Source organism: Gouania willdenowi, chromosome 16 (assembly GCF_900634775.1).
Source record: "Gouania willdenowi chromosome 16, fGouWil2.1, whole genome shotgun sequence".
Lineage (NCBI taxonomy): Eukaryota > Metazoa > Chordata > Actinopteri > Blenniiformes > Gobiesocidae > Gouania > Gouania willdenowi.
In genome coordinates, this window is record NC_041059.1 from 10,874,710 (window position 1) to 10,976,815 (window position 102,106).

The window sequence follows — 102,106 nt, forward strand, 5'->3', positions numbered from 1 at the left end:
GCTATACTTTTAACTTTTTTTCACATAGACTTGTTCTTGTTGTTATCCTACCAATAGACCTGTGTTTTTTTTCTTTTCTTTTTTTTTTAAAATAAAAGGTAAGAATTCACAAAAACTGATGAATTACGGCCTGGCCCGAATAGCACGTTCCCCAGAATTCAGTGAAATGACTTGGTTCCATAGAGTAAAAGAAATGAAATTGTGCGACGTAAAATGGTGATCTAGGTTGAATGACCTTTGAAATGATTTATCACACGACTTGGAAATTACCCGAAATGGGGGGGTATTTAAAAATAAAGAAGGGCTCCAAGCGTCTCATCATATTCATTCATCGAGTATACATACCAAACTGCATATTGATCTAACAAGAAATAACAGGAGTAGTCATTTGAAAAATGGGGCCCCCCTGGTGCCCCCGTGACACATGGGGGTAATGAGCCCCATTTATTCATTGGTATGTGCCAACGATTCAGTACCACTAACCGTCGTAATATTTGACTTGCAAATAAATGAAAAAATCAACTTTCTTTCTTTTTTTTCTTTTGGGGCCCCAAATCAAAAATTGGGCTCCGAGCGTCGATGCGTACACATCCATAGATTATAGCCACCAAATATCAGCCTGATCTGTTCATGAATAATAGAGGAGTAGCAATTTTAACTAGTGTACACAAGAAGAAGAAGAAGAAGAAGAAGAAGAAGAAGAAGAAGAAGAAGAAGAAGAAGAAGAAGAAGAAGAAGAAGAAGAAGAAGAAGAAGAAGAAGAAGAAGAAGAAGAAGAAGAAGAAGAAGAAGAAGAAGAAGAAGAAGAAGAAGAAGAAGAAGAAGAAAGCCTAGCTTTAAAATGTGTTGCATTTGATCACTATAGAGACATTATGGATGTGGGGAGAAATGTATTTATTAGGCAGCAATCACTGAAATCTGCACATTCACGAGCTAAATATACTTAAAGGTAATTTCAATACTTGTACTCAAAAGTTTGAATGCAAGTATGAAGTAAATACACTTTAATGTATACATTTCAGTGTACTGCAAGTATAGTAAAGTGGTGCGCTTTTAAGTGTATCTCTGATAAGTACAGAAAATGTGAACTGAAAGTATACTTTTTAATTTTTTAGCTTAAAATAAGTAAAGTATACTCTAAGCACACTTAAACAGACTTCTTTTTTGTAAGGGCACACACACACGCACACACACACACACACACACACACACACACTCACACACACAAAAAAAACACTTTACCATCTGTTGCAGGTAAACAGAATGTGCTCAAAACCTTTGTTTTCTCTTCCTCCTACCACATTTATACACAAACGTACACACTCATGGACACACACATGCACACACACACACACACACACACACACACTCACTTTGAATACTAGACTAATTATAAAGGTGCTGAGAGATAAGGCTATGCGTATACAACCTGTTCAAAGAAGTCTATTGATGAATAATGAGTGAGATGAGATAAATGGAAGAAAACATAGAGTCAAGGCATCTGACATATATATATTTATATATATATATATACAGTATGTATTTAATTTAATTTGAGTTGAATAAAAGAAAGATGCATCACTGTGGTTAAAAGAAAAACTGGTTTCATCACCCATTATAAGCACACTAGAGGTACAAAAGACACATGAATGAAATATTATGCTGTGAAATAGCAAAGCTTTTTATTTTTCATTGAAACCACAGATTTGCAAATAATTAACTATGAAGCTAAAATGTATTAATTTGGCCAAACATCTCTGCGCTAAGTCAGAGGATGAGAATGAATTTCAGATATTAAAAAAAAACAACAACAAAACAATGCATAGCTTGCCCTGTCCTACTGTAACGTTACGCTGGAATAAAAGGAAAATACAGCCTGGATCTGTTTCCACTTTAATACACATCACACTTTCAACCATTGGAAAGTTATTTACTAAAAACTGCCCAAAATCACCTTTCCCTTGGAGTAAAACTGTTCAGCTCTTCCAGTGTGAATTCATAGTCTTTTGACAAAAATTCTGTCTATTTTTAGTCAAAATTCAGGACTTTATTTCAGTTATGGTCGAGTTTATCGTTGATCCGTTACAGATATAGTCGTCTAAAATATAGAGGATAAAAGAACCATATTGTGTGATGTTGGTGAGCCCCCTGTTTCCTCTCATAAACATTTTAATTTACTTATTTTCATCTCCTTTTTGCAACATATTTGGGGGTATTCATTCTAAAATCCACTTTCACTGTGAATAAGCTGTTAGAGAAAGAAGAGGTTTATACAGCTAAAACAGCTTGGGGTCAATTTGACCCCAAATGATCACGCAAAATGTGTTCAGCATACTGAAAAAAAAAAGTCTTGATAATTTTATCAAGATAAACAATTGCACCCATTAAATTAAAAAAAGTCATGAAATATGAAGCAAAAAAACAAAACAAAAAGAAAAAGTCAACCATTGTTTTTTTTCAATGAAAAACATCAAATGGGGTCAAATTGACCCCAATAACAATGGCTTAGATTTATGTAGCACTTTTTTCAAGGAGACTCAAAGCACGTACAGAAAATATTATTCATTCACACTCACGTCGGTGGTGGTAAGCTACATTGTAGCCATAGCTGCCCTGGGGGAAACTGACAGAAGCGTGCCTGCCATTTCGCGCCTACCATCACCAACATTCATGCACAATTCATAACCATTCACACGAGGCAATGTGGGTAAGGTGCCTTGCCCAAGGACAATGACTTGGATAGAGCGGGATTTGAACCCCCAAACCTTCGGTTATTGGATGACCTGCTCTACTACTGAGCCAGCGCGCCGCAATGGAGGTCAAGGAGAGAGGCAACAGGAGCTCACACGCACACACACGCACACACACACACACACACACACGCACACACACAAACACACGCACACACGCACGCACACACACACACACACACACACACACACACACACACACACACACACACACACACACACACACACACACACACACACACACACACACACACACACACGCACATGATCAGGATGGGAAACCAGATCTGTTTTGTGGCACTGGCTCTGTCTTGCACTGGCACCAGTAACCCTGCCCCACCCTTCTCACACACACACACACACACACATGCACACACACTCACACACATGCACTCATACACACACTATGGAAATATTCCTGGTTGAGTGACAGCTGGCGTTCTGTCTTTAGGTACTGCAGACACATCAAGGTCTTATTGGTATCCAGTAGCTCCTATACTGGGATTCTTCTAAACCCAGCAGGATTACAATAGACTGGCTTCTTCTCACCTAACCTGATACTTACACAGTAACTAACCTCAGTTTTACTGTCACGCATAGTGACTTTACAGGCATGGGGTTTTGACAGTGATGTCAAACATGCAGACAGTTTATGAAGCTCATCAGAGCTGCTGAAACACCAGCTATGCTGTGACATTGTGATACACTGCAGTTACATAGCAACGACACCAAGTCGGAGACTTTTAGAGAGACAGTTAAGAGAAAAGCTATTTTACATACAAGAAGCTGTTGAAGAGAAAAGCATTTTTTCCTGAACAGCTAATTTTGTCTTTTCCAATAGAGTGCAACAGTTTTTAAAAGAGTTTTGGATCAGGTTCAGGGTCAAAAAACCACAGAGTAACACAAACTGCCCTGTTAGAGCCTGATATGTAACAATGACCCGAATTGTTATAAAAAATAATTTAAAAAAAAGTAATAAAACCCAAAATGTAATAACTGGTCAATAATGTAATAAGATGCTGAGCCCAAAACGTAAAAACCTTTTATCCTAATAGTGTTATTATGACATTATGGGGCAATATTTTCCCCTAATAAATCATTGACTCACTCTATGATGTAATAAATGTATTACAGTATTATGGGAAAAATGTTTAGCCTGCCCCATAACATAACGACTTGTTACATTTGGGCAGAAAGTTTTTATGTTTTGTACAGAGCATCTAGTTACATTATCGACCAGATGTTAGATTTGGGGTTTTTATTATTTTTTGGGCTCAGTACTTTTGTTACATTATTGACCAGTTATTATATTTCAGGATTTTTTTTTCAAATAACAATTCAGGTCTTGTTACATTTTGAGTCATTGTTATTGTTACATATCGGGCTCTAACAAGCCCACAAACGGAGACAGATCTACCACAAAGAGCGTCAAAATACCTAAAGAGTACAGAATTCATTTTTTTTTTTTTAAATCAACCAAAAAAAAATAATAAATGGTATTTCCGAGCGTTTTTAAATTGCTAGGTTTTGCCTGCAGAATTGAGCTGATCAAAAGGAGACATAAAAAGACTAAAGACACTACATTTATTTATTTATTTGATTCATTTAAAACAAGTAACATTGACATTCAACTTGAAATGTCGCTCATGTGACACAATTCAAGAAAAAAAAAAAAAAAAAGAGAATGAGAGAAAGAACTGTTCAGAATACATTGTACCAATGTAAAAAGGAGTAAGTGGAAGTCAGGACATACAGTTTATAACACTATAATAAAGACAGAATTTTTACAAGATATAACGCCAAAAATGAGGACGAAGAATGCAAACAATTAGTCACACGAATTCAAAATCTTACAAAAACCAACAAATAAAAAGTTACACAGCGTTTTTACCCCAGGGGGTTAATGAAAAACCCATAACAGCAAATGAATGCAGTATGAACTCAAAGGAACATAATGAAAAACGCTAAGTTGTTCTATTAAAACATGAACATAAAATGCTCATGTTCATTACGGGTGAAAATATGCATCAAAAGCATTTTCTAAAGAAATAAAAAAAATAAATAAATGAATAGAAGAAAGAATGAATAGATTGCTAATCAAATCAATCTATATATCAATAATCAATTAATTAGAAACATAGGAACATATTTTAACTCGTTTTCGCTCAGGAGCCAAATATGGATCAGTTTGATCTCAAGTGGGCAGCAGATTTAAAACAAATTAAAATTCAACATTATAAAGCCTTACTTTGGACTATAGCGTGGAAATGATCAATAAAGCCAAGCAATGGATGACAGATATCAGTCCCGACTGACTCTTCACTTCTCAATTATTTGATTTTGTGACACATGATCAAAAACTATTGATGAAAAAAAATGTATTTGGGGTCGCCAGAAATTCTTGATTTCCAAAATGTCCAAAAAGTGATGGGAACCACTGCACTAAATACTTTCTTTCTGTTTACTGTATTTACAAAATGAGATTCTTTCAAATGTGTGTTATCACTCATTCATTCCATCATTGAGCTCTATTGTTGTTTTTAAAAGAACTGTGGAAGTTTGCTGTTTAGCGACGATGACGTAAACCAACACACCCAGTCCAGCAAAACAGCAAAAGCTATTCACCAACACTGAGGGCCACGAGACAGACAGCACCTCTGCAGCCAGGGCCCATCACAGCCCCTAGCACAGAGGGCCCCGTCTGAGGAAACACTGGAACAGCGATCCTAAAAGATAAACTATAAAAATCACATAAAAGAACAATAATAAAACTATAAAAACAACTTAAAAGAACAATCCTAAAACTATAAGAACAGCATAAAAGGAAACTATCCTAAAAAAAAAACTAAAAACTAAAGACAACAATAAGAACATGAAAGATAACAATCCTAAGATGAATAAATGATTAGCTAAAAGCTCATTTGAAAAGGTGGGTCTTGAGTCTTTTCTTAAAAATAGGAACGTTCTCTGCAGCCCTGAGGTTCTCCGGCAGACTGTTCCACAGACGGGGGACGTAAAACTGGAACGACGCCTCACGGTGTGTGCGTGTCCTGACCTTGGGGATTATTAAAAGGCCAGCGCCGGAGGACCTCAGGGCCCGGGAAGGCTCAGGGTAAAAGTAGTTCTGAAAGATAAGAAGGCCTAAGACCATTAAGACACTTAAAAACCAGTAAGAATACCTTAAAATTGATCCTGAAACACACGGGGAGCCAATGCAGCGATTTTTAAATGGGTGTAATGTGTTCCCGCCTCCTGGATGGACTGATCATTGGTCCACGGCTCAACTAATCTAGGACACTCGGATGGTCTATCTCTCTATCCTGTTCTGTTAGCCCTTCTGTCTACTAACCCCAACCAGTCCAATCACCTCTGAACCTGGTTCCACTGGAGATTTCGTCCAATAAAAAAGAGGGAATTTTTTCTTCCCACTGTCACTAAATGCTTGTTCTTGTAGATTTTGTTGGGTTATTTCTTTCTTTATATTTTGTTTAGCACACTGGGATGACTTTGGTGTAATCTGTGCTATATAAATAAAGTTGAGTTGGTCTTTAAAAATTGTAAACTTGAAACACTCTTAAAGGGACCGCACTGATTACACCAGACCTTGAACCCTGTATACAAACCTTTCCATGTAATGGTGAATACTGTCAATAGTAAAGTCTGCAGAGATCACTGCAGTACTTGGATTCAGAAATAAGAGAAAGTTTGAGAACCACAACTCTAAAGGAGCAGATTTGGCCCCCGGGCCTTGAGTTTGACATGTGTGACTCATGTGGATAATTGTTGAGCATCATTCTCTTCGACATGTCAGCCTTTTTCCCCTCATAGTGCATCCTTGTTTAGCTTTTCTGCTGGCTATCCTTGATTCAGCTAAACGCACCATTTTTAACAAATAGTTACAAAGTTTACAAACTGCCAAGAAGTTATTTAATCCCTTCCAAAATAAAATAAATGAAACTATTCTTCTGTGCTGGGTTTCTGTCTGATTTCCACCTGCGGAGCTGAAAGATGTCAGCCTTGTGGAAATAAAACAAAAAAACAAATCTTTTCACTTCGGCACGACGACACGGCAACACAGATCTACCAGAGTCACCCTGGTGATAGGATCACATGCTCACCACCGCCGTCCGTGACTCAACTCAGAGGTGGGTGTCTGAAAGCTGTCACACTTACACACTCCCTCATCCTACCTAATCATCCACCTACTGTGCCACACAGCAGAGGAGGAAGAGGAGGAGGGAGAGAAGAGAGGTGGCGAAGGAGAGACAACAGACAAGGAGAGCCACACAATGCACTTCTGTATGAGGGAGGAGGAGGAGGATGATGATGATGATGATGGGAGTCGAACAAACATAAGCAGCGCTGCTTGTCAGTTAGCAGATGTCCTCTGAGTCAGCGGGTGGAAATTAGATGGAGGGATGATGATGAGGTGGAGGAGGATGGAGATGAAGGTACTTCTTGTCTGCTCCCCACCAACAGGGTGGTAGGGTGACAGGGTGACAGGGTGAGAGCGCATGTGAAGGTGTGGGGACACAGGATGTGACTGTGCGCACTACACCTAACGCTCTCACTTTAAACACAGCAGTAATCTGCTTTTGAACAGCTCACACACTCTGCTGTGTTTCTGCGCTGTTACATGCCAGGGCAGCACACCATTGATTTAGAACCATATTAATGACAAAGACTGTGGTTTTGTTTTATCGCCAACGTTTGGTTTCAAAGACGAGCTGTGAAAGTTGTCGGTCGATGGAAAGGATCCATGATCTTCTCTTTCAAACGTTGTAGAGCTTGAGTTGTGTTTTCATTTGTGTGGAACCTTTTACTTAATGTTCAACAGGTGAAATGATAACACGTGATTAAATTATCACCTTGACTGGGCTTGGTTTAGGTTTGCACTTTTGAAATCGTTCCAAACTGAAAGGAAATACTGTCTACTATATACTATACGTATGATTAGGATAATTGATTCTCCACTTTTCAAAGTTTTGAAATCATTTTAAGCGAGAAAGTGACCAAGTAGAATATCAGCATGTGGTCACTTGATCCATAAAACTTGCAGAAACACATTTCTTGCTGACATTTTGGAGATTTTCCAAAAGCCACCATTGTGCTACTGACTAAACGTCCTGGTAACGTCAAAACAAGAGCCCTGTTTACAAAAGAGTTTAAAAAAAACTAATGGAAGTCAAGAGATGCTTTTGTTTTGAAAAGCGGACGTTTGATTTTTAAGTTGAAGCCGGTCCCAGGACGATTTTACGTTCCGCTCGCAATGCATCATGGGGCTATTGAGTATGACTAGTGTGCCCACCATGCATACTTCAAAAAGGTCCCGATATAATATACATCCGGGTATTTCTGGCGTCCTGAATCTTTTCATACTATCTAATGTGAACGCATTACAATCTCATTTTGACGTCAGACTTATGTTAGCACGACATTTCGAACACAGCTCGTGACCCCCTCACGGAGCTCGATTTGTGTGTTTCCTGTTCAAACCGTAGCCGTCTTCTGCTCGCTTCGACAAACACCCACACATGCGCGCCCCTCGTATTTCACGTGTGCAGATAAAGTTATGAAGCGTTTTTTTTTTTTTTAACTACTGTCTGTCAGGCAGCTCTACATCAGAGGTCATTTTTTTAATCCACATCAGAGTCTGGTTTCATGTTCACACAGGGCCAAACAAAACAAGACTTTCCAAGAAAATGTTGGTTCTCCTCTATAAAGAAGCCTACCTTAGTGGTGAAGGCTCATTTAATATGGTTTAGATCAGTGGTTCTGAAACTGGTTTAACTCCAGTACCCCATTCTCTCATTTTTGAATCCAGGAACCCCCTTTGTCCAGATAAAACATTTTGCTCAGAATACCATAGTGTGTGCGTGTGTGTGTGTGTGTGTGTGTGTGCTTTTATATGTTAATTTTCCACTCTCTTGTATCCCCTGCAGTGCCATCGCGTACCCCCATTTGATAAAAACTGTTTTAAAGGATTAGCATGAGTTACTTTTTAACAAATATTGGTGATTTGGTTTATGTAGATGCTGAGTCAGCATCTGCTTTTTCCAAATGAAATTTTTCCCTTTTCTGAAACAAAAACATTTGTCTATTAACACTTTGAGCTTGATTTGATCGACCGGTAATAGTTTGTCCATTTATCTCAGTGATTTTTTTCACAGCTAACATAACATATTTTCTTACGTAGATGCCACCTTGAAGTAATTGAATGCCATAGACCTTGAAATATAAACATAGACAGGTCCATTAACAATGATCATGAAGTACAATATCTGATATCATTGAGAATGAGGAAAAGGAAAAACTTTCACCAGGTTCAGTTTGGTCAGCTTTAGTTATACCAGTAGTTGCTAGATTGAAACAGTAAATGTGGTGTTTAACAAAAGTAGCCGAACCATATAATAATAGGAATTCATTACCATTTTAAAACTTCTTTTGTGTGAAGAAAAACAGGAATCAGTCTCTTTGCCAAACAACAACTCAACTATGAATTTGCATCTAGTCGCACAGACTTGATGAGCTAGGTCTAAGCTTTAACATGAAAGAATGCAAAGAATGATACTTTAAAGACACACCCTGGAAAAATCAGCAGACCATCACAGGACTGACACACACACGCACGCACGCACGCACAGTAGTTAACTTCACAGACATTCTATGGACTGAGGGTGGAAGTCAAACTTACTCATTTCCAGCAGAACATGCTATCAAACGTACCACACAGTGGCTGCCCACTGCTAGTCAGTTAGCGGTAAAATGCAGAGAACACATTTTGTGTATGTAGCTTTACATATATGACAATAAAGTATAATGTATTGTAACGTCTGCGTATCTTACGAATCACCAGACGGGTCAGGTCAAACCAAAAGGGCTTTATTTGGCTTGCAGAGTTAAACACAACTACATACTAGGGGTTGAACGACGACATCGTTTTGAAGGTTGACTTCATGTGCATACTAGTCGAGTCGACGTTGACTAGTCAATGACGTCACCTAGAGCCAAAGCCGAGTCGAGTGGCAGCTGAGTGCCGGTGTTGTGCCAAACTCTGTGCCCCAAAAAAAATCTGTAACCGCTGCGGCTTCTCGGCGGTAGAGAAGAAGAGTGCTAAACCTCTTTGTAGCTGTTAAGGACATATTTACTCCCCCTTAAACATGACGCTCCGGTGGGTGAAGTACTGTAAATGCAGACTGGAGAAGAATTATAAACGTGTTTAAGGGGGAGTAAATGTCCGCCGAGAAGCTGCAAGGGTTGGAATTGTTGCCAACTCCGGTTACAGACTTTTTTTTGGGGTCACAGATTTTGGCACAACAGCGGTCTTCCCTCGCTAACGGAGCCTCCTTCCTGCGTTGCTGATGTTTTGCAGATCTGCTTGATACACAGACATGTTACCACTACAGCTAACGTTAGCATGTACATTAGCCGTAGTAGCTGCCTACCAGCTGCAGTTTTTGAGCACAAACCAGGAAGGAGCGAGAAACACTTGATGTTGTGCTGCCTTGCCGTGCAGTGGGACTAGGACCCTCGTTTGCGCCGCCATCTTGGGCAAAAGTCAGGTACTGCGACTGGTCGACGTCACGTAGACAGAGTCGCGAGACAACACTAAAGTCGACTAGTCTGTTCAACCCCTACTACATACAGGGCTACTGTTATGGCCGTAACCCACGCCAACTTGTTGTCCTATCGGTAGCCATGACTAGACTGGCTTCTTAACACAGACAACACACTCACCCCCAATTTCCACTGGATGCGGCTCCGCTGCGGAACGTCACCGCCGCGTCACCGGAGCTGATAGGTTTCCATTTTAGTCTACATGTTAATTTCCACCGGGCCCGCTGCGGTGCGTGTCAGCTCCTTCCCAGATGCGGTAGTGCGGTGCCCTGCGCCAGATATACGCAGGGCTTCTATTTCTGGCGGACACCGGAGCACGACGCATCAATCAGCACAGAGCAAATGAAGCTAAACAGGAAATTAAGCACGTACTTAGGTGTTTTCAAAATAAAACACTTCAGATTATATTTCAAGTAAATACATCACCAAAATGTCATAATGTGTAAAAACAAATTCACATCCACTATATTGTTTCCTCTCATACTGTAACTACACTGTAAACTGCAGCAACTTTGATTTAGTTCATGTTTTACTGGTGCAGTTTTATCTCTTCTCTGTTGGCTGTTGCTTAAAAATGTGGCTTTGACAAATCCAGAGAGTCCAACCTTCTTGTTCTCCTTTGTTAGGAACACTGACCTGTTTTTCTGTTTATTGTTGTGTTTATAACACGTACATTTAACCGCGTTCTCGCGCGATTATGTAAATATTGTGAGAACTGCTCTGTCTCGTGACGTCACAGTCGTTCAACCGGAGCGCACTGCGGCGCACTCAAAACGCATCCGGTGTGAATTACCGGATGGCGGACAGCGGTGAAATACCAGATCGGTGCCGTGGCGCAGCCGAGACGTATCCAGTGGAAACCCCGGGTTAGCCTACCCGCAGCCACACACCCAATGCTAGGCTGTCACTCCACAGTGAACACAAACACACAATGAACTCAACGGTCATTACAGTATAATCTATATTAAACTGCTGTATGTTTTACCTGTGAGGTAGTTTGAGAGGGAAGAGCTCACATTCTTATAGGGTAGCAGCAGAGTCGTATAGAGAGAGAGTTGTGACAACGGAAGTCCAAAATACTTCACCGTCACGTGATTCATAAGACTGAATTCGTACCCCGGAAGTCACTGTCGGCTTATTCAAATCAATTGATATCACTGGAATTTTCGGTAATTTGGCATCAATAACTGCATTATTGACAGTTTTCATTATTCTTGGCATATTTTAAACTTCTGTATGCTTTCAATCTCACTAAGGGTTTCTAACTTCCCTTTCCCTCTGCCATAATCATAATTAGCTGAGTTTATACATGATATTTACAGCTAGGAGATACTCAAAGCTTAAAAAATTCAATTGTTAAGTTACATTTTTGCTTAAGTTCGCTGTTTAGAAATCTCAAATATGCAGTATAAATTCATAGCAATATCACAAAAATAGCTTTCTTCATTGTTGTTGATGCAACTCTCTTTCTCTATGGCTCTGGGTAGGAGGAGCCAGGATTGTCAGGAGGAGGAGTTTCCACGATGTGACGTCACATGCGACAAAAATCCAGCTCACCCGTTTGAAGCTGACTTTTTTTTTTTTTTTTAATTATTATTATTTATTTTTTTTACAAAATGTGGAATAACAGGGAAGGGAGGAAACAGAACTTTTTTCTACTTTGCCTCCCTGAATGAGGCTAATGGGATGTATATCACTGTAGCAAAACCATTATAAAGTGATTTTTCATATATTTGCCCCAGTTTGCTATTACTAATGAACTGTTTAAAAAAATCTATAACAATAAAACTTAGGTTAGGTGAAAAGTGTTAGAGATTTTATTAGGAGTAAGAATTAAATCCTTCCTTTGGATTTTATATCACATTTTAAAGAGTATAATTTAAGAGGGGTTTATATTTTTCTACAAAGTGAATTTAGAACAAATGTCAAAAGACGATGCATTTGTTTACAGTTTGGAATGATTTTGAGGATCACTTTAAGTTTTGTTCCTATTGAAACAAAAGTTGATAAGCTGATGAATACTGTTGTTATTGAGTTGTTTCTATTGTGTTTGGGAATGGTTACTGATTCAGATCATTCTATTTTTGGTTCTTAAAATGAAAGTTTATTCTTTGTATTGCATTGCACAGAGGTGAAAGTAATGGAACTGAGTTGTAATTTTACTTAAGCACGTTTTACAAGAAGTCATTTGTTACATTTCTACATTTGTGTTTACCACGTAAACTGTGATTTTTTTTTGTTTTAAAATTATTAACACACATTGTGAAACTACAAAAATTAAAATGACCAGACAACAATCAAATGCATCACATGATAGCCGACCGATCAGATTAAACTTAATGTACGGCGCCAAAACCACATTGAATGTTGGCATTTTTTCAGTATAGAGTTCATAAATGTAGCTATACTCAGTCTGAAAAATAATTATACATTTTAAGTTGTGAGATGAGGTGTTATCTGTATGCAAGGAAACCGTGGAAAGATTTATTCTCAAATGTCTAAAAACATGTCAGTTGTAAACCTACACCGCCCCCCTCTGGTCACAAAGAAGAATAACAGGTAATAGCACGAGGCACTAAATTCCCAAAGCTGATTGGTTTTTCAAAGGTTAAAGGTCAGTGGGCGGGGAAAAAAAAAAAGCACCAAAACAAGACAGGACACAGAGAAGGGTCTTCTGTACAGTTTTTGTCTCCTGTTTTATTTGGATGAATGAAACACTTTCAGTTACAAAAATGACTTTTAAATGAACAACACTGTACAATGAACAAGCATTTTTTTTTAAACTTTTTTTTTTTTTTTGGGGTTTTAGAGATAAATACACTAAAAGGCTAACTTGCTACCACAAGGGAGAAGAAATGGGAGGGGGTGGGAAGGGAGAACAGAAAAAGGCAAAAGGGTGGCCAATGAGAGTGCAGACAGGATGGGAGATACAGAGGGGATGACACACACATACACACACACACACACACACACACACACACACACACAATTGAAGCGCTGTGTATGGGGAAGTTGGCAAACACTACATTACAGTTGGCAGCACAGATCTCACCCATTGTCGTCCAAACAACCAGTCATTCTTTTGTCAACTATACTGCTTCCCACTTTTCAACAACCCACACACCCCACCCAGTTACACACACACACACACGCACACACATGTTTACACACGCTCGCTTGCAGGTGGACCTCCAGTAAATGGTGAGAAACCACCTCCAGAGAAAATCCCAAACGCTTCGTCCACAAAGCCTCACGGCGCCGACGACTTTCGTTATGGGCGTGTAGACAAACATTGGGGGGGGGGGGTTAAAGGTCACACAGGTAGACATTCTGGCCAAAAAAGAAGATGAAACAAATGAAAAATAAAAAGGTGGTGGAGGGGATGGGGGGAGGGGGAGGGGAGTAAAAGCATTACTTTGGCAGCACGAGCAGAAAGGACACAAACTTAAAAAAGGTTTAGAACAGTTACCAAAGATAGCAAGAGAAACTTCATTATCATCATCGTTTTCGTCATCATGATCACCATATTTATGAGAAGCTTAAGATTATTTTTCCAATGACAAATACTTAAAAAATATACATTTCATCATCATCTTCTTAATTATTATCATTATTAGTATCATTTCCCTTTGGATAGCTGAGGTTAATGCTTCTAAAGCCGACGTGCTAGGTGACTGTAGAGAGCGCACAGCGAGAAAGAGAGAAGAGGGGAGGCTTTGTGTTGATGAAAAAGGTCAAGGTAGAGCTCTTTGGTTTTTAATTCTTTAACATCTGACTCGCCTTTGCAGAGTTGCTGGAAAACCTTTGGACTAAAGCTGTTTTTTTTTTTTTTCATTGAGGAAAGAGCGGGAGAAGGAGCAGGTGTGTGGATGGGAGTGTGCAGAAGAAGAAGAGGCTGCTGTGTTGTCATTGTGTTCATCGCTCAGTTTGTCTCTCGGTCGATCACAGATTGGAGGAACAAACAAACATGACGCATAAGTCAAGAGAATAACTTGAATAATTATAAAGCAAAGGAATTATTTCTCTTTTTAACCCCAGAAAAAACCAAAAACTCATCACTGACTATTTTCTGGTTCTTACACCACATGCATCAAAATCGTGTTACAATGTTTCCCATTGCCATAATAACGCATATAAACAACAACAAACTAAATATTGGCAGCACAGAGGCTTTACTGATGTAAATGAAACATATTTGCACTGTGATTGCTGGATGGTTGATAGCTGTGGCAAAGACTTTGTATAAAGACTGACATGTTAAAAATAGTTCTTGACAACTGTGTGAAAAAGGTTCAAAGTTCAATTCGACATCTTTTCAAAAACCTCGATACACAATGTTATCGAACCTCTCTGCACTTTAGATGCCTTTACGCTCCAAAAAGACTCAATAAAAGTCCTCCATTGCCAATCTTTGGTTCCTACCTTCATGCTAACATAAATGAAGCTAGCTAAAGCTATGGCTAACTCCTAACTGTAAAATTGAAGAATTGTACGGTTCTGAACACTCTTGGAAACACCAGAGTTTGGGAAAGCGTGTGCGTTGTGCTTGAATCTCAGAGCAGGGCATAGACTTTGGTATCATTCACTTTGGGGGTATCCCTGCCACAGAGACCTGCACTCTACAGCCGATCCCCCAAACTCTGAGTTCCAGGTACTGCTCAAATCTTCTAAAAAGTACAGAGACAAACTGAGCTGAATATGAGCACACACACACACACACAAGCCTTTTCTTCCAATGTCGTCTCCACACACACGTGCAGTGAGAAGCTTATAAATGTGTCACCTAGCAACCTCGGCATCAGCCGGTCCCTGACCAGCCGTCTCATGGCCCTTCATGTTCCACATGGACAACTAACCATGCACCTTTATTATGCAGGTAGGAGTGGGATCTGCAACTGTAGTGATGAACTTGTACTCTGAGGCACAATACAAACTTTCTGAAGCGGAGAAAAAAGAAACATGATCCATATTTGATCACTGATCTGTGCCAAAGAGCAGCTTAAGTCCAAGTTTGAGTCGGATGTCAGGAGACGGCTGTGTTCAAAGCTCAATACAGAGAGCAAAGGGTGTTTGTCAGAGGGCCAGGGCGTGAACGTGTGTGTGTGTGTGTGTGTGAAGACTGGAGCATAAACCAGTTGACCAAATATAGCCCAATCCCAAATTACTAGAGGTGGCTGCAATCCCATCAAAGATCTCTTTCTTCCCAAATCAATCCTCAGTTTCATAAAAGATTTGCTCAACAATCAAGCCCAACATCCACACGTCTCATCACGGCCCCCCGATTCCCACCGGAAACGCTGCGCTTTAAAGCATTCATCTATTTGGTTTGTCATCAAAGAATATGAGGTATATGATGAACTATCTCTCTTTTACATCCTACAGTGGATGGAGGGAAAACAATCATATGAAAATGATTATGAAAAGGGGGGAAAAGAGGCAACTTAAGTTTCCTCTCTGTCCAGTAAAAACACTAACCTTTTTCCCTGGTTGAGCTTCTTCTTTGTGTTTTTTTTTTTTTTGGTTGTACAGCATGAAGCTTTCAGTGTGTTTCTCCGAGTGGAGAATCTACAAAGAGCAGAAGCAGCACCGTGCCTCGAAAACACACCACAGGCACAAATCACCTTTATGCATTTATCTAAACTGAAACGCATTTCCAGCTTTCTCTTTACGTTCTAATCACAACATATAAGCCTATTGCCCTGAACACTCAACGTCCCTCTGTGTAAATCATCAGGTTCTGGTTCACACAGTGCTGCCTCTGACCTCTTCTCTGAGGGGAAAGCTATCTGGATGATCTGAGACAGAGGATAGATATAGATCTACACTCCTACTGAGTCTGTGTAGGACTTATGGTTGCATTTCTTGTATCATTTGGTTTAGAGAAGAAGAAACCCCAGCAGAAGGCATAAAATAACCCCGAATGCGTCCTAAAATATGAAAAAAGCACCTCTAGTAATAAATAATAAATAAATAGCAAGGCAAAAAAAGATAGCAAGCAAATAAATCAACTCTACCCTGAATAAATAGTACAATCAAAAGTCTAAAACATGATTGCAAGAAGAAATAAAAAATAAAGAGAGACAGTTAAAATTTTTGGTCTAAAATCAAGTTCTTATTTCAACATTTTTAGGTTCCTTTTTTTTTTCTCAGTCTTTTTTGCATGTTTTTTTTTTTTAAATCATTTTCATACATTAGTGATAAGTAAGCAGTAGAACATAGATCTTTTTCTACAAAATCTATAGAAGCACTAACAGATACATTCCGTCTAAGAGTCAATGTGGAGAAAAGGTTTCACCTTTGAGGTGCAAACCCCACATCGAAAAGTTTGGTTCTTAAAACGATTCTCGTGTGTCGGCTGTTTTTCGTTTTTTTGTCCTGCGAGGGTCAAACCAAATACTCTTTGGAATATTGACATCCAGCTTTGACTCAAAAAAAACCCAAAACAAAACAAAACAAAAACAAGGCTTTTGCTGATTTTCTGTATTTCAAAGTGTTGCTGGGACACGCCTTTTGGTACACTTACATACAGAAAATGAAGATACGCCTTAGACAAAATGAAACAAACCATATTTTCACCCCCTCACACTGAAAGGCAGCTCCTCCTTTTTCACCTCCTGTTTGGTTTGCTTCACTATTTGGTTTGAAATTCTCAGGATTTATGTTTATCATTTCGATTTTGGCTTTTTTTTTTTTAAACTTGTGTGTTTATGTGCGTGTGTGTCTGTGCGTGTGTGTATGTGTGTGTGTGTGATCTTTTCTGCCAAGAAAAAAGTTTCTCACTAATAAAAATCTGGAAGCTAAATTTTCACAGTATTTTTTTTTCCAACCACCTGATAAAAATCTCTAGCACGACTACGAAAAAAATAAAATAAAATGAGGAGCTCTTGTAGTAAGTAAGCAAGTACGTTATTCCAAATAAGCACTAAGGTACAGTACAGTAAAACAGCATCAAGAGACACAGCAGAGTCAAAAACAATAAGAACCAACCAACAGAAAAATAAAAACTGATTTTTTTTTTTTTTTTTCAAATAAGGTTTTCAGTTCAGTGAGGTCGTTTGCGTTTAGCTCCATCCAGGACCAGAGAGCTGAGCTGGAGAGAGAGGCGGAGGAGGCAAGGAACGGTCCGTCTGTCCTTCTCATGAGTCCGTGCCACAGTTTTAAAGCGGGGCCTCCCTTTGGTCCTCCTCCCCTCATCCCCTCCAGCCACATTTGGTTTGGTTTCTTTTTGGTTTTACTTCAGTCATTCCTTGGGTTGTGTGTTTGTTTTTTGGTTTGGGTTTATTTTTGGTATCTTCTTACAAAAAAGTGTGACGCCTGTTCTCCTCAGTGTCCCAGAGGACCCTTGGTTTGGGGGTTCGGAGTAAAGGATCAGTTCCCTTGATAAAGCTCCCCCCATTTGGGTTTCTGGGCAGACTGGGAGAAGGTAAGATACAGGAGTGGGTGTGTGGGTTGGTGGGTGGGGGCATCCAGTGGAAGCGTATTTTTTTTCCGGCTCCCTGCACTTTGCCACCATCACCACCACCACCACCACTACCCAGTATTTGTCTTTATTGTGTTAATGTCTTGGTGGAGGCTCTGGAAGAAGAGCCTGACCTTGAGAATGCTTTGGTTTCCATTTGAGAGTGAATGGCAGTTTGGGAGTGGAAAAAAAAGACAATGATGTAGGGCTGATGGCGTGAGGATGGAAATGTATATTTACTGTTTCTATGTCTAAACTTGGCTCTATTGACTTATTAGGTCTTAACAGCAACTCACTGAACTCATCCTAAAGTGGTCATTTTGTTCCCAGTATGTGATGTTTGGTGGTGTGTTTTATTCTGGCTAAGATTGGCTCAAAAAGTATCAAACAATTTTGATGAATTCATTCAGACCTTAAGGTAACGTCCCACTCTATTACCCTACCAGCACTCAGACTATTACCATCTGTGTTCCCACAGAAAACCACAACTTTCAGACCAATGGCACTAAAATCTTTGATGAAGACATACAGTAGATGAAGATGACGATGATGACTCAAGCCCCCGAGCTATAGTAGACTGAAAAGTAAAAAAACTGTGTGGAACATCTAAAATAAAGGAAAAGAGTGAGCGCTACATATGCTTCTAAGCAGAGGTAGGTAAAACGATGAAATGAAGGATGCCAAAGCGTATTGAACACATTATCTAAGACGGGATGCAGGAGACACATTAGCAGACGCAGAAAGGTTGAGTGATGAGTGATGAGTGATGAGAGGGAGCCTGAGCTCCAGAATGTGCATGTGGAGTGTGAGTAGCAGTAGTTCTGGTCCTGGATAGCTTCATTATTTACACGTCCTTTGAATAAAGCTTTTCTCTCCGTATTTTTGGTTTTTGGTATTTGAGATTTTGGTATGGTTGTCATTTTTTCATTTTTGAGTATTCCTCCTCCGCCTCAGGTAAATTTTTGGTTTCAACGTATCCTCCGTATACTCCTCTTTCTTCAGACCCGCTGCTTTTTGAAAACAATGATAAAAAAGAAAGCACGTTTCTCCTCCTCTCTTTTTTGTTTGTTTGTCCTTTGACGCCATTCCTTTGTCATAGACTAAGAAAGCTTTTGTCATTTTTGGTTTATGCACTTCGACATGGATCTCTGCCGTCTCTTCTTCCTCTTTGTTAAAGTCATTGGTTTATTTTCTTTTGTTAAGGAGAGGGAGAGAGAGAGTGAAGAGGTGCCATGTCGACATCACATGTTATTGACAAAAACGTCCCACGTTGCCTCTTCTCCATCGGTTTGGATAGATAAAGATTTTTGGTTTTGATTCTCCCCTTTCCCCTCTTCTCCCCTCTTTCACTTCTCTCCCTCCGTCTCTCCTCTTTCATTCTGTGTATTTTTGGCATCGAAAGACTGGGAGAGAAAGAGAGAGAGCCATTGTGAAAAAAGACAAAAATTACTGGAAGAAGAGCGCGAGAGAGAGAAAGAGATAACTTTGGTGTGAAATGTGAGGTTCATGTTTTCTTCCTTCCTCCTCCTCCTTGCTGATTGGCCCCTGGCGCGGTCACTCGATCTTGGCCCCGCCCAGAGAGGATGGACTGTGTACCATCTCGATGGAGGAGCAGGAGGAGGCGGGGCTAGAGCAGGGGGAGGGGGAGCACGGCGTTGGGCTGATGCTGCTGGCCGAGGGGAAGTGCGAGGCCTGGGTCACTTTGGCTACGGCGGCGCTGACCAGTCCAGCACCGGGGTTCTGACCCATGTGGAGGAGGGCGGGGTGATTCAGAAAGAGGGAGGAGGGAAGGCCACCTGCTTGGCCCCCAGAAGCCCCCAGCATCACCTTACTGGCCCCCTCAAGAGTGGAAAGAGGCAGCTGGCCACCACTGGCTGCTAGGGCTGGAAGAAAGGATACGAGAAGTTATTAGAGTTCTTCTTGTTTAGATGTTTATCTTGTATTTATTTATGTTTTTGTTTAAATATTTATTAGGGTTTTTTTTAGACTGAAGAATGACTCCAACACCAAATGCTTCAAAACTCAGATATTTAAAAAACTTTAAATGAAATCTACTGCAAACACTCTTGTCAGAAACTCATCTGAGCTCTTACTTTGAAAAAAGTTTCGGTAACATTTTTACTTGAAGTTTTATACATAAGGCTGTCAACAAGCTGTCATTAAGTTTTGTTCACTAAATTACGACACATTTGGAGCTATGTTGGCATTTTTGGGATTAGGTGGAGGGATCTAGTGGGGTTAGGGTTAAGGTTGGGGTTCGGGGTTAGGGTAACGAACAACACCTTATTCATGCTAATGACAGGTGTCATGTTGTAATAATGACTGCATAATGTAAAATTTCAATTAAAGGGGACATATCATGCGAAATCCACTTTTTTTAGCCCTTAAATGCATTTTGTTGTATATTTAGAGTGTTTATAAGTACAGAAAAGTTCAAATTAGTCTCTTCAGGTTCTCCGTTGATATCTTACTATTCTGTTTTGGTGATATTTTTCAATCTGTTTCGATTTTTCTATTCTCTATTACGTTTTTGAACAATAATGTCACAGTATTTGCAGCAGAACTGCCAAATTAGGACATCGACTCCAGGCCCAACACTTCGAGCAATCCGCCATTTTTATTTCTCGCTTTTATTTTGTAGTCCAAGCTCAAGGATGCCGAAGTTACGAGAGGATAAGTCAAAATGTTCGGTTGTTAGATGTAGTAACCCACACGCTTCATTACATCGTCTCCCAGCATCAGAACCTTTTCAAAGTGCCTGGTTGTGTTTTATTTTTCAAGGAAATGTACCCACATCTGTGGGTAAGGTAATTTTTGTGTGCACGAAACACTTCAAGGATGATTGAGGGGTCAATTCCTTCTATCTTTGGAGACGACGAACAGAGCACTTCAGTAAGCTGTAAATAACGCTAAAAAGTGTGATAAGACGTCCCTGTCATTGTTTTGTTAGCATTAGCAGTTGCACCGTCTTCACATGTTAGCGCTGTGTGCTCGTTTTAGATCCTTGATGATATGGCCTACGTGATTTAATTTAAGTCTAAAGTTTTCATTAGTCATTTCATTTTGCCATTTTTGTCTCCAAAAAGACTATTAAAATGCATTTCGTGACGTTAGCTTGGCGCTAGCGTTAGCTCTGCGCTAGCGTTAGCTGACTTGTTAACATCCATATGAAGACGTTGTTCTGCAGGTTCATCATCATTTTCATCTCGCTCCGCTGGGTCAGACTCTGGCTCGAACATGTAAGGCTGGATGGACAAGTCTTCTGTTGTTGACATTTTGTAAATAACGTGTGAATAAAAAGTTTATGCGCCGCTACATAGCCGTATCTCTTCTATCAAACTACAAAAATGGCCGAACAAGGTGGAGTTGAACCGAGTGTCACCTCTGCAACCTGGAGAGGGGGCCGGGTATGAAGTGTCTCATTTGCATTTAAAGAGACCGCACCAAAACGAGTTGCTCTTAGAAGCACATCAGAAAAAGGGTAGAAAAGGGGTGGAGCTATAATAATGAGGAATTCAGACCCAAGCATTGCAGTTTCGCTTTATAGAGACCACAACTGTATGATTTATATCTGAAAAGGAAGGATTTAAAAGCATGATATGTCTCCTTTAAAGCGTTACCAAAGTTTCTGTCTTCCAACAGTTTTTTTTTCATAAACAAATGAATATCAACTAGTTTTTAAAGTTTTGTTTATCCCTTCTTAACCTTGATAAAGAGAAATGCTTTGAATTAAATATTTTAATTGTTAAGCAAATACCCACTCACTCTTTGCAGCGGAAAACTCAATGACCAAAACATACACTGACCTATTAAATTAAATATTTTATCAAGTAAAAGATAAATTGATTTAAGCAGAGTATTCATATATGAATGTATATAAAAATGATTGATTCCATATAAAATTCTATAAAAACTATAAAAACATCTTATATATATATATATATATATATATATAATGAATGCAATAACTCTAGAAAAAAACTACAATGTGTGTTTACAGAAATAAGTCCACATCATAATAAAAATGTTTTAATGGAAATATGTATAAATTATATTAATATGGAAGAAATGGATAAACCGATGAAAATGTAATAGAATCCTGAGTGATTTTGTTATTTTTGCATCACATCCCTGCTTTTATTTTGTAAATCTAAACACACAGAACTCTTGGATCCTAATTGTTGACAAAAACAGAAAACTGAAATGTTGACAACAAGTGATTCACAGCATCTTTAAAATAAAAATGGTGATCTTTCTCTGTAACACCTTTAACTTATGATGAAATGAAAAGATGAGAAGCGCTGAATATGAGCACACGTACGCACAGACATAAACAACACAAGCCCACACACTGTCACACACGTACAACACGCAGACACTTGATGGGATGGAGTGAGAGCATGGATGTCAGTGATAATAGACTCTACGCGTCTCAAACAGAGAATGAGCAAACATTCCTGACTTCTGCCTGTTACTCATCGTCACACTTCTTCTGTTTTTACATCATCTGCCTCAGCCTCTGAAAGTGACTCAAAAAGCACATTTTGGCTGATCTTAAGTTGTTTTTCAGTGGAAAGCAGGCGTGGTGTGTGGGATGCTCTACACACCACACCAAAGAGCTTTTAAGTGTAGAGGTGAAAGTAATGGATTACAAGTACTCAATAGTACTGTAATTGAGTTGCTTTTATGGGTGCTTTTTTTTTAGTATATTTCTAAATCAATCATTTTACTTGTACTTAAGTACGTTTTAAAAGAAATAAAGTAATTCGTTACATTTCTGCACCCAACCGTAACTGAGTGAAAATTTTTTTTTTTCATTTTAAAATGATCAATAGATATTGTGAAACTACAAAAAAATGAAATGACCAGACAACAGTCAAATGTATCACATAGTAGTCGACCAACCAGATTAAATGTAATGCACGGCACCAAAACAGAGTTGAATGGAGGTTATATTATCATATTCAAGTGTGCTAAAACACGACTACAGATGACACTGAATGAATCCAAAGAGGTGGAGTGGTGAAAGACAACGCACTAACCATAGCTACTGGGCGCAAATGGACTCCAGCAACAGCAGTGGAGGAGGCAACATCAGCTCTCAAACATGCTGACATTGTGGGGAATGTTCAGCGCGGAAGAGGAGGCCTTGGCCTAAATACCAGCCAACCAACATGGAGCAAGGCAACTGCACCTACACGGAGGAAGATGGTGGTGGAAGAAGTACGCCGTCAGGAGGAGGCTGCAAGGTCGGCCAAGGCAGTCTCCCTTGGCAAACAGGGACAGTGGACACGGTGGGACAATGTGGAAAAGAGGAGGCTCAGCTGGAGAGAGGTGTGGGCCATGGAAGCACAGAGTCTGCGTTTCACCATCAGGGCTACTTATGATGTCCTTCCAACACCTGTCAATCTCCATCAGTAGTTTGGGGAGAACCCAGCTTGTACCCTATGCTCCAGACCAGCCTCTCTCCGGCACATTCTAACAGGATGTAAAGCCAGTCTCACCCAAGGACGGTACACTTGGCGCCACAACCAAGTCCTAAAGAGCCTTGCGGCCGCCTTTGAGGGCAAAAGATCTGCCATCAACTCCCTACCACTGCCAATAGCCAACCCCACATGGACAACTACCTTTGTCGGTGAAGGGGTGAAAGCAACCAGGAGCAGCTCGGCACCATCAGAGAGAGGCCAGCTGTGCTTAGCACGTGACTGGGCAATGCTGGTAGATATTGGCCAACAATTGGCGTTTCCTGCAGAGATCACCACCACCACCTTAAGGCCTGATCTGGTGCTTTGGTCCCGCTCCATCAAGAAGGTTTACATCATAGAGCTCACCGTACCCTGGGAGGATTCCATAGATGAGGCATATGAGCGAAAACACCTGCGCTATGCCGAACTAGCAGCAGAAGCACAACATCGCGGCTGGAATACAGAAGTCCGCCCAGTGGAGGTTGGATGCAGAGGGTTTGTAGCAACATCTACCACCAAACTACTCAGGGACCTGGGAGTCAGGGGCCAGAGCCAGCGCGCATCCATCAAAGCTGCATCGGAGTCAGCAGAGAGAAGCAGCCAGTGGCTCTGGCTGAAGAGGAACGACACCTCTTGGGCCCCCAAATAGCGGGTTGGGGTATGTGGTTGGCTCAGGCTTGGCTCTGGGGGGCAGGGCGCTCATGCCATGTGTGGGCCTGGGATGCAAGCTATGGGGTGATCACCCTGTGGCTGGCCAACTCTGGGGAGGGTGTATAGTGAATGGCCGAAACACCCTATGATCCGGAGGAACACTACTGATGATGCATCCTAGGCCCTTGCTTGCCCTGTGGGGGGATGGGTGTTCTGTTCCCTGGGTCAAGCTTTTTTCATCAACTTTTGTACGTGCTCGCACAAAAAGGGTATTAACATCTTGTCCTGTGTTTTAGAATCAGTTTCAGAGTTCATAAATTTAGCTACACTTAGAGCTTGGGAATTTCTTTTCATTTTTCATTGAATTCATTGGTATTATCTTATTCAAAAATAATTGACAAACCTTGTATTTTATGCAGATGCCTTTGTGGAAAATAAATAAATAAATAAATAAATAAATTATGAAAGATTTCATCTCTTCCTTTTTAAGTTTATACATGAGATGTTTACTGTATGCAAGGGAACCGTGGGAAGATTTATTACAAAAAACAAACGTGATGGGGTGAAAGTTACAAGTAACTTAAAGTACTATTTAATTGAGCTACTTTTTACTTGAGTATTTGATGTATGACTTACTTGTACTTGCACTTGAGAACAATTTATATCAAGTAAGAGTTCTTCTACTTGAGTAGGATATATCAGTACTTTTTACTCCTGTGTGTAGGTTATTGCTCCACATAGAAAACCTAATTTCTCAGTGTTTTGGTAATCCAGTGACCCTAAATTCTTTATAAATTTGCACTTCATCCTCGACCTTGATTTCTTGTTCTTTTTCTCAGTGCAGCTGACATTTTTTTTTTTTTCCCCTTTAAACTTGTTTGCCTTTCCATGTCTGTCTCTGTCTCTCTCTCTCTCGCACAAACCTTGGATAGTGGCCAGGGGATTGTTACCGAGGACGGCTTGGCTCATCCCTGTGTTAACTCCCATCACAGTGTTCCTGTTGTTGCATTCACACGCACACAACACACGCACGCACAGCAACATGCATGTGCGAACATATATACAAACAGGCAGAGGGAATAAAAAGGTGAGGGAGAAAAAGCAGGTTTAGTAGCAAGGACAGACAGAGACAAATTGAAAGCACAGCAGCTATAGCTGACCCCAACCAGCAGTTAGAGAGAAACAAAGCATCCTGGGAAATGTCAGTAACCTCAGTAACCCATAAACAAACATGTTTTGAAAGATTAGTACGTGTACGTATGTGTGTGTGTCTTCGTTGTATTCACCTCAAGTTTGCAGCAAAATCGGTGATGTAGTTTGACACGTCACCGTTCTTTTTACCCATACGCCATAAGCTGTGAACACAAGAACCACACACACACACGGTTAGAATACACCGCCGCTGCACAGATGAAGTGCCGTAGCCCAGGATCAGTATGTGGGTTTTCTTTAAAGGAGAATTCATTTTTTAAACAATCAGATTTAGCTAAAACAGCGGTGCTTTGGTCCTGAAGGGTTGCAGTCCTGCAGGTTTTAGATGTCTCCTTATGCGGTAAGCTATCTAAAACATGTCAAACTCAAGGCCCAGGGGCCAAATCCGGCCCTTTAGAGCATTCAAATCGACCTACAGAAGATAATAAAAATGAGAAAGAAAGAATGAATCACTGTAAATTACCAAATAATTCAGTTGTAGATATTTCAGTCACGCCAAATGTATGAATTCATGGAAATTCCACAATATTTGCAGGAGCTCGTGTGTGACTTTACATTATTAGGAATGTGACAGGACTTTTATTTTAAAGGCAAATGTATCCCTCTAGTCTTTCATAGTTCCAGTATAGTACGTAAAGTGCGTACTAGTTTTATAGTTGCGTTGTTTCTTCCTACATTGTGTCTTGGAAAGCATCGTCTGTAAGTTCTGTGCCTGTTTGATGCCTGTCATAGAGACTTTATATGTGTGAGTAATTGGGAAAATATTCTCTTTTTAAACTAAGTGAAGCCCAACTTATCGCCCGTGCAGGACGCCCTGGAGCTTCTCTTTTATTCACTCTCGTCTCTGTCTTACCCTGCATTAAAGTTGACTGTGCTGTGGCTGCTGGGAGTGGCTGGGCTGGCTGTGCTACGTGGAGGAGGAGGAGGAGTGGCCGGGGAAGGTGCGGAGCTGAGAGAGGGGTGGGTCGAGCAGAGGGAAGGGTGGGTGGACGTGAGGCTGGAGGTCAGGGGGCAGATGGAGGGCATGGTGGTCACCGTTGTGCTGTTGAGACTGGTCACGGCCTGCGACAGCTGGCTGGACATCTGACACAAACACAAACAAAAGCAGAGAGTGTGATTTATAACTACCGTAGAGATGAGTGCACAGTATCCCTGGCTCTGATGTGTGATGGTTACCATGTGAGGGCTGTAGCAGGGCTGTTTGTGCTGTGCTGGGGCAGTGGGGGGCTGGCTGGGCAGAGGGGGCGTGGCACTGGAGGGATTGATGCGCTTCTCTTTCTGCCGGCGGTTGCAGAACCAGACCCGGATCACTTCTTTCTCCATGTTGAGCTGCTCAGCGATCAGCAGGATCTCCTCTGAGGTAGGCTTCTGGTTCTGGAAGCAGAGAAAAGCTTTGTGTTTATCAAACAAAACTAAACAAAACAGGGAATTGTTGAAATGTATTTATTTTTTATTATTTTCATTTTAACAAATGAGGACAGGCATTGTACATTAATACTCATTGTAGTAGTGATTCAATATTTAAGAAACATTTTACATTTTCTACCATGCCTGCTCATTACTTCTCTATGAAATTAAGGAAACGTGATTTTTTTACTACAGTTAAATTGCTAGTGTCATTACCTCAAGTTGATGCAACTTTAGACAATGTATTTGATCTCTGTTCGTGTATCTCTGTGGTGCAAGAATGAGTGTTTGCGTTTACTTTATTTCAAGAAAAGTGGCGGTGGTGGAGTAACGGTTAAAGGAAGTGAGCTTATAATCGGGGAGTCACTGGTTTGAATACAACCTGGGCCATAAATGTGGGATGATGAGCAAGTCTCTTAACCTGAACTGCTCGTGTTGTACACGCTTTGGATAAAAGTGAATGAAATTGTAATCTCGTAAAATAGTCTTAAATAGGAAGGCAGTTGAACAAGAATATGAAGAAACTGAAATAACCTGATAAGATGAAGATAAAAAAGATGAGGTTTTGTTTCCTACCGTCATAAACGCACGCTCCAGGGCCACGCGTACATTGGTCTCAATGCTGGTTCTTTTCTTCCTACGGCGTCCAGGGAGCCCGTCGAATCCCATGTTTGGAGAGGACAGGGAGCTGGGGCTGGGCAGGGTGCTGTCGATGGACATGGTCTCTGGAAGACAAATGTAAAAATCAAAGTTTTTTCAACCAACACAAACTCCACTCACACATTTTTTTGTTTTTAAATCACATGTATGTTTATTACTTCATAATCACAACAAGCCTTAATGCTTAATTCTGATTCTTTGCTCAGATCCAAATTTTTCTGTATAGCAGTCAAAGTTTTTGTGCAGTTTTATGAATGAGCAGGTGCAGAAGAGGACGAGGAAAAAGAGGACCAAATATTTAGTTTTGGCTTTTTGCGGTGTTGATTTGCTTTTAAACAGACCAGTTATGGTATGAACCTTCAAGCTTTTGCCTGAACCCGACAGAGCAAAACCGAACCTGACAGGCATTTAGATAATTATTTCCGAGCCCTACCCGAAACCGACAGTTATACATACAAATGACATAATTACGTTTGTTTTAGTGGTAAGCCTGCTTTTATTAATAAACAACTGTTAATGTCAACAACAGATAAGCGCATGGGGCCACAAGCGAATGTCAAACACAAACAGGTGCAGTGCGTGCAAGACACAGTGGATCTATTTACATAATCCACATATCAAAGCTAAGGATAATCCATGTTCTTGTGCAGGAAAAGGATTATATCAACATTGGATGGCTTCAAGCCAGTCCTCTGCTCCAGCTGCTTCTATAAAGTAATGTCAGTGTATCAAACCCGCATCAAATCCGCCTTGGCGTATCGGATTTAGGACCACATATGAAAGATGAAAAATCAGTATTATGCTGTTCTGACTGTCTTTAACAGATCGAATACAAGTCGCATATGGGCAAAAAGGTCAGATTTGGGTCACATTTGCCGGCAGTGTGAGCGTAGCCTTAGTCCCTTTTCTCACCTGCATCATTGAGCCACTTCTCCAGCAGTGGCTTCAGCTTGCACATGTTCTTAAAGCTCAGGTTGAGAGCTTCAAAGCGGGAGATGGTGGTCTGACTGAAGTCATTGCCATACAGCTTCCCCATGGCCAAGCCTACGTCACCCTGTAAAACAGAGAAAAACACTTCTAGTCCTCCATGTTTAGCGTGATCTGCACTAGTGCAGAATTCTGGTGTGTGTTCACACCTGCGTGAAGCCCAGTTTAATGCGTCTTTGTTTGAAGGTGCGGGCGAACTGTTCCAGTTCCTCTAGGTCACTGGGCTCCTCGGCGTGAGAGGCCACTGGCGGCACCGTGGCGACGCCTCCACCGCCGCTCACCTCCACACACTTATCTCGCTGCAGGAGTTACAACATGACAGTGAGAATGAATGCAGAAGATTGTGCTCCTTATATTAACTTCTGAGGCGAAGTTTCCTTGTACCTGAGCCTGAAGTCCCATTCGGTTTGGAGCAGAAAGCAGGCTGCCCTGGTTTTGCTGAGGTAGCGAAAGAAGATTTGGCGGGGAAAGAAGTCCTGAAGGGCAGAGGAATAATGATCATTTATGAAAGCTGTCTGTTTCATAGTCATATGTTCCTCTGGACAGTGTCTGCTATTCTCACCTTGCTGGCTCTGCTGAGCCTGTGGGAGAAGGAACTGAGCAGGAGATTGAAGTGGATGGCCAGAGACCAGAACCACCTGCTGAAGCTGCAGCAGCTGCTGAATGTCCTGTTTGAGAAAACAAAACCATCAGAGAACCAGTGCAGAACAATACTTCATTAAGGTTTCAAGTTCAAAACAAAACTAAATCTTAATGTCATGTTCACAAACACAATGTTTGAAGCAAAGCAGCAATGTTAAGTATCATTTATTTGCTTTTTAAGCAGCAAAGCTAAACTCTTTAACAGAAAAAGGAAGAATTGACATCTTTGAAAGTCTTTTTGTGACAAAATAAAAGCAGGAGAAAGATTTCTTTAAGAAAACCAAAGAGATGAAAAATGGTGAAAATGACATTGGTATTTGGTTTAAACTGAGAAAAGGCAGAGAAAAGCTTGAAGCAGATCTATTACCTGAACACCCAACAAACAGGAAGTTTCTCACCTTTCGCTCCTGTTTCCACATTTACTATTGTCTTTTCCCAAAGGAGAAGATGAATCTGATTTGGTTTTAAGTTCATGTTAAACTCTAACCAAACTTAGAAATTATTGAGACTCCAAAGCACTTAACATACATGTTTTTTGGACTTTGGAGGGAAACTGAAATATACAATGGAAATATCAAAATAAGTTTATCTAACTCTACTTAAAAGACCAAGGTCTGGGGACTAATCAATACTCACAGGTCTAGCTAAGAGGCAACGCCATAGAAATACAGCATTAGTGAGCTGTAACAATAACAATAATAATAACAATATAATGTTAAGTAATCGATGCACAGCGTCAGTGCATCAATGATGGAAACTGAGACTAAAATTATATCCATCAAAATAAAAAACATCTAGATCACCTGTGTCAAACTCAAGGCCCGGGGGCCAAATTCGGCCCTTTGGAGGATCCAATTCGGCCCACAGGAGAAAGTAAATATGACTAAACATGATATGAGAAAACATGAATCATTGTGTAAATGAAACTCAACAATATTTGCAGGGGCTCACGGTTTTCCTGGTGCTTATATTGCATGATTGCAGTCATCTTTAATGGTAAACAGTTGAAAAAAACTCAAAATTCTTAAAAAATCCTTCAATTTTCCTCAAACTATGACATATTTACTGTAATTAAATAGAAGTTGGTCACAAAAACTAGGAAATTTAAAGTGAAGATCCTGTCATTGCTTGGATATTGTCAGTTTCTTACATATTGCGTATATTATGTATACGTAGAAGCGCAAACTATGGCATAATAATGTTGAAATTACTTGTTTTCCTGCATAAAATCTGTGGCCCACTTGAGATCAAACTGCTCCATATTTGGCCCCTGAACTACAATGAGTTTGACAACGCTGCTCTACCACCTCAGTTAGTGGGAACCAGTGAGTACCTGGGCAGTTAGCTGGATTGGCTGGGAGAGAGTGAGCTGGGGTGGAGGTGGGACAGAGACACTTTGTTCCTGTGTGCTCTGAGGTTGAGTCTGAACCTGCTGTCCCGTCTGTCCTGTCTGTCCCACCTGCTGCTGCTGCTGGGCTTGCTGATTGGCTGCTGCAGCGGCTGCCTGAGCTTGCTGATTGGCTGCTGCAGCGGCTGCGTGAGCTGCGTGGGCTGCGTGGGCTGCATTGGACTGCTGCACAGCTGCAGCCAGAAGCTGCGCCTGAGCCTGCTGCAGCAACAGCTGCTGCTGAGCTGGCAAGAGAGCTGTTAACTAATGAGGAAGAAGAGGAAGAAATGGAGGCAAAAATGCAGAACGGAGGAGAAAAAAAGACAACAAGCCAAAAGTTAAAAGCAAAAGCAGAAGTGTTAAAGAGGCAAAAGCAAAGCGAAGAGATAGTGGATAAGCGTTTACAATAAGAGCATTCTTACCCCTGCTAGCTGGGAGCCAGTCAGCATCAGCTGTGTGTGCTGCAGAGCTGTCTGTGAAGGAGTCGGACCGTGAGAGGGAGGAAGAGCTGGGGACATGTCAGCACACTCCTCCATCTTATTCTGTCATAACAAACAAACAAACACTCATCAGAAGTGTTGTAGACAGCAAACTCATTGTAGATCAACACATGATACTTCCTGCATGGAGCGATGAACAGTGTGCTTACATTGGTGTGAATGTTATTAGACTGTGCTCAGAATATTGCTAACATTACAGGAATTACGTGGGTATTGGGTAATTTAATTTACATAATTTAGAATTTAATTTACAGACAAATATCTAATATATCAAAAGAATGTGAAAACTAAAAAACACAACCAGTGATGGGTGATATTATCGAACCACCGATATTAGCCGTCTGAAAAACTGAAAACCCAAATAATGTGATGTTGTTTGTGATAACATAACATATTAAAAAAGAATATGGCACTTTTTCCATTAGGAAAGTTGAATTAGTTTTCTTACTTTGCACAAATGATGTTTATTTGATGAATACATCCACTGGAGCTTCACAAGTAATAAACATGACCTCATTTATATATCACAAATTTCTGGCGACCTCAAATACTTTTTTTCTAGAATTTTTTTTTGATCATGTTTGTTATACTATTTAAATAAGATACAGAGTAGTGACAAGATACGCCAGCTCAGGTATTTTTCAATACTATATTTTATGTGTTTTGTCTTCCTTTTCTTTATACTGCATTTTATTTGAACTAGATTTATATTCGACAAAGTGAAAGTATAGAATACAGTTGTTTAGGATTGTGTGTTGTTTTGATTTGAAAAAAAAATAATCATTCCAGGCGACCCCCCATGGGGTCACAACCCCAAGGTTGAAAAATGCTGCCTTAACCTGTTATTTCCATGGAGATACTGTATATATGATGTGACCTAAAGTTAGGTTGGTGGGGAGGGGGGTTGTGTATATATTGGTATAGGTAAATATGGTAAATATACAAACCAAACTAAATACTATTAAAAAAAGCCTTTTCGCTTTTCTCATCAGTCAAATTAATTCTTTTTCCACCTCATTTGTCACCAAATACTACAATCCTTTGAGTTTTGTGTTATGTGTATGTGGAAGAGAAATGCAGCTTCTTTTATACTGGAAACTACGTTTTTTTTGCAAGTAAGTTTGACCTTTATAGATTCGATGTATTTATGACACGTAAAGTTGGAACACAATGATGAAGTTTTAATGCTTAATATGTGATGCACATGCTGAGCTGCCGCTGGGTTAATGTCCTGAAACAGGAGTCCACTAGTCTCCTTTTAGCACAAAGAGGGAATTTACGTTCTCCCTGGACTAAAACTGTTTGCACAAGTGGAGGAAGTGGAGATGGGGGGGGGGGTTCTTCCAGAGCAATCATTTACATATCACATGTCAAATGCAAATCAGGAAAGCTCAGAGTTTCAGTGAGGAGTAATAACGTGGACTGTTTCACTTGTGAGTGGGATTTGTAAAGCGAATGCCATCATACGCTCAGCCTCAATCGACTGTGTTTACATTGAGCACTGCAGGGTGGAGGGACACCAAATGATCCACCTCAACGTTGGACACCACAAAAGGGACCAATCAGAGCATAGAAATGAGCACAAAGCTGAGGTGGCCGCACTGTGAATGAAGCCGGTGTGTGACGTTAAAACACAAAAGATGCAGAAAAACATGCACAGGCATGCACAGGCAGCGCAGGGACACACAGTCACACACAGTCACACACATGGACACACAGTCACACACAGGGCCACACAGTCACACACAGGGCCACACAGTCACACACATGGACACACATGGCCACACAGTCACACACATGGCCACACAGGGTCACACAGTCACACACAGGGTCACACAGGGACACACAGTCACACACAAGGACACACAGTCACACACAGAGACACACAGTCACAAACAGGGCCACACAGTCACACACATGGACACACATGGCCACACAGGGACACACAGTCACACACATGGCCACACAGGGTCACACAGTCACACACATGGCCACACAGGGTCACACAGTCACACACATGGCCACACAGGGACACACAGTCACACACAGGGTCACACAGGGACACACAGTCACACACAGGGACACACAGTCACACACAGGGACACACAGTCACACACAGGGACACAGTCACACACAGAGACACACAGTCACACACAGAGACACACAGTCACACACATGGCCACACAGGGTCACACTCACTTTGCTGCTGCTCAAATTTGGCGACAGAGGAAATGGACTGACTCTCATTGACTGAGCCTGGAAATGAAGAGTGAGACACAACCTTAACAAAAAAAGTAAAATTTCTCTGTGTAGCTGCTTCACAACAGATGTTTTCCGCAAAGATTCAAATAATTAGAAGTAGAAAAAAAAGACGTGGCAGATTGTTGCATTGAATGTAGTGATTATTTTTACCTGGTGATTTGGCTCGGATCCATTTCGCTCAGAATCTGTGTGCAAAGGGAGAAAAAAAAAAACCAGTGCATTACATTAGTAGTGGTTCCCAATCAGGAGTACATGTACTACCAGGGGCACTTGAACATATTGCAGAGGTTACTTAGAAACATTTGTGAATTTATTCCCAACATGAGTAATAATATATCCTATTTCAGACATGGGTCATTTATAATTGCAAATGTGTAATTGGTAATTAATTACAATTGTGGTATAATTATAATTTAAATTGTAACTGAAAAATCTTTTGCTGTTGTAATCGTAATTGAATTGTAATTAAATTCAAATAATTTAATCCTAATTGGCCTTGATATTCTATTAAAAATGATCAATTATTGTTTATTTCAGGCTCAGTAATTGTGATTGAATTATAACTGAACTTTAGTAATTGAGTACGTAATTTTAATTTACTTTCAGGGGATAAAAATGATTGTATGTAATCGTAATTGAATTGTAATTGAGTTCAAATAATTGATTTTGTAATTGTAATTGGCATGAAAATTCAATGAAAAAATAAAATAAAATTGTAATTTACTTCCAGGGGGTAAAAAATTATTGTAATTCAATTGTAATGTGAAAAATTTCACTGTAATCATAATTGAGTCATAATTGACATGAAAATTCTATTAAAAAAAAAATCATCTATTATTTATTTCAGGCTCAGTAATTGTGATTAATTGTTATAGATTTTTAGTAATTGAGAACATAATAGTAATGTACTTTCAGGGGATAAAAAATAATTGTAATTGGAAAAAAATGCCTGTAATTGTAACTGAACATGAATAATTGAAGATGTAATTGTAACTGAAAAATGTAATTGACCCTAAACCTGTCAGACACTTTGTGTGTCGACGACACACTTTTTCCACCGACTGACATGAAACAGCATCAGTGGAAAAAATAATGTGGCCTTATTTTCCTACAAAATCTTTCCTAATATGTTATAAGGTTATCAAACTAACAAATATTTAAGCACGTATGAATGTACACTTAGTTTTACTGGGTATAAACAGAGATGTAAAGAGTACTGTTACTTGATTGAAAGTACAAGGAAGTCCTACATAAAATACTCGAGTACAAGTAAAAAGTAGCTCAATTAAATAGTCCTCAAAGTAAAAGTGACTAGTTACTTTCACCCTCCACGTTTATTTTTGGTAATACTGTAAATCTTGCCACGGTTCCCTTGCATACAGTAAACATCTCATTTCACAACTTAAAAAGTACAATTCTTTTTTGAATAAAATAACACCAATGAATTCAATTCAAATTAAAAGTAAGTGACTAAGCATAGCTACATTTATGAACTCTAAAACTGAGAAAATACCAGCATTAAATTTTGTTTTGTAGCGGTGCATCACGTTTAATCTGATTGGTCGGCTATGATGTGATGCATTTGATTGTTGTCTCATCATTTCATTTTTTTGCGGTTTCACAATGTTCGTTGATCATTTTAAAAGAAAAGAAATACAAAAATCACAATTTACTCAATAACTTTTGGGTGTGGAAATGAAACAAATTACTTCACTTAATTTAAAACATATTTAAGTGCAAGTAAAATTACTGATTTAGAAAGTAACCATAAAACTAGCTCAACTACAGTAACGTGAGTACTTGTGTTCCGTTACTTTGACCTCTGACAATGGGAAACTAATGGAGTGGGCGGTGGTAAATGTAATAGAAAAGGTTGGAAACACTAGCATTACATACATAACAAACTTTATTATTGTTAATATTTGGTATTAATCTTACCTGCACCCTCTACCGGTGAGTTTGCTCCCACTTTATCAACCTCTACCGGTTTTGACATCCTTATATCTGTCAATGGAAAACACATAGAGAAGTACACGATAAGTACATGTGTGGGACTAAAAGTGCAGATGAAAGCAGAATAACAGCATCAGGTCATGATGACAGGAGGAGAGAGCCTTGATCTGAGGTGGAACGAGTGTTTTTCAGGTCACGGACCGCACCTACTCACCGTACACCCAACACTGTGACTGAATCACTTACAAGTCAAATTCAGCCCACGTTCATTCACTGTTTCCAAACAGTGGTTTAACATCAGAGTAGGCTGAGTCAAAGGTGTTTGCTTCTATATTTAAGTCGAGGTATTTACGTGGGCATAACTAAGGATGTTTCACATAGTGTGCCATTTATTCCAAACACACAACCCTCCCCTTCACTGGTTTGTCTTTTCATGGGGGCTGTCCCCATGGCAACAACAGCCAAAGGAAGGCAAGAAAATTGGGGCTTGAATTCTTCACCGAACCGTTCACCTTAAAAAATACTATTCAACCTTATTTTGTCAAATAATGACATCTTGGTTAAAAAATAGTTTGACTTAACAACAGATGATGGAATGGATTTTCCATTTGAATGTAACACATTTTTTAAAATAATTGTATATGTGAGGTTTTATAGGACATTTTTAAATAATACATTTCATTCATGTGAAAGTAGATTTTCATATACTTTGTACTGGTATTACGCCTACGTGACTCAATGGCCATGTTTTGTGTCGATAAATATGTTTTGAGCTATTTAAAAAATAGAGGAAACATGTACTTTTCCTTGAGCTGATGTTCATTCTACAGGAATAAAACTGGTACTAAAGTTGAATTCTTCTTAAAATAAAGTGCTTTTAGACACACAGAGCCCTCATTCGAAAACACTGCACACTTTAAGGGGGTGTCAAACTCATTTTAGTTCAGGGGGCCTGAATATGGAGCACTTTGATTTCAAGTGGGTGCAGATTTTAGGCAGAAAAACAGACAATTTCCACATGAATGTGTTGTAGTTTGAACTTTAACGTCAAACAATAAATACAGAATGCAAGGTAACAACAATATCCAAGCAAAAAGTGACAGATACAAGTCCCTGCAGAATATTTACGTTACATTTTCTTGATTTTGTGACAGATTTTAATTTCATTTGGGGAGATTTTGTGGAATAACTTGAGGAAAATTGCAGGTGGTAGGAAACATTGGGAGTTCTTTCAATAATTTAAGAATAAAATAAATAAAAGCATGGGAAAACTGCAAGTCCTGCAATTAATGTGAAGTTTTATTGAATGTGTGTATTTAGACGGACTGAGATTACGACAAAATGAATTTGTTGGTAATTTTACACAATGATTCATGTTTGTTTTCTCTGTTTATTTAACTTCTTCCTGCAGGCCAAATTGGATGCTCTGAAGGGCTGAATTTGGTCCCCAGGCCATGCATTTGACACATGCCTCCACTTGAAGGTCTGTTCTTTGGTATTGTGCTGGTTTGACAACAGAACAAGTGGCAAAACAATGGTTTTGACGGAGTCCAAGTGATGAGATGAGGAAACTCTTCCCATTAACGTCACTATACCAGGGTTTCTACAGCTTCAGTCAAATTCAATTCAAGACTTTAAGACTACGGGCGCACGGTGGATTAGTGGTTAGCACGTCCGCCTCACAGCAAGAAGGTCCTGGGTTCAAGCCCTGGGGTGGACTTGGGTCCTTTCTGTGTGGAGTTTGCATGTTCTTAAGACTTTTTTTTCATTGCCATTTGAAATGAAATTTAAGACCAACTTCACAGTAAACATAATTGGAGAAAAAAAAAGGTCACATTTGTTTTCTAATGTCTCGTGCAGACGTGCAACTGGCGGCCCCCGATGTAAACACACAAAACGACAGTAAAATACACAAAAAACAGACTAAAATCACTCCAAAAACACAAGATGATTAAATTCACATTTTCCCATGTTGCTTATATATATATATATATATATATATATATATATATATATATATATATATTAATGAATGTTACCATTTATTTTGAAATGTCACACTAATTCAAATTCAAGACGACATTTGAAAGACAATTAAGGCCTTATTTTTAGAATCATGAATTTATGATGACTTTTTAAGGATCCGTGGGAACCTGTATACATATCACTATATATAAATATATGGAGCTCGTGAAAAACACTCAGCTTTAAGAGTGTTTAGCTTTGTGTGTTTAGTGCATGCCAACATCATCATCATCACAAGGCCCAAAAAGTGCACGGCTGAGGGTTTTGAGCTCATAGACAAACATGTGGTTAATGATATGTGTATTCTTCATGTTGCATTAGCTCATTATAAAAGCCTCGTTATCACTACGTGCAACAACAAACTGTACAATGACTTTCTATATGGCGTATTTAAGTCTTTACCACTCTTTAAACACACACACACACACGCATATGCACACACACAGCTACTTCTCCTTTATGAAAAGATGCAAATCCAACCAACGACAAGCTAATTATATTTGCCACCTGCATAATAAACTCTGGGACTCCACCCCCTCACCCCCCATCTGTTTTTTCCGTCTCTTCCTTTATTTTTTTGCTCCTCGTCATTCAATTTCAAGTTAGCAAAATGGAAACTTTTCAAATGCGCTCACTACGCTAGACACTTTTGCACTTATTTTGAATTATTATTTCACTGTCTGCAACAACGTCCAGCTGGTGGTCAAATGGGTGTTTTTAACCATTGGGAGGCAGTAGAGACACACTGAGGACATAAACCACACACTGACCATGACTGTGCCAACTTAGTACAAGTATGAAGTACAAAAGTAGAAAAAATAAACACACACACACACACACACACACTCAAAAACACAAACAGCAGAACTAAAATGTATTTAGTTTTAGCAAAAGTGGAAGGAAGCATCTGGTTAATCTGTTAATAGAGTCCATCTGGGGTTATTCCAGTATTTCATAGTTATTTTTAAAGCATTGCTGAATTTGTAGTGGAAAGTCCACTAAATATGAACTAAAAAAAAAAAAAAAACCTGGCCCTAAATCTGCCAACCTTTGTGAGAAATAAAGAGTAGAGCGGGTTTAGGTTATGGACAGGTCAAGGGGACTATATAGTGAGGCCTAACCTAACCATCATCAGCAGCTTCATAAAATAACTGTGGGATGTGAATCTGCTCGTATGCTATCTGGCTGCAGTAGGCATGTGGAGTGTGTGTTGATTCATGGTGTAAAGTAGACTGCGGACAGCAGGATGGTGGATAATACGCTCAGTAATACAGTGGTGGGACAGTATATCAAGATACGGTGTCTTTTTCTCACTTCCCCTCCTGACTTCCCCTTGTACAGGGTTGAATGCAGAGTGCTAAACCCAACACTTACTGTCAGCCAGGCTATTAATATTAGACTGCTCTCTCTCACACGCTCATGTTGGCTTTGAGGGGCAGCACCAAAGTTATATTTCACATGTAAACTCAAGACGGTGAGATTGGGTGTGAAGGTTTGGTGAGAAATCTCCAAAATAGACACAAAAAAAGAGGCAGTGCATGTTTTATCTAGTGCTGCACGATTAATGGCCAAAATGATCATCAGGATTAATAACATTCATTTAATAAATCTCGATTATACTGAATTATTTATCACGTTAGGAAATTACATTACTTTTAAACAAACAATATGTGTACAGTTTACAGTGCCAAATGACACATTAAATAACAATTATAATTTTGAAAAAAATAAATAACCCAATAACCTATAATGACCCAAAGGCTGAGTAAATACGTTATTACAGAGTGCAGAGCCCTTATTTCAAATGTAAAAATTGCCGACAATCAGGTTAATTGTGGAAACCACAATTAAAATTTGATTATACAGCCCTAGTTTTATCTGCAGTTTTTCCACTTTTGTTGTGCACATGAATTGAATAAATGTGCAACAAGTTCATTTATGTTTTTGTTCATTGTTAAGCTTTGGAAGCAACGAGCTGGATTAGCTGTGAGAGTCCCTCACTGTGTGCAACAGATGAGATTTAATGCTGAATAATCCTGTGTCATAAATAAATTATGCAATACAGACGACAGGAAAACACCAGAGTCAACGGTGATCACTCTGAACAGTATCTGTTATTGTCCTCTGGGTATTTGGGCTGAGATGACCCCCCCCCCCCCCCCCCCCCAATATAATACAAATTCTACTTTGAAGTTTACCAGCGTGGTAATATTTCCATTGTTAAAATAGTACATTTTAATATCTATTTAGAAACAGCCATAAAAATAAATTAATGGCAAATAACTGAAGTGTAGGCAGTTCCTTTAATTGAAAAAAAAAAAAAAGGAATAAAAAGGGAGTTACACCGCAGCAATTTATAACGGGACGGGACTTGGATAAGCAAACTGCTTCTCTCGTCTCCTTTTTCAGCATGGACAAAAAATAAAAAAAAAAAAAAAAATTACATAACTTTTGTGAATGCAACCATGACGGAAATAAACTGAATAAATAAATATATATATTTTTTTGTTAATATGAAGAAATTATAATAAAACTGACAATATCTTACAGGGAATTTTACAAAACTCTCCCGTAATTGATATCATCAGTAAAAACTGTGTGAGATGCATTACAATGAGCTGAATAACTAGAATTGATGCATATTAGGTTTTAAAATGACATGTAATCTTGGCAGATATAACCTTTAATTATCCTTTTGTGGGAATAGATGTTTGTTTGTTAAATGATCTTTGAATGAAATTATTGAACATAAAGTGCAACAGTTCACACTTATTTTGCACCCAAAATACAAAACAGATGATCCACAAAACTAATTCTAAACATTTTTAATTAGAAATAATAGTTCTAAATATTTCACAAATTAATTTGCTTTAAAATTCAAACTGCTCTCAGGTTAAGCAGCAGGTTTTCTTATGCAAACTGCCGTTGGAGGGAAAGGTTCAGGCCAAAAATTAGTCATTATTTTACACCTCAATAAAGACTCCAAATAGTTAAGCATGTCACGATCTGATGATATCGTATATATATATTGGTCCAATATGAGGAAAAAATAAGTATTGGATTCTATCAGGCTTTATGTAAAATCTTCGTTATAGTGAATATTGTTTTCATTGGCTTTATCTAGGTTATTTTTCACCGCCTTCTAATTTTTTGGTATTTATCCAGTAGAGTCCAACTAAGAATTAAAAATTGCTTTAGGATTCCTCAGTACAGACCAGTGAGCAAAATCTCACTAGAAGTGTATAAGAAATAAACTTTTATTTTGAAAGAGTTAATAAAAAAAAACTGTAGTGCAACAATTATTGAAGTGAGTTTAGTTCACTTAATTTTGCAAAAAAAAAATTCAAGTATAATTGTACCGATTAAAATAAAAACACACACAAATTAATTGCTATATTAGGGCTGCACGGTCACTCACCTGGAAACCACATACTGGAGAAGTCAGCTGCTGCTACTGCTGCTGTCATGGTCATGTCTCTCCCTCTGTGTGTGTGTGTGTGTGTGTGTGTGTGTGTGTGTGTAAATGAGTGAGGATGTGTGTGTTCTACCTGAAAACTATCTCTCCCTCTCTGCTCTAACATAAAAAGGAGGAGTTTGTAAATTATATAGTTTAGACTGAGGATGACTCTCCCCCTTCCCACATGACAGTCCACACCCACTAAGCCCCGCCTCCTCCCCACATCCTGCAACACGCACAGGAAGTGAGGTTCAAAAGTGTAGGGGAGAGAGCAACAAAGTGCACGAGAGACGATGGAGAAAAGAGGGGTACACGGCAGAGAGAGAGAGAGAGAGAGAGAGAGAGAGAGAGAGAGAGAGAGAGAGAGAGCGAGAGAGAGAGAGAGAGAGAGAGAGCATGGGTGAAACAGAAGGAGGGGATGGAAAGTGATGGCACAGCTCAGCTGGAAACACACTCACTCACTCAACCACACTCACACATACAACCACACACTCACACCAAGGAGGAGAAAATCTGATGGTCTGGTGGTAGACCTCAGTGAGATCTGTTTAATGTAAGCTTTTATACTTTAAAAACAACAGGTTTTCTCTTCACCACTTCATCAAACTCTTGTGTTTTGAATTTTATTATCCTCATTTAATCTGTTATTGCTGCGAGTGGGCGTGTGAGGCAATCTGTCACACAATGTGGACAACACCTACAGGAGAAGACGTGAGACATCCTCAGATTCAGCCGCTCCACTCAGACCCCAACAATAGGAAAAACTCTGTCACTGTGACTGTGACCACAGCGCACACATCTGCATTAGGCCTACTTTATCATCAGATTACTACAACAAAACCAGTCATCAGCACAATTTTAAAACACACAAGACTCACACAAATAAAAAAACAAGATTAGAATAAAGATGAAGAATGAAAAAGAAGAGAAAGAAAATCAGAAATAGAAAAAAAGAAGAAGAGAAAGAAAAAGAAGAAAAAGAAAAAATAAGAAAAAGACAACACACAACAACACACAAGACTCACAAAAAACAAGATTAGAATAAAGATACGAAAAAGAAGAAAAAGAAGAAAATAAGAAAAAGACGAAAAAAAAGAAAAAGAAAAAAGAAGAAAAATAAAAAAGATTAAGAAAAAGAAGAAAAGGAAAAAAAAGAAAAAAAAGTTAAAGCGTCAGTAAAGTAAATCCACCACAAGGGGGCACTCTCGACTCTTGATAACCTGATGGAGAAAATTCAGTTCCACACGTTCTTCTTCCATGTTCTAAATTAACTGACAGTACTAGAGTTTAACATCATTTGAATCATTAATATACCTATGGTAAAAAATATTAATATTTACTATCATTTAATGTCAACAGTCAATTCTTGATTCTACTCAATAATATAATACATTTATTTTTAGGTAAAGAAAATTATATAATACAACAATGATAACTAAAACACTTCAACATAAACTTTAAAATTAATTATGATTATTAGACATTACTCACTTTTAAATTAAATAATTGAAAGGGTCACAATTTTTAGCCCTAAGAGTTGGTAATAAGGAAATAGGAGATTAGAAATAAAATATGTTAATCAGCAATTAGCTTTTTAAAAAGATTAAATTGAAATTAAATTAGTGCCTCAGTTTGTTTTATATTTCTGGAATAATTTTCCTTTTTGAATGATTAAAAATCACGAGAAGATACTGTATAGATATATTTCTAAAAAAAAAAAAAAAAAGGATTATATATATTGGTGATTGTTCTCCTTTTTGTGTTTGTCATCATATGAGCTGACAACCAGTGACCGTGAAACTTTCAACAGGACAAGATGGATGAATGAACAAATGGATGAATGGATGGATGAATTCTATATTGAGACTTGATTTTTCACTTCATTTACATCAACTCGAGTCACACATTTGTTTGTTTATCAATGCAGAGGTAGGGATTCCCACTGTGTGTGTGTGCGCGCGCGTTTACGAGGGGCGTGATTGGCCAGCCGGTCATGTCCAAGGACAGTGACAGACTGCACACCAGGAAAGGAGGCGGGGCTTGGGGTGGAAGGTCATCGTGGGCAGACTGGCTTTGGCCGTGACCTTTGTTCAAACCCCAATCTACCCACATAACTACCAGTGTGTGTGTGTCTTTGTGAGAAAGGGTGGCTATTTGTGTGGCACCAAAAGGCGGCTGGTGTGTGTGTGTGTGTGGTGCACTGTTGATGGCCGTGGGGGGCCTTCCTGCCCAAGGAGGTTTATGCCATGGTTACCATGGAGACCGGATGGAGCAACACTGTTGTTCTATCTCAGATGATTTAGTGTCAGCTACCAATGACCAATACAAAAAAATCCCAAATGAATTCATGTAATAATAAGAACAACAACAGAAGTTTGATCATGTAAATAAGCATCTATATGATGTCATTTTTAATTTTTCATCCTTAACTTGAAATGACTTTAAATAAGATATGTTCTGCTTTACACTTTGGCCAGCACTTGAAACTATATTTGTAAAACAATAAACACTCACACAGACACACACACACACACACACACACACACACACACACACACACACACACACACACACACACACACACACACACACATACACATACACATACACATACACATACACATACACACACACACACTTCTATAGATTTATACATACACATGGACACAATATGATAGTGGGACCCCAGGGAAGAGAGTGGGGGGAAGCGGGGGCCTCTGGAGCGCCATCAATCACTCCACTGTCAGAGTGGATGGAGGCTGGGAGGAGGGGGGGTGGGGGGGTGTGGGGGGGGGCGTTACGAAGAAAGAGAAATAAAGAAGGACAGAGGGATGGCAGAAAATAGAGCAAGCAAAGAGAGGAAGGGAAGGTGAGCGATGCAGAAAGAGGAATAAAAAGATTGGAGAATGGATGCTAGCTGCAGGTGTATAATGGGTCATTGCAGGGACAATTCAGAGGTCTTCAAACCAGTTCAGTATCCCTCTACTATGGCTCAGCCTTCCTATATCTAGTGCAGCCCCAGGCCTTCAGCACACACCGGCTCTAATTTATATAATCCATCATATTCCTCCTCCTTTAGATGGAACAGAGCCCTGGCCCGGTAACGGACCTACCAGGTCCTGCACACAGTCCAGCAGCACGACTCTATTATACAAGGTGCAAGGTTTGAAATCCAGTGCAGTGTGTGTGATTATGTGTGTGTGAGCAGGTGTAGCCCCATGAGGAGCTACAGGATTATAAACAGTGGGCCTAGAAGTGTTGGAGACTACAAAGGTTGAGCTTTTATATGAGAAGCAGCAGGGGCTAAAACACACTCGCACTGTTGGCCACCTTGGGACCGGCGCCATCTCAGCCGCCTACACCGTTACAACACCTATTCCTCTGCTGTCCTAATACCTCTCAATTGCTCCTTTTCCTCTGGCCCCTCCGTCCCTCCATCCTTCTTTCACACCATTCCCCTTTTCTCTATATCATCTCAGCAGCCCACGGGGAGCCCAGTTTGTCTAGACACACACCGCTCTCTCCCACGGCGCTACCAAGGTTGAACTCAAAATCTTTAGCTCTGCTCCTCACACCCTTTCGTCTTCCACTTGTTTTGGCACAGGATTGAACGGTCTGCAGGGAGGGAGCAGCAGCGGACATCGTCAGTGACTCGATAACCACAGACTAGCGAGTTGTTGCTCTTCATTAGCCTTCAGCTTCTTTTCCTCAGATTTTTAGCAATGGGGCCTTTTGTGGGTGTCCATCTCTTACCTTGACCCATTCTCCATCTGTCATCAGGTCCTGTACAATCAAGCCTCTACTCATTTTTTGTGACCTTCCTTCTTCTCCCCCCCCACCACACACAAACTTTTCCTCTGCACCTCAGTCTCTCTTTCTCTCTAAGACCTGCTGGTCAGCAGCAGCTGTGACATCACTGCCCACTGTTCTCCACTCGGATTGGACACTCGGCCACGTTGCCAGGCAACAGCAGTGAAAGGTCTTTGTAAGCGCGTGCGTGCGTGCATGTGTGTGTCTTTATATTATAGGTACGTGAGTGAGAGGTGTGCGAGCGATTTGCCATGCCCTTTATCTGTGAACTAGGAATGATCAGAACAGATCTCCCTCTGTGGTTTTATCGCAGATCAAAGCATGTAGATGATTGGGCTGCCACCGCCTCACCAACCACTCTCTCCTCCTTCCTCCATGGATGAAGAAGAAGAAGGATGTGTGTGCGTTGTTAATGAAAAAGAAAGATGGAACAAGTGTGTATGTGTGTCAGTGTCTGCAATTGCACCGAACCAAATAAATGTGTATGTTTGTGTCGAATACGAGTGTGCGTGCGAGTGTGTGTGTGTGTGTGTGTAAGCCCCCGGGAGCGGGTGGTTATTGTATCTGACACAGCGGCTCTTTCTCGCGCCTCATATTTCTGGGCCGATCGATTCCTCTGACTCCCGACAAGACAATAATCGCACCTCCCTCTCTCACTCCATCACTACCATTATTACTGACCTCCCCAGGGAACGGAAAAGGGGGAGGGATGCAAGGAGAGAGGGATGGGGAAGGAAGGAAGAAGGGAAGGAAGGAAAGAAGGTTGGTGAAGAATGATGGAGATGTGGGCAGGGAAGTGACAAAATGAGCTTCTAATGATAGAAAGGCAAAAAGAAGACAAGAAGTTGCTAGAGAAAAAAGGGGAAGTGAGAGTATAGAAAAAGAAGGATGGGGAGGAGAGAGAGTGTGATGCCAAGGAAGTTGAGAAAAGGGTAATGGAGGGATGAGGTCTTAGGGGAAAAATAGGGAGATGAGAAAGAATAAATGATAGGCATGTGAGGTGAAGAAAAGAAAAGAGGAGAGACTGCAAATGCTTATAATAGGAACGAACAGGAACGAAGGCCGGCACGAGGTGAAAAAAAAAAAGGCAAGCAATATAGATGACAGTGAGAAAAAGAAAGGAGCGCACAAGTAAAGGAGTTCAGAGAGATGGAGACGGACAATAACGGGAGAATTGGTGGACGAGAGATGAAGGATTCCTATAATTTTCATCTAATAAAGAAGAGAATAAGAGACAGGGACCGGAGAGAGAATAGTAGAGAGGGGGTTAGAAACACACACACACACACACACATGCACAGACACACACAGAATCACAAGCTCATTTCTGCAGTTTTACAGGACAATCAACACAGCATGTGGAAACACACAATGCCATTTGTCTATTGTGGTTCAGTGTGTGTGTGTGTGTGTGTGTGTGTGTGTGTGTGTGTGTAGGCAGTTGCCAGCATGAGTCTGTCACTGCTGTGTCTCAGTGCTTTGAATCCAGATTACAATTACAGTAATTGGCTCTCAATTGAAGGGATTGCTGTTTGACCCCCTCACCTCTCTCCGTCTCCCCCATTCTCTCTTTTCTTTCTCTCTCTCGCTCGCCAACTCCCATTTTGCCTCTTCTTCCACCTCCCTAGCTTCCTCCACCTCCTCCTCTCCACCTGTATCACTACATCCATCTTTCTCTCCCCTACTCGGCCTTCCCCCATTCTTCCACTTTGCCCTATTGCCCCTCCCTGCCACACTTTGACCCCCCCCCAAACACTATAACTATTATTTCCTTACTGCTTTTCATCCATCTGACTTTGTATACTTTTTTCCCATCCCACACTGTCTTTTGTCCCCTCTTTCCAGTCTTTCTCTGATTGTGGGTAGTGATGGTTTGCTTTATTCATGCTGTGTTTATTATGGAGAGGTAGCAGTTTGGTGATACAGTCACAGGGAATGTAGCGCACAATGAGGGGAAATAGGTGAAAGAGTGATAGATAAAGGAGAAAAAGGTAAAGAAGGCGGTGATAGAGGTGGTGGTGATGGTGTGTTAGAGAGGTGGTGGAGAAGTGAATGGGGTGGGGGGGGGGCTAGGAAATTGGTCTGGCTAGCGGAACAGCTTTTCACCTCTCTCCCCCTCTCTCCCTCCCTCTCTCTCTCTCTCTATTCTGCTTTGTATTCTGCAGAGATGACAGGGGAAAAGCTTTATTGCTCCGAGTTTGTATCGATCGGGGCCTCTATGAGGGGGTAGGCCGGGGGACGCACTGAGCCGGCCCTTCCTCAACGACCGCGGCCTCTGCTACTCCTCCCCCTCTCCTCCGTCCCCTCACTCTCTTCCCTTCCAACCTACCTCTTTGCTCACAAGCTTGCTCTGAAATTCAAATTCTGGGCTCTTATTCTCAAAGGTTAGTATATGGAGAGCACCAGAAAGAGAGATGGGGATTGAATGAAAGCGAAACAGGAGCGCCTGGTTGCTCCCCTGACTGAAGCCCTGAAAGGAGCCGGAATCTGATAAGCTGAGCCCACAAACACAAACAAGGAAAGAAATAGAGAAATTCAGTAAGGAGGGAGAAAGGTTAAGAGGAATATATCAGTGCTGTCCTGTTTCTTTCTCATCTTTTCATCCTATCTTTCCAACTGACCCTTTTCTGTCCTCATCTCTGCTGTGACTCCATTTTTTCAAGGTGAGAACTATTTTGTTAATCTGGGTCCAACTGAACAACTAACTCTCAACTCCGGTCTGCATTAGGTATAGCTGAAAGAGCCCACATCCAGTACAAAAGGGTTAAAAACCAACACGGGCGAGTACTTTGACCTGGAACTAGTTTTCTAAAAAGTGTAAAACTAATAAATGGTTCAAACTAGGGAACAAGTGAAGGTATGAATTATAAACGCTTCTTTATTTACTCGATCTGATTGACAAGCAGAATGAAAGAAGGGCAACACCCAGCATCCAAGCTAACTAACCAAACACTTGACGAAAACATGTGCACACACACACACACACACAGACTATTTATCCGTTAATGGCATGTAGAGCACTCCAGCGTGACTGGGAAGAAGAACAGATTGTCCATCCGGGGGGTTACAGGGTTCAAGTCCATGACCAGAGGGCTAAAGAAAGGTTAAGGGTAGTGGGTTCAACTCCCATGGGGCCGGGAGGATCCCTGCTGTCTCCCATCCCAACCCCTCACCCACCTCCAGGAGACTATTACTCCCTTGTGTCACCTCTCCCCATCCCTCCTTTCTTTTCTCTGTTTTCCTGGTGGCCTTTTAAGCTCTACTTAGTCTAAACCAGAGCCTTGGGCTTCTTCTGTTTGTCTTACACACACTTACACGTACACTAACGCACGTAAACATCCATGGGAAATCAGTCAAATAAGTTACAGATGAATTTTACATTCATACACCAACAAACGCAGACATCTCAAATATACATGTGATTTGCTTTGGCTATCCTCTGTTTTCCCCACATTACAGAAAATCACTGTATTTTCATCACCGTATCCTAACTCAAATCGTTGCAGCCTTTTCCATCTCGTTCTCTCCTCTAGTGTAAGAGATCAAACAGAAATACGGCCTGGTCTCAGCTATCGGTAGCTGCAGATGTGAGTGGATATGACATATTTGTGTAAACACTGGATACGTATGCTGTATATTGTCATTGATATTGCTTGTGCAGCTTCAGATTGACTTCAGTGATAGAGTGCACATCAGAGACTTGAGCTGGATACTACACTCCGCGAATTCACGGGGAGATAGACGCACGTTAAAGCAAACACACAATCCCACATATACCCACGCACACGCAGAGCACAATAACTTGCAGGACTATCACCTGCCTTGTTCACAGAATTGATAGATGCATTATTAAACACATAGAACCTCATAGGTAGAGACTGAATATGAACACAGTGCCAGGTCCTATTGAGGACATTCATTATGTTCATTTTTTATAAAGGTATTTTATGTATCAATTTCACACTTATTGTGTTAAATAGAAATAGATCAGTTTTATATAACCAAGTAACATTGTTCATGGTTCTTCACCATATAGTAGCTATCAGAGCAAGACTCTCATGCAAGGTGTGACTCTTTCTTTTAAACTTTTTGCTTTCCTCGTAAAAATTCTGACCTTGTTCTTTTTTCCCCAAAATCCATCCTTTTTAATTAACTTTTCATTTATATAGCACTAAATGCAGCAAAGTCATCTCATACAACATATCTATAGAATAAAGACAGACTCTAATGAAAAAACAACATTTTCACATGAGCAAGCATGAGTGACAATGGAGAGGAAAAACGATTTTAACAGGAAGGAACCTCCAGAGGAACCAGACTCAGTGGTGGTGGCCATCTGCCTTGACTGGTTGGGGGTTAGTGAACAGGATGAAGAGAGCAAATTAGGACAGAGAAACATTAGAGCATCACAAGCTGGTTGAACCTCGAACTACAGCTGAAGACCTGTTGGGTACTAAGCTGACGAAGACTACAAGCCTACTAAAGTTGTAGTGACTATGAATTTTGTGTTTTGCCTCATCATAAATGCTTCAAAGAAAAAACTGCCCAATTTGACTGATGGGACAACTTATCAAACTACAACTTGAGTTTATAACACAGATTGAGACATAGTGTCGGCCTCATAGATTAATAAATTGAAGGTTTTTCTTGCAAAAAATGGGAAAATTTACTCAAAAACAAATGTGAAAGAATAAAATAAAATAGTTTTTGAATCTATCACAAACATTGGGTTGGGTGACAAGTGGTTACATGACAAACTTTGGAAAAGTTTCACACATTGCATTGTGGGATTGGGAATCCCATAAACAAATGCAAAGATGGTGCCAAAGTGGAAAAGTTTCTTTAAGAAGTTATTACTTCTCGTTTACTGTGATTTCCTGTGTTTCTTTCCCAGACAAGGAAAACAGTGATTCGCTTGATACCATTTTTATCCTGGTTTGATTATGGTGTTCCTTGAGATATGACGTCACTCTGTGAGAACTTAAAATTCTGACCCTATTCGGATGTTTCCGTGTAAAGCCACAATTTCAATGTTTTGGGACAAACCTCCAGGAATGTCACTTTGGCAGTGTTTTTGGGGTCACACAGGCATCAGTAGTGGATTCAGAAGAACTTTTGAATAAAACACAGATAAAGTTTAAAAAATGTTAGCTATCATCACCACCATCTTTAAAGGTCAGTTTTCTGAAATCTGGTTTCCACAGATTAACCAAACGGCCCAAATGAGACAAACCAGTGAATGGCACCAACACTACAACGATGGCGCCGCTTATGTTTACATCTGCAGGGCGGGGCAGGGCAGGCTGGGCCTCGACTCTCACGGTAATCGATGAACGAGAGAGGAAAGGGAAGCAGGGATGCGAGTGTGTGTGTGTAGGGCGAGGAGGGTGGGAGGGAGAAAATCGGTAAAGAAAGCAGGTTATCTCCCGTCATTAGGGGAGAGGGAATCCCTGTCTGGAAGGGGGAGGCGGCTGGGTGGGTGAGGAGGGGTGAGGGAAGACCGGGGGTTCATTGATAAAAAGCGAGAGTGGGGAGAAGGGGAGACTATGTTTGGCATCGAGAGAGAGAGCAGACAATTATCTGTATTGATTAGAGCGGCCCAGTACTGTGAAGACTGAGAAAACTATGACTGGATCAATAGAGAGAGAGCGAGCGAGAGAGAGAGAGAGAGAGAGAGCGAGAGAGGGAGAGAGAGGATAGACAGACCAACCTGAAAGAAACAAACGACAGAGATAAAAGACACGTGTAATGACAAACATAAAAAGATAGAAACATCGTTTATGGTGCAAAGCAAAGTCAAAGGTGGCATAAAAGCTAAGCGCAGAGTTTGGAGTGGGTAAGGGGGGGCGGGGGGCGCAAGGAGAGTCAATGACAGCAGAAGTAGATACATTACAGTGCTGATGTCATTACTCTTTATCATTGATTTGTCGGCACAACCACAGAGTTCATTCAACGAGCCGCCCAATGCCCTCCTATCATCACAGTGCACGGCTAAACAAAGAGAGGCATTAACTGAATACACTGTGAGGGACTGGAGACGGAGCACATGGACAGGCCTCAGGAAAACACACTAACAGTGCATGTACACAGTTGGTAGAGTTAGTTTGACTTCTTTAAACCATGATCACTTTGCACGGTTGGCACAGGTGACACTTTTCACTTTTACTTCTTACTTTTTTAAACAAATATCTGTACTTTCTACTCCTTACATTTTTTTAAAATGAGCTTGTTACTTTTAACACCTTGTCACTCAAACTCAACACGCCACTACCTGCTTCTGCTGCTTGTGAAAGGCTTTTCAGCTCAGCAGGACTCGTTTTCAGACCAAAAAGGACAAGTCTTCATTCCAGAAACCTGGAGAACATGATTCTCTTGAGGCTAAATGAAAATATTTGGTAGTTTTAGCTTTTTTTCTGTTAGGCAGGTCCCTAAATTTATAGTTAACATTTTCAAGTTTTGAAAATTGTTAAATTCAAAGCTGCTCTGGGTTTAATTGAGCATTTACATTTTTTTTCTTGACACATTTTATGTTGTTTTCATGTACCAGTATTCTATAAATTCTTAAAAAAAAGATTTGGAATTTGCTGGTTTAAAAATCCTGTCTTTTTATTGAATGGACATTAGTTTTGCTTTTAACATCTTTACTTAAGTACTTTTTTCTTTTACTTAAGGAAGCAAGTTCAATAGTTTTACCCGACTCATTTTTAATTAAAGTATCTATACTTTTATTTGAGTACTGAAGACCGTTTTTTTTTGTCATTTGTTTAGAGATGAAAACCTTCACCAAATAACTTCTATATATTTTGACGTTTTGTTGCCAATTTTATTTCCATTTTGCAAACTGCTGCAGTAATATTCATAGATTATCTATGAGCAAAATATGGCAAATGTGTCAGACGTGGAAGTCTGACCTAATCAAAGCCTTTAAAACCATATTTTTTAGGGAGGAGCAGCCCATGCTGTGGAAAAGGCATTGTTTACCCAGGACTGGTCGCCCAGAGGGCTACATTCTCCCTCATGTCTTTGGACTGTGGGAGAAAAACCACAGAGTCACTGGGGAAAACATGCATACAACTTCTGGAGAATCTTTGACCAGAACTCGGCCTGAATCCCCCGTGTTGTGAAAGCTGTAACGATTGCAGCATTTCAGCTGCAGTCACTTCAGTTTTTCCTTAAGTTGGCTTCTGATTTGTGCTTTTCAACAGTTGTCATAATTCTTCCTCTCCATCCATTTGTCATTGTGAGGTGGACAGTTTAAAGACAAACAAATGTACTCCTATTGCTCTTCTTTCTGAGATGCTGGATGCTTGATTTTTAATCAACTAAAATGATATTTAATCTAATAAAATTAGATTTGCCAAAAATTATGCATGCAAATGTCTGTGTAAGTACTGTGTGATTAGGAGACGTGAAAATACTCGCATTACTGTAACTGAGTTGCTTTTATGGGTACTTGTACTTTTTTAGTATATGTATTTCTAAAACACTTATTTTACTTGTACTTAAATATGTCTTAAAAGAAGTAATTTGTAAATTTCTACACGTAACCGTTACTAAGTCAATTAAAATTTTTTGTGATTGTTTTTTAATTTTAATTTTGTACAATTGTGTAGGCGGAAGTTCCTGTTTGAATTGATAAAAGAGACACATGCGATCAGCTTGCAATAAAAACGCATGGCAGTGATCTGTGATGTTGTGTGGACGGAAGGTGAAGCTTTTATTTTTCATTTTCACAAAAACAACAGAAATAATTACTGGTTTTATGTTTTTGCAAAAAAATTCTGTTAGAAAACGTAAATAATTTTTCCTCATTTTATCCTTTTATTTTCTATGAATGTATTAAATTGGAATAAAAGATGTCTGCAACACATAAAAGTTATTTTATGTCATAAAATATGATTTTGACCACAATCAAAAAGATTTAAAATAAGTTAAAAAAAAAAAAATGGGACATTGGAGGAAAAAATACACATTTGAATTTAAAAGCAGTGGGGATGGAGAAAGAAGGGATTTGAACATTTCAAAGGGAACGTGTACAGTAGAGAGAGTGCTTTGAAAAGCGTTGGGTATGGAGCAGAGTTCTGCAGGGGGTCTTGCTGTGGGGCCTCTTTTTGTCTGGGACAGCAACCAAAATGGTGGAAGAGGGGTGGAACAAAAGGCTCACCAGGGGGAAACAAGAAGGTGACAACCTGTGCTAAGTAAAAACATCCTGCTGGTCCTGCCACACACACGCACACGCACACACACACACACACACACACACACGAACACACAGCACACTCGTGAATTAAAGCTCAATCAGACCCTGTGTGTCTGCCCACTCACTTCATTTTTTTGCTTGCTTTGTGTAGTTTCTTGGAAACCTTGGCCTCATTTTCTCCAGTAATGCGCACACACTCAGGAGGACAACATCTGTCATTTCCTACTTCATTGAACATTACAACATAATTCAGTTTCTCACTTTCAAGATATTTTCTGTCTGAGAAGAGGAAAGTATTGTCAGAACAGATTTACACACAAGCAAACTGATAAAAATAAAAGAAGCATAAACTCTGGAATTGGGAGAGCTGAGCTGGATATTGAGGAAACCTTTGGTAAAGGCGGAAAATGTCAGGTTTGACAAATGACCTTTTAAACATGGAGCAGATGTAGAGAGTCATGGATGCCGTGGACCGAGGGCAGCTCAACTGTCTGTCTCTTAACAGCAAGTGAAAAGATAAGTGTCACTGTTTCATACTCAGCGGGAAGCACTGGAGTGATTTCCACATGAAAAGTGCATTTTTATATTAATTTCAACAGTTTTTCCAAGTAGGACAAAGTGAAAGGATTTCCAACAAGAAGTTTAAAATGATACAAGTGAATAGCAGTGGAAAGCAATGAGGACTGGAAATAAGTGACAGTGACAGAAAGCCATGCAGGCATGATTTACAGGTGTGGAGTTATGCATGTATGACATCACTGGAGCCCTCCTCCAGCCCTTGGGAATGGGCACCTTGGAAACGGTCGCTAGGGGAACAGACCATTGAGAGAGGGGGTCAGAGGAAAAGAGAGAAATAGGGGGTGGGGGTAAGGCTGGGCAATATATCGAGACTCAAGATATATTGACTTTTTTATTTTGCCGATAAGCAAAAATACAGTATCGCCTATAACAATATTTATTTATTTTTTTACAGCTTATTATGTATTAAAAGACTTGTTTTAGGAGATGCTGCTTACATTACTTCTCAGAACAGCATGAAAAGCTCAGTAAGGTGGATTTATGAGCGCGAGCAACGCAGACCTACCAACAAACAAGCCACACTACAGAACTCACTCACACATGCTGTCCTTTAAAGGTGAAAAAACTAAAAGTGCCACATATTGTGAGGCTGTTTGTTAATAAATGTGTCAGATAATTTAACCCAAAATAGTTTTTCTGGTAAGACTTATACAGAGGTGTAAAGAGTACTGATATATTCTACTCAAAGTAGAAGTACTGTTACTTGATTGAAATTATACTCCAGTACAAGTACAAGTAAGTCATACATAAAATACTCAAGTACAAGGAAAAAGTAGCTCAATTAAATAGTACTCAAAATAAAAGTTACTAGTTACTTTCATCCCCCCACCTTTATTTTTGTAACAAATCTTGCCATGTCCATGTCTTGCACAATTTAATTGATTTTCTACAAAGGCATCTGTGTGAAATAAAATGTTTGTCAAAATGTACAATTATTTTTTAATCTGGTTGGTCAGCTATGATGTGATGCATTTGATTGTCTGTTTTTTGTTTTTTTTGCAGTTTCACAATTTCCGTTGATAATTTTTAAGTATTTTACCTCTTTTAATACGTACTTAAGTAAAATTACTGATTCAGAAATACACTAAAAAAAGTACAAGTACCCATAAAAGCAACTCAACTACAGTAACGTGAGTATTTGTAATTTATATTGTATATCAACTTTATGTCATATATCGCCATTTTGAGAAAAAATATAGGATATGAGTTTTGGTCCACATCGCCCAGCCCTGGGGGGGAGGGGGCAGGATAGTTGAAAAATACTTGCAACATACAAAGCCCAACAGTTGCCACGGTTACATGATATTTTTTTTAATTTGGAATAAGTTATTCCGAATTAAATCATTCGGAATTAAATTGTTCTGCTTCGTGTTTACATGGAAATATTGATTCCCGAATTTAGATGGAAAACGGTTTATTCTGCATTATTCAATTCCACTTTAGGTCTGGGGTTGGGAAGGCTCTGATTGGACAGGAGGAGAACGTCACGTATTGGGAAAAACACACAACAAACCTTTCATTGTCGGTGGTAACACAGAACACCACACATGAGAACTGTTTTCTCTTTTATTTTGATTGTAGTTTTGAAGCAGCAGCTAGACAATAACACGGTTTCAGTTTGGACCCGTGGAGCAGAAGGGAGATAATCACTGTTAAAAAGCCCAGTAAAACTCTGGAAAACAATAACCAGGAATAAATAGTTGCTCCTTGGTAAAGACAGTAGAGCTCTAACAACCGGTACAATGATAAACCTGGTGATATTACAGCCTGTCAATGCAGCACGGGGCCGCATTTACTACGGCTTCCGGTCCTAGTGCCAGCCGATGAAGCCTGTTCCGTTTAACGCGTTTACCGAAGTCTGTGTGTGTTTAATAAGTTTGTGTGTGTCCGTGTGAAAGTCTGCATGCGTTTATGTGTCCGTCCATCTACTCTTTTCAGTATATCCATGTATTCTAAGGCTCTTATTAAATAAATAGTCTCGGCTGGAGTCCGGGCGGCCATCCTGGAGTATGTCGCGCATGCGCACAACGACTGGAATTAATTTAAAGGGGAATTAAGTGTTTACAAGGTCAGTTTAAAGAGGAATTCACTTTTAAAGCTCCCATGTAAACGTGGTTAGTGTGGAAAAAAGCAGTTCTATAGGCCTCGGAACATGGCAGCTCTATCTTCTATCCCAGCCCCACCTGCATTGTCCTCCTCCCCCCATGCACTGTGACACCTCATCCACTCCAGTCATTTAGAGAAGAGCGATTTAATGCGGCACAATAGTGAAAACCCACACATGAGGGAAGAGGGAGCGGCGTCCTCACAGGTTTAAAACACAGACATTTATTAAGAGGACAAAAAGAATGTTGATGAACATAGAAAAGCCGCCGTGGTAAAAGGTTGGCCATTAATGCGTGTGTGCTTGGAGGTCATTTCAACCAAAGAGCTATAAGCCAAGTAAGTGGATAGAGTGACTTGAGTGAGCACACTTTGGTCTTCTAAGGCACCGTGCACACTGGTAACAAACACAAATGTCCACCACAAAAAAACAAAAAAAAAAACCCCAGCCTTGACATCCTGACCTCGACAGCGTCTCATCTTCACCAACAATGTTCACACATGCAACGCACATCTGCCAAATGAGTGCACTCCCAATGCCTCCGTCTGCCTTTGTGAGCAGTAAACAAGCAAGAGTGTGATCAGAATGGCTGCATAAAAACAGCACATCAAACACCATACGCTGTAAAAACAACAAGGCGCTGTTCAGTGTGCATATGAAACATCAACAATTTCACAGTGCATATATTCACAAAGCAGCATCATATACATACCAAAGGCTCTTGCGATCTAGATTTGGTATGTATGCATAATATGTGATCAATATCAGATGCTGAATAAAACATGGTTCAGGTTTTTGACAGGCTGGTTTGAAATGGAGATTCTATGCTAATACACAAAAAGGCTTTGGTAAGATTGGCCCTGAACCGTGCACATAGCAGCAGTTTAGACCATCTCACCTGCACTCTCCATAATGCATGAGCAGCCTGAATATATATCACCCCCCCTGCGCAGCTCACTCACTCTCACACGTTTTTTTTTTTACAGCACAACAATGCATAAACAGTGGAACGTGCATGTCTGACAGGTACTTACGGGTTACTCAAGCGGACACATTTGCACTCACTTGTGGAAAATCAACGATCTAATGGTGGGATTATGAAAAAGCCAAATGCTAAGACATACACACGATAAAAATGCACTTTATGGCCTGTTTTAAAAGCTTTGATTGCGCTGAAACATGGCGGTGATGCCTTCAGTTGTTCACTCAAAGCTGCTCTGGGTTTAATTGAGCATTTGCATTTTTTTTCTAGACACATTTTATCTACAAATTGTATTTGTATGGGTTTCCATGTACCAGTTTTCTACAACTTCTTTAAAAAAATTAAAGATATGGAATTTGCTGGTTTAAAAACCCTGTCTTTTTATTGAATGGGCATTTGTTTTGGTTTTTTTGTACATTAAGTAGGATGTACTTTTTTTTTTTTTTTTTACTGTTATACAAGTAAGGGGGCAACCTCAATACTTTTACCAGTCAAAATGTATTCAAGTATCTATACTTTTACTTGAGTACTGAAGACTAGTACTTTAGTCATTTGTTTAGAGATGAAAACCCAAGACGACACCAAAAAACTTCTATATATTTTTAAGTTTTGTTCAGTGCAAACTTTATTTCCATTTTACAAACTGCTGATTGACAGTAATAGATAATAGATTCTCTATGATCAAAATATGACAAATTTGTCAGATATGTTGTCTGACCTTATCAAAGGCTTTGTGGAAAATCAACGATCTAATGGTGGGATTATGAAAAAGACAAAAGCTAAGAAATACACATGATAAAAATGCACTTTATGGCCTGTTTTAAAAGCTTTGACTGCTATGAAACATGGTGGTGACGCCTTCAGTAGGAAAACACACACACATACGCGCACACACACTGTTCGTGCTCTTTGATCGAGGGGTGTGAGAGCGAGTCAGTGCTTAATCAAAACACTGGTGAGCCATCCTGAACTTCTAGGCTTCAGCAGAAAGCAGAGTTGGGTTGCTGAACAGCTCAGTGTGAGCTGGCCGGGAGTGTGTGTGTGTGTGTGTGTATCTCAGTGCTCGTGTTTCTGCTGTTTGTTTGTGCGAAACCCTTTGCAGGTGGTGTTTGTGCAGGCAGCCAATTAACACACACAGTTTTTTGAACGGTGGAGTTAGACGAAGCGAAGACTGAAGAGAGACAAGTGAAGGCAGCAGAAAACTATTGATGCTCCTGCTGCTGTGGTGAAGATTCACATCACGTTCTATCATTATGAAGGCACAACAGTAAATATGCATTTACAGTGGCAGTATAATTCTGTTTGAGAATTTACAACTGGATTTAATTTGTGCTTCTATCTGTCTTTGTCTGGCTGGCCCTGCCGGTCTTTAACCTTGGCCTCTGGTGCTTCTGCCTATTGCAATAAAGTCACCCCTCCTCCTCCTCCTCCTCCTCCTCCTCTCCTTCTTCGCTCTCTTTTCTTCCTCCTCCTCTGTCTCTCTGTCCCCCCGGCACCACTGTTGTCCACTGTTCTGCTCATTCATAGTAAACACTATTGATTTTCAGCAGGGAAAATAAAAAAAGGGGGCAATGAATTTTAATGCCCCTATCTGTCCCCTTCTCCATCTCTTCCTATCCCCCTGCCTTTTGCCTCCCCTTCCCTCGACTTCACCCCTCCCCGCCACCTCCACCCCATCTTTCCTGAGGGAAGGATAAAGAGATGGGGATCGTGTGTATGTATGTGTGCGTCTTATGTGTGAGTGTAAGGTGGTGGTATATGGGAGGAGGGGGGAGCGAGGGGTGCATTTCTCATTTCCCAGCTGTGCCTCTCTCACACAACTGCCCCCCTCCCCTCACCCAGCACCTCTCGCTCTCCTTCTCCCCATCCCATCCTTCTCTCCTTCCCTTCTTCCCCTCACCCTGAGTCGGACTCTGGGGAGGAGAAGCCAATGAAACTCACAAACAGATAGGGGTTGTTGTCACACAATGGTATGCGCACGATGCCAGTGATACAACCAGTCCCCTCGGTCAAGGCCACGCACACACAAGACAATCATATACATATAAATGCCCTGTTTTACGCACGCATAAACACACTCGGAGGCACCACAGGTGACACCATCATCCCATCTGAGCATCCAAGGCCTCGAGTAAAGGGCTGCTCGATTACAGAAAAAAAAACCTAATCACGATTATTTTAGTCATAATTGAAATCACGATTATGCTAACAATATTTGTCAACAAAAAAGTTATTTATTTTTTGTACAAAACAATGTAAAATACATTAATTAAAGCATAACTGAACCCCTGCTTTCTCCTGACCTGCCACTAGGAGGGAAATTCAAAAAGCCTTGATTGTGGGTGGAGCTCCTGGAGCAGTTAAGAAACACCCAGTATATACTATAAAATCTCCAATGAACAATCTATGCTATGCTAACTAGCTACTCATTACTCACTATACCTCTATATTCACTCTTCTCTCAATCCCACCTACTCACCACAAATTGTAGAGCCCACAGGTGCTAGTTTTTATAAAAGGGGTGGGGCTAACAGTGCTTGTTTGTGAGCAAGATGGTCCCAAAATGATCTTGTTCTCAGCGAATAGCAAAAGTCAATTGTAATAGCTGGGCTTCAACCCATAGAGGGCAGTCACTGAAATTTTACAACTAAATGTGACAAATTTAAATACTTTGGTTACAATGTTGAGAGTTGGACCAGGATCAATCAACAGCACTATTTCATACTCAAATACATTTGTATTCAGTAGAAAAAAGTGGTTTTGGGGTTTAGCTACTCTTTAAAAATAAATAAAATCCTTCAAACACTAAAATCAAGTATGTCTGCAAATGAATAAAAAGGTGCAAAGTATTCATTCTTCATTACCAAGTGTTTTTGCTGCATTTCTCCTGCCATGTTTCAAGACCGCAAGCCACAACTTTCCTTGTGTTAGCTTGCAGGCTAGCTTAGCTTTAGCTTTGAGAGGGGCAGGGCGGAGGAGCTTGCACACATTAAACAACTCAAGGTTAGTATTGTAATCATTTCTTTTTTATTATTTGTGGATATCCTAAATTGTCCCAAAGTGTTTTTACTGCGTTTCTCCTGCCATGTTTTAAGACCGCTAGCAACAACTTTCCTCATGTTGGCCTGCAGGCTGGCTTAGCTTTAGCTTTGAGAGGGGCGGGCCAGAGTAATCGTTTTTTTTTTTTTTTTTGGGTGTGCGTCAAGTTTTAATCTTTGTAGATGTCCTAAATTGTGGAAGTTTGTTTTATGTAGCAAATATAAGATGTGTATAATTAAAAAAAAAAGAAAAAAACAAAAAACTTGATTATATTCTTTTTGTAATCGTTGAGTGTAATAATCAAAATCGTAATTGAATTTTGATGAATTGCCCAGCCTTAGCATCAAGCTTTTACCATCCCCTCCATCTTTCTCCAACCTCTCATTCTTTCTGGTGACTTCCTGCTCACTCTTACATGTGCCTGCGTTTATCTGCTTTTAAATGCCGCCACAACGTTCAACAAAAACTCTCTTCTCTCCACTCATTTCTCCACCTCCCTCGACCGGCCCGCTCTCTTCTACTCTGTGTATTGATTTTGCTATAAGCGGTGTCCCGGTTGCGACAGGGTAGCGCATATAGACAAAGGCAGACTTCATCAACCGGTGTTAAACACAGGAGCCGCGTCCTCAATAATCACTCCATCACACAAAAGACGATGACTGAGACGTGAAAGAGCGAGACAAAGAGAAGCAGGAAGAGAGTATTGACGAATTGGAGAAGAGAAGAAGGAGATTTGTGCCGGAGTCTTTCTGAGGTAGTTGTTCTTGTAATTAGCAAAGAGATACAGGCTGCACACACACACACACACAAATGCAAAAAAACCCAACAACCCTATGCTCTGCTCTTGGATCACGATTAAAGTTTGATCAATTCCTCTGAAGCTTCAGAGTAACATCTCTTGAAATTTATAGGGTTGACGCCCGAGAAGGAATTCAAGCAGCTCATTAAAACCTTAAAATGTGAACTTTACTTGTCTTTTTTTTCCATCAGTTTGAAATCACACGTGAGCGTAACCGCGCACACGCATCTGTCTGTGCGCGCGCGCAGACAGTTTTCATCTCCACTTAATCTCCTGCTCTTAATTCAGCGTGTACATTGAGCCGCCTAATAGGATGTGACTGGAGGGCTAGCCGCGGCCCTATAGCGGGCTGCTAATGAGAGCGCCGCCACAGCTAGAGAATCAAAGCGCTTCATCAGCACTCCTAATTATTGTAAACCTCATTAGCTGGCTGGAAAGCCAACATCTGCTCTTTGTGGGCCAGATTGTCCAAATATAACTGAGCTCATCATCTGTGGAACAATCCTGAGATGTTCATTGTTCTTTTTTTTCTGGTGAAACGGTTACAAAGGTGAAGGGTGAGAATCTGACTGAAATAAAAAAGAACAAATTACGCTCATTGTGTGACATTTTACAACATATTTTTGCATTATAGCAGTGACTACCATGCACAGCGCTGCTGGAAAAGCATGTGTGTGATGTTTTCTGAGGTCTTCGGGTGCTAATGTAGCCCCAGCTCTAAAGCAGCAGGTGTGTGGACAGCAGGTTTCCATGTAGCTCTGTCTGTTTGCCCACTCACCCACTCGCCCCCTCTCCATCCCTGATCAAAGCATGTCCTTTCAACCCCCAAACTCCACCACCTTCTGCTCTTCCTCGCCTGCCTCCCCCCACCTTCTACCCCCGCTGCCCACCTCATCATAATTTGACTGATGATTACACTTGTCACTCATGGCAGCATGTGGCCAATTAGAGGGAGGGTGTGTGTGGTTGTGCTGGCTTCCTACAGCTTCAATCAAATTAAATTCAAGACTTTTTAAGACTTTTCATTGCCATTTGAAATTAAATTTAAGACCAACTTCACAGTAAACAAAACTGGGAAAGAAAACCTGCCACATCAATTACATAATAGGGTAAAAAAAAATATTTTGTCTAGTGCAGATGTGAAACTGGCGGCCCACAGAGTTAAAACAGAAAAATACACAAATAAAACAAATTAAAAAAACTAAAATCACTCAAACACAAACTACAAAAATAGCCAGAAATCCATAAAACAACAAAAACACAAAAAATTTAAACCATTAAGAAAAAGCTGCATTTGAGAGGCAATTTTTGTTAAATTTACATTTCCCCATGTTGTTGAAAGTCCCGCTGCAACCACGTCACTGTTTAGTCATTAGTTCAGCTGTCGTGATTGCGCAATTAATTTAAGACTTTTGAAACATTGATTTAAGACATTTTAGTGACAATTAAGGCCTTATTTTGAGATTCATTAATTTAATGCCTTTTAAGACTTTTTAAGAATCTGCAGGAACCCTGTTGTGTTATGGGGTTTAAAGTTTTCATCACTGGGTTTCTTTAGCTCAAACAAATATTAATTTATGTCCAATCTTTACTAAGACACCCCACAAATGTCCAAAAGCTTTTCTTTTTCAGTCCATCTCCTACACATCGTGGCCTTGTCTCACACTCTCCTCGCCCACTTCAGTGTGTCTTCATGTTCTAGGATAATCACAGACTCATTTAAAGTCACTTTTGTACTGTACCTCTGACTGGTGGTTAAGAGCACGACCGCAGACAAGGCTTTTATGGGTCTTAATGTGTCCTACAGACACTTTGGCAACCAGGCGGCTGCTGCCAAAGAAGTGAAATCAGAGTGAAGGAAGCAAAGAGGGCGAGAGAGAGAGAGAGACTCACACACACGGGGCCAACAACCATGGCGACTTAACCAGGCTGAAAAAAGGGGGAACGAAAGAGTATGAAAGAAAAGGGAGGGACAGAGATGTGTAGAACAAAATGGACAGAACATAACAGTGTCAAAAGGACGAACAGAGAGGTCACCTAGTCACTCGTCGCCCCTCCCTCTGCTCTGACCCTCCTCCCTTGTCCCCCTTTTGCAGGCGGACAAAAGGACGGAGGGGTGCAGTCCTTGTACCGAGGATGGAGGCGTTCACGCCTCCCTCTGTCATCCAACGCGTTCTTTCAGCTTCATATTCAAAAGCAGACGGGGTGATGTTGTCAAAGAACACATGATTAGTTACAAACTGATCCATTGGTATTGTAATCTAACAATTAGACACAAAAGAAACGTCTTCAATAGAGAAACAAAAAGTCCTTTTTGACATCAATTACCAAGCATGTAAAAGAAGTCCATCAACATATCAAAGTGCATGTTATAGTCCCTCAATAGAAAATGTTCAATCATCTTTTTAATCCTTTAATAATAATGAAAATAACAGCTGATAATAACAGTCTATTTTTCCACTAAGACTGATTTTAACTAAAATAATACTTTAATTTTTGTGCCCTGTACATAAATCATTATTGTAACAAGCATTACAAAGGATTCACATCATTATAACTATTATTATTATTAACCCCTTAAAGGTTCACCCATATTTCTGAAACAAACGCCTATCCAAGACATCACCATATTGGAACAATGTGTTTGAACCCTTTGGTGCACATGCATGGGGATGGTCCCTTTTGAAATATAACATAAGGTATGAGTGGAACTGAATTATTGTAGTATGAACATGAGTAGAATTATTTCCATCCTCGCCTGGCTTATTTTATCATTAACGATTAAAATTGTTATCCTAAATATGACTTGATTATATTTAATTTCTTGATTTGTTTACAGTTGCAAATCTGAAGATTTTTTTTGGGTACCCAATTATAACATCCAAACAAATGCTTTCCTACTGTCAAAATAAGTCCTCAACACAGGGATAAAAAGGAAAAAGCTTTGTCTTTATTTAATGTTTTAAAACATAAAGAAAAAAAATGAAAAACAAATGAAATGACAAGGACAGACCATTCTTTAGGTAAAAAGAAAAGCTTAAAGTGCATGAGAGAGTAAGAGGTGGAGAAGGTGGTGGAGTACAAGAGATTAATTTCAGCACCGAATGCCACTGCTCGGAGAAGGATGAAGAGCGGGAAGGATAGAGGGGATAAAGAGGAGGGATACCGCTGCCAGGAAAAGAGAGAAGTGCGATTAAACATGCATTTGACTCTTTTAAAGAGCTGAGGTGCTTTTGGAGAGTGTGTATGTGTTCCTATATGTATAAGCTCTGTGTGTGACTATGTGACATTGCTCATAGCAGACACGTCTGCAGCCTCCGCCTCCATAGCTGATCGCTAAGCACTCTGAGGCTGAAGGACAGCTGTGGAACCCCAAAGGTTAATAGGACCCCCTTTATTACCATAAATCTTATCAGCTTAATCAAACGAAGAGAAGGACTCCTGATTTAGTCCAGTGCTCTACTGGACAAAAGGGAGACACCCAATCAAACCATTGGATTTTATTGGTCTCTTTTTTTTTTATTACTATCCAAATGTTCTATAGCACATGAACAGGGTGGCAGAGGTGACAGCCTGAGGCAATCAGCAACAAAAGAAAACCGACAGTGGCCTGTAAAAACACAATGTTGGTCTGTAAATGAGACCACGAAGCTGTCAACAAACAGCCTGCATGCCCGGACCCTGAATAATTTGTAAACACATGGAGCTGCAGGCCAATGTAAGGTTGGGGAAGGGGGGGCTTGAGACTTCGCCTGGATGTTTGAATAAAATCGGACAATCCGGGTGAAGAAATGTTGGTGAAATGAGGCCCATCAAGTGTTCAATAGAACCAGCAGGGGACCCTGCGCTCATTTTGATGGAAGGGTGATTGGTAGCATGTGGCGATGACCACTCCAGCCCTGATCACCGCCACGCCATCACCAACTAAAGCATCCACACACATTCAGAGTGAGCGTCTCCCACATGGAGGTCAAGTGCTGTGGAGCTCTTTGTATGCACATCATCTGTGTGTCACTGGAGGAGAGATAAGGAGAGGCAACAGCAAAAAAAAGTATAAATCAATTCCTTTGCTCGAGTCATCTGGTTTGTATGTGTTTATTCCTGCTGATGTGTTGATTAACTGCCCACACACACACACTCCTATCAGTGAGTGTGAGTCCACAGGGTGATTAAAGTCTCAAGGTCTGATTAAGTGACCTGTTCACCCAGTCCTCGGTAAGGGACTAATGTTGGGCCATATTTCAGAGCACCGATGGCCAACTGGGCAAAATGACTCATCCAACATTGCACATTAGTGTAGGTGTGTGCATTTTTTTGTGTTTATAACAAAAACTTCCCAAGCAATGTCAGTTGACCATGATTTTTGCTAAAGGTAATGCCTCCTTGTTTAGAGTGTAAAATTGTGAGTAGTTGAAGCTCGGTTGTTTTTATATTTTACATAATAAATCTGGAAGTGATTTGAATCACATGATGTCACAGGCTGACCAAGATTTCATGTAGAAGTTTTTGCAGCAGCGATTACTGTCGAGGAGGAGACATGGGCATTACTTTGGATTGTTAAGCAAAAAAAAAAAAAACTTTGGAAAATGTTGCCTAAATGTTTTTCTGTTTAAAATATAATAATATCACTAATTAAAATGAACAACATCCAAACCATTAACACAGATTGTAAACCACTGAAGTATTTTTTTAGCTTGGTTTGCAGCCCCCCAAAATACACACAAAATTACAGAATTGCAAAATATTAGAATAAAAACTTAAAAGGACAACAAAAATACACAAAATTGCACTGAAAACACACAGGGTGACTACAAAAACAGAAAAAAAACCAAAATACAAAAAATGCCTTATCACACAAAGAACAACACAAATACACAAAATGACTCCAAATAGGCACAAAATAACAAAAATACACAAAATGCCTTGTCACACATAAAAAAACAAGACAAATAGACAAAATGAGTCCAAAAAGGCAGAAAATGACAATAATAAAAAAAAAAAAAAATGACTTCAAAATAGGGCTGCTCAATTAATCAAAATTCGATTACAATTTTGATTATTACACCCAACGATTACAATAAAAAAAAAGATTATTTAAAAAAATAAAAAAATAATTTTTTTTCGCTAAATAAAACAAACCCACTATTTTGGACATCTACAAAAAATAAAAGCTTGGCACACACGTTATTAATACTAACTTTGAGTTGTTTAATCTACGCACATGCAAGCTCCTCCCCTCTGCCCCGCCCCTTTCAAAGCTAGCATGCAGGCTAACACGTGGAAAGTTGTTGCTAGTGGTCTTGCAACATGGCAGGAGAAACGCAGCAAAAACACTTGGTAAACAAGTGGTAAGTCAAATTCTCTTATATGGGAACACTTTGGGTTTGATGATGGAGACACAAAGACACATCACGTGCAAGAAGTGTTTTGTTTTGATCAAAAGTGAAAATACCTGATTTTAGTGTTTGAAGGATTTTATTTATGTTTAAAGAATATATTTTATGTTTTTTTGTACAAAAAATAAATAACTTTTTGGTTGACAAATAATCGTGATTTAAATTATGACTAAAATAATTGTGATTATTAGTTTTTCTATAATCGAGCAGCCCTATTTTAAAATAAAACAAAACAACAAAAACACAGAGGATTTTAACAATAATTTACAAAAACAACAGTAACACAGACAACAAAAATTTTAATATAAAAATTACCGTAAAATATGCACTATGACAACAAAAACACAAAAGAAAACCTTTATTTCCAGTTGAAAATGCGGCCCTCGGATCGGACAATCACAACTCTGTAGCCCCCGCTGCGATAAAAGTTGCCTATCTCTGCTGTAAACGATGCTGTGTCACTTATTAAGAACATAAAAGAAAGCTCCTGAGTATTGACTGCCTTCTCAGTGAGAAGTGTTGCTTATACGAGAGCAAACAGTAGATAAAAAGTTGCATTATTCCAGCTGGCAAAACGCAACCATGCACATCAGCACACACACACACACACACACACACACACACACACACACACAATAATAAGATACATTTCCACAGAGAGTGACAAAACAAAAGCAAAGTCTCTCAACTCTAGTAACAATCACTTAAAAAAGGAAGTCCTGTGCTCGCTGTGACTCGAGGTTCTTTTAAATCTCAACCCAAAACATTTATGTTCATAATAACTTTAAGAAATATAATTTATTCTTTATATAAACTTAGGTATGTAGGGAAAATTGTAAACATTCTTTTACTAAAGGCGTTTGCATGGTTTTCTTACCGTGTCCATTTGAGAGAGTCTTAATTGGTACATGCATGATTAAATGCGAGCATATAAAGGTCATTGTGAGGTGAGCGTGTGTGTGTGCGCGAGCGTGTGTCATCAGCTCTCCTGTTCTCCAGGAGAAACTCAATAGCACTCAGTGCTGCTAATGAGCAATGGGACCTCATCAGCATTAATACTACATTATTCCCAAGAAACACACACATCAGTGTAGACCAACACATTAGCATATACGGTAGAGATATAAACACCAGCCTGCAGTGCAAAATCCAATAAAGAGTTAAACGGTTAATCGGATTAAAAGGATTCTTTAAACCTTGGAAAAACACAAACACAGCAGAACAACAAAGCAAGTTAGAGTACAAAGCAAAAACGCACTGAAGAAAAGCTGAGTGAGAACCATTTCTAATTGTTTTTGAAAATAAAAGTAATATATGACCTAAATGAACTCAACTGTGTTTTGTAAAGATATATTTAATGTCACAGAGTTAAAAAAAAAAAAAAAAGTAGAAACCTGACGTTCTTAAAGCCTGGAGTGTTTTTAATCATATCCTGGGATGGCGATGTTAGTCTCATTTCATAAAAGCATCAGTTAAGCATCAGACGTCACTGCCGGGCCTTTGTGGGCTCTTGTTACATTGTCAAACTCTGCAGCGAGAGTCTAATATACGTAAATAGACCAAGCGATAGCCCATTAGCTCCTGAAGCATTCTCCCATCAGCCGGCTTGCATTCAGAGCCCCTTGGCTGCCTCATATACTGCAATCTAATTCTACAACCACAGGGAGAGGAAGAGAGTGAGGGAGAATTGTATTGTGACGGAGAGCAGAGAGCGGGAGGAGAAGAGGAAAGAAGAGGAGAGAGAGAGAGGGGCCACGGAGAAGGAGAGAGGTAGTTTAATGCAATAAAGCATGTAGTATTGACATCTTTCTCGTGTCTATTGATTCCCCATTATGTTGCTAACAAACCCAGGTTGACATTTTGTCATTTGCAATCATGTTAACACTGCGACTCGCACACTCCCTTCTAAAAACCGATCTATACCTACACACACACACAGTGTTGCACATGCGCTACACACACAGGACACGGTAAAGATCCTTGTTTACATCAAACGTAAGGACTCTGATTTTTAGTGATCACCATCAAGTTCTTATCTAAAATCTGGCCCGATCTGACATGAAAATACCTCTGCGTAGTAATTCCAGCTAGTTCATTTTGTCTTCTGTTTTGAAATATGTTAAGGTTTCATTTTTTCAGACAACTTTTTTCCAGGATATTTATTTTTGAAACTGTCAGTCTTCCTCAGAGGCGTCTGCTGATTGCTTTGATGTGTCTTTATAGCTCCACTGAATGTATTGGGACCATATCACACATTTACACACAATTCTTCCCCAGATAACAAGTGACTAAATGTGTAGCAAGTGTCGCAAACATGTCCAATTTCACTGAAAATCTTGTTTAAAACCTTGCACTATGTGTTACGGTTCCACTCGTGATCATGTAAAATTAATAACATAAAAATAATAAAATGTATAAATATTGACCCTATTTAGTATGTTTTTGTACACTTTTCGAAAGTTCACTAGCCAGTAAAGTCATCTGACAGGGAAAGACAAGTAAACTGAAACAGTGGATAGATCGTAAAAGTAGACAAAAACCCAGACACAAAATTGACAATGTGTTTGTTTTGGACTTACCTGAAAAAAAAAAAAAAAAAAAAAACTCATATGTTCGCTACAAAAAAAGTTATGAGCAAACAATGAACCCCCCGGTGAACGTATTAAGATTTTATCAACCAATACTAGAGCTTTGGAAATCTGAGGTGTATTTATGTGTTAAAGAGTTGATTTGTCAGTATATGGTAGGAGATAGAGGTAAATGGTGTGTGACAGGGTGCATATATAGCTGAGATGATGTGAATCTGTGTGTGCCACACAGTGGAAGAGTTAAAAAAAAAAAAAAAGCGGCCCACACACTCTCTCCTTGATGTCTCTTCACATTATATCATGTCGTATCAGGGTCTGCACTGTGAGGGGAAACCTGTGGTTTCACCTCTATGTCCCATTAACTTTTCATACACCAGTTAATGCTGATGGCTTCACAAACCACTTTGCTGCACATGTGTACACACACACACTCACACACACACAGAAGCAGTTCACACCAGCTCTGACCTGCACCTTCACAGACACAATGCCATTAAAAATAGAACAAAACTGGATCAGTTAGAGCAGCCGTGGTATCCAGGCGGAAAACGATCAAACACATTGGTTTTATGCTACTGTATATATATGATAGTGCGTCTGTTTCATGTGTGTGTGTGTGTGTGTGAGGAGTGTGTGTAAGTGAGTGCCCCAACAGGGTCTGTGCATGAGTGCTTGAGGCCTGTTGTAACATGAAAGCGAATGAACACACATGGGGGGCCAGAGAAGGGTCAGGTGGGGCTGAGTCAAACACTCTCGCTGTGACCTTTGACCCCACAGAGCTTTGACGCAAAAGAGTCATAGAAGATTCCTTCAATTCAAAGTTAACAGTGGAGCGTTCTTGTGATTATGTTGGGAGGAAGTTGGGGTGCAAAGAGAGGATCTGATGAATAGGACACAAAGATATACAAAAAACAGAAACATCTGTGGAGTCTGAGGCATGTTTAAACTCTCCCAGCCTAAACAGTCTCAGGTGAGATATTTTTCCTGTGTTTTTCTCTGCTCTCATTTCCGTAGCAACAACATTGCAGTGTTGTTTGCTTTCTGACAGGCCGAGCTGACCCTGCACTCATTTAAAAACAACCCTACAGAGTCAGAAAAGGACAGTGCTTTTCTACTGCACCATCAAAATAGAATAAAATCAGCATAGCATTGTGAATCACTGTTATCCTCCCTCCGTCTGAGGAACTCAGCAGCCCGTGTACACACATCCCATTCATTTGCCTGCTTATTCACATGCTGGTCCGGGACACTGCGTTGCAACATAATGGCACATCCGTGGTATACGCTCACCTCTAGTGCCTCAAACTGGGTTTTACCTCGGCCTCCTCGTTTTTCATTCTGTCATCGACTCTTACTTTCACTCGCTTCTCTCTGGCCTCTCTTTCCACATTTTTTAATCTCAATCTGACATTAGCCATTTTTCAGAATGTGCCGGACGAAAACTCTTCCTGCTGGGCTTCCTGCTCTTGCCTCATTCTCCCTCCGACAACTCTCGCTTCTGCTGTATGTGTACATATGCAGAGATTCAGCAGGTAACAGGTTCCCTTTCATCCCTCTCCATCCATCCCCTCGCTGTCACAGTGTTGACTCAGTGTGTGTGTAAGGGTGAAGCACAAAAATCAAAGGCGTTCTATCTGATCTGGAAAAGAGCTATAGGAGAGTTAAGTTGTACTGACTATTAGGGAAGCTTCTCAATCGTCTAAATCATGGTAATTCCAAGAATCATAGTAAGCAGGTGAAGTTTTTGTATCTCCTTAATTTTATTTGTAAATTTGTCTTAAGCGGGGTACACTTTTCTCCTACGTGAAAAAGTGACTTGGAACGCAACCTGAAGTCGAAGCTCCTACTCAGTAATTCCGGAAAAATCTCTAATAATATACGGGTTAGCCATGTTTGAGATATTTCCGCATGCTTAACTCAGAGAACGCAATTCTAAACTCGGAAAGACTGAGTTCCGAGTTGTCTTGAACACATCATTATGTGTTTCTCCACTTGTGTCGTGATTGATCACAATCAAGGGGTCATGATTGGGGAGTCTTCTCTTTGGCTTTCCCCACACACACACACACACGAAGAGTTTTGGTCATAAATATTGAACCAGTTAACATTTACGATTATCCCAACACAGGGCAGACAATTATCAGGACAAATTCACTCTTGACACACTTCAGACCAAAGGATAATCTTATTAACATGCAATAATCTGGCAATTGCCATCCTTGGTTGAAAAGTGGTAAAATCGGTAGAAAAACAGCCCAATTATCTTTATATGTGTCACCCGCATTATTCCTTGGAATCCCATTGCAGAAGTTACCAAGCAGCAAATCTACAAAACAAGAGTTTCATTTAGCTATTACATCAGATAATATTACCCTCTAATTAGTTTGCCAATGGCTGCTATATTGCCCATTACTATGTGGTGTCCACAAGGCTAAAGAATTGGATTCTACTTTTGTTAATCGCGGTGTGCATGGCACTAACACAGAGCACCATGGTTACACTATAGACACGTCGTCAGAGGTTAATTGGAGTCTTTAAATTAATCGTAGGAGTAAACCTATGACTGTTGGGTTTTGGGTAAATTGGGATAGGCTCCAAAGCCCCATAAAATAAAATAAAGGCTACAGCGCAGTGGTTTTCAAACTTTTTTGGCTCAAGTGCCCCCTTTGTCCGACTACAATATTTTGCTAATTTCAGCAAGTTCATTTTGTTTTCTTTTTTTTAATAATATTTTATGGTTTTTATTTATTCAGACAAATTTGCTTTCGGACATTTGATCTCCTGACATGTTTCGACTGCCAACTGTCAGTCTTCCTCAGAGGTGATTGCTTTTATCCCTACAATTTCTTTCATAAGAAAAGCATCAAAACATCTACGATCGCTTTCACGCGTCCTTATGAGTTCTTTCTGGGCGCAGGCCACGCCCCCTGTCTCTCACCTCTGAGGAAGACTGACAGTTGGCAGATCAAATTTTCTGAAAAATGTCTGAATAAATGAAACCATAACATATTATGCTCAATTCTAACCAATATTATGAATATCATAACATAGGCATCGGCCCTTGGTCTAATTTTATGCAGCCCCCAAAGTAAATGTACAAAATGACAGAAAAATACACAAAACAAGAGCAAGAATACATTAAAAACACAAATAATTACATCATTGTAGGAAAATACAGTAAGACAAGAGAAAAACACAGAAAATACTCCAAAACACACAAACTACAAAAATTAACAAGACAACAGTATCAAACAAAATTATTCAGAAAAATATACAAAATTACAGAAAATAACAAGAGCACACCAATAGACTGGAAAAACACAAAAATGACTCTGCAAACCCACAGAACTAACAAAGAATCAGACCAACAATAGAAATACACAAAAATTACTCCAAAAATGCTAAATGACAGCAGAAATACACGATACGACTCCAAAAGACACATTTTACAGGAAAAATACACAAAAGGACAACAGAAATGCACAAAATGCCTCACAACGAGCAAGACAACAACATGAATGAGAGAAAAACACAAAACTACTAGATAAACTCTTTGTTCTTTCATGTATTAATGCTCAGATCACTCATTATTCTAAATGCTGACATGTTGATCATGTGGCCCTCCAATCAAACAAACACAATTTTGTGGCCCAGCTGTGATAATAGCTGCCTACCTCTGCTGTAGTGTATAGCAAATAAATGGATGCTTGGCCATGCAATTGGTGGGACTGTCCCTTTAAGAGTCCATTTAACGGCCAATGCACATTGGACACCAACTGCACTCAATAGTCAGCAGCTCTCATTATGTGCATTCATTAACTAATGACTAATCTAAACACTGGCTTGTCAAGAGTGACCCAATTTTACCAATTTCAAGACAACAACCCTAAAGTAGTGCAACACAAAGCTACACAGCTGTTGCACGCCTGCCACCAGCAAAGAAGCTCAGAGGCAGAACCCTAACACACACCACACACACACACACACACACACACACACACACACACACACACACACACACACACACACACACACACACACACACACACACACACACACACACACACACACACACACACACGAGTCCTTCTTCCACATGAGCGCAGATGTAACACAGACGGCGCCTCGGCCACAACGAAGACCCCCCCCCATCCAGCCAGCGTTCACCCATCCTCCCAGCAGCAGTGCAGCGGCCCAGAAGTGGGACGGATGGAGAGATGCTGCCTGTCACATGTGTACGTAAAAGCAGAAACCAAGGTGCGATCAGATGTCTCCCGTCTTTTCCATGTGTTTACAATAAAGCACCAAAATAGAGAAGTAGATGGAATAAAAAGAGGAGAGAAGAGAGAGGGGTAAACTGTGTGCAGCATCCCTCTCCTTCTCCTCTCTCCCTGCTTCCTCCTCTGGCCCAAGAATCGATTCTCGCAGGATCGATAAGTTGGCATGAATATTCCCTGCCTGTCGAGAGTCTAGTTGGGGAGAGTCTGAGGCTGAGGCTCAGGCGCAGGCAGTGGAGGAGCGGGGAAGGACCGAGCGCAGACACCGGAGAGCTGAGCGCGTCCACCCGGAGCGGACACACACGGAGCGGCATCTCTCAGCAGCATGAATGGAAGAAATATCTAGATTTCAATCCGCAGCTTTTTTGGTGTGATTTTAAAAGGCGTTTTAGAATATGAGTGTGAGTGTGTGTGCGCGCACCGGCACCGAGGCACCGTGCAGACCCGGGGGAGGAGGTGTACAGAGGAGGAGAGGAGAGGAGGCTTACCGGAGTGGGATCGGAGAGCCAGAGGGGACTTGAGACGCCAGGCGCTGAGGTCAGGGGCAGTTCTCTGAAACACGAACGGCACCGGCAGGGGCACGAACATGGTCTTCTTTGGGCTCGGGTTTGGATGAGACAGAAGGGGTGAGAAAGGTTCTATGATCCTCCTCTGGAACTTCTGCGTCTTCACAGCTGCTTTGGTGGTGGAGGCTTTGGTCAGGCGGAGAGCTCTTGGTCGTTAGGTGTGTACACATGTAGCCCAGCTGCATGCGCACTTATATTTACATGCGAGGGAGTCGTTTTTTTTGTGTGTAAATGTGCATAGAATAAATAGATCAGAGCCTTTTCAATGATCCCTTGAGAGAGTTTTAGACACACAGACGGACAGACTTCTGACTGCTGTAAAGGTTGTGGTTACAGGCCTATATAGAGGTGCTCTTAATAATATAAATACAGCTTCTCTGTTAAAGTCTTCTGTAGGCTTTAAAAAGGCATGAGAACAGTCGGCTACAGCATCTATTCCGCCCTGGCTTTGGTTCGTCACTTTAAAAACAGCAAACACGGACAATAACACACAACAACAGACACAAAGTGTGTTCCAAAGGCCGGCAGAAGTTTACAGATCTCTCACCAGATCTCTGTAGTATTTGGTTTTCTCTTATATTTGGTCTCTAGCTGCACACCTGCACCCGCTCCGTGCATGGAGGAGAGGCTACAACACGCGTCCACACACAAGGCAGTGGACCGATAACATAACAGCAAAGTAGAAAGGCTTGATTAAAAGGCAAATAAATAAACAGCAGGTAAATAAGCAAATAAACAAACAAGAGGGGGGAGGTGATTTTAAAAGAAAGCACGCACACAAACCGAACGTGCGCGCCTGGCTGTGACGCTCCTCCTTCCGCTGTCTGTCTGTCACACGGCAGTAATTAAAACGCAATCAATCGATAGATAAATAGATAAACAAATGAATAAATATATGCATCCGATGAATATTTAAATCATAAATAAATAAGCGATAAACAGCAGAGATGTGTAAACGCATCCGCAGAGTCCGATCGCACCGTCGCGGTTTTTTCTTTTCTTTTTTTAATCCTCTTTTTCTTTTTGTCTTATCGGATCACTTGCCCGTCTCCGTCCATCCGTCTGTGTGTCTGTCTCTGTCTGTCTGTCTGTCCCGCGGTTGTTATTATTTTTAAATATATATATATATATATTTGGGAACCCCAGATTGCGCTGACTGGACCCAGGCTCCCTTGTAGCGATCTGCCACTGGACTGGCCGCAACATTGAGGCGAACGAGGACCCGCTACTACTCACACATCTCCCCCCCCCAACCCCCACCCTCCTCCACCACCACCACCACCACCGCACCTCCCCCAGCCCTCAATCCCTCCCTCCAAACACACCCACCCCCATCTTGCTCGTTTTCACTACCGCTGCAAAAGGTATCCTGTATTGATTTCTGGATTTTTCTCCCTCTTAATAATACTCGCCTATAATGATGCCAATGGTGATCAGTGCATTACCGCCACCATGGCTCCTAGGGAAGGGATGGAGGGCTGATATCAGAGTCCAATGGGTGATAGGTCCTTATATAGCTCTAATGCTGACCAGCATTCCCAGTGTGTGCACCCAATTAACTTATTTCATCAAGCCATGCTGTGTGCACTGAAGGTGGATCATTATGTTATAGTCACTGCTGCTACTGAGATGATCAGGAATAAATGCAGTGAATGGAAATCACCTGGTCCTGAAGGGCTGCTGTTCTACATGGTTGAATAACGTAGTGTTTATCAACCTTTGGGTTCACCTGGGAATAAATTGGGTTCACCCGAAATGTCAAGTAATAATAAAAAGAAAACAAAAACTGATAAAAATGTTTTTTTTTAAAAAAAGAAAAAAGCTATTCATTTTCAAATGAAAACACCATACACAATCTCAAACAACTGTATGCTATACTTTCACTTTCTCAAATATAAATCTAAATCAAATAAAATGAGTTCCACTGGTAAATCTCGTCACTTTGTACTCTAATCCTACTCTGGATTTGTAACAGTATAACAAACATGTTATACCAAAAATTTGTGATACAAAAATTTGTATCCCAAAAATTTTGGGAACCATTGGAATAACATCATTCTCCAACACACCTGAATACAGTTATCAGATTATTATCATCGTCAGGGCTTTTGAGAAGCATGAAAACACACGTTACAATTACGTTGTCCTGTAAGTTTTGAGAATTTAAAGCTTACAAGTTGGCAGCCACTCCAGAAATATATTGAATATATATATATATATATATATATATATATATATATATATATATATATATATATATTGGAAGTGCAAACCAGGGTACATTAATGTTGAAATTCCTCTTTTTCTCCACCTGAAATCTTTGGCCCACTTAAGCCCAAACTGGTCCGTGTTTAGCCCCTGAACTAAAATGAGTGACACACCCCTGATCTAAAGGTAATAAAGTAAGTAAAACCAGTTTTCACTTCCAACACAATACCGATATTTCGCCTTATGCATCAGCCAATACCGTTATTGATCCAATTTGCCAACAGCACAAGTCAAACATAATTTTACTACTTATTTTTCTAGTGTGGAATGTTAAAAAAAGAAAAGGCTTGATCAAGTGATATTACTCAAACAGAGAACAACAGTCAGCAACAAAGTACGAGAAAAAAACTGACCTATTTATTATCAACCAATCTGAACATAAGAATACTCTACATTTGAATAAAATAAATTAGAAAAAAAAATTAGAAACATAACCTCAATAAATCCATTAAAAACTAAAATTATATTTCTAAAGTGCAAAATAACCACTAGCACTAGTGTAACAAACAAAAGCATATTCTACAACGTATCGGACTGCTTATAACACAGATCTTAGATGCAGGCTGATATAATCTGATACTACTTTTTTGCTGATCAATATTTGGGCACCCTTGAAAACAAGTGCAGAATGTAAAGGAAGTGTAAAACTACAGATTAAGAATCTGAAGTGCTTAGCAAAGGAAATATAAAAGAAACAGTATGGATGTGCTCTTCCATCATCCACATCCTTTGGTCCAATGCCAGCCTCCCCAGCACACCTTTCCTCCCATTGTGACCTCTCCCTCTCAGGCACTGGCATGTTACGCGCTGTCAATTACAGGCCAGCATCAGTCAACGCACCACGCTTACACAACAGATTATTGTCGATATAGATTTTTAACTAGAAAAATCTATAGCCTAAACATGCCAGTCAATACGGACAAATCGATGGACCCGAGATCCCCGCGTCCCGGAGGTCTGCTTGTTTCTGCAGGTTATTGGGTCTTTTTTAATGGAAATTGCCACTACCATAAATTATTATCCTCTCATCATTAGGCTTGTCATTTACTCAGTGATCATAAGACAGCAGGCATGTTGTGTATATATAGAAAAATGCCAGCTGCACGCTAAGATGTTCTATTTTAATTATGAAAAAATGTGTCATTCTCTGTGGTGGACAGCCATGGTTTTATTGTCCTTCTCCCTCCGCCTCACGTATGACAGATGACATCCGCAGGTCTAGTGAGGGTGAGGAGGAGGATGGGAGGATGAGCGAGGAAGAGGAGAGACAGAGAGGAGAAGGGAGGTGAGGCCAGGGAAGGAGAAGGAAAGGAGGAAGGAAGCAGTGACTAGTTGTCCTTCAAAGACCCCCTTCTCTCCACAAGGGGACCTGTGCGCGCCCCCTTTCCCTCCTCCCTTTACTCCTTCCAGACAAAAGCAATTATTTCTTGTAGAATGTAGTGTGGCTGTGCGCGTCTGTGGAAGAGAGGGATGGAGGGAGGGTGTGTAAGATTGAAAGAGGGGAAAATAAGATGGTGTTGGAGGGGTGAGGAGGATGATGAGGGGGGAGGAGGAGGTGAGGGTAACAGCATCCACCCATTTGTCCTCCTCGCACCAAACTCTTCGCTTTTCTCCCATCTGGCACAGCCACAAAGACACAGTGCAGGAAAACGATCATCTACGCACTAACACACACACATGTAGAAGAAGCACACATGTAGAGCCCAGGTGGTCACGCAGATGGATGAGATGTTCAGATCTCCAGCATCCAACCTGATCCAACTTTTAGGGAAGACCAAAAAAAAAAAACCTCCTCTCTGTCTACTCTTTAAATGTCAAGTCTACTCTCCATCCTCTACAACAGTTCAACTTCAACACATTGAGGCTTCTTCAACACGCATATATTCTATTTACTACATGTTTATCATGGACCTTCATACAAAATAAAATGCATTATAATTATATTTACAAAGAAGATTATTTGAACTGGTCAACAAAGATTATATCAAGAAAAGATCAAATACTCCCATCATATCCACTCGTACAATACTCGATTTGCTTTAAACACCAATTGTCCTAATACTTACCTAATATTTACAAATGTATGTCTTTTTTTAACTTACGGAACAAATTGCCTATGGGCCTGAAAGACATGTTAACTTTACGCATATTTAAAAATCTTTAAAATCATATTTTTACCCATTAATGTATATATCATGTATTTTTTATTGTATTTGTCGGTGTAATGAAAATGTGTCTTGATGTACCTTTTTATGTAATGTTTCTGTATATTTTTAACTGTTCTTATACAATAATAATAATAATAATAATAAATATAATGCATTGGTATATTGATATCGGATTGTATTGGTATATTGATATCGGACCGATATCCGATATCAGCCAGAAAACAAATATCGGATTTTATGGAACAGCATCTAAATCTCTGATATATTATATTAATTCAATTGTAGAATACTGTAAATATTATGTTGAAGGTTAAACATTATGTAACCAACTGGTTAATAATAAATGGGTCAGTTTTTCTCATCCCTACTGTTGCTGACTATTGTTCTCTGTTTAAGTAGCATCACTTGATTAAGCCTTTTCTAACATTTCACACTACAAAATAAGTAATAAATGTTTGATTTGTACTGATATCGTATGAGATCAATGTTGGTATCGGCCAATACCCAAGGTTGCAATATTGGTATCGTATCGGAAGTGAAAAAGTTGTACTAGAGTCTTTTTTTATGGACCCCAGGAAGATGAGCACCACCACGGTGGAAACTAATGGGGATCCAATGATCTAATGAACAAATATTCTCTAGTTCTGCCTTTTTTTCCAAAAAACCTGCAACATCCAGAAAACTTTCTTTTATAACTAAGATTCATTTTGGTTTAGTTGATAAACAGAAGCTCATCTGTTAAATCAGGCTTTCTAATAGCATCATGTGCATCAAGAAACCTTGGCCGTACACGTCCCTGTCTGCACTACGGCCCTTTTCTCATCTCTTAGGTCACTTTTGAGAGATATACTATACTATAGAGAAGCTATAATTTCTCAGATGCCGTGACCCATTTGTTAACCATTGGACAGATTTGTCCACTTTTTAATAACAGAACTTGGTAATAAAATGTTTATTTACAGCGTAATTTAACCCACCTACTGAGACATGATGAGTTATTTACTTCACCTATTGGTTACGAAGCTTTGGCCGATTGGTGAAAAGAGAATAGAAAAAATGGTCACGATATTTACACTGTTTGGTCCCTTTCTCTAAAACTGACCACCTCTACTTGTCCAGTGCCTATAGGGCCCCCTACAGCGCCTGTCCCCGTCTCTATAGCCTCGGTCCCCAGAGACCACAGAGGAGAGGACCACAAACCCAAATAGATAGAGAGAGAGAACCCTTGGGGGCACTGCAGCTAATATCCCCAGTGGACCGCTCTCTCATTGGGGACCCATCGTGCTGATTGTCCACCTCCCAATCCAGCCAGCGACTTGTATGGCTGCTTTCATTGTTTTCTGTGCTCTATCTTCTCACTTCACTCTTCTCCCTTTAGTTCTGCTTCATTTTTCAGTAAAAATTACAGTGATGGATTTAACACTGGATACAGGGGACAAGCAGAAAAGTTGAAAGACTAAGGTATTCTTTTCTATAAAAAACATATCTCATATGGTCATTGTTTATCTGTGACTACATCCATTTAAAGGAGAGAAATATAATACATTTTCCATATAAATTAAAAAAAAAAGGATGAGTGGCATTTTTATAATGCAATCAATATTTTTGTTGTTATCAAAACATCTCTCTCTGCATTTTGTTTTATAAAACTACTGGTTTTTTAAAGTTCATTTTGTGTTCGAATTGTACTAAAAAAATAATAATAAATAAATATCAGTGACTGTACATATTTATTGTACTCTTAACGGTCTGTAAACATTTCTAAATAAGTGTATTATGAAAAAAAAGCTACGTTTTTGCTTCTTGAATGTAAAACGTTCTAGATTAGTCTTTATTAATTTTACTTTTTGAAATAAAAAACATGTTCAATATTCCACAGTATGCTATTGAGTTAATTATTCTGGTCGTTATTATTATTTTAAATTTAGTAAAGTAAATCCAAAACTTACAGCAAATAAAAGCTGGCAGCTTAAACCTTAAAACAAATTGTGATGTCATCTTTATCCATGTTTCTCAAAGTTGTTGAACAATATCACACACATATATAAACTATATGTATATTTATAATATTTACTAAGAAAACACACCTTTTAATGTATTATCAATCAGAAAGATTGAAATATCAAACTGCTGACATCAGCTTGTAACAGTTTGATTTTGAATCAAATTTACATTTTAATACTTTATTAACAAGGGTGTGGATTGTTTCTTTTTTTCCTACCCCTAATAAATATTTTTTTCTTTTTAACTCTAAAATGTCTCAACAACATGGCTTTTTAATGATTCCAAGCAAATACTGTATATTCATTGAAATCAATTTGTTGAATTTCTCACAGCAACACGTTTTCTGTAGGTTGGTATACACGGCATGAAATATTCTTCCAATCAGAAAGAAGCAGAAGTTTCCTCAGGCTACACATTAGCACTACCACAAGCCATCCATTAGTCATATTGTATATTGCACTCTTGGTAATTGCCTGTTATTTATTTTTGAATGATTGATTTGACTGGATAAAAACACAGTTTGAATACTGTACAAGATCTTTATTGCAACTGATGTGAGAGGAGTAAAAGGCATCGAGGAGGTCGAAACCTAATGTCATTCCTCTAATGCAGGGTTTTTCAAATGGGGGTACGCGATGGCACTAGATGGGGGTACTTGAGAGTGGAAAATGAACAAATGTGAGCATGAAAAATATGGATTTTACAATCTTTATTTTTAGTTAAAAATGATAATCATAGTAATAATAATGGAAATTATCTTGATTAGAACAGGAAATGAAAATACAACAGTCAGTTTTAATCCCACACCAAGTGGGAGATGACAGAAAATGATAAAAACTATAAAGATAAATCTATTCTGGAGGCACTAAATCAGTGTTTTTCAATATTGGGGTCGTGATCCCATGTGGGGTTGTCTGGAATTTAAATGGAGTTGCCTGAAATGTCTAGTAGATGATAAAAAATAATTTTAAACATATTCTTTAAATTTAAAACAACGCATAACATTTACTGTATTCTATACTTTCACTTTCAAAATAAAATGCACTATATATCTGAGCTAGCTCAACTGGTCACTAATCCTGGCTGCTCTGTATTTGTAACACAGTAAAACAAACATGATCAGAAACTAATTCCAGGAGAAAAAGTGTCTTTGGGGCCACCTAAAATGTTTTATATGAAAATTCCACTTATTTACACAATGATATTTAAAAATGTCACAATTACTGGTATTCTGAGGAAAATGCTGTAGTTGGAAAAAAAGGGGGTACTTGGATTCAGAAATAAGAGAAAGGGGGTAGGCTACTTGAGCACTGGTCTAATGCTCAGTCAGAACCCTATAGCTTGGAGCAGTGTTTCTCAAATGGGGGTACGTGTACCCCTATGTGTACACAATGGCACTACAGGGAATACTTGAGAGAGAGAGAGAGAAAAGTTAACAAATTAAAGCATTAAAAGTGGCAGTGGCTATCCGTACGGTTGCCGTATCAATATACTGACATTCTATCCCTACGCAGCGCCCCTCATTGGCCAGTTTAGGTCACGTGACTAAGAATAAACCTAACCCTAAAAATGGTTGCGATATATAGATATAATCTATCCCTAACCCTAAACGCTACCAATAGCACCGGGGGTTGTCCGTACGGCAACCGTACAAATATCAAAAAAAGTATGGGGTTTATTCTTAATTCTAATCATACTAAGTATTACCAGCCACTCATAAAATGACAACAAAAACACAAGAAAATAATATACTGAATAATAAAAACAAACTACAACAATATGCACAAAAAAGAGACAAAAATTTCCTATTACCAGCAACACACAACGACAAGAAAGATAATGAATGAGAAAAAAATACACAAGATCATTACAAAACACAGAAAAATAACAGAGAAACATGCAAAACGCTAAAAGAAACAACCAAACGACACCAAAAACACACACAGAGAGAGAATAATTTAAACAATACCAACACACAAAATAAGAGAAAAATAAAACGGCATAATAAAAAGAACAAACACCAAACACGCAAAATGAAACAAAAAAAACGCACAAAATTATGATGGAAATGATCTTGATTAGAACATGAACTAGAAATGCAAAGGTCAGTCTTGGTCCCACATCGGGAGGGAAATGACGGAAATGATTGAAACGTATAAATCTATTCAGGAGGAACCAAATACTGTTTTATTCCACTCATTTACAAAAGAGAGAGATTCTTTAGAATGTTTATCATCACTCATTGATTCAATTATTATGCTCTATAGTTGTTTTTTCACAGAATTCTGAGCAAAATGTGCTAGTCGGACAAAAGGCGATACTTGAGCCAAAAAAGTTTGAGAACCAATGGCTTGGAGTTTGTGTGTTTGGTAATGTTGCATGGTGTGTGTGTGTGTGTGTGTGTGTGTGTGTGTGTGTGTAGGAGAGAGACCATCTCATCCTTGAGTGTTCACATCCATGTCATGGTAGTAGTTAAATTGTGATGTCATGTTGACAAACGAGTTGGTTAAATTAAATTCTCACTCATCAATAACGGTGTTGGTTGGGAATCAATAGCGGTCAAAAGTGGCGTCAGAGGCTCCGCCAGTGGCTTAACAAGGCTCTATTAGAATGGACACAGCTCTCCCACTGCCGCCCTGTCCCGTCGCAGCCACCAACGCACTCTTCTCATATCCTATCTGTGCGCACACAAACACACACGAACACACACAAACACACACACCAATAACTGGCAACAAAATGTAATATTCGCATAAGGCATGCTCTGACATGATGTATAGATTTGTCAAGATAATATGGATATGATGCATGGGCTTTTCTAAGATGTTTGGTACTGGCTTTGTCAGTGTGTGTGTGTGTGTGTGTGTGTGTGTGTGTGTGTGTGGGGGTGGTTGGAGGTGTGTGTTGTTTGTGCATCCTGGTTAGTGCCAGTGTGTGGGAAGGCACAAGATAGCAGCAGCTTTGGATCCCAACTGCCGAGTTCAGATCCAACCAAGATTTAGTCAATCCAGTAACACACACACTTATAAGAAAACACACACACACAAACCTGGGGAAGAAAGTGTTTTGTATGTGTAAATGTGTGTACAGTCACTCAACAAAGGCTCAAATCGACAACAGAAACGTTAGAACCTAAATTCAGAAACGGCACTACACACACGCGCGGAGACACCAAAAAAAAAAAAACACACACAAAGCGTGACCCGACAACACTATCTGCACAAATTGACTGACTGCACAACTTCCACCTGCACCTTTTTTCCTCCTTTCTTTAGTGAACAAGCAGCTGATCCAGCTAAAAACCCTTGTTCCTTGTGTATCCTTTGTCTTTTTATTAGTTTTTATTAACTTTGCTCCCTCTCTCTCTCTCTCTGTCAGCACTCTCAATAATCAATGCTGATATATTGCCAATATCCAGCTTGGTCCCTTATGACATCTTTCACTGAGGCTCTGTTATTGGGGCAGATTGGGCCAATGATTATGGTATTTATTAGAGATATTTATTATCTGGGTTTGCGGCAGTTCGCCTTGCTGGAGAGTTCCATGCCATCCAACTCTAAACACACACTTACACACAGCCTCTTTGGGGCTGTGTGTTAATTTACACTGGTAATATCAGACGATTATTCCCCTTACAGATAGCGTATAGGGTTATCTGCAGGTTGGGCACACAGCGGCTATAACCGTCTATGTATTCACTCACATTATAGAGTCCAGCGCACCTGCGCGTGTGTGTCAGTATGTGTAGATAAGTGGAGGTTCTTCACCCGCTGGTGCTGAGCAGTGTTTAGAAGCCAAAGGGAGGGTTGATGGGAGGGGTCAAAATTCAAAGAGCGCTTGGTCAGGGGAGGGGATGCAGGGGAAGAGGGGACCGGACAATCTGGCCTCTCACCTCTATATACACACACACACAAACACACACACGCACACACACACACACTCCCCCCAGGCCTCATCCTAACCCCCTCCACCTCCCTCCATCCCTCCAGTAGCCAAGGCCCCAGACGGTAATCCACCCCAGTACTCCTCATCCTTTCATGTATTGATTTCCTCTCCTGCACCACGGTTACATGTCGCACCCACGTCATTGGGACTCGGCTGCTGCTTCTACCCCCCCACCCCCACCCCCTTCTGCCTCACCCATACACTCCCCGCCCGCACCCTCCAAACCCTTCCAACACCATCGCAACAACACCAACAACTATACTACAGGTTGGGTGGGGGCAGACATGGGGAGGAAAAAAAAGAGTGAGATGGGACGAAAAAGGGAAGGAAAAAGAGGGGCAGATAAAGCACTGCAGTCATTCAGTAAAGCGACCATTTTACAGGCAGAGAAACAAACAGGAATGGAGGGAGCGAGAGAAACGACCAGGGGATGAAAATCTGCCCTGGGGGGGTTACAAAGGATATTGTAGAAATTATCAGAGTGCGACACATGCTGAGAGTCCTCCAGAGATTTATTTTGAATTTGTTTTTTGGTCAGAAATTCATCACGGTCAGAGAATGCCTGAGTTTCTCCTGATTTACACACAAAATTCATTAATAATGAGACACTAATAGAAATGAAACTTTAAGCATTTAGCACACCTGCTATTGATTTGATTATGAAATAGATTTAGTGCTTCCCACAAATGATCTTCTCATTTTGGAAATAGATTGTAATAACCTGAAGTCTGCAAAATTTAAAATAATAATACTCTTGAACTCTAACAGTGAAATTAATATTTTCGTTAGAAATTGAAATAATATATCTGAACTATTTTCTGGCAACAGAAACAATACAAATATTAACCACTTTAACCTATTTTGTGCTAATTAATGCTGAAAGATAGAAACTAAAAATAAATTATAAGGACAAAATATTAAAAATGTCCAGTAAATGTACAAAGAAAAATAAGTTTTATAATTGATAAGAGTGAGAAAAATACAAACTTCCATCTGTCATGTTACTGGACTGTATAACACAAAGCATACTTAATAATGTGGTCAGAGGGTGATTCATATCCATCAACACAAAAGAGAACAATTGACAAACTTTAACTGTCGTACATATTGTTAGTTCGAGTTGCATCAGTTTCTGTCATTTGGTAAAATCGTTTTCAGCTGTCGTTGTTGATCTGATGAAGACGTCCTTAGAGCGTATCTCAGTGTGTGTTTGTGTGTGTGTATGCGACACAACCCTGAGTGAACCAATGAAGTATGAATGAGGACTGGGAGAGCGATAGGTCAAGGTTATGTTTTGAGTGTATGGTGGACAAAGTATGTGTCTGTCCATGTAAGTGTGAGTTTAAGACCTGCGCGTGTGTATGTGCGTGTGTAGAAGTGCCGAGTCCGCAGGTTCTAGCTACTCATCTACAAAGCAGTTGGACAGAGTGACCAACAGGCAGCTCACGCCTTACTGTCACATTTTGTGTGTGTGTCTAAAATTCTATATTACATATAGCTTATTCTTTTTCCCCCATGTGTTTCTAACCAGTGTGTGTGCGCGTCTGTGTGTGTGTGTCGTGAGGCAATCCCTATCCGTGGCATCAGGGCAAACACAGGCCCCATCACTACAAAGCAAACAGCTGCTCAGCCCAGGGTATGAATTTAAAACCTACTTCTCTCACACATCTGCCATTGTGTCGCAGCTCTGCTCAACCCTGAAATGTGTAATTTCACTGATGTACTGATGCAAACCATAGGTAGAAAATGTAAACAATACACATACGTGTGTCACCATGTCACCTACATAATGACAGTCATCTGCGGTTTAACCATGATGGTAATAGTGCAGTTGAATGTTCAATGCAGAGAAACATGACTGTATAACTTTCTTTTTTCTCTCTCCTGTTGCAGACAACAGTTGCTCTTTCTTTCTTTGCCATTTTGAAAGCACTTACCTTAAGCGAATCTACACAGAGCAAATTGTAATTGCAATGTAGTGATGCTACATATGGCCTAGCCATTGTATGTTGTGCAAGACACTCAATTGTAGGCCCGAGATTGAAAAAAGCAGCAAATGACTTTAGAAAAGGTTACCACAATTTGGTCAAGTACAGAGGCCATAAAGAGAGAGCGCTATCAAGAGAATGTGTGCATTTGGACCTCGACACTTAAGCCAAGAAAAGGTCAAACACACTCGCACAAAGGCACACACACACAAACGAACGCGCGCACGTTGGCACTTCACAGAGATGTAAAAAGACATATATGTCTGTTCATTAGGGGTGTCACAATACATTATATCCTGATATTAAACAATACGATATACATTGCAATTAAAATATTGAAATATTTCACCTTTACAAGTACAAAATGGTATGAACTACAATTCATTTCATTTTTTTTAAACTTGTAAGAACAAGTAAATGGTAACCAACTGTAATTACCAATATCAAAAACAAGTGGTATGATCAAACTGTATAATTACATTTTTCAAAAAAGTTTAACATTTGCTAACAGATTCTGATTCTGTTTTTAAATTCATAAAAAACTAACCACATACATGTATGAAAGTGCTCAGTATGTTTTATGAAAAATAAAGCTAAAATCTATTGAGGAGTGAAGTAATTTAACAAGGTCTGATGTGGTTCACTGACACCTAGTGACAGGTGACAGGGCATTTACGTGATATGCAATTAAATGTTTTATTTCGTTAAAAAACACATTTCAAAAATCGATTTGGACATTTTTTGGATTGATACAATAATCGCACAGTGAAATATCGCGATAAATCGCTGAAACAATTTTTCTTACACCCTTACCATTGATGCACTGAAGCATATTTCACTGCACACACAGCTCAGCACATAGACTGTGTGTGTGTGTGTGTGTGTGTGTGTGTGTGTGTGTGCGCGCGTGTAAGCAGGCGCAAACACATATACACGTGGATACAGCCAATTAGGTCTACCACCTTCAGAGTAACACCAGTGGGCATGTAAGTCCAGCAGGCCCCGGAAACCTGACGCAGTGATAAGCCACACACACACACACACACGAACACACACACACACTCATGTAGGCTGTGCAGACCGTTTGAAACAGCGAGGCCAAGACAAAACCCTCCATCTCATCGCTGACATTTCCAGTACCCGACTATCTTTCATAAACCTTTGTTCACACACAAAGTGATTCATTCCTCAGAGATAAACATGTTCCATTCAGGGGTTCAGCTCACTCCCAGGGCCTCCTGATGCGCATTATAATTACATTATTGATTCTCTTTATATTTTGGGGGTTGAGCAACATTCAGAAGTGTGAGGAATAGAAATGTCTAAAACCAATGCAAACAAGTTTTATACTTAAATGTACTCTTTTCCTGAGATTGTGTCACCCGCACACGTTGTCACTATATTTCTATCTCTGTTTTGCTTGCACTGCTCTTCTCTCTATTAATTCACTGAGTCGTATTTACCTTAGTAATGTCACTTTCCACATTTACGCCCATCTCTAGGCTTTTTCCCTCCCTCTCTTCCTTTTCTCTTTCAGCTATTTTCTCCATCTCTGCCACTGTGAACGGTGGAACTGTGTGAGTGAGCGTGCGAGAGATTTAGAGCGGGGGATCAATAAGAAATTTAAAAATCAATGCACTTAGCACCAGGAAATCAATGGGTCTAATCGGGATGCCAATCGGCCCAGTCAAAACAATTAAGAGGGAAGAAAAATGTTTAACAACCTCCTCTTGCTTACATAGACACAGGGCGGGAAAAGAGAGAGAGTGGTGAAGAGAGCTGAAGAGGAATGAATGGAGTAGACGTAGAGGGATGCGATGGAGTGATATATGAGAAGGAAAAGCTCAGGAGAGGAAGCTCAAAGCTTAGAGCAACGAAGAGAGATCGCAGAGAAAGGCGGAGTGAGAGACAGAAATGAAGATAAAGGACAGTAAGGAGGAAGAATTTGATGCAGCGGCAGCTGGTCAGTCATCAAGGACAACAGAGGAGGAGGAGGAAGGGGAAAAAAGAAAAAGTTGAAGGATTTGGAACGGCTGGGCTCCAAAGGATCTTTATTCTCTATCCACACTTGTAGAATGAATATTGCCACTCTTTGTTGAAAAGAAAAAGGACACATGTATCAGAGCTTACGGTTACAAATAAGGTCACAGCGAGTGATCAGAAACACACAAGTAATATCCTTTTCCCTGGAAGTGATGCTGTTTGTTTCATCAAAGGCTCCCAAAACCAGCTGCTCCCAAAGGTCTGACAGTATACGGCACAGGGCTCATCGTCTCCAGACAGCCAATCAAGTGACAGCTCCAATCACCTCCAAATCAAACGAATAAAAAAATAAAAAAAGGAGACTTTGCTCCCGGTCAGAGTGGTCAATCATTCTGGATGTTTGTCAGCCTGGGCATCCAATGAGGATGCAGCAGATGAGCACAAGAATGGCGGCGCTTGCTTCTGGCTGGTGGTGGAGTAGTGGTGGTGGTGTGGTGGTGGTGGTGGGGGCTAATTTGGGGTCAATCAATAGATCTCCTCTCTCTCTATCTTCTGCCTACTCACCACGCTAAAATCAATGGGAAAGCCAATAGTTTCCCGCCCCAGTGTGGATTAGTGAACACACAACTAATCAGCAAGTCACTGAAACTGACATCCCAGCTATTAACCTATTGATACGAGAGACATGTGTTGCAAACACACACACACACACACACACACACACATTCCTGTATTAGTGTGTGCTGTAGTGGTGAGGGGGAAATGCCTTCAGAGCTCAAAGATCCTCAGGTGGCTTCAAAGTTCAAAGTGCAGAATTAAGACATTAGGAACCAACAGTCAGGAGTTCTACCCAGAAATTAAGAATTCCAAAATAAGGAGTCAAATATTTGCATTCAAGATTTTAAACAAGAGTACATTTGTTATACCTTTAGAAGGACATAAAACCAGGAGATATGATTCAATAAAACACTACAAGCAAAGAGCACCAGATGGAGAAAAAGCCTTCTGAGGTAAACTCACTCACACTGAAGGTTTTAAAGTTGTGCTAGTATTATCGTCATTGACTACATTTTTTTTTTAACAATAATGAATAATTTAAAGAAAAAAGAAAACATGAGGATTAAGAGTATATAAAAATATAGTAATATTTTTGACAACTAATAACATGGGACAAAATCCAATGAAAACTACTGGTAAGTTTTTATTTTTTGTAAAGTATCCAATAAAAACTACTTTATCACATGGAAGGCTGGACAAGCCTTAATACCATCCCATGATATCAGGTTGATAAATGATAATTAATTCTTTAAAAACTTTATAAACTCTTGTGCTTTACATTTCAATCAACTATATGTGTTTAGCAATTAAGTCGACTAAGTTTAAGTTGACTAAAACTAGACTAGAATTAAAATTACCTAGATGTAATGAAGACATTTGGACCAAAACTAAATCAAAATTTGCTGTCATAATTAACACTGGTGCTGCTGTGTCAGACAGCCAATGACATTTGAGATTTAAGATGTGAAATTTTTGAGTTGGCATTAATATTCATGAATTCAAAATTCATTGTGATTGTGATTTTAGGCTTATGGGTTTAACATGTTGGACTAAACAGTCAAGAGTCCAAATGCATGATTCATGACTCTGGATTCAAAATGTTAATATTCAAGATTTATTTCTGCAAATGAAAATGTATAATTATACTGCAGCAGTGGAAAAGGAATATGATTGACACGAGGCAACACAAAAGCCACAAGAATAAGGAGAGTGCAAAGGAAAGAACACACACACACAGTTTGTGTTGCTGTAATAAGTGAAATGTCTCAAGAGATGAACACATAAGAAAGATGACTTAAATTAACCTAATGTACACTGTAGGTATAAAACAAATTAACATCATCACTCAAGTTTGGGGGGCCACAATCCAAGCAGCACAGCAGCATCACATGTGCTTCATGTTTATAAGTCAGGGTTATTCAACCTTAGGGTGACCGGACATGTCTAGTAATTAATAAAAACAAAGTTACTGATTTTTTTTAAAATTATTATTCGTTTTAGAATTCAAACAACAACTGTACTCTATATTTTCAATTTCTCAAATATAAATTTAAAATATAATAACATAAATAAATACAACAAGTAAATAAAAATAATATAATATAAAGTAATAAATATATATATATATATATATATATATATAAAGAATTAAGTTAAAATCACTAATCCTGGCTACTCTGCGTTTGTAACACGATATCAAAATGAATTCTATAAGGAAAAAAAAGTACTTGGGGTCGCAAGAAATTTGTGATATTGAAATATGGTCACAATCCAAAAAAGGTTAAGAACTACTGTTATAAGTGTTTGTGGGGAAAACTCTTATACCTGATGATAGCTTGTGTTTTAAACATGATGCACTGATTTGGATGGACTGGAGGATATTTAACTTTTACTGGTGTGTATATTCCACCTAAAATATTATGTAACAGCAGTGGTGATGAAATGATTGAAAATCAGACAAAACAAACCCCGTCTCTCTTATTTCACACAAAATCCTGCGGCTCTGACTTTACGGGTCAAAGAGAAGACTCAAAATGACTGTAGACGCCAGTTACAGCCACTGGCAAACCTCCATTAGGCCTCAGAAACAATACGTGTTCTCTTGTAACATTCTGAACAAACATGTCATAAAATATATATATATATATATATATATTTCCCATGAATTATCAAATATTGCAAAGATATACTGAAAAATTTCATATTACTTCCTTTAAAACAAAAAGCCACATCGCTGATTTAAGACTCATTTCAAAGTGACTGAAAACACACCTGTCACAAATCACATTTACAACGATAAATTGTTCAACTTAAAGGATACCATTGCTGAGTTTTTTCCTGTGCCAAAACATCTCACAAAAGCCTCTTCAGGAAGATAAAATAATATATACCTGGCTCTTAAGAGGAGCACTGCACAAAGGATCATTTCTCAAAAATAACAGCCTGACTAGCTTTCATCCCTTACTTTTGAAAGCCCTCTTGTTTTGTGAGATTGCCTCTCCTTCCTCTGTACGGCCTCCCCTCCTGGCATTTCCTCTGTCATGTTTTAGTTTTCATATGTTGGCTTGGGTCTTCCACATTTTCCCCTTGTGTAAAAAAGAAAAAGAAAAAAGAAAGACTGAAATGTAAAATGTGGAAAGAAAGGAAAAAGAGGCGGAGGCAGCCTGTACAACATTTGCTGTGTGTGCTAAATAAAAGAGATGTTTCTAAATTGTGTTTTGAACGCGTTTCCATTGAACGTTGTTTTGAGCAGGAGCCTCGTAATCTAAAATCTCATCCCGCGAGACTTCGCTGCAGGAAGACGGACGCTCCAAACCTGCTTTTAACCCTCCTAACATTCCTTTGTTGTTTCACATCTAACGTGATAATGCTAAGAAATGTCCCGATCTCCTCTTCTGTCTACACCATGGGTCTGCAACCTGCGGCTCTGGAGCCTCATGTGGCTCTTTGACTCTTTTTCAATGGCTCTTTGTAGCTTTAAAAAAAAAAACTAATTCATGAATTGTTATTCCTTACAGAGGATGTTTACAATTAATGACATTAACGTCAAATAAAATTATGATAAAACAATTGGTTAACCTAAAAATAAATCACATTGTGCAATAACTCTGTCACCTTCCTACTTCAACTCCTACAACCTCTACTAACCATCAACTTTCCTTGCACCTGTTGCAAACCTTTAGTTTTAAATCCCTTGTAAGATAACTAAACTAACAAAAAGACTATTTTGGAATGAAATAAAGAGTGTATTTGTGTGGGGAAAGATGTATTTAACTGCCAACATGCTGCCTTAATATGCATGCTTGATATGTTGCAAGAAATTAGCAATTAACATGTGTTGACCAACATGATCATGTGTTATCAAATTCGAGTTATTTTTTGTAGCCCTTCAAATCCATTAACTTATAAAATGATTCAATATTATTTTAACTGTGCAGAATTTTATACACTGTATTGTCTTCATTGAGAAGGTTTTTTTTTTTTCGGCCCCGGAATGATTTTAATCCAGGTAGATGAGGCAAAACGACTCCATTGAGAGTAAAGGTTGCAGACCTCTGATCTACACGTACCGCCCCATGTTTTCTCGGAGAGAAGTGGTCATGTGACCATGTACGTCACTTTCAGTGATGTGTATTGCGGAAAAAGTGTTTCCATCGCACTTTTGCGATTCATTTCAATATGGAAACGTCTGAAATTCCTCCTCATGAAAGCGTAAAAACTTTTTGGGACTATTTGAGTGTTTTTTCAAAATTCAGGTGTTTCCATTACCAGTATTTATTGCGCTACTTAGATTTTGTGAATTTCCCAGGGTAATGGAAACACAGCTAGTGAAATGACTGTCCACACAGTGACAGCCTCAAACTCTGTGCTTGTACACACAGTGCAAATCAAATGTAATGCATAGGCAATGCAAAGAGCTGCTTTCGGCCGCTGTTGAATCACTGTATACCAATGTGATATTCTGGCAGCTTGACAAGGAGGACAGCATTAAGCAAAGGCAGCCGCATAACAAACAGCCTTTAAATCGCATTCAGACGTACAAGTTATTTGAAAAGCTAAAACCTAGCCCGTGCATGTTTTCTGAATTACTTATCAACCATGCACATTGTAGTGTGACAGAATCAGGGAAAAGCGAGGATCACTGTCTGTCATTCCCCCGCCTTTGCTTCTTTGACATCCTTTCAGCAATCCTTTTTCACACGTTAAAAGCACAAAGAGAATGGAAAGTGCAGTGGGAACTATGAAGTGCTTCAACATTTCCTGTTTGTTTCTTTCTGCTCGTCACACATTTTTATTTCCACGGTAGACGCGGGAAAGAGCGAGTGGCAGTCACGGCTCAAGTCGTCATGATTGTATATTTAGGCCTAATCTAAACTTCTTCCTCCACACTGTTGTGGTTATGAGGAAGATCGAGAGAATGAGACAGAAAGAGGAAGTTATTGACACTCTCACACACACGGAGGGATTGAGAAGTGTGAAGTAGTATTGTTGAGACGTCCAGGAAAGGATGCATTGGTTCCGTATAACATTCCTATTCCACCTCAACAGACGGATGCTGCAATTCTAAGGGGAAGCAATCCTGATTTCTCGCTTGAGACCCAATATCTGCACCATACAAATGGGAGGGATATGGAGGGAATGTGATACAGAGCAGGAATATGGCTCTGTCTTCTTATCCCGCTCAGCCATATTGATGTGTGTGAGCCTTTCATTGCTCAGCCAAAATGAAGTCTTTCAGAGGGGATGGAGCCATTGACAGATTAAGAAAACATATCGTATTTTGTACAACGTGATGGAGGCTCTTCATGTTATCTGAATATGAGCAGTGCTGAGGGGGCACAAAAACACAGTGGGGTTAAACTCGTGGGGGTGAAATTACAGCCCACAAAAAGGCTGAAAGTTTCAAACTGTAGCTTTATCATCAATTTCATTAGTTTCCTCTCCACATTTATTGTCACCCAGCGGTACAAAAAGCTGATTAAATTCTGTCGATGTGTGGGTGAAAAGTCTCCTCAATAACATTCTTCCGAGGCTGGAAATGTGCAGCTTTCTACATGGCAGGACAGATTAACCCAAACCCAACACAACAGAGAAAATGGGGAGCTGAAAATCACACAGGCCAAATCACAAAAAATTGATCACATCCCACAAAATGGCCGCGGCGACTAAAATTGGTGTGAGGTTGGTTGGCTGGAAAAACAAAAATCGCAGGCATCATGTCTGTGATCGGTTCTTTGTCAGAGAAAAAGAAGTGAACAAGCTGTAGGGAATTCTGTTCGATATTCATTAGGATTGAGCGAGAAAAGAAAAACAGGTGACATTAAAGATGAAAACAATGAGAACGGGGTGTTGAAAGGATGCATGAAGATTAAAAAAAATAAATTAAAAAAACTGATTAATTAGGGAGTGTGTAAAAGGGTTATGCTGAGAGGTAGCATGTTTTCTACGATAGACGGAAAGAGGAGGGAGGAGACGAGTAGCAGAGTCAAGCAGGGCGAACACATCATGAAAAGAGGTTGGTTGGAGAGTGAAGAAGAGATTTTGGATTAAGAAGTGAGTGTAGGGGTAAAAAGAAGGTGGATTAGAGGGTTTAGGTTGGCCAAAGTGGGGGGCGGGAGAGAAAAAGTGAGAATGAGAGATGGAGGAAATAGTACATGCTTTATGACACATAGTCGGGATAAAAAGATGTATTTTTCCACCTTCTTCTGTTGTCCTGCCTCTCCTCTGGGCAACTTCCCCCCACCCTTCGTTCTGCTGCCTTCCCTCCTCTGTTTGACACTCAGGAAAGATAGGTAGGAACCCTAATGGAGCCAGACACACCAACTGCTCTCTGCTGACACTCGCAGGCAGAGGTTGGCCACTACAAAGTGTGGGACCAGCATCAGCACCAGCCTGCGTTCCTTCCACCACCACCTCTCCCCCAACAGATCGATCAGAGCGCCCATCAATTTCAGCACAATGGCCTGGAGGAGGCTGAGGGAGATGGGATGAGGAGGTAAGCGTGTGGTCTAAGATGGTTAATAGGAAACCTATGCTACTGACACTACTGAGAGTCAGGATTGTGGATTGCTGTGGAATGACAGGGTTTTTAACACCCCCCCCATGGATGTCTGGACGTCAAACCCATCCACGAAGAAAAGCCAGCAATGCCTTTAGTCAAAGGTCTTATAATGGAAAAAAAAAAGCAATAAATTCCTATTAGTAAAGCAGTCGTTGCATTAATATCACTGAATAATTTGACAAAATAACTGAACTGTCAAGTTAGTGAAAGTAAGGCAAAAGGATAGAAGAAAAGATGTGACCATTAAATATAACAGTGTGTACCGATGTGGGAGATAGTATTTCTTATAACGTAGAACAAATAGAAATGGAAAAATTATAGCAACATTTACTATTAATTTAATAGCACATTTTTAAAGTGTATATTTTCATTGCTGGGAATATGATTTTTAAAAATAGATTATCTTATACATTATATTTAATGTAATTCAATTATATCTAACGACACATCGTGTGCCAAGATATCACAATATTAAAACGTCACAACAATATCTATTGTTGAAGGTACATATACCAGATTTCTATGGTTTGCTTATATATTTTTCTATATTCTTATTGAGTTGCAAAGGTCATAACCAGAGTAAGTTTTTGAAGTATAAAAGCATGGTTATTTTTCAACTGCAACTTTTTTTGTGTCTTTCCCTTTGACAAAAATATCACATTGTATTGTTATTGTCCATCGTATCATATTGTGAGCTCAGTGCATCGCCTCACCTCTATCGATAATTATAAGTACCATTATGCATTATAACAGGCATCAAAATGATATAAAAATTTGTTTTTTGTGGTGATTTTATTTAATTTATTTATTTTCTTATTATGGTAAGTTAATATAACGGCTCCAGATTTCCTCTTTGCATTGATAGGAACCACCTTTTTTCTTTTTTTTTAAATGAAGGTTTAACTGTTCTTTGAATTTCTACTTTGGGTTTTTACACAAAACAAAACACAATAATAAGAACTTAGGGAAGGATAGTTTCTACTATAGCAGCTTGCAGATATGTTGCTATATCACTAACAACTCACAACTATCTGGTTTACTTACATTATTTACTTATTTTAACATCTTTTTAAAAAATTTAATCATATTAGTTATTAAAGATCAATTTTAATAGTTTTGCTATGTTTCCTACAAGAGTATAAATTTATGTCGGTTGTCAGATTGTTACTACATTAGCAAAGCTAGCGATAGGGCTAATGCATTGTAACGTCCAGCATTTAAAAAAAAAAAAAAGGATGAGGGTCAGAGTGTGAGGGGTCTGCCTGATCACTGTGTGGGGGTGATGGCTATTACACACTGACTGTTACGGTGACAAGCAGTGACACAGTGAGGCTCCACTCAGGGGAATTAGATATGGACAAAACCATGGCATGAGCAAAGGTTGCCTGGACATCGTAAACCTGCTGCATTGTTCTTTTACTTCACTCTTTATATCTCAAGTATAGCTGAGTCTGTGTGTGTGTGTGTGTGTGTGTGTGTGTGTCCAGTCTAGATAGCCTAATCTGGAGGGGGTAGCGAGAGAAAGGGGGGCGGGTCAGGAGCCAGGGTCAGGTGTTAATTCACTGCTTCAAACCAGAGCCAAGCACAAAAACCAGGGGAGACCTGCACAACAGCAGAGAAGAAGGAAAACCGCTGTGGTAAACCAAACACCTTCGTTTTTTTCCCCCTCCCGCTGCTTTCCTCTTTAGATTCCCTTTCCGTTTCACTCTACCTTCCCTTTTGTCCTGAAATTCACTTCCTTTTATACTCCCATGTTCTCCCTCTTTCCTCTCCATCTCTTTTCTCGCTGCAGTTTATGCAGCCGCCTCCCCCAGCTGTTCCACCCTCAAAGGTCAGTCAGTCTGCGGGGTCATCAGTCTGGGATGAAGCTGACCTCTGACCCCGAGCCCTTGATGTATTCCTAACACAAACCCCACAGACACACTTGCGTAATGGACATGTGTGGCCTTGCAAGAGCTTGGCCGTTTTATCGTGGTCATTTTTGACCAATTTATCACTACTCCTTTGTCACCTTTGAAGTCCTGTCCCAGACTGTGCATCTGCAGTTCTGCGGCCAAGAGGTCAAGTTAAAAAAAAAAAAAAAAAAAATGACGGCATCGACAAACTGATTGTTTTCCATAATTAATACGAATAGCCATTTATCAGCTAGTCGATGCAGCGATAATCGGGGATTACCAATTGAATAAATGTAATAACCACAACTGCTGATGTTTGTTGACGTGGAATTGTTAGGGGGGTTTTTTTCTTAAGAATTTTATATTTTGATGCTATGAGATGACTATTGTTGTAATTGATGCTTTATAAATAAAGTTCAATGAATTGGAAACTGTTTGCAGAATAGAGAATACACACACACACACACACACACACACACACACACACACACACACACACGCGATATTTCTGTAAAAAAATTAAAATTACATATTCCATCTAAAGACACACACGTCAGAAACTAACAACACTTTTCATTCAAAGATTAAATTCAAAAAATCTATTTCAAAAAGAGTTGAGTGTGCAGAATTATCTCTTCAAGTGCACAATCCAAAATATATTTCCACTTTTTTGCTTTGTTTTAATATAAATATATAATGTGTTTTGGGAAAACCCAAATAACTAATAGTCACTTTCATTTTATGCCTGTTGTGGTTTTAGCCATTGCTGCTGAATTGTGTGTTGTGTACATTTCTGCAACTGTTTTTACCTCTTATCTGTTTCATTGTTTTGCCTATTTTATTCTATTGTAAAGCACTTTGGTCATCATTGGCTGTTTAAATGTGCCATAGAAATAAAGCTACCATTGACATTGAAACAAACGTAATTCAACCTCATGGGGAAGAAAATACTCCGTTTTTATTCTTTGGTTTTGATCAGTAAATGATGAAATGTACAAGTGTTGTAAATTAGAATATGTGCTAGCACACACTAAACAATGCATCTGGGTAACTAATGTAACTCTAATGTCCATATCAAATAAAGGGAATTAAAAATAAAAATAAAAATAAATTATTAGACTACAATATTAAATAATGTGTGAAAATTATGTAGTTTTTTTAATGTAATACACTTTTAAAAAAAACCGATAAATATTCAGGGTTTGGAGCTTGTTTGAATGTATTAGCATCGATGCTAGCCCAAATTAGCTCTTAAGGTCACAGCAGGTAAACACACACACAAACACTTGTTTTACTGTACAGAAAAGCAAAAGACACCCGAGCATTTTAAGGTATATTTAAAGTTTACCTATATTCGATTAATCCAGAGGTGGTGTATTCTGTGTATTACTGCTCACTGCCGCCGTCCTGTCACCCAAACGGCAACGTCTCCTCTTAATTGAGCACCTGGTCCAGATGACCTTTGACCCGCGGGTCATCGGCGCTTTGTGCGCAGCCGCGATATTTTGGGATCGAGAAGCGAATGTACACAGAAAATGGATTAATTTGTGCTGCTGGCCGTGGTGCTCCATAGACCGTCCGAAGTGGCCGGAGACACAAACAGCAGCAGGCGGGGAAAGCTCTAGCAGCAGGCGGGGAAAGATCCAACAGCAGGCGGGGAAAGATCCAGCAAAGCCCGCAGAGAGAGAGCCGAGAGCCGCGCACGTTTAAAGAACCGGCTCCGGTGCTGTGTTTAACGTGATAAGAGACATTTTAGAGATTAAAATAAGGAAAACACACTATGGATATTTGATATTCCACATCTACACTGTTTGTGTTTGTTTGTTTTTCATTAAACACATATTTAATAATGAAACATCAGCTTTACTCTTTTTTTTGTGTGTGTTTTTTTGTTTTGTTTGTTTTTTAGTTCTGCGTTTTACTCTAGTATTAACTTTGGCTATTCATGTAATAATATGTAAATACTATAAGATATATGCTTCATAATAATTAAAAAATTATTTAATCGTTTTTATGAAATTAAAATGTAGGCTATTTGAAACAATTTGTTTAATTCAATTAAGCACATTTAGGCCCATGTATTTTTTTCCACTTGAAAAAATTGAAACAATCTAACCCGATTTGGAAACGCTATCATATTTTACTCAAAAGAGGTTTCATTTGCGTGAAATTATAAACCGTGTTTCCCTCTTTTATCTATAGTTTATAAACGTCAAAACACGCGCAGATTAAAAAAAAAGTTTCCTTTATTAAAAGATTGAGCCACCTTTTATTCCTAAAAAATTAATTTGAATATCTGTAAAGTTTCATTCAAATTATTTTAATCATCCTGTTTTATAATAATATAAATGAAAACGCCAGATAACGCTTTAAATTAACTGATTATAAATATGTTAAAATTACCTGTGCTTAATTTAAATAATCTGCATATGACGTGGCCGCTTGGTTTTAATATTGGTAAATAACAATTTCACTGTTAAATCTTGTCAATTCTAGTATGCAAATACAGTGTATAAATATTTGATGTAGAACATCAGGAGAAATTATCAGGAGGGATTTAAAAGCTAAATATAAAAACTAAAAATAAAAATAATAATCGCCCTTAAAGGTTGAGACGTTCATATTCCTGTAGTTTTTACGCCATTTAAAGTTGGTGCAGGAAGAGCCAAAATTAACACATTATTTTATCTTATTTATATAACGATATATATTTTAGGCTGTAATACCAAAATAGGACATGTAACATGCAGGTTTAACCACACACACACACACACACACACACACACACACACACACACACACATTTTTGTATATGTAAATAGTTGTATGGCAAAAGAAAAATAAATAAAAATCACAATTAAATACTATTATTAGAACAGCCAAATGCAACTTTAGAGGAGCTTAACTAGAGTATTTTCTTTTTGACAAATATGACAATAACCCAAAATGTGTTTTTATTTAAGTTCAGTCAAACATGGAAAACCTATCAGATTTCTGTTCATCACTAAACTTTTTAAGCATGATCTGTGAATCTCAGTAAAATGGAGAACATTTGAAAAATAAAATAAATAAATAAATAAATAAGAGATCAAAAGGCTGTTGGGATAAATAATGTCTTCATCACTTTCCAAAATTCCCCAAAAGTGGCCTCCATAATCAAAGTGTGTGTAGCCCGTGGTTTCTGGGGGTGCAAATGATAACCTTATGATGACACTTTAAACTTCTGACTTTTATTAAATATAAAGGGCATTTCGTGTGAATGTGTGGTCGTGGTTTGGAGCCAAACTGTCACACCTGACCGCATGTCAAAAGTCCAGAACAGTCTCTAAATGTCCACTTTAACTCTCAAATAAGAACACACAGTTTTTTGTTTCCGTTAAAAAACTGAACTTGTGTGAGGATTGCTTTGGGATTCGTAGGTCATGCATGTGTGCACTGAATATGCATGACGCACCTGGAATAACCTCTGTACCTGTGCGCATTGGAGACCATAACGCACACTTTAGTGCAGACCTGTGGACACGTTTACCCACGCACAGTGCGGACAGAGCGCTTCACCCTGACCGGGAGCTGATGGTGTTTCCTCACCGCTCTCCTCTCTCCTGTGTCGGAGCTCCTAACTCAGCCTTATATAAAGCCCTCCGATCTCCTCATTGTAATTTATTTTCTCATAATTAACCCAGTGTGTCCATCGATTTCCCTTCTGCGGGGCATCAACCCTCAGTATCCGGTGGTGTTATAGTGCTGCACTCTGATGGCCGACGAGCAAATATCGATCACATTGATCAGGACACCCCAGCGGCACGTGTGAACCTTGGCCATTAAGGGACACGTTACGCAGCGCTTTGCACACATACAGGTTGCTCTTAAAAAAAACAACAACAACCTGTCCAAACTTGTTAGGAACATAAGCATGACATAGCAATCACACAAAAGGAACCGATCTATGCAGGCAAGTGCATGTGCTCTCCATCCACACAACCTGGCTTGGATGTTATAGAAGTAATAATGAGAATGATGCATGCAGATAACAGAGGGAATGCATGCAGAAGTGCACAGAGAGACATTCCCAGTCAAATCTTCCCGCGGTTTAATGCAACATGCAGAGCAGGAGAGGAGACACGACGCTATTCGTCCACGCTGCAAAGCAGCAAGGGAGAGAGAGGGAGAGAGAGAGTGAGAAAAGAGAGAGAGAGAGGGTGAGAGTCCCAGCAAGCAGCACCACCAGGGCTGCCCCTGACTGTGAATTAATTTCTCTCTAATCAATAAAAAAGAAAAAGCCCATCCCTGCACCAAAAACCATTAGAACCGATGATGCTGTGCCTGTGAGTGTCTCTGCGCTGTGACTGAGACGTGGAAAGTCGGACTGCCCTGCGCTGCCTGTCGCCTCTTTGAGATGCACAGCAGAAATATTGTGCTTTGAGAAGAAGGTGAAAAGGGGGGAGACTACAGTGTATATGCCACAGCTAAGGAAAAGCAAAGGTGAGAAGAAGACACACACACACGGAGGAGGAGAAGAAGAAGAAGAAGTTCAGTCCCCTGCACTACTAAGAGTTTTTTATATATATATATCTGCTGGGTGTGAAGATTTACCAGTGCTTCCATCGGTGAACGTCTCCATCCCCGCCATGCGAGCAGCCTGTGTGTGGACAACAGAGAGGGATGGAGAGCTGAGAGAGAGGTACGGTGGGTGTGTGTGTGTGGGGCGGTTGGTCGAGGGGTTGGGGGCTCGGCATTAAACTGAGGGGTGGGGGTGCATTTGGTAACACCCTAACCTTTCATGTCCCCCCACCCCCTCCTCCTCTCTGTCCCCTCGCTGTCCTTTCCCATCCTTCATCGTTGACGTGTGTCTCTCATCGGTTTCCATGGCGACCTGATGGCTGTGATGCTGAGGAGAAAAGGGGCGCGTGCATGAGACAGGGACAAGGGAGAGTGTGTGCACACATAGGGAACAAATAAAGCTGATAATATTAGTTGATGGTGAAGGCCTAATAATACAGTAGTGTGCAGCATTATCCCCTCAGATGAATAAAAGTGTAAATGAAGTGTAAATAAAGTTATCAAGTATGAATAATTATACTGTAAGTAAGGTGCAAACACTAACTTTTTAGAGTTCCACACCATGTGCAGACGTGGCAGTGATATTTTACACCAGGCTCCTTCCTCACTGTTTTGAATAAAAGGCCTTTCTCAAAGTGGACTCAGTCATATCTGTATGCTGCCCCCTTCAGGTCACTGAAAACATGATTCTACTGGTCTTTGAAGGGCATCGATGTAAGGAACACACGTCCACAGGTTTTTATTAATAGTGACAATCATGCAAATTAAGGGATCAAACCAACATTTAACATAATGAATGTTTTAGGGAAAAACATCTTTTTTCTTTTTACAGTTTTCAGGTGTTTTTCCAAAATTACTTTTAATCTTTTTGACAATATTAAACCTGTATAGCATATGTGGCCAATTTAAGGCCCGGGGGCCAAATCCGGCCCTTTAGAGCATCAAATTCGGCCCACAGAAGACAGTAAAAATGATAGAGAAAACATGAATTATTGTATAAATTACCAAATAATTCAGTTGTAGATATCTCAAAATCACAAATTTTATGAAACTCTACAATATATTTCATAGTCTGGACGTTTTCTCATCATTTTTGATCGAAAATTATGGAAAGAACTTTTTTTTTTTTTTTTGCAATTTCTCAAATTATTTTACTAAATTACACAAAAGTTGGTTACAAAATCAAGAATTTCTGAAGTAAAGATTCTGCAGGAACTGATATTGAGAAGAGCACAATAATGTTAACATTGCTCCTTTCACCCCCACCTAAACCCTGTGGCCCACTTCAAATCAAACTGGTTTGATTTGGCCCCTGAACTGAAATGAGTTTGAAACCCGTGCCATAGCATTCATTTATGATGAAAATGTATAGAAACTTTTATCATTATAGAATACGTTTCAGCAGCTAACTCTTACAGTATACAGCTGGCTATTTAATTTAATTAGAGCAGCGAAAGCCTTAACTGTGAAATAGCAGTAAAAACATCTGACACCCACATCCAGAGGAGAACAATAGGGAATAACTCAAATATACAGCACAGGACTCTCAAACTCTGGTAAATAAAACATACGTTTATATGAAAACTCATCCATTTGGGACAACACCAGGGTTGGGGTCAATTACATTTTCTCATTACAATTACATCTTCAAATATTAATATTTTTAGTGTAGGCCACTGTGTCAGTATACTCACCTTTTTGAAATGATAAAATAATCCTCAAGAGAACTGATAGGTAAACATGACATAAAACATAGTTTAATCATTGTTACATACATACTGTATGTGTAAGCAATAGAACTGTAACATGGTTCCCCAATTTTGCATTTAATTAAATTGTAAATGACAGTTTTTATAAAAAAAAATTCCATGCCAATTCCAATTACAAAGTCAATTATTTGAA

General features: G+C 39.7%; 1 protein-coding gene across 5 annotated transcripts; it reads right to left on the reverse strand.

The window, feature by feature from the left end:
• Positions 1 to 14,128: 14,128 nt before the first annotated feature.
• pou2f2b (POU class 2 homeobox 2b) lies at positions 14,129 to 73,979 on the reverse strand. 5 transcript variants are annotated; one of them, XM_028471373.1, is made up of 16 exons: positions 72,697 to 73,979; positions 34,938 to 35,003; positions 33,150 to 33,184; positions 32,937 to 32,993; positions 30,660 to 30,779; positions 30,184 to 30,501; positions 28,771 to 28,876; positions 28,593 to 28,684; positions 28,358 to 28,507; positions 28,134 to 28,275; positions 27,138 to 27,286; positions 26,331 to 26,528; positions 26,008 to 26,237; positions 25,229 to 25,297; positions 24,866 to 24,939; positions 14,129 to 19,709 (listed from the first exon to the last, which is right to left on the reverse strand). In XM_028471373.1, exons 1-16 carry the CDS (start codon positions 72,794 to 72,796, stop codon positions 19,381 to 19,383), a joined length of 2,235 nt encoding a protein of 744 aa, XP_028327174.1. In that variant the 5' UTR covers positions 72,797 to 73,979; the 3' UTR covers positions 14,129 to 19,380. The 5 variants fall into 5 exon arrangements, with proteins under 5 accessions (XP_028327174.1, XP_028327176.1, XP_028327177.1 ...); XM_028471375.1 differs by lacking the exon at positions 72,697 to 73,979 and adding an exon at positions 40,396 to 40,492; XM_028471376.1 differs by lacking the exon at positions 30,184 to 30,501.
• Between the last annotated feature and the right edge of the window lie 28,127 nt (positions 73,980 to 102,106).

What these genes read in the sequence shown, in the direction of transcription:
- pou2f2b (XM_028471373.1), bottom strand. Translation starts at nt 72,796, where the DNA reads ATGTTCGTGCCCCTGCCGGTGCCGTTCGTGTTTCAGAGAACTGCCCCT. An exon ending in CTGGCTCCCAGCTAGCAGGG is followed by an intron (nt 30,502 to 30,659) that starts GTAAGAATGCTC and finishes CTTCCTCATTAG; the next exon opens with TTAACAGCTCTCTTGCCAGC. An exon ending in TCCCCTGGCCACTATCCAAG is followed by an intron (nt 19,710 to 24,865) that starts GTTTGTGCGAGA and finishes CCTTTCTTCCAG; the next exon opens with CCCTAGCAGCCAGTGGTGGC.